Source organism: Adiantum capillus-veneris, chromosome 3, assembly GCF_014529385.1.
Source record: "Adiantum capillus-veneris isolate H3 chromosome 3, ASM1452938v2, whole genome shotgun sequence".
Classification (NCBI taxonomy): Eukaryota; Viridiplantae; Streptophyta; class Polypodiopsida; order Polypodiales; family Pteridaceae; genus Adiantum; species Adiantum capillus-veneris.
In genome coordinates this window covers 32,497,632-32,641,810 of record NC_140933.1, presented here as the reverse complement: position 1 = coordinate 32,641,810, position 144,179 = coordinate 32,497,632, and the positions used below count along the sequence as shown (strand labels likewise).

General features: G+C 42.7%; 1 protein-coding gene across 1 annotated transcript; it reads left to right on the top strand.

Moving 5' to 3' along the window:
- Positions 1-47,150: 47,150 nt before the first annotated feature.
- On the top strand, positions 47,151-114,020 carry LOC147460707 (uncharacterized). The gene is made up of 3 exons (XM_086508423.1): positions 47,151-47,658; positions 47,786-48,912; positions 112,948-114,020. Exons 1-3 carry the CDS (start codon positions 47,166-47,168, stop codon positions 113,554-113,556), a joined length of 2,229 nt encoding a protein of 742 aa, XP_086364549.1. The 5' UTR covers positions 47,151-47,165; the 3' UTR covers positions 113,557-114,020.
- Positions 114,021-144,179: the final 30,159 nt, after the last annotated feature.

Genomic DNA, 144,179 nt, shown 5'->3' with positions numbered 1-144,179 from the left:
GGGGCAATTGGGTTGGGGGGGAGGGGGGGGGGGGGGGGGGGGGAGGGGGGGGGTGGAGGCTTCCATACTCTTGTAGATGCATGTACATAGCGTAATGTTGAGGGTAGCGCCTTAAGGCCATGAGGTCACAGGTTTGAACTGAGCGTGTCCATCCTGTGTGTTGACTTTTTGGTCAAAGTGTGCAAATCAGCTGCATTCATCGGCCTGCAGAGCTGGCTGAAATTTAATGAAAACCTCTAGGCTTCCTTGGCACCTCTTGGATTTGGGCTTGAATTGTTCTAAGGAAAGGGAATTTAAGCAACAATAAGAGTAGTTGCGTGAGTATCGTTTGCCTGACTAGTTTTGCAGGTGATTATTCTTGAACCAACAACAATGGCTTTCCAGTACGAGAATAGTGTTGGGACAAAAAAAACGGAAGCATAAGCTTATGCGCATGAGCAAGCCGTTCGCACTAGTGTGAGCATGAAAGACCAAGGCTTTCAAGAGCTACTAGCAAGAAATCAACCGCAAGAAAGTAAACTTAGTGAAGGCTTCGAGCAAGGCTGTTGGAAAGCTAGGATATTTCTCTAATGTTGTAATGTAATTAAAAGTGAAGGATCCTTTTTATTTTGGCAAAACTCTCTCAACAAGAGAGAGTGAATTTATATTAAAAAAACCACCTACACCAGCACTAGGCTCAGCTCGAGCCCTTACCAAAAAAATACATCAGCTTTAAGGGAGCCACCCGCAAGATAGACCAACAGTCCTAGGGGCCTTTACAGGGAGCCCCCATACCCAACATACCTCAAACAAGCAATAATGGCGAATTATAACAAACATGACCTTGGTTGACACCACCATAGAGGCCATTGCCAATGTCGTCCATGGTGCCCAAGGCCAAGCCGCCAGCAACAACCCACACATCGAGACCATCAGGGACACAAAGAAGCCTCACACATAGCCAAGATGACAACCAGAGCAAAGAAGCCATGATCGAGCATCTAGGGTAGATCTGCAACCAACAATCTAGCATAACACCACGCTGCCCACCTTGCCCATCAAACCGAAAACAAGCACTCGAACCGCCAGAGGACATACAACTGAACCACACTAGCCAAACATGAAGTCACACCACAACCCCGAACCACTGCAAGCCTCACTAGGAACACCTCCAGCCCCCAACAGTTTCCCAACCGAACATGTGAGCGAGTTTGCTCCAAGAAGAAGCAGGGCCGTCGCCAGGCCCCATGTGCAAAAAGAAGGCCAAGCCTGGGAGGGCAAGAGGCCAACCATGCAAAGCTAGGGCATCTCGGGGCCCAAATCCAAGACTCCCCTATCCACTGGTTCACGACTGCGCTCACATGGAAACCCACCCTGCACGACATGCAGGATTGCCAAACCACACTGCGATGACAGAGAACAACCCCTCGACGGACCACCTAAGAGGGCCCCTCCTCGATGCGAACACGCCAAGGGCCAACCCTCATTACTAAATGACACCTCTGTTGGGAGGTGGGATCAATGGCTCACAATCACCGATTGATTGTGATCGTTGGATTGCCTATGGAATGCAAAAGATTCCCACTTTCTCGAATCCGGGACTTGAACCCGCTACCCTCTCCCATGGAATTGACTCTAACCACTAGGCTAACATGCGCTCGTTGAAAGGTGTGTGTGTGGTAAGTTTATAGATCATGGCGTCGCGAACAAGTTTACACGTAGTTCACACCGAGTTCGCATTGAGTTCACACCAAATTTGGTGTGGTGTGCAGACCCTCCCTAGTTCACACCGTGTTCACGTTGAGTTCACACCGAGTTCACACCAAATTTGGTGTGGTGCACATACCTTCGAGTTCACTCTTAGTTCACACCTAGTTCAAATGACGATCGAACGGCCCAGATTGCACCCGCCTCGCAATGCCTACTATAGGCCACTGATCCCACCTCCCTAGGGAGGTGTCAATTAGTGAGGAGGGTGGCCACCCCCCGTGCTCCGATGCACAGAGAAGGCTTAATGTTACCATTTTAATATCCAATTTAATCCAAAAAAGAAGGATCCTAAAGAATATCCAATTTAATAAAAAAGTGAAGAATGAGAAGGGGGGGGGGGGGGGGGGGGGGGGGGGGGTTCCCCTATATTCACAATCCGCCACCCAAGGTGGCGGTGGGGGCCGGACTGGCCAATAGTTTGGAACCACCAGTTACTTAGTGACCCAAAGGCTCTTTTTTCACTATCTGGATGCACAAGCCAGCATGTGGTGGTAGCTTTAAATTTAAAGAAAAAACATTGCATCGATATCCACGTTTAAAGCAAATAGGACATTGTCAAGCCCCTCTTCATGTTGCCCTCATGGTGTGCCTAAAGCCTATTGGTTGGCCTCCCAAGGGGTCGAATGACAATTTAGTTAAACTAATTAATTATCTATGCATTTATCAAGTCCTCTCTCTCAAAGGGGAAAGGGGGACACTTGTCCCAAAACTACCCTTGTTGCTTGAAATGCACTCCTTGTTGCTTGAAATGCACTAAGCATGTGATTGGAGGTCCAGTCAAATGCAAGCTAGTGCTAGAAGAGGGGGTCTACCAAGGAAGGAGGGGGCTAGCTTGGGGGGTATACTCTCCCACCCCCACTCTCTCTCTCTCTCTCTCTCTCTCTCTCTCTCTCTCTCTCTCTCTCTCTCATTGTGTGATGTGCAAAGTGCAAGAGCTCCATCTCCTTCTCCAAGCTAGTAGAGAAGTTCAGAGCCTACACCAACACTCTTGGCTATGGAATGCAAATCCAACCAAGAGCCATGCTTCAATGCTTAAGCTTTTCATATTCATTACTATGCTATTATGTATGCTAGCAAGAAGAGTGATGATAAGTGAGGAACTATTTCTTTCTCCTATGAATGTTTCTCCTTCCTCTTTTCTACCCTCCTTCCCCGCTAGCTCTCTCCACCTTTGAAGGTGTTTTGAGGCCTTGGGACTGAGGCAGGGGATAGTTAATGATTTTTACAAAATTCTATGTTATGCTCGTGATGCATGAAGTCTTCCCTCTTCATTGCAACACCTAGGTCACAAGGAACACAAAGATTGTATTGTACCAAGTCTCTCATTATGGGAGAATTTATAATAGAAAAGCCTATTGGAGGGGGGAACGGCTCCACATAAATCCGATCCTCAATTGTTGTCAAGTTCTCTAAACTCTCTCTCTTGCAAAAGTATTGTTCATGCCAAGTTAATAAAGTACTATGATTATGTTGCTACCATCAATTAAGTTCACCCTCTATGTTCTCAAAGTAGTCTCACAAAAATGTTCTCTTTAATTCTCCTAATTTCACTATTCTCAAAGTTCATAGGCCATTTCCATTACATTGGTATTAGAGCTATTGATTTCTCTTTTCTTGCTTAAGAAGAGAGGTCCTTAAGTTGTCCATGAAATGTTGGGCCTGTTAATTGCAATAGGGACTATAGTATTAATAATGGAGTCTCTCGAGGCTTGCTTTTAACTTTACCATTATTGAACTACGAGCAAGCTCAACAGGGACCATAATCAACCGAGCAATGCTAGACCCACTCCACTAGTCTTTGCAATCAATAGTGTCTAAACCACGAATGTGGCTGCTTGAGAATTGATTTTCAAAGGTCAAGAAGTGTAGCGACTAAGGTTTTTGAGGGTTCCAAAGCACAAAGTATTCTATACACTTAAGTATAACTAGCATGGCTGACAATAACTAAGAGAGTAGAATGAACATTGATAACTTTGATTTTGCACATGAAGGTGCTAATGATGATGCCCCCATGTTTGTCAATTATCTTGTTACTAGGTTGCAACAAGCTATGGGCAACCCTACTTTGCAAGCCGAAGTTACTCAACAACGTCGTGCTTATGGGATTTCCTTTCCTCTCCAAGAGGAGAGAGAGCTTAGGAGGCCTCTTGATGAGACCCCCAAAAGAAGACTCTCTCCTATACGAGAGGAGGAATCCAAAGAACAAGAAATTAATGAATCCCTAAGTTTCTCTAAAGATGTGGCTCCACGAAGATGGCAATCTAGACAGTCACCAACTCCTCCCAAGAGGAAACGGTCAACCCACAGTCCTTCCCCTCGTCATTTTGAAAGGGAAGAGAGGAAACAAAGGAAGAAAAGGGCAAGAAAGAGGTCACCCTCTTCTCCTTCTTCTTCAACTTCCTCCTCTTCCAAAGAAAGCAATGGCTATTCTCCTAGAGAATACAAGAGGGGGGGAGGACATCGCAAATGTTACCCTGCATGGCGAAGGTCACAAAAGCTCAAGAAGTTCAAAGAGGGAGAAAAGAGTATCTATTTTCTCACCTATGATGGCACCTTGGTGCTATCGATAAAGTATTGGCCTTCATCCAGTAATTTGATGCAGCCTTTGGAGACAAGGGCTTCCCCGAGTCCTCCAAGCTATGCCATGTAGCTATGCACTTCCAAAAATTGGCTCGTCTCAATGGTGGGCTAGCCTTCATGGCAATGGCAAAGCCCCAAAGACATGGAAAACTCTACGAGTTTCCATCATGAAGCAATTCCTTACAAGCGATGCAAAGAAAAAAGTGCTTACCAAATGGCGGAGTTTGAAGCTTCTCTCCCATGAGTCTATTCACAATGACGTGGACAAGTTTTGGGATTTACGTCTCAAGGCTACTGTCTTTCAAAAGATAGACTTCGTCGAGCAAAAGCAAAAATTATGTGCGAGTTTACCTGAAGAGATGGCCAAGTACGTCAACTTTCAACGGCTTGGTTCTATCACCGAAGTAATCCACCACACTATGGTTGCTTCGCACATCAATTTCCAACAAGGGGCTAGAAGGATTTTCAAGCCCATGGAAAGCAAAGACAAAAGTGATGCAAAGGGAAAAACCAATGCCCAAAATTCTTCCCAAGGCAATTCTAACAACAATAGTAATTGGTCCAAGGAGAAGGGAGTTTACAAAGGTGAAAATAAACTCTCTCCTGAAGAGCTTGAGGCTTTTTGCAAGGACCACAAATGTTTTAAGTGTGGGGCGCAAGGACATGGCTATCATTCTTGCCCCAAGAGAAAGCCCGCAATGAGACTCCTAGATCTTCCACTATGGAAGCTCCAAAAGAGGATGCTCATTGCAAATGATCACCTCTCTCCTATGCTTGGGGAAAGGTAAGGGAGCATGATGCCTTCATCTTGTTTGACCCTGGCTCTACTCACAACTTCATATCAACGGAGTTGGCCACCAAGTTGCGCATTCAAGCTTTTGAGATGGGAGATGCTGTAACAGCCTGACGCCGCTTTCAAGGGACAGCAAACCTCCGTTACTCCCTTGACTGGAAAGTTGAGGCTTCATGTCCAAAACTATGTCGACAAAGAATACTTTTTCATCTCTCCTCTCCAACATGAGGATGCTATCCTACGGCCCAAATTCACCATGGAAAACTTAGCGCACCACGTAAGTGTAGGGGATGGTTTTTTTTAACAAGTTACATAAGCGTATAAGTTAGGGGTAGGCCCCCAATAATTTATCTCCCAAGCTTAAAAATACAGGAGGGGGGTATCACATTTATGGGGGAGAGAGGGGGCGGGGGGGAACCTAACCCGGATTGAATATTTGTAATGATTGGTCCTCACTGGTGTGCACTAGAACTTGGATAAATTTTGGGAAAGTTTTTTATCAGGTCACACATCAAATTTTGCATCAAGACGGTCACAGATAAGGGCTGATATGGAGTAGATCAAGGGTTGATTTACACAAGCTTTGGATGAGTCAGAATCGGATGAGTAGCCAGAGTGGAGACTGATTGGGCACATGGTTTGAAAACCAAACTAAGACACATTGAGTGTACATCTAGTTATCAATAGAAGTGGTTCCTTAGTACATTGCCAGTCACTATGCTATACACTCTTTGACTAGTTTTACTTACTTAGATCATGTGAGACCTAAATTTTATATGTAAGATAGGGGTATGATAGTTTTCTTTATTGATTGTCGTATAATCGTATAAAGGGGATCATATTCCCTAATACGAGTCATATATAGGGGTTTTATAAAAGTTGTCTGCTCACAGGTGACGTCCCGTTTTTTATATAGAGTGAATCCCCCGGGTCCTAGGGGCACCATGGTTCAATCGCATGGCTGCCAACGTGAAGTTCCCTGAGAGGAGAATCTTCTTCACCTACAGGGGGAACATCATGTATATAGATGCTAGTGAGTTTGGTCATACTATACCACTCTTGCTTTTGATAAATCAATGAAGTGCTCAGTTTTTGCGTACATGATTTTTGTCAAAGAGTCCCTAAAAGGTCTTAAAGTTTCATCAAATGTAAATGGTAGGAATCAAGAAGAGTTAGACTTGTGTAATTTTTCGAAAAGGATTCCAAGATGTGTTCATCGAAGATATCCCTATGGTTTTACCTCCAAAATGAGTGGATGATGACCATCGAATTGAGCTCCTACCAGGAAGCTCACCGCCTAACAAACCTCCTTATCGAGTTTCCCTAGCTCAACAAGAGGAGATCATGAGGCAAGTACAAGAATTGGTAGACAAAGTGATGGTGAGGCCTAGCTCCTCTCCCTTTTGTTCTCTAGTTCTTTTAGTGCAAAAGAAATATGGTACATACCGCATGTGTGTGGACTATCGAGTACTAAACCATATCACTATCAAAAATAGATTTCCAGTGCCTCCGGTAGAAGATCTATTTGATAAGCTACAAGACTCTACCTACTTCAGTAGGATTGTCTTTAAAAGTGCCTATCATCAAATAAGGATAGTGGATGAAGATATCCTAAAGACTGTGTTTTGTACAACGTTTGGACTTTATAAATATCTAGTCATGCCTTTTGGCTTCACTAATGCACCAGCCACGTTCAATCGCCTAATGGACAAAATATTTAGACCCTACCGCAAATTCACTAGAGTGTTCTTTGATGATATCATCATCTACTTCAAGTCATTGGAGGAACACAAGCAACATCTCTAGGTGATTTTTCAAGCATTAAGGGAGAACGAACTTTTTTTCAATCAAAAGAAAAGCGAATTTTTCCTTCAAGACATTCAATACTTAGGTCATATTATCTCTCAAGATGGTATACATATGGATCCATCAAAGTTGGAGGTAATAAAAGCATGAACTAATCCAAGGAATCTACATGAGCTAAGAAGCTTTATTGGTATGTGTGTATAGATAAATGCTCCATAGAAAAATTCTCTCAAATAGAAGGACCATTACATGACTTAACAAAGAATGTTAAGTACTCATGGACTGCTAAGGAGAAATATGCTTTTGACAAGCTCAAAGATAAGCTAACCTCCCAACCAGTCCATATGCTTCCAGATCTCTCAAATCCATTTGAGGTCCAATGTGATGCCTGTGGTGATTTCCTTGGAGCAGTCTTGCTTCAAGAAGGGCATGCCATAGCATATGAGAGCCGAAGGCTCAATACGGATGAAGGGATCTTGGACATTTATGAAAAAGAGCTTTTAGATGTTCTACATGTCCTAGACACATGGAAGCACTATCTATTGGGGACTCCATTTATTTTACGAACAGACCACCAAAGTCTCAAGTCAATTTTATTTTCATATTGCTCACATTGCTGGTAAGCACAATGAAGTGGCCGATGCACTTTCACGACAACCAAAAGTTAATGGGGTGTCTATAGATACTCACAATGATCTATCTTTTATGATAGATGAGTATGCCATTGACCTTGACTTTAAAAACGTAATGTCAGCCCTTGCTTTGGGGAAGAAAGAGGAACCATTCACCTTGCAAGATGGTTATCTTCTCCATGGCAATAGGCTATGTGGTATGCCAAAAGACCAAGTATGATAGAGGGAAGCAACCTGGATTACTCCAACCATTGCCAATCCCTAATTCACCATGGGAAAGTATATCCATGGATTTTACCTTTGAATTACCCAAGTCTATCCATAGGAATACGGGACTATGGACAATAGTCGACAGGTTTAGCAAACAAGTACACTTTATTCCTCTCAAAAATACTATTAAGGCACACCTAATGGCAACTCTCTTCATATCTCAGATTTTCAAACACCATGGATTGCCAACATCCATTGTATCAGATAGAGATCCTAGAATGATCAGTAATGTCTGGAAAGGTCTCTTTGAAAATCTAGGTACAAGATGTTTTGGAGAAAGGATATGTACATTTATTACTCAAGTGCTCATTAGGAGCTACAGTCATTTGTGCCGGCCGAACAATGTGTATTCATTTTGAGCATTGAAGAATCTATAAATAAAATACGTGCAAGAGGAAAATGCTCACTCTTGCATGGGGGGAGATTGCACCCAATGCTCATGTCTATTCTTCTCTCCTCTCCTATCTTCTCTCTCTCCATGCCAGTGTATCACTCCGCTCTAGGAGGTGTACCTGCACGCACTCTCTTGCCCTATCTCGCTCTCTGTCTCTCTCTGTTCGTGTGTGACGCGATTATGCGCCTATGGGATGCCATCGCCTTCCACACTCCTGTCTGTAGCAGTGGTATCAGAGGTATGGCTATGTCTTGGGTATACAATAGACATGGCTATGAGGATCTTTGCCCACAATAGTGAAGCTAAGTTCTTTGCCTTCGCTTTACCATCAAATTGTTCATTTCTTTTGGGTCAACTTAAATGGTTTGCATGGATTTTTTTATTTAAAAAATTTCATGTGTTATTGTAGATAGTCCTTTCTCTTAATTAGTAAGGATAGTATGTAGTAAAGGTCGGTTTACCCATGTAAATAGCTTGCAAATAGTAGCAACATAGGGAGGAATTGTATAGATAAGATTCGATTATTTTATGAAAGAGAAGATAGGAAGGGAGGTAAATTATTTTTCCTATTAATATAGTTAACTTCATAAGGTAATAATGAAGAAGAAATTGTAAGTATTTTTCTCCATTAATTATTAAGATAATGAAAAAAGAAAAAATATAGGATAATAATAATTGACCTTGAAAGGGAGTATGCGGGCCGAGGAGAAGAAACACATCATAAGCCTAATCTTCCATTCGTCTTGATTTAAATTACTATGTGGGAGACAATCCCAAGAGATTGTCAATGTGATATCTGCAGCAGCAGGGCACCTTGCTCTGTAGTATTTCAAAGGCGATGGGTTGCAATATGATGAAAAAAAAAACACTGCATGGGTGCCTTGGGCTGATGGTAGCGCAAGACGCGGTAGTAGGAGAACTCGTCCATTCATAGTGGTAGTGGATTGGACACAATAATGAAGAATTCAAGAAGAAGATCAGTAGTTTGGCAGTGAGAACTTTTGTCTTTAACCTATAGCAGCCGCATTTCGGTAGTGTGAGCCTCCGACGTCGACCTACAGTAGCATGGGGTGTGTGGTGGCTTAGGGCGACGGAAATATTGTGCATGCTCTGCAACCATGCACGCTCACAATTGTCCAATCTATAACATGCACAAGAAAACTGAGTTATGCACACCACAACCACCAACAATATGATTGGTGTTCATGCAACGTGCAAACCACTGTAACAGCTAGCGGACTTGCAGAATCCTCAGCAAAGTGGGCACAACCACAACAAAAAAAATACACACAAAAAAAAAAGAATCTTTTTTTTGGATGGCGCAATTTTCATGCAGCTAATCTAGAGGAGCCATAATGCTGCAACACTCTTTGGATGGCCATGCAACAAAATAACAGCAGCTTCGTCGACAAACATCCACCACTCTCACACCTACGCACTACGCCCACCTTCCTTTTGGCATGCAAAGGAGGCGGCTGCAGTTAATCTAGCTCCAACCAATGAACTCTCCTTTTTGCAAAGCTGGCAGAACAAAAGAAGCAATAGTTGCAGACCCTCCAGAAATTGAAGAGCAAGAAGAATTACCTCAATCTAAGTCCATACTACTACATGACGACAAGGTATTAAGAAACAGTAAGATTATCTGACGATATCTTATTAAGTTAAAGAATTATCCTTTTGAAGATGCTAAATGGATGCAAGGAACCTAGCTTAAGGATAATATGAACCTTGTCAATGATTACAATGCTGCACTAGAGTAAGCATATGAAAATGCATTTTAAATGAAAAATGTTTTTATAAGACTAGTGCTCTTTTATTGTGCCCAAATTTAAATAGTATGCACGCTTATAATCATGTTTGTGGTGACGCGTCTCCCAAACACCAAGTAGAATTTGTCACTACTTTCGAAGTAAGATATGGACTAAAGCAGACATGCTTGTGGCTACAGCTACGTCTTCCAAGCACCAAATTGATTAGTCATCCATCTTGGAATGATGTCGAAAGGTAAAAAGGGATCCTCTACCTACTAAGTAACATGGACTAATGACTAGGCTTTATCTTCTCTACCTCATAGTCAAGGACGACTATGATTTCAACAGAGAGGTAATGTCATGAAATATAATACCTAAATTTACCAAATGATTTTCTCATATTAAACTGATCATTTAATGTGGGAGAATAAACGAGAACAAGAGTTAGAATAGAGACATGTGCTTCTAGACCTATCTCAACACGCGACCAAAAGGAGAGATGGTTGCATCTCAATAGGGGTCCAAAAGGAGATGGTCTATCAAAGAGCGATGTGCAATAAGTGCTTCTAAACTTACCTCAGCAGGGGACCAAGAGGAGAGATGGTTACATCGCAATAGGGGTCCAAAAGGAGGTAGTCTATAAAAGAGCAATGTGTATCTAGTGGAGCTTAAAAGACCTTAGGGGTAGCTTCATTAAAGACCTCCAATTGTTAGTGTTAAAATTCCTTTCACCTTAGGCAATCTAGGGTTGAGCTTGAGATGGGAACCCAACCTAAACTTACCTTTGACCTTAGGCAATCTAGGGCTGAGCTTGAGGTGGGAACCCGACCTAAACTTGCCTTTGACCTTAGGCAAGCTAGGGTTGAGCTTGAGGTGGGAACTCCACCTAAGGTGCTTGTCATGCTTGATGACTAAGGTACTTGAGGTACTTGTCATACTTAATGAGGAAGGTGCTTGAGAAGCTTCCTATGCATGGGGGGTAAGATGCTTGAGTCAAAAAGAGACCCTACACACTTAATGAGGAAGTTTCTTGAGAAGCTTCCTATGCATGGGAGGTAAGATGCTTGAGTCAAAAAGAGACCCTACATACTTAATGAGGAAGTTGCTTGAGAAGCTTCCTATGCATAAAAGTCCCAAAGATAGGGGAATCTTTGACCTAACCTTCCACTCACCCAAGGGGCATCCCTTTTCTAAAAGGGCACATGGGACACATGTCAAACTCTCACTAAGCTGAACCACATGGTGTACTTGAATGCTATTGGTTGGGCTAAAGAGGGGTCCAATGAGCTTCTACTTCCATCCAACAAATATCTAGATATTTTCAAGCTCTCTCTCTCTCTAAGGGGTAAGGAGGACACTTGTCAAAAGACTACCCATGTACTTGAATGCATGCAGCATGTGATTGGCTAGAGGGAGAGGGGTCCAATGAGCTTGCAACATGTGGAAAAGTTAGCCCCAAGCAAGCAAGGGGGGTGCTAGGGGGATATACACCACACACACACACTCATTTGGTGGATTCATTCTTGTTGGGGTATAAAGCCCAATGTGGTCGCCCAGGTAAGTGGGCGGGCCGCCAGGTATGTACACATATTCTTTTGTAAAAACCTAATAAGAACTCACTATGCTCTACACATTACAGTAGAGCGAGTTCACCATATCGTCGTACTCTTCTTCTCGCACTCTCTCTCGCGTCGCACTTTCGCTCGTACTCCTTCAACTAGTATCAGAGCTCAGATCGAGGCTCGGGGCAGCACTGCAGCAGGCTAGAGTCACCAGCTCAGATTGGAGTGAAATTCGACAGGCGAAGACACGGCCCCAAATCCTGTGGGCGAGCCCAAAGGGTTCGGTGTTCTCAGAATTTCATTCTGAGGTCATCTCGGCCACCGTTCGGCTTCGACAAAGGACTGCGTAGGCCATTTTCGACTACGTGGTCTCGACGGGTGCAGATCCGACTCTGCAAATTTGGGGTTTTCGGCCTACGACTGCAGGTGTTGAGGATATCGACACTCCCAGAGTGCTGATTTGTGGTTCTCTACACATCGAAGGACGGCTCACAGTTTTTGGAGGCGTGTCACATACGACACGGGCGCTTCTACACACAGACTGTGGGCGACATCCACTAGTTCATCAGGTAGCTTGTGTTTGCTGCTTGATATTCCAGATTTCATCCTGACATTGCAGGTACTTCCACATGGGATGTATTGGCAGAGATGATGTATGTCTGTTGAGGGTTTGTTGGCTGTGAGTCACCCAGCAAACAACCGCCGCAGCGGTTACAGCATATAGTGGGAAATTGTTGGATGTATGACTTTGTGGGAAGTCTATGTACTGTTAGATTTACTGCAGCCTTTGTTGAGGGTCGAGTGAGGTTTTATTGAGCTGGGGGATTCTCGAATGTTGAGATCCTTTCGGTGATACAGGTCTTGGAGCGATCCCTCGAGCACCCTTAGATAGGCAGCTAGGATGTATTGATTGTGAGTTAGACAGTTGGGATTGCATCTTTGCTTTACTGCCGTTTAGGCATTGTCGCAGTCTATGCTTATAGGACAGTGACAGGACAGTGAGAGACAGTACAGGTGCAGGACAGGTTTACCCGCATCTTACAGTGTCAGAGAGACAGTGTTTTTTGAGCTGGTTTTTGGTCTGTTTTTAGTACACCAGAGCCATTTTACAAAGGAGACTCTGCCAAAACTTCTGCAAAATCTGAAGCTTTCTTGGTTCATTTGATAGGTTGATATTGGTTCAGAGGTCAGTTTACAAGGGAAACTCTGCCAAATTTTTCCCGGAAAAGTAAACTACTGTGAAGCGTAGCTATGGCTGGATCACAGGACACTGCTCTTTACAATATCAAGAAGCTGGATGGAACTAATTTCCCATTGTGGAAGAAGCAGATTTGGCACGTGTTGGTACAAAAGAAGCAGATAAAACCTATAAAGCTCAAGGGGATAAAACCAGAAGACATGGACGAAGATGAATGGAGCGAAATGGATGAATTGGCACTTTCTACCATTATGCTGACTTTGGCAGAAAGCGTTTACTTCAATGTAGCAGACGAGATGTCGGCTTATCAAGCATGGTTAAAGCTCAGTGATCTTTATGAGAAGCAGAGTGCAGCTTCACAAGTATACTAGCTTAAGAAGCTTGTTGACTTGAAGATGAAAGAAGGGACACCTATGTCCAATCATCTGAATGAATTCAACACAATCTATAGTCAGTTGTCAGCTCAAGGTGTCAAGTTTGATGAACCTGTTAGAGCTATGTTCCTGTTGATCACATTGCCGGAAAGTTGGGACACTTTTCGTACAGCTTTGAGTAATTCTGCACCTCCATATGGTTTGAACATAGCAGGTGTAGAAGGAAGTCTGCTTAATGAAGAAACCAATAGAAAGACAATGGACAAAGGCAAAGGAACAGCCCTAGTTGTCAGGGGAAGGACCAAAGAAAAGTACAAAGGTGGAAAGAGGAATCAGTCTCGTAGCAAGTCCCGCAGTGCTAAAGGCAAGAGTGACATAGAATGCTACCATTGTGGCAAGAAGGGTCACATGAAAAGAGACTGCAGAGAATGGAAAGCAGAAAAAGGCAAAGAGAAAGCTGAAGACCATGGTGAGAAGAACAAGTCCTCAGTGAAGATTCAAGAAATAAATGTGACAAACACTGTTGCAGAGGATGACAGTCTAGTGTCAGGAGACATCTACTTCTTGAAGAATACAATGGACTCAGCTCTTCTTACAGCATCTGATGGAAATGCACTGAGTGACTGGATTATAGACTCAGGGGCATCACTTCATGTGTCTCCAAACAAGGAGTGGTTTACCTCTTATGTGACCACTAAAGATCATGTTCGGCTAGCCAATGGGCAGACATGTGAGATCTTAGGTGTTGGAGATGTTCAATTGAAGTTTCAGAATGGCTCTTCTTTCACGCTGAAGAATGTGAGACACGTTCCCGCAATTACAAAGAGCTTGATCAGCACAGGTTTACTTGATGATGCTGGCTACGTCACCACTTTTGGACAGAACATGTGGAAGATATCCAAGGGTTCTATGACAGTAGCACATGGAGTAAAGTCTGGAGGACTTTACATGATTTATGTATCAAATGTCTCTAAAAATGTAATCAATGTAACCGAGCAGCCCAACGTTTCTTTGTGGCATAGCCGGTTAGGACATATGTCCAAGAAGGGAATGGAAATCTTGTCTCGTTCTGGTTATTTGCCTGGCTTTTCATTTAATGATTTTGAATTCTGTGAACATTGTCTGTATGGTAAGCAAACACAGCTGCCACATAAGCATAGAAGCAGTAGAAGAGATACACAGTTGGCACTTGTTCATAGTGATTTGTGTGGACCTATGCCTAACCTATCTCTAGGGGGAGCTTCTTACTTTATGACATTTATAGATGATTACTCGAGGAAAGTATGGGTTTACTTTCTCAAGCACAAGGATGAAGCGTTTAGTGTTTTCAAAACGTTTGTGACACTTGTGGAGAATCAGAGTGGCAAGAAGCTTAAATGCTTACGCACTGACAATGGTGGAGAGTATGTTTCAAAGGCCTTTCAGGACTTTTGTGAGTCAAAAGGTATAAAACGTGAACTTACTGCTCCTTACAATCCTCCTCAAAATGGTGTTGCTGAGAGGATGAATAGGACCATACAAGAGAAGGTCAGAAGTATGTTGTCTAATGCACAGCTGCCAAATGGGTTTTGGGCTGAAGCTGTATCAACAGCTGTTTATCTTGTAAATAGATCTCCTAGCAAGGTTTTGCAGAAGGATTCAGTGCCAGAGATGGTATGGTCAGGCAAAATGCCCTCATACAAGCATCTCAGAGTCTTTGGCTGTGAGGCATATACTCACGTTCCAAAGGAATTTAGGAACAAACTTGAGCCAAAGAGTAGAAAGTGCATCTTTCTAGGCTATGGTAATTCTGGTGAGATGGGGTATAAACTTTGGGATCCCGAATCCAGAAAGGTTGTCCGCAGCAATGATGTTCACTTTAATGAATCCAAATATCATTCTAAACCAGAGAGGGTTGAGGAGATTAGAAGAGTTGTCTTCCAAGAAGATGGACCTGCACGTGCAAGACAAAATGTCAAGGCTCAAGAGGAGCAAGGACAGGATAGAGTGGAACCACAGGTTGTGGCTGAGCCTGAGCCACCTATTGTGCGTAGATCTGGATGTGTCACGCGACCTCCTGATAGGTTTGTTCCATCTATGAACTATGTCATGTTGACTGATTGCAATGAGCCTTCATGTTACAAGGAAGCAGTGCAAATGAAGGACTCCGGGAATTGGCAATTGGCCATGCAATCAGAGATGACAGCTCTACATAAAAACCAGACATGGAAGCTAGTTAAATTACCACGGGGCAAAAAGGCTCTACCCTGTAAATGGGTTTACAGGTATAAGATCACCGCTCATGATAGTCAACCAAAGTACAAAGCAAGGCTTGTTGCCAAGGGCTTTAAGCAAGAACAAGGCATTGACTTTGATGAAGTCTTCTCTCTATGGTCAAGATGACTACATTGAGATGCTTTCTTGCATTGGTTGCCATATTAGATTTGGTGTTGCACCAAATGGATGTCAAGACAGCGTTCTTGCATGGTGATTTAGACGTGGAAATTTACATGCAGTAGCCAGAAGGGTTTGTTGAGAAAGGCAAGGAAGATTGGGTATGCCAGTTTTTAAAGAGTCTTTATGGCTTAAAACAATCACCGAGGGCATGGTACCATAAATTCCACAAGTTTATGCTTTCTCAAGGCTACAAACGTAGTGAGTTCGATCACTGTCTATATACAAAGAAGGCTAAGGATGGCAGTTAGCTGATCCTTATTTTGTATGTGGATGACATTTTGATTGCTGGCAAGCACTTGGAAGAAATTTCAGCTTTGAAGTCAAAGATGGCAAAATCGTTTGACATGAAAGACATGGGTGAGGCAAGTCATATACTTGGTATGCGCATTGAGAGAGACAGATCAAAGAAGTTGATTTGGTTATCTCAAACAGAGTATATTGACAAGGTTTTGCAACGTTTCAATATGGAGAAGGGAAATGCATTGAGTGTTCCATTGCCACCATATGTGAAACTTAACAAACAAGATTGTCTTGTGTCTGAGGAAGAACAGGCTGAAATGGATAAGATTCCATATGCGTCTGCAGTGGGTAGTTTGATGTATGCAATGATTGCTATTCGCCCAGACATTGCATTTGCAATGGGAGTAGTAAGTCGATACGTGTCAAACCCAGGCAAGAAACATTGGGAGGCAGTGAAAGGAATATTGAGATACCTGAAAGCTACAAAGAGTATGCGTATATGCTATGGGAGTCGGGAGCTAAGTGTAAAGGGTTTTACAGACTCAGATTATGCAGGTGACTTAGACAACCGAAGGTCTACGTCAGGGTATGTCTTTACATTGGCTGGTGGACCAGTATCATGGCGTTCTAGATTACAAGATTGTGTTACTCAGTCTACTACAGAGGCTGAATATGTTGCAGCATCAGAGGCATGCAAAGAATCAATTTGGCTTAATCGACTAGTAACAAATTTGGGAATCAAAGAAGAGATGCGTGTGTTATATTGTGATAGTCAAAGTGCTATACAATTGGCTCGCAATCCAGTTTATCACTCAAAGACAAAGCATGTGGATGTGAAGTATCATTTCATCAGGGAAATGCTCGAGGATAAGCAACTTCAGCTTGTCAAATATCACACCACAGAAAATCCTGCTGATCTACTTACAAAAGGACTTCCCTCAGAGAGCTTTGCGCATTTTCGCAAGCAGTTAGGTGTAGGGTAGTACGTCACTTCTCTACATCTCTTGTATATTAGCTTGTATAGTACCTTCTCTCACACTTAAAGTACCACATTGGACTTTAAGTGGGAGGTTGTTGGGGTATAAAGCCCAATGTGGTCGCCCAGGTAAGTGGGCGGGCCGCCAGGTATGTACACATATTCTTTTGTAAAAACCTAATAAGAACTCACTATGCTCTACACATTACAGTAGAGCGAGTTCACCATATCGTCGTGCTCTCCTTCTCGCACTCTCTCTCGCGTCGCACTTCCGCTCGTACTCCTTCAATTCTCACTTGGTGAAAGTTGAGAAACTCCACCTCCTTCTCCAAGCTTGTGATGAGAAGTAAGATCCTACACCATCACTCTTGGCTATGGAATGCAAATCCAACCAAGAGCCATGCTTCAATGCATAAGCTTGCCATCTTCTCCATCTTCATTACTATGCTATTATGTATGCTAGCAAGAAGAGTGATGATAAGTGAGGAACTATTTCTTTCTCCTATGGAATGTTTTTTCTTCCTCTTCCCTACCCTCATTCCCCGCTAGCTTTCTCCACCTTCAAAGGTGTTTGAGGCCTTGGGACTGAGACTTGGGATAGTTAATGCTTTCTACAAGTTTATGTTATGTTTGTGATGCATGAAGCTTTCAATATTCATTGCATCATGTAGGTCACAAGGAACACAAAGATTGTATTGTACCAAGTCTCTTTTGATGAGAGAAACTATAATACAAATGCCTATTGGAGGGGGGACCGGCTCCATATGAATCCGGTCCTCAACTATTGTCATGTTCTCTAAACTCTCTCTCTTGCAAAAGTATTGTTCATACCAAGTTAACTAAGTACCATGTTTATGTTGCTACCATCAATTAAGTTCACCCGATATGCTCACAAAATCTCTCAAAAGTGCTTCACCTAAGTTCCTAATTCCGCTAGTCTCAAAGTTCATAGGCCATTTTCATTACAATATTTTATCGGGAGGTGATATCTCAAGGACTATCGCCTGATTGGCAGGGCTAAGAGTTGGTTTCTGTGTTGTGACACTCCTAGTCCCCCAATCAATAGTGCATTTGGTCGCTATCATCCAAGTGCGTCCTAGGTTTATATTACCTTCCAGAGTTCCAACAGGCATGACCAAAAGTCTTGAGCTACAACCCCGTTGTCATAACTGACAGAAGTGTGTCAGATTCCAAAAATTGTAGCTTTTCTCTTGTTAACACCCTTGAATTGGATAGCACTCTCAAATAGAGACGACTTCCCTAACTAACACCACACTCCATATGACAACGGATTATATTTAGCACCCGTGTCCAATAAGGCATTATATAGTACTTTCCCATAGGTGCTATTTAGCTCAATAGGGTATTGTAGAGGTGTGTCAGAGTCCAACCATTCATCCTCTGTTTCAACATGAAATACATGTGTAACTCCAACGTTGGCCTCTCATTGGCGTCTTATACGTTGTTGTTGCTCCTTAGCCTCAGCTTGATCTTGGATCTTCTTCAATTCTGCTTGTGCCTTGGCTGCCTTTTTTTTTATGGATGGCACGTAGCTCCTCTTGGCTTAAAGGATCATAATATCTTTTTAATTTACTCCCATTGATGAATCCAATGGTTTCAACTCCATCAAGAGTTTCCACACAAATGGTACCTTGTGGGGTGATTTTGCATACTCTATATGGTCCTTTTCCTACATATTTCAACTTTTTCTTCTCGTTTCTCACTCCATACATAAGAAATTTATCCCCAACCTTGATATCTTTGTCCTTTAGACGACGGTCTAACCGTTTCTTTCTCCTATCTTTCTCCACAAGTGCATTTTGCACAGCCAATTGCCTTTCTTCATCTGACCTCTCAAGGATATATAAACGCTCAACTAAAGGGTTACCATCCCAAACTTCTTGTGAAGCTACCCGTAGATTAGGAATTACAAACTCCCATGGCATAACTGCTTCTTGGCCATATACCATTTTGAATGGTGTACATTTAATAGTCACTTTGTAAGAAGTACGATAAGCCCATAGAGCTGATGTCAACTTCAAATCCCAATCTGTGCGATGAGCTTCCACTGTTTTGGTCAATAGAGAAATTAAGGTATCGTTAGTGCTCTCAGCTTGGCCGTTTGCTTGTGGATAATAAGGCGTGGACTTATGTTGGGCTATCATGAAGTTTGTCGTGAGTTCCTTTATCACTCCATTTATAAAATGAGTACCATTGTCACTCACAATTTCAAAGGGACAACCAAATCTTGTAATAATGTTCTCAAAGAGAAACTTGGCAGTTGACCTTGCATCAGCCTTGCGTGTTGCCCTAGCTTCCGTCCACTTTGTCACATAGTCCGTGGCAACAATAATATATCAAGATTCAATGTTACGAGCTGCCGGACTAATTGGGCCTATAAAGTCTAAACCCCATTTTTCAAATGGTTGAGTCACTTTAATAGGATGTAAGGGCATCTTATCCTTTTGTTGTGTAATCTTGTGACGTTGGGATTTATCACAACCTTTTGCAAAAAGTGATGCATCTTTGAATAAGGTAGGCCACCAATAGCCTGATTGCAACACCTTTCTAGCAGTTAGTTCCCCTAAAAAATGTCCTCCGGCTATGCCCATGTGGACTTCTTGCAACATTTATAAATGCTCATCCTCTCACGAGCACAACGTCTAAGAATGTCGTCCTTCCCTAGCTTGTAGAGAGTTTTTGCAATTAGAGAATAAGGTTCACATTCCTTTTTTCGAGCTATATCCTTACAAAGCTGTTTGGGTGAAAAACCATTAACTAGAAAGTTCACAATCTTCTCACTCCATTTGGGCATGGTCTCGACTAGGAATAGGTAAGTATTGGGCAATTCATCATCGATTCCAATAGGGGATTCACCATTGGGTATATGAGACAAATGATCCGCCGTGACATGTCTTTTACCGGGTCTCACCACAATCGTAAAATCTTACTAAAGAAGAATTAACAACCATCGTGTAATTCTTCCCATGGAACAAGGTTTATTTACTAGATACAACAATGCTTGATGATCCACATAGAAAACAAACTTGTTAGCAAGACGGTAGTAGCAAAATTTCTTCACTGCATAAATCATAGCTAAACCTTCCCGCTCTTTAGTGTTTAGTTCCTCTCAGCATCATTTAATTGATGACTTGCAAAGCTAATGGGGTAGTCCAATTTATGTTCTCATGGTTGAGCTAGAACACACCCAATTGCAAAGTTCGATGTATCAATATGCACATGGAAAATTACATTCCAATCAAGCACTCGTAGAATGGAAGCGCTTGTCAAGTTCTTTTTTAATGAATCATAAGCATGGTCACACTCTGCAGTCCAGTGGGACTCAATAAGAAGCTTGTACAATGGGCGAGCTATCTCGGCAAAGTTTAAAATAATTCGCTGGTAATAACCAACATGGCCCATGAACCTTTGAACTCCTTTATAGTTTGTAGGTGGTGTCAAATTGGAAATGGCTTTAATGTTTGCTCTCATATGTGGATATCCCATTTTTGGACACTATATGCTACCCAAAATTTGCATTTGAAAGGGTTTAATAAGATGCGATACAATTTGCACTTTTCAAACACTTTACGTAAGCACGATAGATGTTCTTTCCAAGAGGAATAAACACAAAGTTCATCTAGAAAAGCTTCGCAAAACTCCCTCAAATATTCTCTAAAAGTAGTGTTTATTAATCTTTGGAAGGTATCAGGGGCATTGGTTAAGCCAAAAGCCATAATACAAAGTGCAAACACTCCAAATTTAGTTATAGAAGCAGTTTTAGCTTGGTCCTCTAGTGCAATTTTGATTTGATTGTATCCCGAGTACCCATCTAAAAAGCTATAAGCTTCCTTCCGAATATGGCAAGGGGTAATGGTCTCTCCTAGTGGTGCCATTGACCTTCTTGAGATCCACGCACACTCTGCGTTTCCCATTTTTTCAGCACAATAACTATTGGAGACACCCATTCTGAGTGCTCAATAGCATACATGAATCCACATTTCACAAGCCTTTCAATTTCTTCTTGAACAATCTTTGCATACATAGGATTCATTGGGTAGGGTCGTTGCTGGACTGGTTTAGCCATGCTATTCATGGGAATTATGTGTTGCACCACGGAAGGTGGAACACTTTTCATATCATGATATGTCCAAGCAAATATAGTCTTGAATTCCTTGAGAAGTTATATAAGTGCATACTCCTCATTCTCTGTCAGATCATCTTCGGCAATGAAAACAGGTTTGGACTCCTCACCTGGGCCTGCTAACTCTATTTCCTTAACTATCACTGGACCATCATAGACTCCATTGCTTCCATCAATAGGTGTTCTTTGGGCCTTTGTATACACAACCTTACATTCCTCTGTGGTGTAGGATTTGAAATGATCAGGTGCAGGGTGTAAGTCTGTGGGGTCTTGTTGCTTTGTGGACTGTGATTTCTCTTCCGCTTCCTCTTGTTGTTGAGCTAACTCTTTGATTTTGTCATCTCCTTATGGTAGTGCTCAACTTTGGCTTCTCTGTAGCCTCTAGCTGTGTGATCTCAATGGGTTGTGGAGTGCACCACATGACGCTTTGAAGGTATTCACCCCAATTATCTACCAATTTTTTATGAGCATCACATGCCCCTATATAATTAAGCTATTCTATGGGAGATTACTTTTCATTTATTCTAGCACGCACATTTACTCGATATTGTCACCTCTTATATCTCTTACCCTTCTTGTCTAATTTTTGAATACGGCCGATATCCAGTGAAGAGTCACTAGATGAATCACTACTTGTGTCTTCTCCTCTCCAGGATAGATTGTCATCTAGGGTACCACTGGGCCCTGAATGGTTCGTCCCCACATCTGCACCAAGGTTTAACTCCGATTCTGCGTCTTCAGAGTCAACTCCAATTGATGATTCTGACTTTGAATCGTGTGGGCTAGAGTTTTTTGAGACGCTACTGGTTTCAATGTCAGTCAAGCCTTCATATGGTAGGTCATCAGAAGCTATATGCATTGCTCCTATCATATTTAAAGGTACGGTTGTGGAATTTCATCCCCCTCAGGTGTTACCTAGGTCGTCCCCCTATTTCCCCAAGTGTCTATGGTTGTTGATAGGTGGACCCAATCCACATTGTCAGACTCGGTCATCCCAGGTAGAACATCCATATAAGCGGAATCTTCCCCAAGATCAGTGTCCATTTTACACCTGTAACAATACTGCAATGGAGCCGAGTGAACTGTGGTGTCAGATCTATGATTAATTATAAATGTGTTTCCTAGAGGATGTGCTCGACCATTTACAAGATCAACTCGAATGAAAAAATATTCGAACTGCAAGTAGACATGGTTTTTAGACCATTCATGCACCATTTTTGCTTCCCTCATGAAAGGAGTCATAAGATCATCTTAGATGACATAGTGTGCTTAGTAAAATCTATAACAATGAAGGTATTCCTTATTTTGTGTCCAAAGACCTTGATCTTGAGATCCTCTAGCATTCCAATAGGTTTAACAATAGTCCCATTGGCCATCTTTACCACTATGTTTGTGGTCCCAAGGTGAGGTCTTCCCATAGTTTCCAAGCAATTTTTAGTCACAATGCTAACCCCAGCGCCACCATCAAGGATTTCCTTCACAGTTAATCCCTTGGTAGTGATTGGTATGGTCACATTGGATTCATCGCCTTCAAAGTATTGTCCCAACTTGTTAACATGTATTTCAACAACAGAGTTCTCATCTAGGTTGGGTTGTGGATCTAAGAGTTCCTCCTCTATTGGCACCTCCCTAGCTCCATCCACGGTGCAAATTGTGGTAGCTCGACTTTTAGTTCTCCATTGAGGAAAGCTCGAAGAGCTAAGAATAGCTCGAGGTCTCCATATAATTTGGATATGATGGTGGTTCTAACTTTTGAAGCCATGAAATCCATCAATTTGGCAATATTTAACGGCACTTTTTGGGCTTCAGTCCCTTGACATGGGGAAGATGGAATCACCATTTCTTCGATAGGGTCAAGTAATCCCTCTATAAACATTCTCTCCAACAAGAAGGGAGTACGCCCACTTTCCCATGACTTAAAGTCACTTTCTTCTTGGATGAGACTTGGTATGGCTGGTGGTCTATGGTCTTTGTGAGGTTGATTTCTTGTAGGGAACACTGTGTCGGTAATTTGGATCTACCTAGGTACTGGCTCTAGATTCCTTTGGGTCTCTTCTACCAAACTCCTTAATTGCTTGCAAAGCAATGATAACAATCACTGAAACAAGTTTTCCCTTAAGGACAGAGTCATTAATGACATTGTTAAATGTGTCCCACAATGAAGGCAAAGAGCATAACAAGAAAATGGCTTTCATTTCATCATCAAAATTAAGCCCCTTTAATGTAAGTTGCATAACAAACTATTAAACTCATTTAAGTGTGAACTAACACTATTTCCTTCTTTCATGCTAAGATGCATAAGCTTCTTCATCAAAAAACACTTTGTTTGATACACTCTTACCATCCCAATCTGAGCATAATAACGTCCATAATTTCTTTGGGGTAGTCTTGTCTAAAATTGCAAAGAAGATGGACGCACCAAGGTGGAAGTGAATGGTCGCCATAGCACAAGCATCAAGCTCCTCCCATTGATCATCATTGTAAACACCCTCTTTATGCTCTTTCAATGGCCTTGCAAGGCCCTTATTGACCAACACATCAAGCATACACTGCTTCCATATTGTGAAGCTTGTGCCACCAAACTTCTTGATATAATACTCTTCTTTCTCAGAAGCTCCATCCATGACTGACAATAGCAAATGTAAGAGAGTAATGCTAAGAACGTACGATAATTTTTTTGCAAAAAAAATCAATAGAGTCTCCTCTATTCAGAGATGAAAAACTCAACTTGAAACTCATCAATGTCTCCTCTGTATGAGACCAAAATCTCAAGTGAAACAGGGCCAAAAACAATGCATAAACCAACAACAACTACCAACTTGGCATCAAAGTATCTGTAAGTCTATAGGCTTTTGTTGTGTTAGGGTCTTTGCTTTAATTTTTTCTTTCTTTTGTTGTTGAGCTAATTCTTGATTTTGGGACAAAGTTTTTGCTTCTCTGCCACTCTAATGTCAAGGGCACCACATGAGACTTGGAGGTATTCACCCCACTTGTCTACCAACCTTTGATGAGCATCACATGCTCCCACATAATTGAGCCATCATGTGGTGGATCTCTTTCTTTCATCTAGCACGTATATTTGCTTGATACCATTGCCTATTATATTTCTTACTTCTCTTGTCTAATTTTCTATTTAGGGTTGCTTTTGGCATCACTAGATTCATCTTCATTGTGTCCTCTTCACTCTAGGGTAAATTGTTATAAGGTATTGTACCAGGCTTGAGCTAATATGCAATTCAAATTCCCTATCAAGCTTAAAGTCAATTTTGTTGGTGATTCAGTCCCTGAGTCAAGTTGGTCACAACCTTTTGAGGCACTACGAATTTCAATGTCAGTCATATCTTCACTCTTTATGTCATCAGAGACTATGTGCATTATACTTAGCATGTTTATTGGCACAAATTGTGGCACTTCATCCCCTCAAGTGTTACACAAGTTGTTCCTCTATAACCCCAAAAAACAATCACTCTTGAAAAACCCTTGCATGTTATCTTTTTGATCGCTTCAAAATAGCAACTTGGAATCACCTCAAGTTGTAGTGCTCTAGCCTTTGCAATCTGCACAATAAACACTCGATGACTATGAGCTTACAACCACTCTGTTGATAAAAAATTCTTGAATTGTAGGATCAACATTAAATAGGCTCATGTACATGGCTCTCAAAAAAATAGAGTACAATATATCAAAAACGTGGCTTTGAACTATGTGTCCGACTAGGAGAACACTCAGAAGTTGTACGAGCCAAACAATTATCCTTGATCCTACGTCAATGGGTAGTACATTGCCACGGAGTGGAAGCCTGGCTATTATCAAAGCACTTTTCTTTACACAATAGGGGAATATTTTTCAAAAGAAAGGTTAAAAACAAAAAAACAAGAAGAACTTGAAATTGTCTAGTCTCTTTGAGGCCCGTTGCCTTCGCTTAAATGTGGCTCATAGCCATGTATGCTGATAAATGGAGAGATGGTGGTTCATACCAACCTCCTATGAAAAAACATACAAAGTTTCTCCCGACTTTGTATGCTGATAGCGTATTCCAAACTTTAAAAACTTCTATGCAATATGCCCTAAATTGAAGCCTTGCTTCACATTATACATCAAAAGATAAGATAGGACGGAGCATGTGTGTTCATGGCTAGCAGATGCTCCTATTGATAGACGGATGTCAAGGAAAAAGAAAAGAGACCTTGTCAAGATTTCATAGAGAGTCAACCTTGTCGAGTTGTACATCTTAATGAGAATCCAAATATTCTGTAGATTACCATATATTGAAAGGTGATAGCACAGGAAACTTAGCTATCGAGTTGTAGTTGAATTCAAAACCATTCTTGATCGTAGAAACTTTTGCTTCCAAACTATTTTTGTAGGAAATTTTGCAAAGGTGGATAACTCAGGAAACTTAGCTATCCAGCTGTAGTTGACTTCAAGACCATGCTTGATCGTAGCAACTTTTGCATTCAAAGCTATCTTTGTAGGAAATCGTGCAATTGTGAATAAGTCACACTTGTAAACTTTAAATTTAATGTACTTACTGACTTGCTTGAATCATCACCTTTGGCATCCCGCAAGCTTTACATGCCTTGAATTGGTCGTGTACCTTTAAAGCCTTGCTTTTTAGTAGATTTTTATGGTTGTCCCGACCTCCTTAACTTCCGTGGCCCATCGTATAGCATGGTCGTACTAGATAGAGTTTAAAGAAAATTGGCCCCATCAATTCTCAACATTGTCGAGTAGGATACAACATTGGAAGCATAAAAATACCTTTAATAATTGCATAGCAAAAGCATACCCGGATTGCCTAATACTCATTAGCATGCAATTGTTATTAATTACCCTTAAAATCCTATCAAATCTTGCTTGCCGATAATAGGTTGATCATGATTGTTTTTTACTGCATCTAGTTCAAAAAAACTTTACTAGGAGCCTTGCCCTAGCAAAAGTCAAACCCAAAATTTGTAGGTAGGTAGAGAGATATCTCTACTTGCTTCTTGAACAACCAAGAGCTGGGCATGCCATACATCTTGCACTCTTCATCCAGGCTAGCAACAAATCTTGCCTTTGCATCATCAAAGCCATGTATGTTTGTTGTGTTTGGAAAGCTCTACAAAATTCAGAGAGTACAAATGTTAAACATAACTCCATAGTTACCCACCTTAGCAACCTTTCACTGAAGTTGGAGAGGGTGTCTCAAGTGTCGCAGCCAACCCTTGCCTTGTTGGTCCCATAATCTGTGAGTTCTATGTTCTTGGATTTCTGAACCAATCTTCAATAAGCCTTGCCTTGGAAGGTCTTCCCCTTGGAAACCGTTGTGTGACTGCCTTACGACCATTTTGAGTGTTCATAATCTATGAGTTCTAGCTTCTCTGATTTCCAAACCGATCCCCAACATGCCTTGCCTTGGAAGGACTTCCCCTTGGAAATTGTTGTGTGACTACCTTATGACCATTTTGGGTGGTCTGCATAAGAACTAAAAAAAAAGACTTGATAGGCCATTAGCATCATGAACTAAATGTAATTACCATGAGCATCACAAAGCTTGATCAATGCAACATGGAAACTTTTATTACTTCAACTTTGAAGATGTGTGGAAAGTATTGCTCCCATGCACACAAAGAGCATGTCATGCATACATAAAAATGTGTAAATTAAAATAGTTGTGCTTTGACACACAAATATACGCATTGCCTCTTCCGAGTTTCCATGAAACTTCAAAAAATGCAAATAGATTGCGTGCATGTGATGCATGAGCGTGTAGCTTTTCCAAAACTCTCCGTGAAAGAAAAACATGCACACGTGTGTCTCATGAAAACAAGAGTGTGAAGAAACCGCATGTGCATAAGCAAAAGCCTCAACATGAAAGTTCTTGAATTCACAACGTATTTGCTTACATGCACATGCATGCAAGAGTGAGAGTGTAAAATTCAACACATAGAGGTTCTTTTGCCTCAAGAAAGTGGAACACACACTACATGAAATCTCCAAAGGATGTCAGACATGTAAACTTGTGAAAGAAGCTCTCGGCATCATGAGTATGCATCCACGATGAGTTTTGTGAAAAATAGTCTCAAAACTGCGATTGTGCGTGCAACGCTTGTGTGGACCCAAACTTGGTTTGTAATCGTGCTCTAATACCAATATGAAAGAGTAAGAACTAGCACATGCACATCTCCACCCAACCATGCCTAATATAGGCGCTTGGCCGTTTACCCTAGGTCCGATAAACCTGAAGAATGTGCCACTTGGGAAAACATTAATGTTCTTAAGAAGAAATTTCCCACTTTTGTTTTTGAGGATGAAAACACTTCTCTAAGGGGGGAGTAATGTAAGGCCAAGGGTCAAGTATGAAGCCAAACTCAGGGGTTGCCTATAAAGAGGCATGAGGTTGGGAGGAGAGTACAGTTTCATAGCCCAAGGCCTCACAATTTTGTAGGTTCACTTCTTGAGGGTGACACCCTCAAAGAGTCTCCATGTCCCTTTCGAATCGCTTCCCTGAGTATTGAGATTATGTAAGTCCCAGATAGCTATGCTACAAACTTCTGTCGCGGCAACCCACTAACATTGGCGCCATTGCCAGGGATAGTCATCCTTAGGTGGTGAGTGACCTAGTTGTAGCTTTTATTTTAGAGACCTTTGATTCTGATGTCCAATTCGCTTACACTTTAGCAGTCATGTAGCTAGACGTGGGGTTTAGTGCTTGGTAGATGTAAGGTCTCCACCACCCTAGCAGAGGGGTCTCCATGCAAAATAAAATCATCATACCATTTTGGTCATAAAGATAAAACTTTGTTGTTATCAAATTTTCCACCTCTGATGAGGTATTGATGTATGTATTAATGTAGGCTTTTCAAAAATACAATTTTAACTTTTTTGTCACTTTTGTCCAAATTAGTACGTTTTGAGATGCTTGCACTATCTAGATGCGATCGTCTCATCTAATCTACCCCACCCTGAATTTCCAACAAAATTGTTGTCCGCTCCAAAAAATGCTAAATATAGCACGTGTGTGCATCTGACACTTTAGCTCATCGTACTCAAGCTCGTCTTTAAAAAGAAATTTTCAAATTGAATTTTGATAAACTAAGCTCACCCTAGTTAATTAGTCCTTATTCTAAAGCTAATAGATTTACTTCATTATTCTAAGGGTATGTATGTGTATCCATGTGCATGTGCATGTGTACACATGTGTATGGATATCCATGGATGACCATAGGATGACCCATAGCCATGGACCCATCTGTTTTGGAAAGGATGACTCTAAACATGGGGTTACATGAGGTGTAGCACCCAAAGCTGGCATGGAAGGCTTAGGGAATATGTACTTTTGACCTTTCTTGGCAAGCAAGTGAGGTTAGGACACGTCTACACGTGAGAATAGCAAGAGGGGACGCCCTATGAAACTAGAGGCTAGCTTGACAAGGAAATTCTGATGCTGTGACAATTCATTGATGAAGCAACTCCAAAGCCTTGTGAGACCAATAACTTATAGACACCTTACGGTAATATATTTTGTTGCATCAATTCACTTCTACATCTAGTTTCTCTTCTCTTCTCGAAAAACTCCCAAAATATTATTTTCATTTCTTATTCTTATCCATCTAAAGCCAGTTGGGAACAACAAAAATTCTACGTATTATAATGATATCCTATCATTCCTCTATATGCACGCAAGATGGCATCAATTCAAAGCAAGAGTTTTACTTGTGAAATAAAGGTTGTGCTATTCTATATGCACTCATTTGTGTTGGTATACACACACGTCTTGTCATTTTCAATTGAAAATTGAGGAAAGGAATTTAAAATGAAATAATCAACTCCTTATAAAGGATGATAGTGTAATTCATAACCTAAACTTTGTGTATGCATCAAGCTTTGTGAAGATACGCCCAAGTCGTCCATGAATGTGAGGAAATGAGATTAATGTATGAGTAATAGAATATATTTATCATAAGTCTATGGCAAGATTAAGCACACTATATGTTTGAGCAATGTGTGACATGACCATATATTGTTGGTATTAAAACATTTTCATTTACTCACCTTACTTCCATTGGTTTCTTTACACATTAGCTTACAACTTCTCAAGTTAATTAAGTAATTAGTAGTGAGAATGGCACCGAAGAGAGCTTGTTTTGGTGGCTTGCATGATCACGATACTGGAACCAGTGATGGAAAAGGCAAAGGGAAGGCCTCTATGAATAAAGAAGTGTCAATCTTCTCACTAAGCAATGCCATCACTCATGAGAAAGTAGGAAAACTTTTCAGTTATTTAATGTTCAGTGCGTCACGACTAATTAGGAATGAAAATTACCCCAAAAATATTGGGTCACTCCCAATTGAAAACTACGTCATTTGAACTAGTTATTTTTTAAAATTTGAATTATAGGAAGAAACTGCTTGATGATATACAGTCTGAAGTACGAAAAAATGTTTGCTTAGGAAGGATTCTCCCAACCTTACTTCATTTTATTTCCATATTGATTTAGTATGAACTCCCCTTTGATCATAGGGACATAGCTCGCATTTCTACGTAGGAGCTGTGCATTTTTATGTACAATGTTGACCCATTTCTATGAGCCAACTTAGTTCATTTCTATGGACATATAATGTGACTCACTTGGAGGGTTACTCTAGGAGGTGTATCACTTATTGGTTATATGGGTAGCCAATGACAATGGGTGAAGTGAACATCCGTTGGAAGAAATTTCTATGATTTTGGAGTATTGGAATAATGATGTAGTGTTGTATGTCAAGTTTTTCCTAGGAAAGATTGTCTTGGTGCCTATTTTTACTGTTTGAAGGGATGTTTAAATGAACTTTTGATGGAAACTCTAATAAAAGAAATTTGTGTTATGAACAATCGTGTGGTAATAATTAGGAAACAAGATTAAAGTGTCAGTGTGGGGGTGGAAAGTGGGGACTGGCTCACGTTGCCATGTCAATGGATGGGTGGTCTTGATTAGTCGATAAACTCTCTGCTCCCTATTCGTTTAGAAAAAAAAAACGAATCTCAATGATCCAACATTTCTTATTCTTATCCATCTAAAGCCGACTGGGAACAACAAAAATTCTACTTATTATAATTCCATACAATGATTCCTCTATATGCATGCAAGATGGCATCAATTCAAAGCAAGAGTTTTACTTCTGAAATCAAGGTTACGCTGCTCTATATGCACTCCTTTGTGTTGGTATACATACGCGTCTTGTTCATTTTCCATTGAATATTGGAGAAAGGAATTTAAAATAAAATAATCAACTCCTTATATAGGATGATAGTGTAATTCATAACCTAAACTTTGTGTATGCATCAAGCTTGGTCACAATACGCCATGGTCGGCCATGAATGTGAGGAAACGAGATTAATGTATGAGTAATAGCGTATATTTATCATAAGTCTATGGCAAGATTAAACACACTATATGTTTGAGCAATGTGTGATATGACCATATATTGTTGGCATGAAAACATTTGCATTCACTCACCTTACTCCATTGGTTTCTTTACACATTCGCTTACAACTTCTCAAGTTAATTAAGTAATTAGTATTGAGAATGGCACCCAAGAGAACTTGTTTTGGTGGCTTGCACAATTACGAGACTGGAACCAATGATGGAGAAGGCAAAGGGGAAGCCTCTATGAATTAAGAAGTGCCAATCGTCTCATGAAGCAATGCCATCACTCATGAGAAGGTAGGAAAACTTTTCAGTTATTTAAACGTTCATTGAATCACGAGTAATTAGGAACGAAAATTACCCTACAAATATTGGCTCACTCCCAATTGAAAACTACGTCATTTGAACTTGTTATTTTTAAAGTTTAAATTATTAGGAAGGAATTGTTTGATGATATACTGTCTGAAGTAGGAAAAAATGTTTGCTTATGAAGGACTCTCTCAAACTTACTTCATTTTATTCCAATATTGATTTAGTATGAACTCCCATTTGATCACATGGAGGTAGCTCGTGTTTCTATGCAAGAGCTGTGCATTTCTATGTACGATGGTGACCCATTTCTATAAGGCAACTAAGCTCATTTCTATGGACATATAATATGACTCACTCGGAGGTTACTCTAGGAGGTGTAGCACTTATTGGTTGTATGAGCAACCAATGACATCGAATGGAGTGAACATCCACCAAAAGAAGTTACTACAATTTTGGAGTATTGGAATAATTATGAAATAGTGTTGTATGTCGAGTTTTTCCTAGAAAAGATTGTCTTGGTGCCGATTTTTACTATTTGGAGGGCTGTTTAGATGAACTTGTTATGGGAACTCTAATAAAAGAACTTTGTGTTATGAACAACCATGTCGTAGTAATTAGGAAACAAGATTAAAGTGTCAATATGGGGGTGGAAAGTGGAGACTGGCTCAGGTTGCCATGTCAATGGATAGGTGGTGTCGATTAGTCGATAAACTCTTCGCTCCCTATTCGTTTAGAAAAAGTGAAATTAGAACCTCATTGCACCAAGAGCCGAGAAGTCTCAAATGTTCGTGCCTCTGAAAGCTATGGGGAAAAAGGCATTTGAGTTTCTCTCATTTGGAAGATGAGATCTATGAATGTTTAAATATTTGTGTGAGTTCATGCTTCTTCTATGAGACATGATTAGGAACCTATCACTGGAGTCTCATCAATGCCAATATTTCTGACTAAGCGAGATAACCATACAGCCTCTTTAATTGCATCCGACACAATGCAACGTACTCTGCTTCCGTAGTGGAAGATGACGTACAATCTCGAAGACATGACCTCCAAGATACTGTTGCTCCAGCAAATATGAAGACATAGCCAGATGTCAATCTCCCATTGTCGACACAATTCGCATAGTCTGCATCCACATAACCCATGATGGATGCATCACTGTTCTTGAAGCGTAAACACCTGCGAACCGTACCTTTGAGGTACCTAAGAATGTGATTCATTGCTTCCCAATGCTTACTGCCAGGATTTGCCATATATCGGCTCACCACTCCCACTGCAAAAGCAATGTCTGGCCTTGTGGCTACCATAGCATACATGAGACTGCTCATTGTGCCGAAGAATATGGTACCTTAGCCATTTCTGCTCGCTCAGCATCAGATTTGGGTGCATCTTCCTTGCTGAGTTTCAACAATGCCTGCATTGGGGTACTCAATGCTTTCCCCCCCTGCATATTGAAACGCTGCAAAACTTTCTCAATGTATGTTTCTTGAGATAACTCAAGAATACGACGTTTGCGATCTCTTTTGATTCGCATGCCAAGAAAGTGTGTAGCATCCTCTAAATCTTTCATTGCAAAATTGTTGCTAAGTGTTTTCTTCAAGTTGACAATCTCCGCAATGGATTTCCCAGCTATAAGCATGTCATCAACATACAGAACTAGAATGATCATTGAGCCATCATCTAGCTTTCTTGTGGACAAGTAGTGATCCTCTTCGCTCCTTTAATATCCTTGCGACCTCATATATGCATCAAATTTATGATACCACTGCCTTGAACCCTACTTTAAGCCATAAAGTGCCTTTTTGAGCTTACATACTAACTCCTCACGAAATGCGTTCTCCTGAACAAACCCTTCAGGCTGCTGCATGTAAACATCCTCATCAAGATCCCCATGAAGAAATGCTGTCTTCACATCCATTTAGACAAGTTCCATGTCCTCAATCGCTACAAGACCAAGTACGATTTTAAGCGTTGTCATTTTGACCACAGGCGAGAAGATTTCATCAAAATCAACTCCCTTTTGCTGTTTGAAACCTTTGGCTACAAGTCTAGCATTGTACTTTGGATTTAGATCACCTGAGGTAAATTTCTTCTTGTAAACCCATTTGCAAGGTAAATCTTTCGCATCATTTGGTAGTTCTACCAAGTCCCAAGTGTCATTAGCCAAAATCGAGTTATACTCAGATTCCATAGGCTGCTCCCACTTCACCACATCATCCATCACCATGGCTTCTTGGTAGCAGCTTGGCTCACTGCAATCGGTCAACATGATGTAACCAAGACCTGGCTCAAAATGCGCAGATGGACGAGAGACTCTAGTAGACCATCTCACTCCTTGACCATTGCTATCCGCTCCCTCTGGAGCATTGCTAGTGGAAGGTACATCACTAGCCCACTGAGTTGATTTCACTGCCTCTGAGGCAACATCCTCAAAAGTGACTCTCCGAATCTCTATTTTCTTGATAGGTTGTTTATGCATCTTCGACTCATTGAAGATCACATCTGAACTACGGATGACTCGAGGAGATTCCGGGTGCCAGAGACGATATCCCATCTTTCCATCTGTACCATATCCAATGAAAATACATTTGTGTGACTTTGGCTCTAACTTCTGTTGAATTTGTTTAGGCACGTGAGCATAAGCTTCACAACCAAAAACACGTATATGGTCATAGTGGGGCTTACGTTTAGACCATAACTCTTCTGGAATCTCATAATTCAATGGCATACTAGGCGAACGATTTATAATGTGCACTGCGGTCAAGACGGCTTCTGCCCAGAAGCCTTGTGTGAGATTTGCCCTAGAAAGCAAGCTGTGACTCTTTCCTGAATCGTACGATTCATGCGCTCAACAACTCCATTCTAAGCTGGTGTGATGGTGTAATAAATTGCCTTTTAATACCCCTTTTAGCACAGAAATTGGCAAACTCCTTGGAGACATACTCTCCACCGTTGTCAGTCTACAACCTCTTGAGTTTCTCGCCAGAGTGATTCTCAATGAGTGCTAAGAATTTTTGGAACACAGGAAGAACTTGATCCTTATGTTTCAAAGGATATGCCCACACCTTTCGAGTAGAGTCATATATGAATGTCACAAAATAGCTGCCTCCCCCCCTAGAGGTTTGGTTGACATAGGACCACAAACATCACTATGTACTAAATATAGAGGTTCAGCTCGCTTATGACCCAATGGTAAGTGAACGGACCTAGTCTGTGTGCCATATATACAGTGCTCACAAACAGGAAATTCAACATAAGACAAGACATGTAAGTTTTTTGGCTAATATGACCTAGCTGGCAATGCCACAACTCAATAGATGGCAGCTCAAAATAGATATGTAATCATGACCAACATCTGACACATGCATGGAATACAAGGTACCATGCTTCTGACCTCTGAGTACAACAAGATTCCTTTGTGTACTATCCATGAACCATTGCCAAATGTGGTGTTGTAGCCCAAATCATCAAGCTAACCAACAGAAATCAAGCTTTTAGTCAACTTGAACACATGTCTGACATTACATAAAGTAAAGTGCGTGCCATTCCTTAGATGCAATTTGACGTTTTCGACACCCTCAATGTCTAGTTCATAAGCATCACCAAGTCTCATTTTACCACAAGAGTGAGAATAAGTAGAGAACCACTCTCTATGTGGTGTCACATGGAAACTCACACCAGAATCTACTATCCAATTCTATGTATATTACGCATCTTCTATAACAAGAGCCTCGACAGGTAGATTTGCTGTGAAGACCAATACATCAGAGGTAAGTGGCATAACAACCACTGGAAGAGTCTCTACAATAGGAGCATTTGAAGACTCTAGCACATTGATCTCCTCTAGCTTTGGTTTACCCTTGCTTGAATCATCAGACTTAGAAGTGTCACCGGATTGTTTATCCTTCTTGCTTTTCTGCCATTTCCTGCAATCCTTCTTCACATGCCCTTTTTTATGGCAGTGATAGCACTCGACATTATGCATAGAACCCCGAGACTTACTGCGTGATCCCCCACGTTCCTTGCTTTTGGCACGACTTTGAGTGCGACCCCTCTGTCTATCACTAGCAATATACGTATCACCATCCTTCTTGCCTTCGAGAGATTTCCTGCGAATCTCCTTGATAAACAGACTCCCAAGGACGTCATTGTACACTAGACCGGTACCAGGTGCTGAGTTGCTAATCGCAGTATAGAACGTATCTCAAGACGAGGGTAAACTGTATAGCAAGAAGATACATTTGATTTCCTCATCGAAGACCAAACCCTGAGTGGTCAATTGAGTGAAAATGATATTGAACTCATTAATGTGAGTAGAAATAGTGCCCTCTTCCTTCATACGAAGGTCAAACAACTTCTTCATCAAGAAAACCTTATTAGTGGCACTTTTGTTCTCATAATTAGAACACAACTTATCCCATGCATCTCTAGTAGTCCTTTCTCCAACTATAGTAAAGTACACAGATTCAACCAAATGAAAACGGAGGGTATATTTTGCCTTAGCATCAAGTCTCTCCCACTCAACATCTGTATACTCACCCTCTGGGCGCTCCATGATAGGATCCAACTGGCCTTTTTGTATAAGAACATCTTGATCTGCTCTTTCCAGATAGCAAAATTCATCCCATCAAATTTCCGGATATTGTAAATATCATTTTCACCACTAGATGACATGGTTGCAAGCTAAAGATATGGCGATAAACATGGGAAAAAATCGGCAAAGTTTCCCCAAAAAAACTGACAGAATCTTAATCCAAAACTGTCACAAGAGATCAGTAACGCATCAAAGGTAATGCTCTCAAAGCATAAGACAGGCGCATCAACCACTAACTGTGCATAAAAAGTCAGAACCTGACCCAAGACTGCCAACACGGCGTCAAATGCACCTAGCCCTCTCTATACATGTGTTATGGCGAGGCCACGAAAAAGGGGTACTCCAACAACCTGTATCACCGGAAGGATCTCAACATTCCAGAATCCCCCAGCTCAAGAAAACCTCACGCTATCGACCCTCACAAAAGGTTATGCAGACAAGAAACCATCCCAGTCTCCAAAAGGGCCTCCAAACCGAGTCTCAAAAACGATTGGGACTGCCAGAAACAAGCCAAATCGGCTCCACAAAAGGTACATATGACAGTTTCCGCAACTCAACGTACATCCATTGTCAACAATACTGCAAGATGCAGTGTACGCGCTCAAACATGCGCCAAACAAAATGTGCAAGCAGTAAAAAAATCCTTGCGGGGAGTAAAACCGCTCTTAAAAGAGCTCAAGCACTATCAAAAGTGCCAAAACAATGCATATGCGCATCAAGTACTCCCACTGAAATTTGTGCTGATACTAAACATTGCAACCTGTAAGAAACCTGGATGTCCTGTATGTATGCAAGAACCTGTGAGGAGATAGATGCCTGAAAAACCCGAGACAATGTCGATGCCGAAAACTGCTCCTAATCAGCCCATAAACACTATCTCAATAACACATAATATCATAAAACGGCTATATACCATCCCAAAATAGTCTTTGAACAACCTGCACCTATGTCCTGTACATGTACCTCTAGCAAAAGTGGAGTTGAAAAATACAACTCCTGAAGCGTAGCTCGGATGAAGCTTTTGCACGAACAACTTCGAAAGGGGGGTAAAACCCTAGGACGCCTATTGAACACGCTCTCGGAACACTGGATTTATCGATGCCGAAATCGAAAACCTGTTTACACTTTTGAAAGTGCACGGGCGCGGACGCGAAAACGGCAAGCACAAACCTTGCTCTGATATCAGTTGAAGGTGCCGCGGGAAGCGTTTTCGAGTGCAAGTGCGAGAGCAGAGAGAGAGAGACCTGCTTTGGGTGGATCACACAACAACGTTATCCTGTTGCAGCTCCTTATTCTTTTGTTTGTCTTAAGGAATAAGTGTATGATGGTTAAGTTAGTAGATGGGTTAGTAGTAAGTGGGATGTTCGGTCAGTTGGCCTGAATCCCAACAGCGGGGACCTCACAATAGAGGCTAGAAGGCAGGGACTTGCTTGATCTACTCTTGAGAGGTATTGGGAGTTATGAGTGAGATAGGAAAGCATTTCATTCTGCATTCGATGCTTGAAAGTATTGTTCCATCATCCGTTTTTCCTTAAGTATTGTACCATTTGTTGGTTTTGCTCGTAGGAATTGACGCCATACGCCTTCATGACCAATCATGATGCCTCCAGACATTCATTCTTGATGGAATTCTTGCGTTGGGGAAACTCTCTCTCTCTCTCTATCTATCTATCTATCTCTCTCTCTCTCTCACACACACACACACATGCACACGCGCGCACACATGTGTGCACACATACACACACACAACTTTCAATGGGTGGTTGAGACCTCCTATGCTTTAGTATATATAATACATAGCAACAGGAGGGATCTTGCCCCCCCCCCCCCCCCCCCCCCCCCCCGGCTTTCAACGCATTTGGCATAGGCCTCTTCACTATGCTTTAGTATATAAGGTGAGGGGGGCAATGGTATGGCATCAAATCTAACCTGCACCGCTGTAACATTTAATGGTCTAAAAACTTGTGTGTAGCGGAAATTAGCATGAACATAGTGGGCATTTCATTAGAATAGATTCCTAATGAAAATTACAAGAGCGCTTGGGTGGAGAGAGCAAAAAAAATCATAACACCTAGTTAGATAGCATGAACAATACTTTCAAAAGAGAGAGAAATTAAGCTATTGACAACAGTTGAGGACCGGATAGGCATGGAGCCGTTCCCCCCTCCAAAAGGCTTTGTATTATGGTTTCTCCCATCAAGAGAGACATTGTACAATACAATTCTTTGTGTTCCTTCAAGACTAGCTAGTGCAATGAAGATGAAAGCTTCATGCACTAAGCAAAACACTTAGTAAACACAACATCAATTTTCCCCGGTCTCAAACCCAAGACCTCACACACCTTCGAAGATGGTGAGAGCTAGCAGGGTATGAGAGTAGATTGAGAGAAAGAAGGAGTATCTTACGAGAAAGATGTACATATCCTCACATAATCACTCATATTAGCATAGCTTAGCTTAGTAATTAGATTGGTAGAGGAGATGAGCATGCATTGAAGCTTGGCTCTTGGTTGGATTTGCATCCACATGCCAAGAGTATGTCGATGTAGGCTTCTATCTCACAAGCTTGGAGTAGGTGATGAGCTCTCCATTAAAGCTTGGGAAGAGATGGTCTTCTCTTTCTTCACACATGAGATTGTGTGAGTGTGTGATAATGCCTTGCAAAAATCAGCCCCCTCTCTCTCTTGGGCGAGCCCCCTTGCTATTTGCTCTTGTTGTCCTCCCATTGGACCTCCCTAGAGCTAGCCAATGACAATTAAGCAGCATAAGTGATAGCCTTCTGACATGTGTCCCCCTTTCCCCTTTTGTGAGAGCTTAAGGTAATTTAATAATTTAACTAAACTCTCATTGGACCCCTTTGCCTCCTGGCTAATAGGAATCAGGCAAGCCATTGGGCTCCGGAATGCTCATTGGACCCCTTGGGAGACTGTCCAATAGTCTTCTAGAGGACTTAATTCTCATTGGTTCTTTTATTAAGTGTTTTTAAATTAATTAAACTAGATTTACTCTAGCCTAATTCTCATTGGTCCACCTCCAAGGCCGTCCAATAGGAATTGGTTACACCTTGTGAGCATCTGGGCTAGGGAGCTAACATGTGTCCCTCATTCCCTTTGTGTAAAGGGAGCTTGTGTGTGTGTGTGTGGCTTTCTTTCTCATCCCCTACAAGAAAGGCTCGCCCCCTCCTAAGTAGGGATTGCAAAAGACTTTTTTTGTACACACACAAAGCATCCAATTCCCTTAAGGTTGACCTTTGGACACAACCTTTGAATTTTGGAACCTTAGCATTTTGGAAGTCTTAATGGGCTGAACCTTCGGGTCTTTTTAGCCCATTGCTGCACATGGCTCTTTTGCAGATGCCCCCCCCCTTTGGATCCCTATCTTCCCTCCTTTGGATCCCTATTGTGGCCGGTCTGCTAGATTAACCAATATTCTAGCTTTTTCTCCCCTAGCACTTCCCCATATTAAATGATCAGTTTAACATGAGAAAATCATTTAGGAGAATTAGATATTGATTATTATGACATTACCTCTCTCTTGAAATCATAGTCCTCCTCGACTATGGTGTAGAGAAGATAAAGCATATTCATGAGTCCTTTTCTTAGCGGGTAGAGGATTCCTATGTTACCCTACGACATCATTCCACAATGGATGACTAGTCCATTTGGCGCTTGAGAGCCTGAGGCTGCCGCAAGCATGTCTGCACATTAGTCCTATCAATCTTCCATAGTAGAGTGACAAGCTCTACTTGGTGTTTGGGAGACGTCGTCTCGCAAACTTGATCTAAGCATGCATACTACTTCATTTTTGTGCACAATAAAGAAAAAGAGAGTCTTATAAGACAAAAAAAAACTCTGTTCATTTTTAACATTTTGTACATTTGCTTACTCTTGGGAAGCATTGTAAGCATTGACAAGGTTTAGGTTATCCTTTAATTGTATGCCTTGCATCCATCTAGCATCTTCAAAAGGATAATTCTTAAATTTAATAAGATATTGTCGGATAGTCTTACCTCCTCTTAGTACCTTGTCTTCATGTCGGAGAATGGACTCGGGCTGTAGCACCTCCTCTTGGTCCTTGATCTCCGGTGGGTCTTCAATAGTTGGCTCTTGAGGTGGCTCTCCTTTGTAAGGCTTTAATAGGCTCACATGGAAAGCATTGTGGATGAGCCAATGATTGGGCAACTTGAGTTGATAGGCCATCTCATTGATTGGCCTAAGAATCTGGAAGGGACCATAGTACCTTTTTGCTAGCTTAGCATAGTACTTTTGGTGTCCCGTAGGATTCTTGCCCGTCGTGTGCCTTAATCGAGCCTTGGGAAACTTTAATAAGACCCAATCATTTTCTGTAAAGGCTTGGGCACTTCTGTGCTTGTCAGCAGCAGCCTTTTGCCTTTGCTGTGAGATAGAGATAGCATCCTTAATCTTTTGAAAATATTCTTGTAGGTCTCAGGTATACTCATCTGTAGCGAAGATCTTCCCATGTACCTTAAGTAGCAAGGGACTTTTTTATCTTCCCTCAATTACCTCGAAAGGTGCTTTTCCCGTGGAAGTATGTACAGTGTTATTGTAAGCATACTCCACTAAGGGTAAGTACTTCTCCCATTGGGATCTTTGATCTACTTCCGTTACATAGGCTTTTAGTAGATCGAGAATGGTTAGGTTAGCTATTTCACTTTGGCCATCCGTTTGTGGATGATAGGCCGAAGAGAAGTTTAGCCTTGTCCCTAAATTCTCAAAGAGACCCTTTCAGAAATTACTGGTCATTCTAGGATCTCTATCCGACACTATGGACATTGGCAAGCCATGGCACTTGAAAATTTGTGAAATGAAGAGGGTTGCCATTTGATGGGCTTTGATAGTCTTTTTGACAGGTATAAAATGAGCTTGTTTACTGAACCTGTCTACTATCGTCCATATTCCCGTATTCCCATGGATAGACTTAGGTAATCCAAAGATAAAATCCATGGATATGCTCTCCAATGGTGAATTAGGGATTGGCAAGGGTTGAAGCAATCCAAGTTGCTTCCCTCTATCAAATTTTGTCTTTTGGCATACCACATTTAGAAACATACTCTTGTATGTTCACTTTCATGGTAGGCCAATAGAAATATGTTTCAATTCCCTTTATGGTAGACTGAATCTCTCTATGCCCCGCATAAGGTGGAGCATGAGATTCATACATTACTTTCTCACGTAGTGAGTTAGTAACGCATAGTCAATTGCCATAGAGAAGATAACCATCTTGTAAAGTAAATGGTTCTTATTTCTTCCCTAATGCAAGGGATGAAATCACATCTCTAAAATCGGGATCAATAGCATACTCATCTATCATTGAAGATAGATCTTTGTGAGTTTCTATGGAAACCGCATTCACTCTCGGCCGTCTTGAGAGTGCATCAGCTACTTGATTATGCTTGCAGCAATGTGAGCAATATGGAAATGAAATTGCGAAAGGAAATTTGCCCACCTCATTTGTTTGTCGGAGAGCTTGGTCTGTGTCATGAAGTACTTAAGACTTTGGTGATCCGTTCGCAGAATGAAAGGAGTCCCCAATAAATAGTGCTTCCATGAGTCTAAGGCATGTAGAACTGCAAGGAGTTCCTTTTCATGTATGCTTAGAGCTTGCTCAACAAGGTCGAGCCTTCGAATCTCATAGCCTATGGCGTGCCCTTCTTGGAGCAAAACAGCTCCAAGGCAATCACCACAAGCATCACATTGGACCTCAAATGGTTTTGAGAGATCCGGTAGTGTAAGCATAGGTTGAGAGATAAGCTTTTCGAAAGCATTGTTCTCCTTAGTAGACCATGTATACCTAACGCTTTTCTTTGTTACGTCATGTAATGGTCCCGCAATTTGTGAGAACTTTTCTATGAAGCGTCTATAGTATGCACACATACCTATAAAGCTTCTTAGTTCATGAAGATTCCTTGGTTTAGGCTATCCTTTTATTACCTCTAACTTTGATGGATCCATTTGGATGCCATCTTGAGAGATAATGTGACCTAAATATTGAATCTCTTGCAAGAAAAATTCACTTTTATTTCGTTTAACATAAAGTTTATTCTCTCTCAAAACTTGAAATATTACCTGGAGGTGTTGCTTGTGTTCGTCTAATGAACTAGAGTAGATGATAATATCATCAAAGAACACTCCCCAGTGAAGGTTCGATGAGGCCTGAACAACTTCTCCATCAAGCGGTTGAATGTGGCTGGTGCATTGGTCAAGCCAAAAGACATGACAATGTATTCATAAAGACCAAATGTGGTGCGAAATGCGGTCTTTACAATGTCTTGATCAACTATCCTTATTTGATGATAGCCACTTTTTAGGTCAATCCTACTGAAGTAGGTCGATCCTTGTAGCTTATCAAATAGGTCTTCTACCCGTGGAACGGGAAACCTATTCTTGATAGTGATCCTATTTAGTGCTCTATAGTCGACACACATACGATATGTGCCATCTTTCTTTTGCACTAATAGCATCGGTGAGCAAAATGGAGATGAGCTAGGCCTAACCATGCCCTTCTCAACTAACTCATGCACTTGCCACATAATCTCCTCTTGTTGAGCTTGAGAAACTCTATAAGGAGGTTTGTTAAGCGGTGAACTTCCTGGAAGAAGTTCAATTGCATGGTCATCATTACCTCGTTTAGGAGGTAGCTCACAAGGGATGTTGTCAATAAAAACATCTTGAAACCCCTTGAGAAAATTGGATAACTCTAATTCCTTTTGGTTGCTTTTATTTTCTTTTGCTAAAGCATTAGGTTCATTTTGAGAATCTTTAACAAAAATCATGTACACGAAAATAGAGCTATTTATTGACTTGTTGAAAGCTGGTGTATGTACAATAGGGATAGTGTTACCCATTTCCTTAGCATCTATATACATGTCTTTTTCCCTGAACTTAAAGGAGATTCTCCTTTCAGGAAATTTAACATTGGCAGCCAGGCGGTCAAACCATGGTGCGCCTAGGATTACATCCTCATGTTTGAGAGGAGAGATAAAGAAGTCCTCTTTGTCCACATAGCTTTGAACATGAAGCCTCAATTTCCCGATTAAGGGAGTGACTGAAGCTTCTTGCTCCTTGAAAGCACTGTTATCGGGTAGGACACTCCCATCTCATAGGCTTGTATGCCTAGCTTGGTGGCCAACTCTATAGATATAAAATTGTGTGTAGAACCAGGGTCAAAGAGAATAAAAGCATCATGTTCTCTTACCTTTCCCCAAGCATGGCATAGAGGAGATCCTTTGTGGTGAGTTTGGTGAGTCTCCTCCTCTTGGATTTCAACCAAGGAAGCTCTAGGAGGATCTTGGCTGTTGTTCTTTTGGGGACAAGCGTGGTACGCATGCCCTTGTTTGCCGCACTTGAAACACCGGTTATCCTTGTGATAACGCTCAAGCTCTTCAGGAGAGAGTTTGTTTTTACCTTTGTAAACTCCCTTCTCTTTAGCTTAGTTGGAGTTGCCCTTAGGAGACTTTTGGGCATTGTCCTTCCCCTTAGGCTCATTGGAACCCTTGTTTTCCGTGGGCTTATTATTTCTTTTAGCCCCCGTTTGGAAATTGATTCGAGAGGCCACCATAGTATGGTGTATTACCGCCGATATGGTACGTGGCCTTTGGGAGTTGACATACTCTGCCATTTCTTCGGTTAAGCCCGCACAAAATTGTTGCTTTTGCTCTCCAAAATCCAACTTCTTGAAGACAATGGCTTTGAGTTGTAGGTCCCAAAACTTGTATACATAGTTGTGGATGGATTCATAGGGAGAGAGCTTTAAGCTTCGCCATTCGGTGAGTACTTTGTCTTTGGCATCGGTGGCCAAAAACTGCTTCATAATGGAAGCTCTTAAAGCTTTCCATTTTTGTGGAGCTTCACCGTTGGCTCGTAGGCTAGACCACCATTGTCTGGCAGACTTTTGAAAGTGCATAGCTACATGGCGTAGCTTAGAGGACTCCGTGAAGCCCTCATCTCCAAACGCTGCATCGAACTGTTGGATAAAGGCCAAGACTTTGTCTATAGCACCAAAGGTACCATCATAGGTAAGGAAAGAGATGCTCTTCCCTCCCTCTTTGAATTTCTTCAACTTGGACGACCTCTTCCATGCGGCATAGGATTTCCTATGGCCTCTTCTTTTTTATGGTTCAAAGGTTGCACCATCACTTTCTTCAGAAGGTGGAGAAGAGGGTGACCTCTTTTTCGCCTTTTTCTTGTCTTGATCTTCATTGTCTTCACCATCACTTTCATAAGAGGAAGAGGATGAAGAAGATGGAGAAGAGGGTGTCCTCTTTCTCGCCTTTTTCTTCTCTTGCTTTTTATCATCCCTCTTTGAATTATGGCATGGAGAAGAGTGTGATGGTCTTCTCCGCTTTGGTGGTGATGGAGAGCGTTTAGCCCGCCGTCTTCGTGGAGCCATCTCCGTCGAGGTGGCGGGAGACTCACTTCTTTCTCGTTGCTTCGGTGGAGGCTCTTGAGTTCTCCTTTGGGAAGGAGATGCATCATCTAGAAGTAAATTCTTGAGCCCTTCATATGGATTCTCTTCTTCTTCCCGAATCGGAGAGAGACCTCTTTTGGGAGTCTCACAAGGAGGCTTCCTAGGTGTTCTCTCGTCATGGTGATGAGCTTGGAGAATCCCGTGAGTACGGAGCTGCCGTTGCTCTTCACTTTGGAGAGATGGATTGCCCATGGCTTGTTGAAGCCTATAAACAAGATAGTTAACAAGCATCGGAGCATCATTAGTAGCTTGCTCATTAGCAAAATCAAAGTTATCAACATTAATTTCACTCTCTTTACTATTGTCAGCCATTCTAACAACTTTTAGGTGTAAAATTTTTAGGTGTACTTTGACACTTCAAGCCCTAGTTGCTACTCCTCTTTACCCCTTTAGAAAAAGCACTCAAGCTACTGTACCCGCGGCTCGAATACCATTAATTGCAAGGAATAGAAGAGAGGGTCGTTCAACACCAAAAAAACACCGGCTCCTGTCAAGCTTCTAATAGCTCAATAGTGGTTAAGCCGTAGGCAAGCCTCGTAGGACTCCACTATTAAAACCATAGCTCTCGACGGTGATGCCCCGTAAACTGCACGAAGGCAGGCGCACTGCAAGGCTGAAAAATCCCTATTCTATTTACTCACAGGCAATTAATAATACCAACCATTTATAGCTAGCTTGAGGACCTCCCTTCTTGAGCAAGAAAAGAGAAACCTTGTGCTCGGATACCAATGTAACATTTAATGGCCTAAAAACTTGTGTGTAGCGGAAATTAGCATGAACATAGTGGGCATTTTATTAGAATAGATTCCTAATGAGAATTACAAGAGTGCTTGGGTGGAGAGAGCAACAAAAAGCATAACACCTAGTTAGATAGCATGAACAATACTTTCAAAAGAGAGAGAAATTAAGCTATTGACAACAATTGAGGACCGGATTTGCATGGAGCCGGTCCCCCCTCCAAAAAGCTTTGTATTATGGCTTCTCCCATCAAGAGAGACATTGTACAATACAATTCTTTGTGTTCCTTCAAGACTAGCTAGTGCAATGAAGATGAAAGCTTCATGCACTAAGTAAAACACTTAGTAAACACAACATCAATTATCCCCGGTCTCAGACCCAAGACCTCACACACCTTCGAAGATGGTGAGAGCTAGCAGGGTATGAGAGTAGATTGAGAGGAAGAAGGAGTATCTTACGAGAAAGATGTACATATCCTCACATAATCACTCATATTAGCATAGCTTAGCTTAGTAATTAGCTTGGTAGAGGAGATGAGCATGCATTGAAGCTTGGCTCTTGGTTGGATTTGCATCCACATGCCAAGAGTATGTCGATGTAGGCTTCTATCTCACAAGCTTAGAGTAGGTGATGAGCTCTCCATTAAAGCTTGGGAAGAGATAGTCTTCTCTTTCTTCACACATGAGATTGTGTGAGTGTGTGATAATGCCTTGCAAAAATCAGCCCTCTCTCTCTCTTGGGCGAGCCCCCTTGCTATTTGCTCTTGTTGTCCTCCCATTGGACCTCCCTAGAGCTAGCCAATGACAATTAAGCAGCATAAGTGATAGCCTTCTGACATGTGTCCCCCTTTCCCCTTTTGTGAGAGCTTAAGGTAATTTAATAATTTAACTAAACTCTCATTGGACCCCTTTGCCTCTTGGCCAATAGGAATCAGGCAAGCCATTGGGCTCCTGCATGCTCATTGGACCCCTTGGGAGACTGTCCAATAGTCTTCTAGAGGACTTAATTCTCATTGGTTCTTTTATTAAGTGTTTTTAAATTAATTAAACTGGATTTACTCTAGCCTAATTCTCATTGGTCCACCTCCAAGGCCATCCAATAGGAATTGGTTACACCTTGTGGGCATCTGGGCTAGGGAGTTGACATGTGTCCCTCATTCCCTTTGTGTAAAGGGAGCTTGTGTGTGTGTGTGTGGCTTTCTCTCTCATCCCCTACAAGAAAGGCTCGCCCCCTCCTAAGTAGGGATTGCAAAAGACTTTTTTTGTACACACACAAAGCATCCAATTCCCTTAAGGTTGACCTTTGGACACAACCTTTGAATTTTGGAACCTTAGCATTTTGGAAGTCTTAATGGGCTGAACCTTAGGGTCTTTTTAGCCCATTGCTGCACATGGCTCTTTTGCAGATGGCCCCCCCCTTTGGATCCCTATCTTCCCTCCTTTGGATCCCTACTGTGGCCGGTCTGCTAGCTTAACCAATATTCTAGCTGTTTCTCCCCTGGAACTTCCCCATATTAAATGATCAGTTTAACATGAGAAAATCATTTAGGAGAATTAGATATTGATCATTATGACAAGCGCTTTCCCCCTTAAAATGTAGCTCCCGTTTTTGCCTGCACTTCCTTCTTCGCTCAGTGGGAGACGATCAGCCGAAAAGAATGTTTGCTCGCATTCATGCTTCTTGCGTGCAACTCCAGCCCCAAATTGTTGATAAAAAATAATGTGATAGTCGAGGATGTGAAGACAAGCAATGTTGAACCCATTGCACATACGTCGTTAGGTTGACATGTTAGCCAACTCACCACACTGGCTAAAGCTGAGATGAACGTTGCGTATAACACATACTATAACTAGAATTGCGGACCGCTATTCTATTGGTCCCCCTACCTTAGAATATATAACACACATGCATAGAGTGTGCACGCGCACACACACACACACACACACGCACACACACACACACACACACACACACACAGAGCCAACTTGCACGTGTGGCTCTACCATGACTACCATGCTCTTTTTCTATATGTTATGCTTTCTATACAAGCTAAGATCCTACTATGAATCATCTGTGACATCGATGATGTTGATGCAATTATCTAAACACCACCATAAGCCACCACACCTTGTTTTCAATCGACCAAAACAAGGTGAGTAGGCACGAAGGCCTGCTAGGTAAAGGGGAGATGAGGGACAGTAAGTTTAAATACGTGCGTACAATCACATGAAATTTTTGTCGTGTTTTGATATAAAATTGTAATATATAATCACAAATGGTTTATATATTATGAAGGACTCCACTTAAATAATGTGAAAGGTACACATTGCACATTAACATTTTGAAACAAAATAAAAATGAGAAAGAGATAAAATTAAGACAATAAAATAAAAATAAAAACAAAAAAATATTTTATTACATTTTTAATAAAAAAGATAAATTTAATAAACATAAAAAATAATAAAACAAATTAATAAAATAAATCTTTATGAAATTCTCAAATGAAAGGACCTTTTATCAATACCTTACATAATGAGATTAAACTCCTATGAATACGTTTTTTAATCCAAAAAGATGAATGCAACCTTAAAAAATAACATTTAAAAAACCATGATTTCTATTCATTCACAACTTTTGAGCCGCTTTGAGGACACTTGTCTAACAATGAAAATTGAGCACTAAAGCCTTGCGCCATAGCATCCCGTTTAATTCTCGTTCGCCACCTCGTCTGAATTGAGCCAATGTGCGTCTCGGAGCAGGATCGATTCCGCTCTCTGACGGAGCTATGTGAAGGCTATCCGGCAGAGATGTTGCGAAACATGGAGAACAGTGACGGCAGCCTGGAGAGAAGCTCTGATAGCGAGGACGACTTCCATTCTGCTGGTGATAGCCCTGGATTTCACGGCATCCTCGAGCCTTCTGCCACTCTTCTTGCCGTTCAACTCGCAGTGGTCTGTGTCCGTTTGCATCAACGTGCTCGAACGCAGAATCGATTCCCGGGTCTACCTGTTGGACTGCCTCCTTTGAAGAAAAGAAGGAAAATTTTTAAGAGAAAAGTGCAGCATAGCAGTGATGGCATGCGCAAGCCATCAGCTAGAGCTTTACGTGAAGGAGGATATCAGCAGCTGTGGAGTGAGTCTTGTAGTTCTTCTACGGTTGAACTGGCTTCTGCCGCACAGCCATTGAATGTGGGTGAGGTATTGACCATCGAAAAAGAATCTTGGGCTACATCAGGTAAGGAGAAATTTTCTTTTTAGGCAAGCTGTTTGCCCATAATCGTCAATATTAAAAATTAACAGAGAATGGGACGAACTGACTGCAAAAAGGTTGGTTTTCTGAACATCTATAATGCTTATTGCAGATGAGAGTTATGGTTATGCTTTGAGACAAAAGCGTTCGAAACAGGTTCTTCAAAAAGCGTCTTCACAAGAGCACCAGCCAGAGCAATCACTACTAAATCAGGAGCTTGAAGCAATCCAAGATGGTGAAGATCTGACTTGCCACTCTAATTTGTGGCAAGATAGAGAACGCACTTTGTGCAATTCAAATCAAAGGACATTTGATGATGCAGGCGATGTCGACGATGATACATTGGGGAAAAAATTTAAAGACATCATGGATGTAAAGAACTTGAGAGGTAGGAAGTTATCAGATGACTTACAACCCAGTAGCATCTCATCTAGTGATGTCTATAAGGCAAGGTCCTATCAATCAGTTTTCTTTGAGCAAGAGAAGGGAGGCCCTTGGTCTTCTGGTATTGAGCTCGATAAAGCTGATGATAGGAGTTTTGACACAGAAAGGAGTAATCTTCATGATGATTCTGAGGCTGTCATTTTCTCCAGCAATGGTGCTACCATTCCAAATAGCAAAGTAGGCCTTAGTAGAGAGCTGGAAGATGCACCCAGAAATGGAGGTCGTGAACAAGGACAGCTTGATAGTCTTCTTTTGTGGCCTGTTGGACTGGCAGTTGAGGCCATTGGTTTTCAGGTTCGCCTCATTGTGCAAGCATTCTCAATGGTTGCAATGTTCTATGACTGGTGTAATTCATTTGCTTCCAACAGAGTTCGCGAGACCTGGCAAGCTAAAGAGAGGGCAACAGAAGTATTGAATCAAAAAGTTGCTATGATTACCAATGTGCCACCAAAAGTTACAGAAAGTGGAAGCATGGTCTTAAAACGAGCTGGTTGGGGGTGTTTTGCTGCATTATATGTCTGTATTTTGCTGAGCATGCTCTTATTTCCAACATTGCTTCTGGACTATGTATTTTTGAGCAAGATTGTGGAGGATCCAGTGAATATTAAAGAGCCACTACATTTTGATTATACACTACCCCAGCCAGCTGCGGTTGTCTTTTTGCATCCTCCAGGAGGCAAACTGGGGAGTCATTCCGAGCGCGCGAGACCCGTTTCAGTCTCCCACAAGGTTCACATCACTGTTTTTCTGACATTGCCGGAGTCTGATTACAACAGAGAACTTGGAATGTTTCAGGTGCCGCATTTTCATATTTTCCTTGTGTGATCTTGTGGCTTTCAAGGTTGTCATTTTGCACAAGAACCATGCAAATAAGGGTTCTTTTTTTTTTTATAGGCTGTAAATTCAGTTGTTAGCTTAGGATTCCATCCATCTATGATCTACAAATATGCATCCAATAAAGGTTATTTTGTGCTGAGAGGATACATAATATTCATTTTGAGCTGAAGAGGCTATTGTTAGAGCGGCAGAATGTGGAGGCATCAAGACATGATCCTAGACTCCCTGGCAGGTTGTGCGCTACAAAATGACTAGTCATACGAACATTTTATTGCCAAGCCTCTCCAACACACGTCTCCAATGGGCTCCTTTATGAGACTACCCTTTGATGCAGATAACAACAGGTTGCCCATGTGTGTTGGAATTGAGCCCAAAACAAGCGTCTTTTTATAAACAAGTCTCTCTTTATAAAGGAAACTGAAGGGTGTCTGATTAGATTTGACGATTAGCACAACAAATAGAGACGTTGTGACATCCCTTTGAGAAATGAGGCGGGTCAACCCAAGGACTTTAGTGGATGCTTTTTCGTGTTTTTGGAAGCCTTACATGTACATATGACATGCATGTACAAAATGTACATAGGCGTTGTGTGTAGGATGTTACTATGCATGGGTGACAGGTGCATGGATGTGCTGTTGAGTGGGGACTTGTGTATAAGTTAATTCCAAGTCATTAGCAAGTAGGAGGGGTGCTCAGTTTAGCTGTTTTCCAGTTTTTCGTCATGATCTCTCATGCAAAGGTGTGGGAAGATGGACATCTGGGTGGTAGCGGCTATGTTGGTGGTCCACATGGCGTTCATCTGGCGTGGCGATTGTTGCATCATACAAAGGAGCCTATGAGAGTGCTTTTCTATGTGCAGATTGGAGGAGAAGCAGCCGGTTGTGAGTAGAGGAGTATTTGGACAACTAAATTCTAATGATGGTGTTTGGATCAGAGAAAGACGTGATAGCAGGAAGCAGTATTTACTTTGACTGTGCTCCGGTGATAGATTTGATTTGAGTCATCCTCGAGCCATGTCTTATTCTTGATATGGTGACATGTTTCGTGTACGAGATGATTGAACCCGTTGCTGATGGAATTCTTGATGGCGTGAGGGGGACAAAGGGTGGTTCTCTCTCATAGCCATAAAGCATAACCTCTCTTACATGGTTTTTCTAGTTCCAGCATGTGATAAACAGAGAGGGTGGCCTACTGCTCTAAGCAAGTTCCTTGAGAACTATGCGTTGGTGATTCTTGGAATAGACAACTGGCTTGGCAACCTGGCGACATGTTGGAAATCTTTGCTACAAGGCTGCAAAAAAGCTTGAGAATCTGTGTTCACGAGCTGATGGTGGATTCATGGTTCTTGCTGTTGGATTGCTGGGAGCAGGATTTGTTGACTTCTCAAAGATAAAGGCAACAAGATGTATTCACTGATCGTGAAAGTGGAGTCTTGGTTTGGGAGGTGTCCACAAGCCTTGATTTATCAACATGTGTAGACATAAGTGAAGATTGTTTGACAGATGGTCGACAATTGCCTTCTTTGAGGTGTATCCAATAGGTGGCCATTGCCAGGGTGTCCATGGTCGCATCTGCTTCGACTATTTCATCACCTTCGGCCCACTATGAGTTGCAAAGGGGGTGTTAAAGCCATGCCAATTTGTAACATATTTATTGAGTTATTCATTTCGTGTATTTGACATAATTTATTTGGGTTTAGTTGGGAAACTTTCTATGGGAAGTAAATAAGTGCCCTTGGGGCTATGGATTGTTCGTGCGATGTAAAAACTTCTAGATTCTTCTTCCTCTTCTCTCTCTCTCTCTCTCTCTCTTTATTCACACACACACACACACACACACACACACACACACGAGAAGAAGAGGAAAACGGTATAACCTTTCTATCACCCAAGTATGGTAGATTGGTTATGCCATTTCCCTCTTGAATAACAGGTCTTGAGTTCAACTCTCGTCGTATAGATCATTGGGCCGCCACCAGGTGTGCCATGCCGATCTTCTTTGTCAAGCTTGCATTTGCCTTTGTGTCACAAAGTGATGACGTGGCGGACATCAGAAACCCTAATTTCTGCCAGAAACCCTAAAATTCCTGCAAACCCTAATTTTTGCCAAAAACCCTAAATTCCGGAAATCGCGGAGGCGGATTATTATTTTTATTATTATTATTATTTTTTTTGGAAAATGATGAGCGACGCGAATTTTGCTTTTGCTTTTTTTTTTTCCATAAAAAAAAAAAGAAAAGATTCTCTAAGAGAGAGAGAGAACTGATGCTTTTGATTTTAAAAGCTTTTGGGGCTTTGCTTTTGGGCATCCCTTGTAACCTTTAAATTAGTGGTGAGGGCCTCACTTCTCAAAGCATCTGGACGCAGAGTCTGAGAGTGAAACCCTAACCGCTCTCTTGTACTTTGATGATTGATTAATACAAAAAGAAATACCGAAAGGGGCGCCAGTCTTTGGGGCCAATATCTCTAGGCACGGAACTCCGCCGGGCCAGTGCAAATCTATTGTGATCTGTGAATTGTTTGGAAGTGGTTATTTGGTGCTGTCGCGGTTGATTCTTGACTTGGAGTGTCCAAGTTTGTTACAGTGGTATCAGAGCACGGCCGATTTCTCTTTTACGGGAAATCCGATCCCCGAAATTTTTTTTTCCGCGGCACCTATGGCTTCAGGCAATGATCAGTCGACTCCCTCTGCATCTGGAGATGCGGGCTGGGATCACAACGAAGATTCAGACAGAGAGTATGGCCCGCCTCGGCCTACTCAGGCGGAGCAAAGAGAGATGGAGCGTCGTCAATTGATTGGTGATGCAACAAAGATTATGCTCAATTTTGCCAAGGACCCGAAGATGGCAAAATATATGAACCAGACCTCTTTGAAAGAGGTACAGATGGAGTGGCAGAGAACCACAACACCACTCCCGAAACCCGCTCTCAAGAAACCTTCTGCCTCCAAGAAATATACAGAGAAGGAACTGGAGAACGTGGTTGATGCACGGATTGCTCAGCTTTTCGACGTGCAAAAGAAAGGCAAAAAGCACGGCAAAAAGCAGAACAAAGGTACTGACTTCCCGGGATATTTGGGTCGTCAGTCGACATTCGACAAAGCAAAGAAACGGAAGAAGCGTGTTCGATTTGAAGGAGTACCCAGTTCTTCTTCTTCTTCTTCTGACAGTTCTTCTAGCTCCTCGGATTAGAGCGAAGAAGAAAGAAAAAAGGTAAAAAGCGAAGCAAGAAGCAACGCTTTGGAAAGGGCAAGAGAAAGGCAAAGAAGGCTACATCTCGCCTAGAGACTCACAGTTCTACTGAGGACTCGTCTACAGACAACTCAGATTCCGATGACGGAAAGTTTTATGCGAACAAGAAGAATTTTTACAAAGCCGACCAGTATGACTTTCTCGAAGATAAAAGCAAGAAAGTCCGAGAGTTTAAGGAAGGTGGCCACTCGATCAAGTTTGATACTTTTCAGGATACTCAGATGCTTCGAAGGTTTTGTCTTTTATACAGCAGTTTGACATCGCTTTCGCGGGAGGACGCTATTCAGAGCACTCCAAGATTCGGAGAGCTGCCTCTTACTTTAAGGGGAATGCTCGTACTTGGTGGTCCACGCTTCTATTAAGCAAGACTGTGCCAGTTCCATGGCTGAAATTCAAGAGGCTTTTTATTTCTTCTTGGTTGACTCAAGAGTTTGAGCGAGATATACGAGCTGCTTGGAACCATCTCCGGATGACCAAGAGCGATACAGAGAATTCTTATTGTGAAAGATTCTGGAGCTCTTTTCTACCCGCCTCTTCATTCAAGAAGATCTCGTTCAGAGAACAGATTGAGCGGTTTACCTTGGGTCTACCTACAGAGATCCGAGATCACTGCTTGGAACAGAAGTCGGCTTCTATTCAGGAGTTGATGAGTCATGCGAAGCGGGGCTTTGCCATTCACTCTGGCAGTCTAACCTACCCCACAGATGAGGCCATGACACAACGAGCCGAACAGACTTTTGGGAATGAAAGTAGAATGAAAAAGAGCAACCCAGAGAAAAAAAAAGGATGCACGACCCAAGCTTACTCCTGAGGAGAGAGCTTGCTTCATCAGAGAGGGGAAGTGCTTTGGATGCGGGGAACATGGACATATTTCCGCAAAGTGCCCTGATAAGGCACAGAAAGAACAGAATGATAAAGACGACGACAGGTCTGAGAGTTCGAGAGCAGCTGAGGAATGTGGCAGAAAAGGCAGATAGAAAAGCAGAACTGGTACCACATGGCGTGGGACCTGCACCGAATCTAATGAATGAAAGTACAAACTTTGCCGCTTTCGGGGCAAAGCAAAGGATCAGGAAGCTCTTTTGAAGGAGCCAAGGCCAACTTCTTTTCACTTGGAATTGGCGGCTCGATTTGGAACTATGCCCGACAGACTGACGCCACAGGCAGAGGTAGTTCGACTGGCACCCGGATGGGATGTTGCCATTACACCGAGCATTGGCAAACTTCGTTTGCAATGACAGGGGTGTTCAGGGCACGTGAGTAACGTTCTACTCGGGATCCCTTGGTACCACAAGAACTACGCCGTGGTTGACTACCAGGCCGAGAAAGCGACTTTGATAAATGAAGGGCTTAGAGATTGTACTTGATGAACTTCAGTTTTCTTACTCATTCTTTTGGGAGAACTGAACGATGGATAAAGGTTGAATATGTTTTGACCTGAAGAAAAGAACGCCAAGATTGTTTTTTCTCCACGCTCATGCCGATTGCTTTTGAGAGGGCTTGAAGATCATACCATTGATCTGATATCTGGAAGCACGCCACCGAATCGGCCACCTTATCGTGTGAGCCGAGTACAGAATGAAAAGATTATGAACTCAGTGAAAGACCTCTTGGAAAAGGGTCTTGTCCAGCCTAGTACTTCACCGTATTGCTCTCCAGTGTTGTTGGTTTTGAAGAAAGACGGATCTTGGAGAATGTGCATCGATTATAGCACTCTCAACGAAATCACCATCAAGAACAGATTTCCGATTCCTAGGATCGATGATATACTCGACAGGTTACAGGGATCCTCGTGCTTTAGCAGGATTGACTTGAAGAGTGGATATCATCAGATCAGGATAGCCCCAGGAGATGTCTACAAGACAGCTTTTCGGACGACTTTTGGGTTATTTGAGTTTTTGGTGATGCCTTTTGGCTTAACCAATGCTCCTGCGACATTTAACCGGATGATGGACAGGATTTTTCGAGAGTACAGACTATTTGTTGGCACTTTCTTTGACGACATCATTGTTTTCTCCAAGAATGAGGCAGAACACAGAGATCATCTGCTTCAAGTCTTTTAGGCATTACGAGATCACACGCTAGTGATTAATGCAAAGAAAAGTGAATTTTTCCTACTAGAGATACACTTTTTGGGACACATTGTGTCAGCAGTAGGAGTGCGAATGGACCCGGCCAAGATAGAGACTATCCGTGATTGGCCTGATTTGAGGAATGTCCATGAAGTTAGAAGCTTCTTGGGACTGTGTTCGTACTACAGGCGGTTCATACGAAAGTTTGCAGAGGTTGCTTCCCCTTTGCATACCTTGACACAGAAAGGAGTACCTTTTTCGTGGGGTCCCACAGAGGTGATTGCCTTTCGGACATTGAAAGAGAAATTGACTACGAGATCTATTTTGACTTTGCCGGAATTGCAGAAGTCATTTGAAGTATATTGTGATGCTTGTGGTCGTAGTCTGGGTGCGGTCTTGCTGCAAGAAGGCCATGTCATAGCTTACGAGAGCCGTTTGTTCTCTAGGCCGGAGATGACAACACAGATTTATGGGAAAGAGCTTTTGGCGGTTATCCACGCTCTTACTCAGTGGCGGCATTACCTACTCGGAGCGGATTTTACTGTCTTTACAGACCATCAGAGTTTGCGCTACTTGTCACAGAAGCAGCTTTCGGAAAAGCAGATGCGGTGGGTGAACATCTTGTCACAGTTCCACTTCCAGATTGTCCATGTGCAGGGACAGAAGAATGTGGTGGCAGATGCTTTGTCTCGAAAATCGTTGGTTCTGGCTATTTCCGCGATACATCATAGGAGCTTCGAGGATATGGTCGATCAGTATGCCGCAGATACAGATTTTGCAGATATTTTCACACGGATACGAGATGGGGAGACAGTAGCGGGATACTCCCTTCGGGAAGGCTACTTCATGAAAAAGACTATGTTGTGCGTTACACAGCCGTTGAGGGAAAAGGTTATGACTGATTGCCACTGTCCACCTTTTACGGGTCACCGCGGCATTGCTACCACCATGAAAGGGGTAGAGAGAGATTTCTTTTGGCGGAGACTGAAGAAGGATGTGGAAGAGTTTGTGCGCAGTTGCTTGGTATGCCGGAAAGTCAAGTTTGACAGGCATAAGGCATAGGGATTGTTAAAGCCTTTACCCATACCCACCCGCCCCTGGAAAAATATTGAAATGGATTTCATTTTTTTTGATCTCCCGAGAATACAGAATGATCATGATGATTTTCCGATTACATGGCACGTCTGAGACGATTCTCTCCGACATAGACCCCAGATTTACGAGTTTGTTTTGGAAGGCAATTTGGGAGAACATTGGCACGTGGTTGCAGTGCTCGTCATCGTTCCACCCGCAGACTGATGGGCAATCCGAGATTGCCAATTCAATGGTTCTAGATTTATTGAAGTCTTATATCTCAGATCAGAAGACTCAATGGGAAAGATATTTACCTTTGGTGGAATTTGCCTACAATAACACGATACACTCTTCGACGGGGAAGACGCCATGAGAGATTGTTGAAACTGCTGCGAAGGTTCCATCCTTCCTGAGCACGAAAGATTAGAAATTTGAAGCGGATGAATATTCGCGAGATTTGGATACGGCTTTTGCCAAGGTTCGCGAGACTTTACAGAAGTCTCAAGAACGACAGAAAAAGGCAGCGGATCGCCATCGTCGCGACTGGAAACTGAAGGAGGATGATTGGGTGCTCTTACTTTTGAGAAGGCACGCCTAAGAAAGAAAAAGGGAAAGGAGAGGCTTTTTCCAAAGCTTAGTATGTGATACTACGGACCTTTCCAGATTACTGAAAAGATAAATGAAGTCTCCTTCCGACTGAAACTGCCAGATACTTGGAGGATTCACAATGCATTTCATGTGAATCTCTTGAAACCTTTTAAAGGTGATGTGCCTGATGATGGGGAGCCTGATGAGCAACCCGAAGTGGAAGAAAACGAGGAGATCCTTGTTCCTGAACAGATTTTGGCACATAATGATACGAAGAAAGGTAAAGTCCGAAGGCGGTTCTTGGTTAAGTTCAAGAACTTTCCTGCATTTGATGCGAAGTGGATGGAGGAGGAGGACCTAGCAGATACTCCTCGGATTGTGAAACTTTACCTCGATGTTTTGGTTTAGCATAGTCTACTCCAAACGGAACCCAGAACTCAGCTTGGCCGAAGATCTGGTGCAGTGGGATGCACAAGAGGGGAGTGACTCCGCTCCCTTGTCAACAGATACCTCGATTTTGATACTAAAGTCATTGATGTCTCTTTGAGCTTCAGGGATACTGAGAGCTGACAGTATTCTGCTGGATGACTTTATGAAATGGAATTCTTGATTATGATACTGATTTGTTCTTGACTTCTTGTGAGTGCAGGAACTGATAGCCGAAATGACTGCAGCATTTTGGTCTGATTGATCTCGAATAGACATGGTTGCAATAGGGGTTAGTCAATCGGACATCGATGAGGTCCCAATTGGACCTAGATGTGATTGCTAGCTACATTGCCGATAAATCATGGTCTAAGATCCGAATGAATGTTGAATGTCATGTGATGTCCTGTGATGTCTGGTGATGTCTTGGGATGTCGTGTGATGTGACTGTCGATTTTGTACATGTGCTAGATGTGCGTTCCTAGTACGTAGGTACTAACAGTCAGTGTCTGCTAAGACGGTTTATGGCTTTTGTCGGTTTTGCAGGCGTAATCGCGGTCGATTACAATGCTTTCAAGAGGGGGGTATGTCACAAAGTGATGACGTGGCGGACAGCAGAAACCCTAATTTCTGCCAGAAACCCTAAAATTCTTGCAAACCCTAATTTTTGCCAAAAACCCTAAATTCCGGAAATCGCGGAGGCGGATTATTATTATTATTTTTGGAAAATGATGAGCGACGCAAATTTTGCTTTTGCTTTTTTTTTTTCATTAAAAAAAAAAGAAAAGACTCTCTAAGAGAGAGAGAGAACTGATGCTTTTGATTTTAAAAGCTTTTGGGGCTCTGCTTTTGGGCATCCCTTGTAACCTTTAAATTAGTGGTGAGGGCCTCACTTCTCAGAGCATCTGGACGTAGAGTTTGAGAGTGAAACCCTAACCGCTCTCTTGTACTTTGATGATTGATTAATACAAAAAGAAATACCGAAAGGGGCGCCAGTCTTTGGGGCCAATATCTCTAGGCACGGAACTCCGCCGGGCCAGTGCAAATCTATTGTGATCTGTGAATTGTTTGGAAGTGGTTATTTGGTGCTGTCGCGGTTGATTCTTGACTTGGAGTGTCCAAGTTTGTTACACTTTGTCCCGTTGTGAGTTCCTGCTTTTGCCTTTGGCTTTTCATTCCCAAGCCAAACAAAGCGTCTTTATCTCCCTTGAGGAATCCAACTGTGCCGAGACAACTAAGTGACTTGCCGTCCTCGTCAAGCTTGCCTTTGCTTCTGTTCTCTAGCGAGCTCGTGGCTTCACATTCTCGGGCCAAATAAATTGACGGATTCCTTGAGAATTTCACTCATGCATAGGATGTTAACCGGGTGCTGGTCGATTCACTTTCCATAGCCATTTGTTGTTGTTGTCATTCGAGGTCATCATAGGAGGCCAACCTTTACTAGGTCTTTCAAAACGCTCGCCCAAACTACCTTCAAAGCCTCCTTGACAAGGCTAGCAACACTACATGCATCTCAAAACCATATTAAATGCCCCTTCCCCCCACCCCTTACCTTCACAATGCACACAAGCTTTCAAGGGCCAAAACTCAAGCTCTACCCTGTGGAGTCTCGACTCTCAAGCTCTAGCCTGGTAAGGTGCAGCGGAAGTGAATGTTGAACTTTGCTCAAGATGAGTGCTCCGAACTGTGCTCAAGGTTCCTTTTACTTACGGAAGGGAGAGCCTTCCGTTCCTTTAGCGCGAGAGTGCAAATGACCACAAACAAAGTGAAACACTGTGAATGAAGGTATTGAGACTGAGAGATAGAGAGAGAAGAATACGACACCAGAATGTTGTCAAACCCTCCTCCGAAGGCCCCACTCTCTATGGCGAGAGCGGTCTACTATTGATTGCATAAATCTCTACAATGCAATGGACTTGCCGACAATGTCGACGACGACGAGACGGGCTGAAATCTGAAAACGCTAATGGCTGAAATCTGCAGATCTTTATCTGCTGAATTTTGACTTTTATGTCGATGACTACGGCGACGACGATGACGACGATGCGACGACGACGCACTGAAAAGCAGATGCTGAAATCTGCGTTTTTCGGGCTGAATCTGCAAACTACGGTGGATTTGACCGTGTGGCGGGGATCTGATGCGGGAAGGTGAGATCCGCGAGGTTTAGGACTTGCGGTACGGTTGCTAATTGTTGAAAACCGAAAACGCTGATGCTAATGATGGTCTTGTCGCGGAGAATCTGCAAAATGCTATGTGGCTCTGCTGATCCAAAAACGCTAGGCCTCTTGTTGCCCTGATGTAAAAACGCTAGGTGAATTGCTGTGCTCTGCTATTGCCAGGTTAATGTGCAAGTTGCAAAACGTTGGGCTGATTGCAATTGCATGAAAACGCTGGTTCCTGGTGATGGCTGAAAACGCTAGGTGATTATGCTAGGGGGTCTTCCTGAGAAAATGCACTGCCGTATGTCTGGTCCCTGCTGTCTCTTCTGCCACAAAGTGCTAGCGCTAGGGTTTCTTATATACTTGCTTAGGCAATTTGCCCTACCCAGTTTCCCAACAAAAGTCACTTGAAAATAATAAGTGAAAAATGGCTAATATAGGGAAAATAGGTCTATGCACTTAAAAATGCTCCTGATGGGTTCTGATGGTAATCTGATGATCATACTGTGTGCAACCAGAGGATATGCATCTACTCTAAGTGCCTGGGCATGCACGGTCTGCGAACAAATTCACAAAAGTGTTGGAACAATTCCTAAGCTAGGCTAACTGAACTGAACTAAACTGAACCCTTGTCATGAAGTAGCTTGTCCATGTACACATAGGGTTAGATGTGCATGTGACAAGCCTCTTTCAAGTTTTCAAGTCTAGACTCTACAAGGCTAAAAGCTCTCTCCCTCTCCCAACTCTCTCTCTCTCTCTCTCTCTCTCTCTCTCTCTCTCTCTAAAGCTCTCAAGTCTACAGGACACATGTTTGCCATAGTAAGGTTGAATGGTCTTCAAATCAAGTGTTTTTTGTGTGAGTCAAAGGACTCTGATACTACTTATATTCAATCACACAAAGCTTAAAATTGCATTATTTGGGTGTTTCTATGCCTCCCATTCCGCGCCGTTCCAGTTCTGAACCCCTCGTCGTTCCCCCGTTCCGCGAGGATCTTGTCCCTGTTCCTGTTTCGCGTTCCGGGTAACTTTGTGTTAGGTGCAGCGGAATGATTGTTTGCGCTTTGCTCAAGATGAGTGCTCCGAACTGTGCTCAAGGTTCCTTTTAGTTCTTATGGAAGGGAGAGCCTTCCGTTCTTAATGGAAAGTGCTATGATCACAACAAAGTGAATGGACACTGTGCGTGCAAGTGTACGAGACCGAGAGATAGAGAGAAGAGAGATACGACACCAGAGACGTAAAACCCTCCTCCGAAGGTCCCACTCTCGTCGGCGAGAGTGATCTACTTATTGATTGCGCAAAGTGGTACAATGATGATGCAATGGACTGATGCAACCTGGGACTATGTTGATGACGACGACGACAATTTTAGGACTGAAATCTGCGGTCTTCTATCTGCTGGAAATCTGCTAAATTGGGGCTGTTTTGAGTGGCTGAAAAACGCTGTTTTGGGCTGCGTTTTTAGGTTGAAAAAGACGCTGTTGGGCCTGCTGGAAAAACGCTGAATGGCTGCGTTTTTGAATGCTGAAAACACTGAGTATCTGCAGGTACTAGGGCTGCGTTTTTGCTACCAAAAACGCTGATGTGGGTCTTCTTTGTTTGGGCTGAAAACGCTGTTTATCTACAGCTGTGATGGCACTCCAAAACGCTAGGAGTATGGAGTTGTTATGGTCCAACCAAAGCTGAAAACGCAAGTGGTTGTGCAGCTTGGAGGGCGATTTGGAAAACGCTAGACTGTGGAAGACGCTGGCGATGAACTGCTTGTTGAAAACGCTAGGTGATGAAGGGGATCTTGCTGAGTTCTTGCTGAGAAGATGCCTGTTGAGCGGGGAGCTCCTGCTGCCTCTTCTGCCATTGAGTGCTAACTTGGGTTTATATATTAACTTAGCAAAATTGCCCTACCTACTTTTGTTGGAAAGTCACTTAAAAATAATAAGTGAAAAATGTAAAAAATAGGGAAAATAGGCTAAATGCACTGGAAAATTCCCCTGATGGAATCTGATGGATTCTGATGGGAATACTGATGATCATGCTGTGTGCAACCAGAGGATATGCATCTACACTAAGTGACTGGGCATGCACGGTCTACGAATAGACTCACAAAAGTGCCAGATCACTTCTAATCTAGACCGAGTGGACTGACTGAACCGTGTTATGCTGTAGCTTGTCCACGGACACATAGGGCTGGATGTGCCACGTGACATCCCCTCTTTTTCAAGTGAGGTAGTGGTACCGATCTGTATGGCGTCGAGGGAGATCGCCAATAGCATCCAGAATCCTAGAAGGGACTCTTCGCCGGCCCACTCTGATGTGTGGGTCGTGCAATACTTGAACTTCATAAAGGTCCGCAACGCTTGCTTCTTTGGGCCGCGCCGAAAGCGACACAAAGTCTTCTGTGGCTCCTTCAATGCTTCATCTTTGTTTAGAGTCATGCTTCCTGTTGGGTTAAAGGCCTAAATAACCCCTTTTTGTACATTTTTATACTTTGTCCAAGTTCATATTGAACCTGGACACATTTTTTAAAGGTCACTTATAATAAAAGTCGGAAAACCTAAAACTCACTTATTGAGTTTTCCCCAAAAAATGGCCTCTACTTCCTTGTCGTTTGATGCCAAGAGCTTGATGGAAATCAAGCGATTTGACGGTACAGGTTTCGACCTATGGCAGGACAGGATGCAGGGGATTTTGTTCCTCAAGGATTGTGAGGACGCCCTTTTGGCTGTAAAGCCTGAGTATATGCCGGATGAGGATTGGGCCAAGCTCAACAAGAGGGCAAAGGCCTACATCAAAATGGCTGTGACCGATGATATTCTGGTGGACATGAAGGGCTTGGACAATGCACATGCAATTTGGCATAAGTTTAAGGCCACTTATGAGAATGCCACCCCTGTGAATAAGGTGCATTTGATGTGCAAACTGGTGAACATGATGCTTGACGAAGCCAAGTCGGCTTCTGAGCACTTAAGTGCTTTCACCAGTGTTATGAGTCAGCTACAGGATACTGGGCTTCAACCTTTTGATGACAAGTTGAAAGCCATATTTTTGTTGATGACTTTGCCAGACTCTTGGGAAACGCTTTTGGTTTCTTTGAGTAATAGCCTCAACCTCACATATGATGGAGTGTGAGGCTCCATCTTAAATGAGGAAATTAGACGTAAGTCTAGTGGTGGGGAAGGTGGCAGTTCTACTTACAATGCGAGAGGCAGAAGTCAGAAGCAAAATACAGGTACCAGGACTCAAAACAGGAGCAAAAGCAAGTCTAGGGATAAGGATGTGACTTGTTACCAGTGTGGCAGAAAAGGCCATAAGAAGCCAGATTGCAGGTATTTCAAGAAAGAGCAGGAAAGAAAGAAGGAATCACAGGAGAAGAAGAAGACAGAGGATAAGAAAGGGGAAAAATCAGCAGGTACCTCCTCCAAGGGTTCGGAGACCGTCAATGTATCCTCTAGTGTGGTTATCACAGAGTTATCCGACAGTGAGGAGATCTTGGTTGCAGCTTCATGCGCCTTAGATTTTGTTGAAGCAAATGCAGAAGACATGCTTATCTCACGTAGAGATGTCATTGATGCATTGCTAAGTGCAAATGATGGCCTTACAGAGTCTTGGATAGTAGACTCGGGTGCCTCATTTCATGTGACTCCATCTGTGGAGTGTTTTGCTTCTTATCATGCAGGCAAGTATGGCAAGGTTTACCTTGGGGATAACCATGCTTGTGACATTGAAGGAATGGACACTGTGCGCTTGGCATTAAACAATGGCCAAGAGTTTATGCTTAAAAATGTAAGGTATGTACCAGTCATCAAGAAGAGTCTATTGTCTGTTGGCCAGATGGATGCACAGGGTTATACAACCATTTTTGCTGGGGGTTCATGGAAGTTGCTTAAGGGATCAATGCTCATTGTCAAGGGATGCAAGAGTGGTACATTGTACCATTTACATGGCAAAGCTTTGCCTGGCAAGTTTCTTGTAGTGGTTGAAGTTGCTTCTCATTTGGAGTTGTGGCACAAAAGACTTGGCCATATGAGCCAGAAGGGACTTGATGTGCTCTCCTCTTTGAAGAGGGTTGATGTAAAGGGCACCAAGTCAGATTTTTGTAATGACTGTTTGTATGGTAAACAAAAGAAGTCTTCTTATTATTCTGGTGTCTCGCGCAAAGCTAATGCTCTTGATTTAATTCACTCCGATGTATGTTCAATGCCTGTTAAGTCTTTTGGTGGTGCATTATACTTTGTTACATTCATTGATGATTGCACTAGGAAAGGCTGGGAATATTTGTTAAAGAATAAGAGTGAGACATTTAATGCATTTAAGAGGTTTCATGCTTTTGTGACCACGCAAAAGGGTAGTAAGCTTAAATGTCTGAGATCTGACAATGGGGGGGAGTACACGTTTGCTGAATTTCAGCGTTATTGCGAAGAATATGGGATTAAAAGGGAGTTGACAACCCTTTATAATCCATCTTCTAATGGTGTGGCTGAGAGGTATAACCGTACTTTATGTGAGAGTGCGTTGCATGTTGTCCACGGCTAATCTCCCTCATGGGTTTTGGGGAGAGGCTTTGAAAACTGCAGTTCATGTATGCAATCGCTCTCCTAACAGTACGCTAAAAAATGACATTCTAGAGGAGGTTTGGTCTGGCAAACCTGCCTCTTATGATCATTTGAGAGTGTTTGGCTGCGAGGCTTTTGTCCATGTTCGTAATGACTTGAGGACAAAGCTAGATGCCAAGTCCATCCAAGGACTCTTCCTAGGTTATGGGGAAGAGGGTGAAATGGGCTACAGGATATGGTTGCCTCAGTTTAAGAGGGTTGTACGCAGCCGAGATGTAGTGTTCAATGAGGCTGAATTGTTGAAAAATGCTACATCTTATGAAATTGACAAGAAATCGGTCAAATTTCAGCCTCTCTTGCCACCTATTGATGTTGAAAAAGAGCCTCAGGATGCATTACCGCAAGCTGAAATTGATAATCAGCCGGTTAACCTTGAGCCTGAAGAGGTAGGACATGATTTAGATGCTCCAAATGAGGATGGACAGCCACCTGTCATGGCTGAAAATGATTTTCAGCAGCATGAGCATGCTAAAAATGAGTTGCCTCTTGATGTAGAACCTGTGCCTGAGAATGTAGATCATTGGGTTCGCAGGTCTACTCGTGTCAGAAGGTTGATACAGCGCTTTGACCCCTCTTTGCATCATGTTATGTTGACAGATGAGAGAGAGCCTCTTACATATAAAGAGGCAAAATCATGTGAGTTAAGCAGTAAGTGGGAGCTTGCGATGCAAGAGGAAATGAAATCTTTGCATGCAAACAATACTTGGGATCTTGTGCCATTGCCTAAAGGAAGAAAGGCTCTTCCTAACAAATGGGTTTACCAGGTCAAATGTGTTGATGGAAAGCCCAAGTATAAAGCAAGGTTAGTTGCCAAAGGGTATGCACAGAAAGAGGGGATCGACTTTCAGGAGATCTTTTCTCCTGTTGTAAAGCTTACGACATTGCGTGTCCTTTTTGCTCTCGCTGCAGTGCTTGACTTAGAATTGAATCAAATGGATGTAAAAACAGCTTTTCTTCATGGTGACATTGATGAAGATATCTACATGAAGCAACCTGAGGGTTTTGTAGTTCCTGATAGAAAGGAACTTGTATGCAAACTAAGAAGGGCACCGTATGGTTTGAGGCAGTCATCACGTCAGTGGTACAAAAAGTTTGATACTTTTATGCTGTCTCAAGGCTTTAAACGCAGCCATTCAGACCATTGTTTGTATACAAAGAAGGATAATGATGGAAGTCCTATAATCCTTGTGCTATATGTAGATGATATGTTGATTGCTGGGAAGCATAAGTCTACCATTGATGCTCTTAAACGTCAGCTGAATTCAGCTTTTTCAATGAAGGATTTAGGTGATGCTGAGCACATCTTGGGCATGAGAATCAAGAGAGATAGATAGAAAGCTGAAATTGCTCTTCTTATCTCAAGAAAAGTACATTGCTAAAGCACTTGACAGGTTTAACATGGCTGAAGCTAAGTCACTTGGAGTACCTTTACCTCCACACACAAAACTTAGCAAAGCCGATTGCCCAAAGGATGACGTGGCAGTGAATGCTATGAAGGGAATCCCTTATGCATTAGCTTGTGGTTCTCTTATGTATGCTATGGTTGCCACTCGTCTTGACATTGCCCATGCGGTGGGAGTTGTTAGTAGATACATGTCCAATCCCGGCAAAGCACATTGGGAAGCTGTGAAATGCATTCTGAGATACTTGTCAGGTACACAATCTAGGTGTATATGCTATGGCAAAAGTGACCTGAAGTTGCAGGGCTATTGTGATGCAGATATAGCAGGTGACTTGGATACGAGGAAGTCCACTAGTGGCTATGTGTTTGCTATTGCTGGTGGTGCTGTCTCTTGGTGTTCACGACTGCAGAAAATTGTAGCATTGAGTACTACTGAGGCTGAATATATTTCAGCCACAGAGGCTTCTAAAGAGGCCATATGGTTTGGCAGACTTGTCAAAGAGCTTGGTATGCCTGCTAGTACTCCTGTCTTGGGATGTGATAGCCAAAGTGCTGTCTATTTGGCCAAGAATGCCATGTTTCATGCACGGACAAAGCACATTGATGTGTGATACCACTTCATACGACAGGTATTGGAGAATGGTCTAGTCACCTTGATTAAGATTCACACACATGATAACCCTGCAGATGTTCTCACCAAGAGTCTTGCTAAGGCTCAACATGAGCATTGCATACAGCAGGTGGGAGTTGGTTAACTTAAAGGCGTCATTTATGCCTTTAAGTAGGAGGTTGTTGGGTTAAAGGCCTAAATAACCCCTTTTTGTACATTTTTATACTTTGTCCAGGTTCATATTGAATCTGGACACATTTTTTAAAGGTCACTTATAATAAAAGTGGGAAAACCCAAAACTCACTTATTGAGTTTTTCCCAAAAACGTGAGCTCTCTCTCTCTCTCTCTCTCTCTCTCTCTCCCTCATCGTTCTACTAGCGCTTCCTCTCCTGCTGGCTTTCGTCACCCCTCTTTGCACACACACTGCACTTCCTCGCGTGCTCTTTCACTTGCACACACCGCCGCGCGCTCAACACTTCTTTCTTCTTCAAGAATCTCCATGGCTGAAAATTCCTGAAACCATTTCCAACACAAAACCATGAACATACCCATTCCATGTAAAGTGAGTGGAAAAAATCTTGTCTTCGCTAAAGACTGTAGATGAACAAAGAGACGGAGTGACAACCCGTTCATCAAGCACATGCAAACAATGAGATCGAATCTTTCTCTTATGATCTAGAGCAATCAACTGTGGCAAAACACAATGGAAATGCCCACGCTTGGTGCTCATACTTTTATGTACTCGTTCGGAAATTGTGTCATGCCAAGGAAGAGACATGGAATGTGACTTCTTGACATACATACTTCTCAGCTTTTCATGAAAAATCCGCATATACTCGTGCTCATTCATGAAAGAAACGTGCTCAACATACAATATGTCATGTCTAGGAAAAGGGATCACATAAAGACGCTGACTAAAATACAGGTAACGATCACGAATGAAACACTCGAACAATGCACGCCTATCAATCATGCGAACACATAATACTTGCTGTGAGGGTTCTTTGGACCTAGGCTTGAGAGCCAAGATCGATCCTTCGAGATCTATCGAATCTTCTTGTGAGAAATCTGTGGACCTCGACTCGAAAGCCAAGATTGATTCTTCGTGATTGATCGAATCTGTAACGATGTTAGCTTCGCTAGCAAAAGCATCCACTAACACATTATCCTTGTGAACAATCACATCATCTTCATGCAACTCATCATGCTTGTGAGAAATCACATCTTGATCGTGCAAATCATCATGCTCGTGAGAAATCACATCTTGATCATGCGAATCATCATGCTTGTCATAATCATATAAATTCTGTGTCATGCTGTGGAGAAAAAGAGACTGAGAGAGTCTCCTTCTCCTGAATCCTTTCAATCTTGTCCTGCATATTAGCAATGAGAGATGGAGAATGAACAATGTTCTCTCCATGAATGACAATAGGAGAATCACTGTTGGCATTGAGAGTTAAAGTGTTAGCCGCAAAATATATGAGAGCGTTATTATCACGAAACCATCGAATGCCCAAAATCATATCACATCCTGAGAGAGGAGAAACAACAAATCGTCTAGTGAAGGCACCTTGTTGAATTCCAAAAAACACATCAAGGCACTCCTCCGTGAGGAGAGCGTCCATACCGGGAACAAAGCCAGAGACCTCGATAGGAGATCTCGACTAACTTCGAGGCGGGCTCTCTCAACAAGAGAGGGACTGATCACATTATGCATACTACCTGGGTCAAACAATATGACAAAACGCTGCCCCGATGTACGACCATAACATTTAATGAGAGAATCATCAATGGGAGGGTCAGGAGAAACGTGGGGTAGACTCGTGTTATCATTCATTGCATTGACAGAGGAAGTGGGTTCTGTGGATTCTTTAGATTCATTCGATTCAAGCTTAGGACATGTTCTTTTTATGTGACCCTTAATGTGACAATGAAAACAACGACCTTCCTTCGAATAAGTGATGTATCCTCCTACAATTCCTTGTGCTACCTTTTCATATGGAGTAAGCTTAGGTTTAGCAATTGTGTTAGCCTTACCCTTAGATTCATTGGAATAATTCTTTTCTGAGAGACTGTTGGAAGATTGGTTAGAAGAGTTACCATTCTTACCATTCTTACCGTTCTTATCGTTCGAAGGGTTCTGAGAAGTCTGCGAGGTACTTGTGGAAGTCTTGTTCTCCTTAGGCTTTCCCTTGTTGTGCCTCATCTCCTGTGCGAGAGCAATCGCTACCGCCTTGTTGAGATCGATTGGATCGAGCACCTCGACATCGTACTTGATATACTCGTCCAATCCAAAGAGAAAAGCCTCTTTGCGCTCATCATCCGATTTTCGTAATTGAGTGCCTAGCTACAAAACACGATTAGAAAAAGACATGACTCGCATACCATTTTGCTTGAGAGCGCACCAATCGTCCTTCAATCGTGCAAGGTACTGAGGTGGCATAAACCGCGCCTTGAGCTTGTCTTGGAAATCAGCCCAATTGAAGGAAAGGGACGTGAATTCGTCGGCTTCCTCTAGGTGCGCGGCTAACTGTGCCTCTTGCCATGCGTGGTACCAATTAATGGCATCACCGGCAAGGTACATAGCTGCCGTCAAAACTTTGCTATTTCCTGTCTTCTTAGTTGTCGCAAAATAAACATTAAATTGATGCAACCAAGAATGAATAACCGTAGCATCCATCTTACCGTCATACTTACTGAAAGTCAACTTCTTTGTGACTGGATGGTTGGAATCCGTGTCGTGGCTTGCGCCACTTGATGAACTCCCACGATCTTTGGGTGGGTCGGACTTCGAGGCAATTACTTGCCGAATCAATTCTTGAGTGCGTAGTTCTCTTTGAGCTTCACGCTTGATCTCCAAAGCCACTCTTTGAGCTGTACGCTCGGCCTCAAAGATCGCGTTTCGTGCTGCCTCTTTCACCTTTCTTTGTTGTTTTCTTTCTTTGCGTTCGTTGCGCTCGCGTTCTAAAGCAAGGCAATTGTTTTCTTGTTGTGCGGCAAGTCTTGCGTTTCTTTCGTCGCACTCACGGTCCTTAGTTGCTTGCTCACGTTACTTAGCTTCTTGTTGTTCTCCTTTGCTTGCGAGTTGTGCCAACGTAACTCGATTCGTTTCTTGTTGTTGTGCCATCATGTCCAACATCGACTTGACCATCATCTCCATAGGAGTTATTACAACTCGTGGCGTAGATGGCGAAGGGGGAGGGTCGAAAAAATCTCCTGGTGGGGAAAATACGCCTCTCTCATGCTCATCACCTTTATGCGAAGTATCCATTCCGCTTTAGGTGACGACCATGCACTATGATCTTTGGTTCTTAAGTTCACGAGGAACTTTGGGTTCTTGAGGTTCTTGGGTTCTTGAGGATCTTGAGGTTCTTGAGGTTTTCTTTCGCTTGCAAATTGCGTTTGAGAAGGATCTTCTCTTCACCCGATGTAAGGTGCAGCGGAATGAATGTTGTATTTTCTCAAGATTAGTGATCTTTATTTGCTCAAGGTTCCTTTTAGTTCTTAGGGAAGGAGAGAGCCTTCCGTCTTATGGAGAATGCTATGATCACGAACAAAGTGAATGGATATTGTGCGTGCAAGTGAATGAGACTGAGAGAAGGAGAGAGAAGAGATATGACACCCGAGAGGTTGTAAAACCCTCCTCCGAAGGCCCCACTCTCGTCGGCGAGAGTGGTCTACTTATGATTGCACAGAGGTGTACAATGACGATGCAATGGGACTATGCCGATGACGACGACGGTGATGACAACGACGACTTGATGGCTAAAATCTGTGATCTTTCTAATCGCTGAAATTCGGGACTGTTCGGTGGCTGAAAATGACTGTTTTGGCTGCGTTTTCTTGGCTAAGGATGGGGGAACTTCTGCAACCAATTTGGGATGTATTTGCTACCTTGCTAAAGGCTGAAACCTGCGTTTTTAACTGCTGAATTCCTGCGTTTTGCTACTGCTGAAGTTGCGTTTTTATATGGCTGAAAAACGCTGGTTGATGATGTTGGAAATCGCTGATCTGCAGCAGGTGCCTAGCGTTGGTAAAAACGCTGAATGGGGCAAGTGGTTGGCAATCAAAAACGCCAAGGATGGGGTTGCCTGTAGGGGGAACAAACGCTAGAAAAGGGGGGACTTTGATGGCGATGGCTGATGCTGAGAAAACGCCAAGGGACGTGAGAGGTGGCGATCCAAAAGTGCTAGGGTGCTGAGGGGGTACTGTTGAGAAGTTACCTGTTGAGCCGCGAGCGGGAAGCTCCTGCTGCCTCTTCTGCTAGAAAGTGCTAACTTGGGTTTGCTTATATATTAACTTAGCAAAATTGCCCTACCTACTTTTGTTGGAAAGTCACTTAAAAATAATAAGTGAATAACCAAAAATAGGGAAAATAGGCTAAATGCACTGGAAAATTCCCTTGACTGAATGTGATGGATTTTGAAGGGAATACTGATGATCATGCTGTGTGCAACCGGAGGATATGCATCTATTGCTAAGTGACTGGGCATGCACGGTCCAGTGTGACATGAAACGTTTCGTGGTTTCGGTCGTTTCGGGGTTTCGAGGTTTTGAAACGTTTCATTTCATAGTGTCAAAAACATGAAACAGGTTTCATAAACGACATTAAATTATATATTAATAAAATATGATAAATATATATACAATGTAGCACACATGACTCTAGACTTTAATGTCCACGAGAGAGAGAGAGAGAGAGAGAGAGAGAGAGAGAGAGAGAGAGAGAGACGTGCTCACTACTCAGTGCTCACTGCTTAGAAGCGATTTCGAGCGAGCACGATCAAAGAGATGTTCAGTATTGATGAAAGTTAAAACACAGCCACTAGTTTCATGAATCATAATTGATGCATCATTGATTCATTTAGCAAAGTACTTCTATTGAACAAAGTTGCTGGAAAAAAAGCCCCAATTTTAAACGTTCCATAAAAAATGCCTGTCCGTTTCATGGGTTTCGGCAAAACGTTTCATAGGTTTCGGGGTTTCATTTGCATGAAACGCGTTTTTATGTCACACTGGCACGGTCTACGAATAGACTCACAAAAGTGCCAGATCACTGCTAAATCTAGACTGACTGGACTGACTGAACCTTGCTGTGGTGTAGCTTGTCCACAGACACATAGGGTTGGGATGTGTCACGTGACATCCCCTCCTTTTCAAAGTGAGGTATTGGTACCGAACTGTATGGCGTCGAGGGAGATCGCCAACAGCATCCGGAATCTTGGAAGGGACTCGTCGTCGGCCCACTCCGAAGTGTGGGTCGTGCGGTACTTGAACTTCATAAAGGTCTGCAACGCTTGCTTCTTTGGGCCGCGCTGAAAGCGACACAAAGTCTTCTGTGGCTCCTTCGATGCTTCAACTTCGTCTAGAGACCTGCTTCTTTCGTCTTCAAGAATCTCCATGGCCGAAAATTCCTGAAACCATCTCCAACACAAAACCATGAACATACCCATTCCATGTAAAGTGAAGGAAAAAAATCTTGTCTTCTCTAGACTGTGTATGCAATGTAGATGAACATAGAGATGGAATGACAAACCGTTCATCAAACAAATGTAAACAATGAGATCGAATCTTTTCTGTTTGATCGAAATCAATCAACTGTGGAAAATCACAATGGAAATACCCATGCTTGGTGCTCATACTATCATGTGCTCTTTCGGAAACTGTGTCATGCCAAGGAAGAGACATGGAATGTGACTTCCTGACGTACATACTTTTCAGCTTTTCATGAACACTCCGCATACATTCGTGCTCATTCATGAGAGAAACATGCTCAACATACAGTATGTAATGCCTAGGAAAAGGGATCACATAACGATGTTGACTAAAATATAGGAAACCTTCACGAATGAAACACTCGAACAATGCGTGCGTATCAATCATGTGAACACATAATACTTCCTGTGAGGGTTCTTTGGACCTAGGCTCGAGAGCCAAGATCGGTTCTTCCTGAATGATCGAATTGTCTTGTGGGGGTTCTTTGGACCTCAACTCGAAAGCCAAGATCGATCCTTCATGATTGATAGAATCTACAACGAGGTTAGCTTCGCTAGGAAAAGCATCCACTAACACATAATCTTCATGCAATTCATCATGCTTGTCTTTTTCATCCAAATCATCACGGAAATCATTATCATTCAAATCATCATGCTTCTCATAATCATGCAAATCCTGTGTGTTATGCTGTGGAGAAAAAGAGACTGAGAGAGTCTCCTCCTCCTGAATCCTTTCAATCTTGTCCTGCATATTAGCAATGAGAGATGGAGAGATGAAGCACAACAAAGGAAAGCCTAAGGAGAACAAGACTTCCACAAGTACCTCGCAGACTTCTCAGAACCCTTAGAACGGTAAGAACGGTAAGAATGATAACTCTTCTAACCAATCTTCCAACAGTCTCTCATCAAAGAATTCTTCCAATGAATCTAAGGCTAAGGCTAACACAATTGCTAAACCTAAGCTTACTCCAGATGAAAGGTAGCACAAGGAATTGTAGGAGGATACATCACGTCGGAATAACAAAGCACGTATTCTAAGGAAGGTCGTTGTTTTCGTTGTCACATTAAGGGTCACATAAAAAGAACATGTCCTAAGCTTGAATCGAATGAATCTAAAGAACCCACAACACCCACTACATCTGTCAATGCAATGAATGATAACACGAGTGTGCCCCAAGTTTCTCAGGACCCTCCCATTGATGAATCTCTCATTAAATGTTATGGTCGTACGTCGGGGCACTGTTTTGTCATATTGTTTGACCCGGGTAGTATGCATGATGTGATCAGTTCCTCTCTTGTTGAGAGAGCCTGCCTCGAAGTTAGTCCGAGATCTCCTTTCGAGGTCTCTGGCTTTCGTCCTGGTATGGACGCTCTCATCACGGAGGAGTGCCTTGTTGTGTTGTTTGCAATTTAACAGACTGCCTTCACTAGAAGATTTGTTGTTTCTCCTCTCTCAGGATGTGATATGATTTTAAGCATTCGATGGTTTCGTGAGACTAACGCTCTCATTGATTTTGAGGCTAAAACTTTAACTCTCAATGCCAAAAGTAATTCTCCTACTTTCTTTCATGGAGAGGACATCGTACTTGATATACTCGTCCAATCCAAAGAAAAAAGCCTCTTTGCACTCATCATCCGATTTTCGTAGTTGAGTGCCTAGCTGCAAAACACGATTAGAAAAAGACATAACCGGCATACCATTTTGCTTGAGAGCGCGCCAATCGTCCTTCAATTGTGCGAGGTACTGAGGTGGCATAAACTGAAACCGGCCTGTTCAATCCAAAAAGGGCGGTAGACTTTACTTTAAACCTTGATTTAGCTTTCACCCATTATTAGTCGTCTATTTTACCTGTATTATCAAGACACAACAAAGGGGAGGGGGATACAGGCTGCTAGATTGCACCTGTATGAGTAGACAGACACCAGATTGGCCCCTAACTTAGGCGCCCCTTTCGGTATTTCTTTATTGTTCAAAAGAGGGAATAAATGCTGTGGTTCCTACAAGCTGCCCCGCACAAACTCGGCTGAATTTCCACTGTTCCAGCCCGATTTCGGCAGCATAACTGTACTAGAACCCTTCACGGTCAGTATTCCCACGCATTGACTGACTTTCCCGACGCATACGGGCACTTTGCAAAACCTGGCGAGAATCTGCAGCACGCTGAATTCTCTGTTTTCAGCCCTGAAAATGCGCCAGATCGCCTGTACAGCGGTCCCCTTGCGTCCCCGAACCTCCTGGGGGTATTAGGGTCCGTTTAGGGCCAAAACCCTAAACCTGCAAAAATACACAGCAGGCTGTAATTCACTGTTTCGGGCTCCGTTCCGCGTGCCGGTCGCATCCCTAGCAAGTCCTCGAGCTCCCGCACCTGTAGGGCTACTTGCCCTTTGAATCGGACGAGATTTCTGGCGTGAAACCTCTCCGAATTCACCTGTACCTGCGGGGGGATTAGCCGCTAGCTAATCCAGTACCTGTGCAAGAGGCTCTTGCCTCGGCAATCGCGCATGAACCCACACAACTGTACATTGGTCAAATGAAAAGCCCACTAGAGGGGCATAACATACTGCCAAAGGGGAGAGAGAGGGCAGTGCGTAGCGTGCAGGGCATCACTCCTGGCACCGCACTGTGCATAAGAGGGAAAGCAAGCACTCCATAGCTCTTAACCTGTGACAGAGACTTGCAAAATGAGCCTCCCAACTATAAATCACGTTTTTGCCTTCTCTATAAGTAGTAAACTGGCCTCAAAGTGCCAAGTGTCACTCATTTGTGCATTTTCCCGCTTTAGACCCTCGGGTCTAAAAATATCTCACCTGCAGCCTCTGTTGACTTGGCCACAGAGTAACAAAATGATCCCCATGTCAAACTGCACGTAATGACGCGAAGACATTTTCAGGTCCCAAAATAGCAGTTCCCTAAATTTTAGGAGATGCTGCCATTGTATCTTTCTAGGTCATCCGACCCTCTTTGTACACTGCGGCCACATCCAGAACTGAAATGTAGCCTCTGTAGCAAAGGATTCCACTTTGGCTAGTCAATGACCCCACTTGGCTAACCATAGTCCTTGTCCAACCTTAGTGCTCTCTTGCCCTCAGGCCCGGACTCCCTCTGGACAGTTCCACACTAGCTATGCAATGCAGGGCAGTTAGATTTCCCGAGGGGTGTTTCCAAAAAGTGAAAGTAAATAGATAATAAGAAAGAAATCAACAAAAAGGATAGATAGTAGTCACACGCTGGTGACATACCCCCCTCTTGAAATCTCAAACGTCCTCGTTTGCATCTATGTCGTCCATGCTTACTGTCAACACTGATGTATTCAACACCTGTCGACACATATACGACACATACATGCTCATTGTCAACCCTGGTGTATTCAACACCTCGTCGACTCATGTATTGCCTGCGTGTGAACCCTGTCCCAATGACATAGTGGTAGCTTCGCACTCTGCCATTGCTTTGAGTCACTAACTTTCCAATGACAAAATGGTAGCTGCACATTTTGCCACTGTCTTATAGTACACGTTGGATCCCGTAACACTTTCGAGCATATCCAAACCGACAGTTTAAGAATGCAGTTACACATGTACTCTTCAATAGAAGCAATCACTGTATCCTTGACAAACTGACAAGAAATACTCACTTCTATAGCACTAATCAAACTTTTGGACATTCCATAAGAGCAATTGCCAAACTGACAATCTGTACAGCTCTAACATTCATGTAACAGGTATTTGATTTGAGCTCACTTTAAATACCATGTACATCATTTGTTTCAGAAGCCATTGTCACACTGACAATCCATGTAGCTTTGAAACTCAAGGGGTCAAGGTAGGTTGCAAATCGAAGGCTTCCAGGTAGAGTGATAACACAGTTGGTGACTCTGCAAGTTCACCTTCTTCCATCCACTTAGCATCCATTGGTGGATAGTTTCTGAACTTTACCAAGTAACGCCTAGCAACCTTGCCTTTCACTTTCCTTTCTTTGTGTGCCAAAATCTGTTCAGGGACCAAGATTTCGTCAAGTTCCTCGACTTCCGGCTGATCTTCAGCTGGTATATCTTCTGGCACATCACCCACATAGGGTCTGAGAAGACTCACATGAAACGCATTGTGAATCTTCCAACTGTCAGGCAATTTCAGCCTATATGCAACATCACTGATTATGTCGCACACTTGAAAAGGCCCATAGTAACGCATGCTGAGCTTTGGAAACAGTCTTTCCTTGCCCTTCATCTTCTTTAACCTTGCCTTTTCAAACCGTAGAAGCACCCAATCACCAAGTGAATATACCACTTCACGACGGTGACGATCAGCTGCTTTCTTTTGCTTTGCCTGAGTTCTTTCTAAGGCCACTTTGACCTTCTTGTACATTTCATCCATGTCTTGAACATACTTATCTGCTTCAAATATCTTATCCTTTGTATGCAGTATGGGAGGAATTTTCTTGCCACCTTCAACTATCTCAAAAGGTGCCTTGCCAGTTGATGAATGCACTGTATTATTGTATGCATACTCCACCAATGGCAAATACTGCTCCCACTTTCCTTTATGCTCTGACACATAGCACTTCAGCAGATCTAGGACAGTAGAATTTGCCTCTTCTGACTGCCCATCTGTTTGAGGATGAAATGACGAAGAGAATTTGAGCGTGGTACCCATATTCTCAAACAAGCCTTTCCAGAACAAACTAGTCATGCGTGGATCACGGTCGCTAATAATCGACTGTGGCATGCCATGATACTTGAAAATATTGCTCATAAACAAGCGTGCCATCTGATCTGGCTTTATCTTCTTGCCTTCCACATGCACAATCTGAAAATGGAACATGGACAAGATATTTGCCCATCGCATATGCTTCTCAGATAACTTTGTCTGTGTCAAGAAGTATCGCAAGGTCTGATGGTCCGTTTGGACAACAAAGTCTGCACCTAGCAGGTAGTGTTTCCAACTTAAGAGCGCATGAATCACAGCCAGTAACTCTTTCTCATAGACCTGCATGGTCATCTCTGGCCCTTGCAAAATTCTGCTCTCATAGGCTACTACCCTGCCATCTTGCATTAGCACAGCACCAATGCTACTACCGCAGGCATCACATTGGACCACAAATGACTTCCTAAGATCTGGCAAGACAATGACTGGATCTGAAGTCATCTTTTCCTTTAAGAGATTAAAAGCTGAAATCTCTTTCTGTGTCCATCTAAAGGTGACTGCCTTCTTTTGAAGAGCATGTAAAGGTGAAGCAATCTCAGCGAAATTTCGGATAAACCGTCTGTAATAGGAGCATAGTCCCAAAAAGCTTCGGACATCATGCACCGTCTTCAAATTTGGCCATGGCTTGATCGCTTCAACTTTTGCAGGATCCATTCTGACACCATCCTTTGAGACAATGTGTCCCAGAAAGTGAATCTCTTCCAGAAAAAACTCACTTTTCTTTGCATTGATGAGCAACCTATGACTGCGTAGCTCTTTGAACACAATGGCCAAGTGATGCCTATGCTCCTCTTCATTCTTTGAGTAGACTATCATGTCATCAAAGAATGTACCAACAAACTGCTGGTGTGGACGGAAAATTCTGTCCATCATCCTATTAAACGTAGCAGGAGCATTTGTGAGACCAAAGGGCATCACTAAAAATTCGTAAAGGCCAAACGTTGTTCTAAAAGCAGTCTTGTGCACATCCTCTGATCTAATGCGGATCTGATGATACCCACTCTTTAGATCTATCCTGCTAAACATAGCTGCTCCTTCTAATTTGTCCATAATATCATCAATTCTAGGTATAGGAAACCTATTCTTGATGGTATTCTTGTTCAGTGCACGGTAGTCGATGCACATACGCCATGAGCCATCCTTTTTCTGCACCAACAACACTGGAGAACAGAATGGAGATGAACTGGGCTGAATCAGCCCCTTTTCTAACAACTCCTGTACTTGGCCCATTATCTCTTTCTGCTGAGCCGCACTAACCCTGTACGGAGGCTTATTTGGTGGGCTATTGCCTGGCACCAAATCTATCGCATGGTCCTCGTGTCTCTCTGGCGGTAATTGAGACGGTAATGAATCGGAAAAACAGTCACTATACTGTTGTAAAAACATTGACCTTTCTTTATCTAGCACAGATAAATTTGATTCATCACAATCTGACACTTCACGTGCAAAAACCAAGTACGCAGAAAGATGCTTTTTCATTACAGAAGTAATAGCAGAAGCTGATACAGTAGGAATAGACTCCCCTTTAAGCTTTACATCCAGAATGTGAGTCTTTCCCCTGCTTTGTACAGTGATCTTTTTGTTGTAGGCATCCATGATTCCCTGTACACGAAATAACCAAGGAATACCTAACAACACATCACATCCGTCCAGTGGCATGATGTAAAATTCTTCAGCATCTACATAGGACTGGATATGTAGACGCAACTTTCCAATGATGGGTGTCACAGCCTCTGTATGGCCAGGACATGCCAAACCTGCCGCTGCTGTATACCCCATCTCTTCAGGTCTGATTCCCAACTTTGAAGCCAATTCTGGGGAAATAAAGTTGGCTTTGGCACCTGGATCAAAGAAGATAAGCACTGTTTGATCCCTAACCTTTCCCCATGCTCTGCAAAGCTCACTTGCATCTGAATTTGGCTTGTCGCCCACCATATCTGGCACTAGACCAGCCATGGGCTTCTTTCCTTTCTTGTCTTCCTTGTCTTCAGAATCAGCTGGCCTTTTCTTTGTAGGACAATTGTAAGCAATGTGGCCAGGCTGCTCACATATAAAGCATTTGTTCTCTGTCCTCAGGACCTTCTTTTGCTCTTCTGACTTGCGAGGAAAACGTCTTTTCCATTTCTTTGCTGGTCCTTTTTCTGATTCAGCCGTAGCTTTGTCTTTCCCTGTGTTGGCCGACTCCTGAGTCCCTTTAGGAGCCTCATTGGGAACGTGCTTCTTGGCTGAATTTTTCTTGCCTGATCCTGCCTTGACGCCAGTGTTAAATTCACAATCTTCTCCCTTGAGCAAACCATTGCCAGTGTTTGCTACCTCGATGAGCTGCGTCAAAGTAGTGACTTTGGTCTTTGTGCAGTATTTTCTCAATCCTTTGGGTAGGCCACAACAGTATTTTTCTATCTGTTCTGTCAATGGCACAAACCTATAGGAAGTTACTGGAAGTAGAGCTTTCCAAAACTTCCGATTGTAATCATCCAGATTTCTGCAAGTGGCAGCATTTAGCTGGTGCCATTCTGTCATGACATCTGCTTCGAAATCATCAGATAACCATGCTGCTGCAAAAATCTGCTTGAAGTAAATCCATGTGGACGGAGCTTGCCCTTGAAGCAATAAAGTTGTCCACCATTGTCCCGCATTCCCTGTCAAGAAAGTGGCTGCCTTGCGGACCTTTGAAGCCTCTGTAAAGTTTCCCCCTGCATAGGCCTTGTCAAACTGCTGGAGGAATGAAAGAGCCTTCTTCCTGTCATCAAACCCTGTAAAGGTCGTGAATGACACTCCTTTGCCACCTTCTTTGTACGGAGTTGGCCTCTCCAGCGGCGTTAAATTGTCATATGGAAGTGACTGAAACATGGGAACACTATTAGGGTTCATTTGTGTTCCTTGGCCGCTATTAACTTGACCTGGAAATGCCATATTTGGCTGCTGATTTGTAATTCCAGCCATACCAAAATTTGCTTGTGGCATCCCAAATTGTCCCTGAGTGCTTTGAAACCCTGGTTGCATACCCATGACACTGTACATGGGGTTAGGCATCATCGTTTGAGCACCCCCAAACACTGTTCCTGGCGTATAAAACTGATTTCCAGGTGCATGACCAGCCATGCTCTGAAATACCGATCCACCTCCAAAATAGCCAGGGTGTACTGAAGGTGGTGGGAAGACCTGTTGCATAGCCTGTAAGTTGCTTCCCTGCCCATTAGAACCAGCTATAGGCTGCTGAAAGGTGGCGGGCTGAATTGGTACAGCTTGAAAAACTGGCATCTCAGCCACCTGTTCTTGCACCTTAGGCATACGTTGTGGAGACTGCATGTTCTCCGTCAAGTGTACAGGTGTTTCCATTGACTGTGCGGTATGAATCACCTGTGCTCGAGCCTTAACAGGCTTTTGAATATGATCCAGTGACCCAACTTGCTGAGACGGAACAGGAGGTTGCAGAAAGGCTAAAAACCTTGGGTTCTGCATTACTTGTGTGAACATAGCCACAGCAGTAGCCAACTGGGTCCTGAATATATCATCATCAGTCTGTGGTGGTCTTGAGGACTCACCCACTTCATGTGTCTGTTGACCCTGTGAAGAGGAAACCTCTTCAGTCACATCATCTGGTCTGTCAGCCATAATTACAATTCCCTGTGTCTGGTCTATGATCCCCTGTGTCTTCAAGCCCAAAACTGACCAAGGCTCACTTCTATGGAAAAAAGTGATTTAATCCCGTCGATGGAACCATGAAACCGGCCTGTTCAATCCAAAAAGGGCGGTAGACTTTACTTTAAACCTTGATTTAGCTTTCACCCATTATTAGTCGTCTATTTTACCTGTATTATCAAGACACAACAAAGGGGAGGGGGATACAGGCTGCTAGATTGCACCTGTATGAGTAGACAGACACCAGATTGGCCCCTAACTTAGGCGCCCCTTTCGGTATTTCTTTATTGTTCAAAAGAGGGAATAAATGCTGTGGTTCCTACAAGCTGCCCCGCACAAACTCGGCTGAATTTCCACTGTTCCAGCCCGATTTCGGCAGCATAACTGTACTAGAACCCTTCACGGTCAGTATTCCCACGCATTGACTGACTTTCCCGACGCATACGGGCACTTTGCAAAACCTGGCGAGAATCTGCAGCACGCTGAATTCTCTGTTTTCAGCCCTGAAAATGCGCCAGATCGCCTGTACAGCGGTCCCCTTGCGTCCCCGAACCTCCTGGGGGTATTAGGGTCCGTTTAGGGCCAAAACCCTAAACCTGCAAAAATACACAGCAGGCTGTAATTCACTGTTTCGGGCTCCGTTCCGCGTGCCGGTCGCATCCCTAGCAAGTCCTCGAGCTCCCGCACCTGTAGGGCTACTTGCCCTTTGAATCGGACGAGATTTCTGGCGTGAAACCTCTCCGAATTCACCTGTACCTGCGGGGGGATTAGCCGCTAGCTAATCCAGTACCTGTGCAAGAGGCTCTTGCCTCGGCAATCGCGCATGAACCCACACAACTGTACATTGGTCAAATGAAAAGCCCACTAGAGGGGCATAACATACTGCCAAAGGGGAGAGAGAGGGCAGTGCGTAGCGTGCAGGGCATCACTCCTGGCACCGCACTGTGCATAAGAGGGAAAGCAAGCACTCCATAGCTCTTAACCTGTGACAGAGACTTGCAAAATGAGCCTCCCAACTATAAATCACGTTTTTGCCTTCTCTATAAGTAGTAAACTGGCCTCAAAGTGCCAAGTGTCACTCATTTGTGCATTTTCCCGCTTTAGACCCTCGGGTCTAAAAATATCTCACCTGCAGCCTCTGTTGACTTGGCCACAGAGTAACAAAATGATCCCCATGTCAAACTGCACGTAATGACGCGAAGACATTTTCAGGTCCCAAAATAGCAGTTCCCTAAATTTTAGGAGATGCTGCCATTGTATCTTTCTAGGTCATCCGACCCTCTTTGTACACTGCGGCCACATCCAGAACTGAAATGTAGCCTCTGTAGCAAAGGATTCCACTTTGGCTAGTCAATGACCCCACTTGGCTAACCATAGTCCTTGTCCAACCTTAGTGCTCTCTTGCCCTCAGGCCCGGACTCCCTCTGGACAGTTCCACACTAGCTATGCAATGCAGGGCAGTTAGATTTCCCGAGGGGTGTTTCCAAAAAGTGAAAGTAAATAGATAATAAGAAAGAAATCAACAAAAAGGATAGATAGTAGTCACACGCTGGTGACATAAACCGCGTCTTGAGCTTGTCTTGGAAATTAGCCCAATCGAAGGAAAGGGACGTGAATCCGTCGGTTGCCTCTAGGTGCGCAGCTAGCTGTGCCTCTTGCCATGCATGGTACCAATTGATGGCATCACCGGCAAGGTACATAGCTGCTGTCAAAACTTTACTATTTCCTGTCTTCTGAGTTGTCGCAAAATAAGCATTAAATTGATGCAACCAAGAATGAATAACCGTAGCCTCCATCTTACCGTCATACTTACTGAAAGTCAACTTCTCTGTGACTGGATGGTTGGAATCCGCATCGTAGCTTGCGCCACTTGATGAACTTCCACGATCTTTGGGTGGCTCGGTCTTCGAGGCTAGCACATGGGAAATAAATTCTTGAGTGCGTAGCTCCCTTTGAGCTTTACGCTCGACGTCCCTTTCTGCTCTTCGTTCATTTCGTTCATCGCGCTCGCGTTTGGAAGCAAGGCGATTGGTTTGTTGTTGTGCCAACGCAACGCGATTCGCTTCCAAAGTGACACGAGTCGCTTCTTGCTGTGTCAGCATCATGTCCATCATTGACTTGACCATCATCTCCATAGGAGTTAGAACAACTCATGGCGTAGATGGCGAAGGGGGAGGGTCGAAAAATCTCCTGGTGGGGAAAAATCTTCGCCGCCTCTCTCATGCTCATCACCTGTATGCGAAGTATCCATTCCGCTTCGGGTGATGACCATGCACTAGGATCTTTGGTTCTTAAGTTCACGAGGAACTTGGTTCTTGAGGGTCTTGGGTTCTTGGGTTCTTGAGGATCTTGAGGTTCTTGAGGTTCTTGGGTTCTTGAGGATCTTGAGGTTCTTGAGGTTTTCTTTCACTTGCAAATCGCGTTGGAGAAGGATCTTCTCTTCACCGGAGTTCTACTCCTTTCTGCGGGTGCACCTCTTGGTGGCCTTGCGCTCACACCAAGGTTGCTTTTTCCCACCTCACGTCGATTGGCCGGCCGCTAAGTGCACGGTCCGCTCTCAATGAGTGAAAAGAGACACAAGGGGAGGCTGGACAAGCCCTTCTTTCCTGGGATTCCTGTCACTCTTCAAAAACACGATTAGGAATCGACACGCCCAAGCGAACTTGGGTTCGTGCGACCTCAACAAGCAAAAAAAATTCTTGTGATTCTTGTGGTTCTTTCCTTGAGTGATACAGAACACAGCCAAAGCTCTGATACCAATGTTAGGTGCAGCGGAATGAATGTTGTATTTTTTGAAAATTAGTGATCTTTATTTGCTCAAGGTTCCTTTTAGTTCTTAGGGAAGGGGAGAGCCTTCCGTCTTATGGAGAATGCTATGATCACGAACAAAGTGAATGGATATTGTGCATGCAAGTGAATGAGACTGAGAGAAGGAGAGAGAAGAGATACGACACCCGAGAGGTTGTAAAACCCTCCTCCGAAGGCCCCACTCTTGTCGGCGAGAGTGGTCTACTTATGATTGCACAGAGGTGTACAATGACGATGCAATGGATTGATGCAATTGGACTATGCTGATGACGACGACGACTTGATGGCTGAAATCTGTGATCTTCTAATCGCTGAAATTCGGGACTGTTCGGTGGCTGAAAATGACTGTTTTGGCTGCGTTTTCTTGGCTAAGGATGGGGGAACTTCTGCAACCAATCTGGGATGTATTTGCTACCTTGCTAAAGGCTGAAACCTGCGTTTTTAACTGCTGAATTCCTGGGTTTTGCTACTGCTGAAGTTGCGTTTTTATATGGCTGAAAAACGCTGGTTGATGATGTTGGAAATCGCTGATCTGCAGCAGGTGCCTAGCGTTAGTAAAAACGCTGAATGGGGCAGGTGGTCGGCGAGCAAAAACGCCAAGGATGGGGTTGCCTGTAGGGGGAACAAACACCAGAAAAGGGGGGACTTTGATGGCGATGGCTGATGCTGAGAAAATGCCAAGGGAGGTGAGAGGTGGCGATCCAAAAGTGCTAGGGTGCTGAGGGGGTACTGTTGAGAAGTTGCCTGTTGAGCCGCGAGCGGGAAGCTCCTGCTAGAAAGTGCTAACTTGGGTTTGCTTATATATTAACTTAGCAAAATTGCCCTACCTACTTTTGTTGGAAAGTCACTTAAAAATAATAAGTGAAAATAACCAAAAATAGGGTAAATAGGCTAAATGCACTGGAAAATTCCTCTGATTGAATGTGATGGATTCTGAAGGGAATACTGATGATCATGCTGTGTGCAACCGGAGGATATGCATCTATTGCTAAGTGACTGGGCATGCACGGTCTACGAATAGACTCACAAAAGTGCCAGATCATTGCTAAATCTAGATTGACTGGATTGACTGAACCCTGCTGTGGTGTAGCTTGTCCACGGACACATAGGGTTGGGATGTGTCACGTGACACCTGAGTTCTACTCCTTTCTGCGGGCGCACCTCTTTGGGGCCTTGCGCTCACACCAAGGTTGCTTTTTCCTACCTCACGTCGATTGGCCGGCCGCTAAGTGCACGGTCCGCTCTCAATGAGTAAAAGAGACACAAGGGGAGGCTGGACAAGCCCTTCTTTCTTGGGATTCCTGTCACTCTTCAAAAAACACGATAAGGAATCGACACGCCCAAGCGAACTTGGGTTTGTGCAACCGCAACAAGCAAAAAAAATTCTTATGGTTCTTTCCTTGAGTGATACAGAACACTGCCAAAGCTCTGATACCAATGTTAGGTGTAGCGGAATGATTGTTTGCGCTTTGCTCAAGATGAGTGCTCCGAACTGTGCTCAAGGTTCCTTTTAGTTCTTATGGAAGGGAGAGCCTTCCGTTCTTAATGGAAAGTGCTATGATCACAACAAAGTGAATGGACATTGTGCGTGCAAGTGTATGAGACTGAGAGATAGAGAGAAGAGAGATACGACACCAGAGACGTTGTAAAACCCTCCTCCGAAGGCCCCACTCTTGTCGGCGAGAGTGGTCTACTTATTGATTGCACAAAGTGGTACAATGATGATGCAATGGACTGATGCAACCTGGGACTATGTCGATGACGACGACGACAATTTTAGGGCTGAAATCTGCGGTCTTCTATCTGCTGGAAATCTGCTAAACTGGGGCTGTTTTGAGTGGCTGAAAAACGCTGTTTTGGTGGGCCTGCTGGAAAAACGCTGAATGGCTGCGTTTGGAATGCTGAAAACACTGAGTATCTACAGGTACTAGGGCTGCGTTTTTGCTACAAAAAACGCTGATGTGGGTGTTCTTTTGTTTGGGCTTAAAACGCTGTTTATCTGCAGCTGTGATGACACTCCAAAACGCTAGGGGTATGGAGTTGTTCTGGTCCAACCAAAGCTGAAAACGCAAGTGGGTGTGCAGCTTGGAGGGCGATCTGAAAAACGCTAGACTGTGGAAGATGCTGGCGATGAACTGCTTGTTGAAAACGCTAGGTGATGAAGGGGATCTTGCTGAGTTCTTGCTGAGAAGATGCCTGTTGAGCGGGGAGCTCCTGCTGCCTCTTCTGCCATTGAGTGCTAACTTGGGTTTGCTTATATATTAACTTAGCAAAATTGCCCTACCTACTTTTGTTGGAAAGTCACTTAAAAATAATAAGTGAAAAATGTAAAAAATAGGCTAAATGCATTGGAAAATTCCCTTGTTGGAATTTGATGGATTCTGATGGGAATACTGATGATCATGCTGTGTGCAACCAGAGGATATGCATCTACACTAAGTGACTGGGCATGCACGGTCTACGAATAGACTCACAAAAGTGCCAGATCACTTCTAATCTAGACTGAGTGGACTGACTGAACCGTGTTATGCTGTAGCTTGTCCACGGACACATAGGGCTGGATGTGTCACGTGACTCTTTGGTTTTTTATATAGTAGCATGGGGGTCCTTAAGGTCCCCCTTCAGTAAATTGCCCTGCCCAAGACTTTGACAAATAAGTTCAATAAATACCTAAAGCCAAAATAAATATTGGGATCACTTTGGGCCATTCACTTGAGATGCTATAGCTTTAATAACCTTCCCTTTGATATTGATGGTTTTGATACACTTGCAAGGAGGGACTTGCTTGATTTTTATGTGTTGGAATTAGGGTTGCAGGGAAACACACAGCTTGGAGAACACGAAGGAAGCTCAAGGCACACAACAGAGAGTGTATTACTTAGTGTGCATTGGAAAGATAAGATAGCCCAAGAATGATGGGTGTATATACAATGCACGGGGAAAAAACCTCCTATTGAGGGAAAAAATGCCCCGACGGTCCTAAGTGTGTTCACACACATCACTACCACATGTATATGGTAACGAATCCCCCTTGGGAGTGCTGCAGTGAATGAGAGCTGGTACATAGAGTATAGGGAAGTGCCATGCCCTGAGGACATGATTAGTCCACAAAGGGGAGTAAGCCCAAAGGTTTGCGGAAAGCTTCGAACTTCTCACGAGACAATGCCTTTGTGGAAAGATTTGCAAGGTTGTCCTTGTTAGGTTTACACCACTTTGCTACTCCACACAGGTCTAGGGCGCTTCCTTGTATGGCTAGTGTCTCCGGGCTAGCCACCCATAGTCTAGGTCTTTCCTTGTCTGGCCGCCTGAGTTTGGGACCGGCCGCCCACTTGAGCTAGGCGCCCAACCTTGGGCACTCCTATATATGGGGCCACATTTCAGATAGATTGACATTGTATTGATAGGTCTTCTGTTCTGGTAGTCATGGGGGGCTGATCGCCCTCTCTTCCCTATATCACCAGCGTTTTGTGTTGTGTCTCCCTCTCTCTCTCTCTCTCTCTCTCTCTCTCTCTCTCTCTCTCTCTCTCTCACGCTCACGCTTCCACACACGCACTCTCACATGGTATCAGCAGCTTCAGGCTTCAGGGTCGCTTCACCATCCGCACAGGTTCTCCTCCCACAACAGCCAGGCAAGCGAAGAAACAAGAGCTTTTTCTGTCGCGGAGAACCTCACCTCAATGTGCGTTTTTGCATTCATACCTGGCGCTTTGCATTCTTGCTGCCAACGCTGGCCTATTTGGGCCTTTTCGTCGCGGAAAACCCCTCTCTTCTATTTGCGTCTTTCAACCAGATCTGTTTTTTTTGTCAAGCTGCAACGTTTTTGTAGCAGAGGAGGGGAGAGCACTATGCCCATTCCTATCTTGCCTTTCCACACCTGCTCGGCATCCAGTGCCTTGCCGATCCTCTTCCTCTTCATATCATCAGATTTCAACCACCTACCCTTGCTGTTTTCTCTGTTTTCAGCCTATCAGAGGCTGTGCCATTGATTCCCCACCCTCCTCAGACCCTACCGCTCTGGACCCTGCCGGGAGCGTACGAGCACGCTGAAATTCGCTGGACAGCAGCATTTTCATCACCTCGCAGTTGCGTTTTTGGGTGGACAGCCGCCACATGGTTTGTGTTTTTTACAGAGGATGAAGCTACCTCCTGCCATGACACCATCTGATGGTGGTCCGTGCAGTCTCTCAGTGACTGCTGCAGTACACGGTATCTTCGATATCGGCTTGATCATCTACGTGCGTACGATCCTTGGGAGATCCATTCATTCCAGTCATCATTCGGCGGTTGCGCACTCCAGAGTGGGTGGTGACTTGTGGTTTGTTTTGGACTCACCTATGCACTCTTTAGAGGAGTTTACAAGAGAGATGGCCATGCTCATGGCATATGGAATTCCGACATTCCGAGAGAAGACACCACCATCTTGGGTGGACAGACACTTACCACTTGACCTTGACACGTTAGATCACTTGCTTACACAGGAGCATCTACATGGACTTCGGCAGAGGATCTTGGATCTCTTCTTAGACAGGTTCATTGCTTGGATCTATAGATTGGAGTGGGACTTCAGTGCTTTGGACTCTCTTTGGAGAGTTTACCCGTGAGATGCGGGAGATCAGGCATCATCCCGCGACTACATCCGAAGTCACCCGGAGCTTGGCTTGGGTAGTAGTGCAGTTGCTCTTCTACACTCCTGATCATGTGGATTGCTACCTTCAGAGTTGCTTACACTCACTTTCGGTAACCTTACAACAAACTTATCCCCCGACCTGGGCAGTAGGCGACTCCCAGCTCATTCACATTGAGAGCCATACCGAGTTGCGGTTTGTGGCGTTGTTGCCGCGGATTCTGTTTTGGTTGACATTGGAGGATTGGAGGCAGGAGATACATGCAAGACGGCGCAAACATCTTGGTTTGGCCACTTCACTTCTCAATGCAGACTGTCAGTTTGACTTTTTTTCTTCATATAGGATGATTACGGTGCAGACAGCTTGGTCTGACCACACCTCTTCTCAGAGGCCCTTCACAGCGCAGCCTGTTGAGTTTGACTTTCCTCTCATCTTGGATTACCCTACCTATTGACAGGACACCATCCGGTGGTGGTTCGTACGGTCTCCCGGTGACTGCTGCAGCTTACGGTAGCTTCTACAGTGCAGACTGTTTAGTTTGGCTTTTCTTGTTTCGAAGGACGTGTACGGTGCAGATTGCTATATTTGGCCGTCCTGGAGTTTTACACAGCTTAGCCACTTGGCCACACTGGGTTACAGGTCCATGCATTGACAAGCTTCCGGTCATTCTCACGACGGATCCTGGGCTTCCCCATTTTCTCCAGACGGTTTGACTATGGACACCATAGATCCTATCAGGCAGGACACTTGCATGTCTATTGGCACTCCTTTTACGACAAGGAGTTGTTTTCACACTCAGTTCTTCACCCTGTATCGGCGGAGTAAAGCGGTTTGCTGCACCGCTCGTGACGGCATCTCTCGGAGTAGGCTCTTCTTGTACGGGTAGTGTCTTCGGGCTGGCCTCCCATAGTCTAGGTCTTACTTGTCGGCTGTCGAGTTTGGGGAGAGTTTCGGGCGGCCGTCCACTTGAGCTGGGCGCCCAACCTTGGGCACTCTATATATGGGGCAAGGGTACTCATTTCAGATAGATTGACATTGTATTGACAGGTCTTCTGTTCTAGTAGTCATGGGGGGCTGATCGCCCCCTCTTCCCTACACTAGCGTTTTGTGTTGTGTCTACTCTCTCTCTCTCTCTCTCTCTCCCCCTATCTTCCTTTCATTGACCATTCTCTCTCTCTCTCTCTCTCTCTCTCTCTCTCTCTCTCTCTCTCTTCTCTCTCTCACACACACAACCACACACACACACAACACACACAACACACAACCCTCTCTACTCTTTGTTTATCATGTGCTCTAATTCTCTCTCTCTCTCTCTCTCTCTCTCTCTCTCTCTCTCTCTCACACACACACACACACACACATACACACACACACACACACACACACACATCGTGGTCGTGCATAGTTGTTGTGTTGATCTTCATCGCCACTACCTTCGTGCGCAGTGGCATGTGTGTCCACGATACGATGTGTGTGTGTGTGTGTGTAAGTTGGTGCTTATGTGTGTGAGTGTGTCGGTGTTCCCGGGAGCCGGTTCCTACCTCCCCCCCCCCCCCCTCTCTCTCTCTCACACGCGCGCACACACACACACACACACACACACACACAACAAAAAGCACACATGGGGATGCTCTCTGGGCTTCCTTTGTGGATGCGTAAAATTTAAATGCGTAAGGAGAGGGCCACCTCTAGCCATGCCTACCTTGGAGGACATTGAATCTCTATAGCCTTTTGTACTGATGTATATGTATATGATGCCTCCGAAAGCTCCATTGTATCAGCTCACTGTTTGTATTCCCTTTGTATTAGCTTTCACCCTACCACTACCCACTATTTTCTTTTGAGTTCTTTGTACTTTTTGTACCCAGACCTGGTATTAGATTCAACACATGTAACCATTTGGTCTCATAGGTCATTTTGGCCTTTTGAAGACGCTTATATTAAATATTACATCTCTCTCTCTCTCTCTCTCTCTCTCTCTCTCTCACGCTTCTGCGCGTGGTGTGTTGGCACATAAGCTGATCTCTCTTGCTGAGAGCCTTTTCCTGACATAGTGGTAATGCACTTCAATGTGCTTTGTGCGAGCATGAAAAACTTGGTTCCTTGCAATTGCCAATGCGCTCTGAGTGTTAGTGTAGATACTGTTGGCAATGTCCTGTCCAACACCCAAATCAGCCATTAGGCATCTGAGCCATACACATTTAACAGTAGCTGTGCAGACTGCCCTGTACTCAGCCTCACAGTTGGAAGTGCCCAGAGTAGGTTGCTTCTTGCTAAACCATGATATGCATGAACTGTCGAGCATGAAACAAAAACCACTTGTGGACACTTGCGTGTCAAAACAACCTGCCCAATCTGAGTCCGAAAAAGCATTTAAATATGGCGGCAATGATCCCCCCTTGGGATAAAACAAGCCAAGATGTAAAGTGCCACTCAAGTAGCGAAAAATCCTCTTGACAGCCTGTCAATGCGTAGACCCTGGGCTATGCATAAATCTACTGACGTGTGAGACTGCAAACTGGATATCCGGCCTCGTGTTGCATACATAAATAAGGCAACCAACAACAGTTTGGTAAAGAGTGACATCAATTGGATCACCAGCATCATGAAGACTCGACTTCAAACGTGTTTCCATGGAGTGGCAATAGGTGTGCAATCCATTTACATTACTGGCAATAGGTGTTGAAAAGTGGCAACAAATCTCATAAATGTTTTGTGAGCTTACATTACTGTTTCTAGTACATGACAGCAAGTGTCACAAAGTGATGACGTGGCGGACAACAGAAACCCTAATTTTTGCAAACCCTAATTTTTGCCAAAAACCCTAATTTTCAGAAATTGCGGAGGCTATTAAATTTTTTTTTTTGGAAAATGATGAGCGGCGCAAATTTTGCTTTTTCTCTACAATATGAGAAAGAGAGAGAGAATGCTTTTGCTTGTCTAAACTCTCTATCTAAAGTGCCTCCACCCGCTCTCTAAGCTCTGGATCCAGCAAGACCCTCTGAGGGATGTGCAACATCATACTCCCCCTCCTTTGTCTGTCTGTCATTGTGAGAATCACTTGTGCATGGTCGGGAAAAGTAGTCCCTGTCAGAATGCAAAGATCCACCCATGTCAAAGAAGTGGTGACTAGTGTAGAAGCGATCTATCGAGATAGATTCATCCTACGACTATGCGGTGAGAGCGACGAGAAAGATAAGGGCAGGAAGAAAGTGGATGTTGCCAAACATTAGTTCCCTCATGGTCATAATAGACGCTCCCGCTCCAAGCTGCCAAAAGCCCGTGCACAGTAGCATGGCTACTCCAATCCTGTTTGAGGGGTCCTCCAAATGTTGAAGTCTCCTTCAACACACACTGCTCTGCATGCGGTAGAGACTACAATATGTGACCAGAACTCTTCTCGTGCATTTGCCAATTGGGCGCATTATATGTTCAGGAAGACATGAGGCAACCCTGAACCTGCATTGTTATCCATTGAGCCCTACTTGACACAATAATCCTCTGCCTACAATGGGCTGCTGCATAAGTCCGCATAGTCACCCCTTCTTGGATACACCTTGTCCAAATGCAGCTGACCAAAATGTCTCATAGTGACCACGCAAAATCTGACCACATCGTCTAATGCGGCTCTCACAAAGATGATGCTCCTGAAGCATAAGAATATCTATTTTGTTGTTCAATCTTGCCATCTTATTTCTTTACTAGTTGAAAAAGGATACTCGTTCAAAAGAATCATGAAAAAAGTTGGTTCATTTTTGTATCGTAGTAAGTTTATTTTTGTTGTTTTCCTTTGGAATGTTCAAGATAATCAGTAGTAAATTCAATAGAGTGGGAGCTAAAAAGACTTATTGTTTGACTAATAACACCTTATGTTGTTGTTTTGATCTTTAGCGTTTCTAGTATTTTCACTATAGCTTGACAATTGCTAGCTTTATCATGGCTGAGTATGCCCATCACCTCGGAGGGTGATAGAAACTCGGCTCGTTTGGTTTTGTAGAGTACGTTAAAGCATGATGACCTATATTAAACTGATCCTACTCTTGGGCACTGACGACATGAGTAGGGATGTCATAGCTGTTGTCCAAGCTATGCATGATAAAGGTGATAATTTATTTTCCGTTTGGACAAGCAGTGAGTGAAGTGAGTTTACATATTGTCAAGTTTGGTTCTTTGCTCTTCGTAGGTTTGTAGTAGTATTCATTTTTCGATTTCATTTTTAGCTTACCTGAGGCTTAAGAATGTGTTCCGTTATAGGTTGTTGTGTGAAGTTTGATTTCGAGGATTGGTTTTGTAGAGTACGTTCAAACGCATGAATGACCTTATATAAACCTGCACCTACTCTTGGGCACTGACGACATGAGTAGGGATGTCATAGCTGTTGTCAAGCTATGCATGATAAAGGTGATAATCTTATTCTTCCCGTTTGGACAAGCAGTGAAGTTGAGATTACATATTGTCAAGTTTGGTTCTTTGCTCTTCGTAGGTTTGTAGTAGTATTCATTTTTCGATTTCATATTTAGCTTACCTGAGGACTTAAGAATGTGTTCGTTATAGGTTGTTGTGTGAAGGTTTGTTTTTTTTTTTTTATATTTAGATTTTCTTGAGGATTAAGTTTTTAAGATGTCTTATCCTTTTTTTTTTTTTTTTTTTTTTTTTTTTGCTTAAAGTTGAGTACTTGTTTTAAGCCAAGTAAGTTGCGTCAACTTATTTTACACATACCTTTTTTGAAAACATTTTTAAGTTAATAATGTTTTGTTTTATCTAGTTTTGTTTCGAAGCAATCAAAGTGATTTAGTTAGTTAGTTAGTTTGTTTTTGTTTTTCTTTTCTTTTCGTGTGTCCCTTGCTTTTATAGTTTTATGAGTGCTTTATTCCCTCTTATAATTCGTGAGTTCAGACTATTCTGAACTTATGAAGGTATATAAATGCTTTTGCTTTCAAGTTTTGACTCTCTGTGAGAGAGAGAGAGCAATTGCTTTTGATTTGAAGCTTTTGGGGCTCTGCTTTTGGGCATCCCTTGTAACCTTTAAATTAGTGGTGAGGGCCTCACTTCTCAGAGCATCTGGACGCAGAGTCTGAGAGTGAAACCCTAGCCACTCTCTTGTACTTTGATTTGATTAATATAAAAAGAAGTACCGAAAGGGGCGCTAGTCTTTGGGGCCAATATCTCTAGGCACGGAACTCCGCCGGGCCAATGTACATCTATTGTGATCTGTGACTTGTTTTGAAGTGGTTATTTGGTGCTGTCGCGGTTGATTGTTGACTTGGAGTGTCCAAGTTTGTTACAGTGGTATCAGAGCACGGCTGATTTCTCTTCTACGGGAAATCCGATCCCCGAATTTTTTTCCCGCGGCACCTATGGCTTCAGGCAATGATCAGTTGACTCCCTCTGCATCTGGAGATGCGGGCTGGGATCACAACGAAGATTCAGACAGAGAGTATGGCCCGCCTCGGCCTACTCAGGCGGAGCAAAGAGAGATGGAGCGTCGTCAATTGATTGGCGATGCAACAAAGATGATGCTCAATTTTGCCAAGGACCCGAAGATGGCAAAATATATGAACCAGACCTCTTTGGAAGAGGTACAGATGGAGTGGCAAAGAACCACAACACCACTCCCGAAACCCGCTCTCAAGAAACCTTCTGCCTCCAAGAAATATAGGAGAAAGAACTGGAGAATGTGGTTGATGCACGGATTGCTCAGCTTTTTGACGCGCAAAAGAAAGCCAAAAAGCACGGCAAAAAGCAGAAGAAAAGCAATGACTTTCCAGGTTATTTGGGTCCTCAGTCAACTTTTGACAAGGCAAAGAAACAGAAGAAGCGTATCAAGTTTGAAGGCTTACTTAGTTCTTCTTCTTCTTCTGACAGTTCTTCTAGCTCTTCAGACTCGAGCAAAGAAGACAGAAAAAAGCAAAAAAGCGAAGCAAGAAACAAAGCTTCGAAAAGGGCAAGAAAAAGGCAAAGAAGGCTACATCTCGCTCAGAGACTGACAGTTCCAGTGAGGACTAGTCTACGGACAGTTCAGACTCTGACAACGGAAAGTTTTATGCGAACAAGAAGAATTTTTACAAAGCTAACCAGTATGACTTTCTCGAAGATAAAAGCAAGAAAGTCCGAGAGTTTAAGGAAGGTGGCCACTCGATCAAGTTTGATACTTTTTCAGGATACTCAGATGCTTTGAAGGCTTTGTCTTTTATACAGCAGTTTGACATCGCTTTCGCGGGAGGACGCTATTCAGAGCACTCCAAGATTCGGAGAGCTACCTCTTACCTTAAGGGGAATGCTCGTACTTGGTGGTCCACGCTTCTTTTAAACAAGACTGCGCCAGTTAAATGGATGAAATTTAAGAAGCTTTTTATTTCTTCTTGGTTGACGCAAGAATATGAACGAGATATACGAGCTGCTTGGAACCATCTTCGGATGACCAAGAAAGATACAATCAATGCTTATTGTGAAAGATTCTGGAGCTCTTTTCTACCTGCCTCTTCATTCAAGAAGATCTCATTCAGAGAACAGATTGAGCGGTTTACCTTGGGTCTACCTACAAATATCCGAGATCACTGCCTGGAACAGAAGTCAGCTTCTATTCAGGAGTTGATGAGTCATGCGAAGCGGGGCTTTGCCATTCACTCTGGCAGTCTGACCTACCCCGACACAACGAGCCGAACAGACTTCTGGGAATGAAAGTAGAAAGAAAAAGAGCAACCCAGAGAAAAAGGATGCACGACCCAAGCTTACTCCTGAGAAGAGAGCTCGCTTCATCAGAGAGGGGAAGTGCTTTGGATGCGGGGAACATGGACATATCTCCGCGAAGTGTCCTAAAAAGGCACAGAAAGAACAGAATGATAAAGACGACGACAGGCCTGAGAGTTCGAGAGCAGCTGAGGAACGTGGCAGATAGAAAAGCAGAACTGGTACCACATGGCGTGGGACTTGCACCGAATTAAATGAATGAAGGTACAAACTTTGCCGCTTTTTGGGGCAAAGTGAAGGATCAAGAAGCTCTTTTGAAGGAGCCAAGGCCAAATTCTTTTCACTTGGAATTGGCGGCTCGATTTGGAATTACGCCCGACAGACTGACGCCACAGACGCAGGTAGTTCGACTGGCACCCGGATGGGATGTTGCCATTACATCGAGCATTGCAAACTTTGTTTGCAATGACAGGGTGCTTCAGGGCACGCGAGTGACGTTCTACTTAGGATCCCTTGGTACCACAAGAACTACGCCGTGGTTGACTACTTGGCCAAGAAAGCGACTTTGATAAATGAAGGGCTTAGAGATTGTACTTGATGAACTTCAGTTTTCTTACTCATTCTTTTGGGAGAACTGAACGATGGATAAAGGTTGAATATGTTTTGACCTGAAGAAAAGAACGCCAAGATTTTTTTTTCTCCACGCTCATGCCGATTGCTTTTGAGACGGCTTGAAGATCATACCATTGATCTGATATCTGGAAGCACGCCACCGAATCGGCCACCTTATCGTGTGAGCCGAGTACAGAATGAAAAGATTATGAACTCAATGAAAGACCTCTTGGAAAAGGGTCTTGTCCAGCCTATTACTTCACCGTATTGCTCTCCAGTGTTGTTGGTTTTGAAGAAAGACGGATCTTGGAGAATGTGCATCGATTATAGCACTCTCAACGAAATCACCATCAAGAACAGATTTCCGATTCCTAGGATCGATGATATACTCAACAAGTTACAGAGATCTTCGTGCTTTAGCAGGATTGACTTGAAGAGTGGATATCATCAGATCAGGATAGCGCCAAGAGATGTCTACAAGATAGCTTTTCGGACGACTTTTGGGTTATTTGAGTTTTTGGTGATGCCTTTTGGTTTAACCAATGCTCCTGCGACATTTAACCGGATGATGGACAGGATTTTTCGAGAGTACAGGCTATTTGTTGGCACTTTCTTTGACGACATCATTGTTTTCTCCAAGAATGAGGCAGAACACAGAGATCATCTGCTTCAAGTCTTTCAGGCATTACGCGATCACACATTAGTGATTAATGCAAAGAAAAGTGAATTTTTCCTACCAGAGATACACTTTTTGGGACACTGTGTCAGCAGCAGCAGGAGTGCAAATGGACCCGGCCAAGATAGAGACTATCCGTGATTGGCCCGATTTGAGGAATTTCCATGAAGTTAGAAGCTTCTTGGGACTGTGTTCGTACTACAAGCAGTTCATACGAAAGTTTGCAGAGGTTGCTTCCCCTTTGCATACCTTGACACAGAAAGGAGTACCTTTTTCGTGGGGACCCACAGAGGTGACTGCCTTTCGGACATTGAAAGAGAAATTGACTACGGGACCTATTTTGACTTTGTCGGACTTGCAGAAGTCATTTGAAGTATATTGTGATGCTTGTAGTCGAAGTCTGGGTGCGGTCTTGCTGCAAGAAGGCCATGTCATAGCTTACGAGAGCCGTTTGTTCTCTAGGCCGGAGATGACAACACAGATTTATGGGAAAGAGCTTTTGGCGGTTATCCACGCTCTTACTCAGTGGCGGCATTACCTACTCGGAGCGGATTTTACTGTCTTTACAGACCATCAGAGTTTGCGCTACTTCTTGTCACAGAAGCAGCTTTCGGAAAAGCAGATGCGGTGGGTGAACATCTTGTCACAGTTCCACTTCCAGATTGTCCATGTGCAGGGACAGAAGAATGTGGTGGCAGATGCTTTGTCTCGAAAACCGTTGGTTCTGGCTATTTCCGCGATACATCATAGGAGCTTCGAGGATATGGTCGATCAGTATGCCGCAGATACAGATTTTGCAGATATTTTCACACGGATGCGGGATGGGGAGACAGTAGCGGGATACTCCCTTCGGGAAGGCTACTTGATGAAAAAGACTATGTTGTGCGTTACACAGCCGTTGAGGGAAAAGGTTATGACTGAATGCCACTGTCCACCTTTTACGAGTCACCGCGGCATTGCTACCACCATGAAAGGGGTAAAGAGATATTTCTTTTGGCCGAGACTCAAGAAAGATGTTGAAGAGTTTGTGCGCAGTTGCTTGGTATGCCAGAAGGTGAAGTTTGACAAGCATAAGGCACAAGGATTGTTAAAGCCTTTACCCATACCCACCCGCTCCTGGAAAAGTATTGAAATGGATTTCTTTTTTGATCTCCCGAGAACACAGAATGATCGTGATGATTTTTTGATTACATGGCACGTCTGAGACGATTGTCTCTGACAGAGACCCCAGATTTATGAGTTTGTTTTGGAAGGCAATTTGGGAGAACATTGGCACGCAGTTGCAATTCTTGTCATCGTTCCACTTGCAGACTGACGGGCAATTTGAGATTGCTAATTCAGTGATTTTAGATTTATTGAAGTCTTGTATCTCGGATCAAAAGACTCAATGGGAAAAGAACTTACCTTTGGTGGAATTTGCCTACAATAACACGATACACTCTTCGACGGGGAAGACGCCATGTGAGATTGTTGAAAGTGCTGCGAAGGTTCCATCCTTCCTGAGCACGAAAGATTAGATATTTGAAGCGGATGAATATTCGCGAGATTTGGATACGGCTTTTGCCAAGGTTCGCGAGACTTTGCAGGAGTCTCAAGAACGATAGAAAAAGGCAGTGGATCGCCATCGTTGCGACTTGAAACTGAAGGAGGATGATTGGGTGCTCTTACGTTTTGAGAAGGCACGCCTATGAAAGAAAAAGGGAAAGGAGAGGCTTTTTCCAAAGCTTAGTATGCGATACTAGAGACCTTTCCAGATGACTGACAAGATAAACGATGTCTCCTTCCGATTGAAATTGCCAGATACTTGGAGGATTCATAATGCATTGCATGTGAATCTCTTGAAACCTGTTAAGGGTGATGTGCCTGATGAGCAACCCGAAGTGGAAGAAAACGAGGAGATCCTTGTTCCTGAACAAATTTTGGCACATAATGATACGAAGAAAGGTAAAGTCCGAAGGCGGTTCGTGGTTAAGTTCAAGAACTTTCCTGCATTTGATGCGAAGTGGATGGAGGAGGAGGACCTAGCAGATACTCCTCGGATTGTGAAACTTTACCTCGATGTTTTGGTTTAGCATAGTCTACTCCAAACGGAACCCAGAAACTCAGCTTGGCCGAAGATCTTGTGCAGTGGGATGCACAAGAGGGGAGTTACTCCGCTCCTTTGTCAACAAATGCCTTGATTTTGATACTAAAGTCACTGATGTCTCTTTGAGCTTCAGGGATACTGAGAGCTGACAGTATTCTGCTGGATGACTTTATGAAATGGAATTCCTGATAATGATACTGATTTGTTCTTGACTTCTTGTGAGTGCAGGAATTGATAGACGAAATGACTGCAGCATTTTGGTCTGATTGATCTCGAATAGACATGGTTGCAATAGGGGTTAGTCAATCGGACATCGATGAGGTCCCAATTGGACCTAGATGTGATTGCTAGCTACATTGCCGATAAATCATGGTCTAAGATCCGAATGAATGTTGAATGTCATGTGATGTCCTGTGATGTCTGGTGATGTCTTGTGATGTCGTGTGATGTGACTGTCGATTTTGTACATGTGCTAGATGTGTGTTCCTAGTACGTAGGTACTAATAGTCAGTGTCCGCTAAGACGGTTTATGGCTTTTGTCGGTTTTGCAGGGGTAATCGCGGTCGATTACAATGCTTTCAAGAGGGGGGTATGTCACAAAGTGATGACGTGGCGGACAACAGAAACCCTAACTTCTGCCAGAAACCCTAAAATTCCTGCAAACCCTAATTTTTGCCAGAAACCCTAATTTTTGGAAATCGCGGAGGCTATTATTATTATTATTATTATTTTTTGGTTGAAAATGATGAGCGACGCAAATTTTGCTTTTTCTCTACAATATGAGAAAGAGAGAATGCTTTTGCTTTCAAGTTTTGACTCTCTGTGAGAGAGAGAGAGAGCAATTGCTTTTGATTTGAAGCTTTTGGGGCTCTGCTTTTGGGCATCCCTTGTAACCTTTAAATTAGTGGTGAGGGCCTCACTTCTCAGAGCATCTGGACGCAGAGTCTGAGAGTGAAACCCTAGCCACTCTCTTGTACTTTGATTTGATTAATATAAAAAGAAATACCGAAAGGGGCGCCAATCTTTGGGGCCAATATCTCTAGGCACGGAACTCCGCCGGGCCAGTGTACATCTATTGTGATCTGTGACTTGTTTTGAAGTGGTTATTGGGTGTTGTCGCGGTTGATTCTTGACTTGGAGTGTCCAAGTTTGCTACAGCAAGGGCTGAACAAAATCTTCCACAAATACAACATCTTGTGAAACCAAGATACGCTTTGTTTGCGGATGGTATAACCTGTAGCCTTTGGTTTCAGCACTATAATTAACAAAAATGCACTTGATGGCCTTATCTTCCAATTTTTTGCGTTGTGTTTGTGGCATGAAAGCATAAGCCAAATAGCCAAAAAACAGACATGTGCTCAATAGATGGCTTTCTATCATGCCATGCTTCATATGGAGTCATAGACTGCAAAGTTTTCGTAGGACACCCATTTAGTGTATAAATGGCACACATGATAGCCTCAAGTCAAAACGAATGTGGGAAAGCTTGACTTTTGACCATACATCGTGCCATTTTTGTGAGAGACTTGTTTTTTCTCTTAGCAACACTAATTTGCTGAGGTGTATACGGACTGTACATTGGTGTTTTATCCCACTACTAGCCAAAAATGCATTAAATTCATGAGACATATACTCCCCCCCTCAATCGGAACCCAGGGTGCCCATAGTACATTTCGAGACATTTTCAGCTATAGCTAGAAATTGTTTGAAGCACATAAACACTTTAGACTTCGCTTTAAGCGGGTATACCGATGCATGCCTGGAGTAATTATTAATGAAAGTCACGAAGTAAAGGTAATTGCCCAAGAACGGAGTTTGCATGGGTCCACAAACATCACTATGCACAAGCTGCAACCTGCATGTGGCCCTAACTGAACCATCCTTTGGAAACTTTGAACGCTGCATCTTACCCAAAATACAGCCTTCACAAACATGTTTGACAGGTGCTTTAAGATGCGGCAAAGAAGCAACCATATCAGATTTCTGCAAACGCAGTAAACTGGCAAATTCAGATGCTCAAAACGTGCATGCCAAAATTTTGCATCTGAAAGTCTTTGAATCCACAACTACATTTGCAAAATTCTGCCCACACTTGTCATACAAAGTAAGCTTATACAGCCCATGGCATAAAATGCCAGATGCAACAATTTTATCACCAAAACTGAGATCATGTATTGTACATCTGTCATCCACAAATTTGACTACAAGACCAAGTCTAGCAAGTGCAGATACAAACAAAAGATTCTTCTTGATCCCAGGTATATATAATGCATCAACAAGTGTGAAAGAACTGCCATTTTCAGCAATAAGCACAATCTTTCCAACTCCCTTAACCGAATAAGAGGCATTGTTTGCACAAGTGACTGTATTCCCGTGAGGGACATCCTCCAGAGAGGTAAACAAGTCACGATGAACGTAAGGTGCTTTGTAGCACCACTGTCAAAGTACCACACATGAGCATCTACAACAATTGACAGACATGCATCATGGACAGAAGGATTATAAGTGCATTGTGCACTAAAAGCCCATTCTGCATCAACATCAACATCATAATCTCCCTTCACAGAAGACTCAACAATAGCTGCATTTGTAGTGGAACGAACCTCTTTCTTCTTAGCCTCTTTTGCCTTCAACTTAGGACACTGCTTGATCAAGTGATCATTAGCTTTACAATAATGGCAACGCATCTTCTTTTTGCCCTTTTCACCAGAATTTCCATACGAAGTGTTGCCAACGGAAGCATTAGGAACATGTGCCTTTTCACTCACAGAAGAACTATGAGAAGTGGTTGCATTACTGTTACCACTTTTTCTTTGAGTAGCAACAAAGACCTGTTCAACTGCACGCTGTTTACCCCTGTTTTTTTTGGAAAGTGACTTTGCAATAGCAACGTGCATAATGCATCAAACTTGACAACTTCAGGATTTCCTTGGGTCATAAGTCTCCAAGTACTAGCAAAAGTCTGGTAAGAATATGAGGAGCCTGCTCAACCGTAGGCAAAACAATTCTAACAGCAACAATCCTTGCAGCATCCTCAACATCGCTTGTAAACACAGAACCAGGACGTACATCAATGCCCTGCACAATGCTCCAAGCGCCCTTTGACACAAGGACATGTTGCATCATGTAAGCCCATATAGAGTAATTGTCCCAATCCAATCTGTCCTCAATAGCAAACATCTTGAATGCATGTGTGTTGTTGTTAGTCCATGGCGAATGCCTGCTACTGATGTGATAACTGTGAAGGAACTGTGTAGGAGAGAAGAGGAAGGAGAAGAGCACACGACACACAGATATGGGTGGGGAGACTCAATCAATGAGCAGCCCCCTATACACTTATGCTATGTATAAGGTATACAAGTCAGTGGGCGTCCAGACTCTGGGCGGCCTGGCAAGGCACAGGCGCCTATATCCCAACAACCTCCCACTTAAAGGCGACTGTGCCTTAAGCAAGGGAACCTAGTCTAAAGCTACAAAAGGCGAGAGAAAATCGCTCTCAACCGATGCCCACTGGCTGGCTGTGATCGTGTGCATCTGGCTGTCCTGCTCCCGTGTAAGTCCATACACCACCAGACGTATCGCACACGTACTGCAAGTATGTACGCAATACGTGCATATCTCCCTCGTGCACTATGCCATCATCAATCAACAAGCGACTGACAATCCCAACTGCAAATGCTCCCACTGTAGCTGCGATATCCGGTCTCAAGATCAGCATCTCATACATGAGACCACCGAATGCCGATGCAATGCTAGCGGGCCCTGCTAGCTCTACGGAGCATGCATCAACATATATATCCCTGGCAATAGGCATCTCTGACTGACAAGGCGTGTCAGCCACATTCATCTCCTGACTGTCCGCAAAAGACGCATCAATCTGTCGTGCAATCTCAGAGAAAACCAGCTACTCTAGGTGTCTACTGGAAGACATATCCTGCACAACTATATCCCCATGCTCACTGTCGAGCATAGAAAGGAATGATTGCATAATCGCTGACGTCTCAGCCTCCTCTGCAATCATCCACTGCAAACATGACCACTCAATCTGCTGTGACTAACTAGAGTTCTCATGCTCTAACTCCTTATGCATAGACTCTTGCACAACTTCCTCCTGTCGTGACTCACTAGAGCAAAACAGCTCTACCTGTCTATCCTCCTGATTTCTTCATTCAAGATAGAACCCCTAACACCATCAAAGGTCAAATTGGGGTTATTGGACAACAAAACCACCAAAGTTTCCCATGACTCAGGTAAGGTCATAAGCAAGAAGATAGCTTTCAGCTTATCATCAAAAGGGGGTAAGCCAGAATCCTGTAACTGCGACAAAGTACTTGCGAACAATGACAAGTGCTCTGCCGCGCTCTTGGACTCATCTAGTTGCATCATCTAGTTGCATGCCAACAAGTTTTTGCATCAAGTGCACCTGGTTGACAGGCGTTGTATTTTCATACATTCCCTTTAACTTCTCCCACACATCAAAAGCAGTCGTGAGACCTTTCACATCAGTGATGGTCTCATCTGTCATGGCCATTTTAAATATATGTAACGGCTTTCCTGTTCATGCTAACCCATGCTTCATCTGTGATGTTTTGTGGCTTCACCTGTTCAAGTGCCCCTTCGCAATCCTTAAGAAATAGGATTCCTTGAATCCTGTCTTTCCAAAGATCAAAACTTGTTCCATCGAACCTCCTGATCTCGAAGAGGTTCTTCACATCCGAAGAAGATGAGGCCATAGTTGCACGAAATAAGAGGGATAATACGCTGAATTTTTGGGCAAAATGTGCAAAAATCGGAGTATAGCCTCACAAAGATGTGCACTACAGCTCCAAATGGTCACAGGAGCAATTTGGGGCAAAATAGGACGATTTGGACACAAAATTCAATTTCTGAAATTTATGCGCAGGAAATTTCAGCGAGCGAATTTGTGCTCGAAAACAACAAATTTAGTTGTTTTTAACCTCAGAAGACATACATGAGGCTAATACACAGCCTTTAGAAGCATGTAAGCGCAAAAGCCCCAATTTGTAGCATCAAAATTGCAAGAGCTACAGATTGTCATACATCAACAAAATTTGTCAAATGTGCGTGGATTGCATCTATTTGCACTTTCCCCAATGTAATCGCACCATAAAAACACTTGCAAAAAAAAACGTAAATATAAAATTTGCTTAAAACACCTGTTTTAGGGCTTGTTTTTCGGCAATTTCAGGGTTTTCGGGTAGCGGGGACTTAGCAAAAGTATTCCCACACCTTAATACATCATTTGCAAAACCTGTATTTTGCTGTCATAACCTGTAATTTCCTGTTTTTGATCTAATTTTAAGCCTGTTTTAGGTCAATTTTGGTTGCCGGGAGCTTTCTAGTGTCCGGGGACGAGAATTAGGTCAAAACAGGTAAAAACCAGAAAATTACAGGTCAAAACAGCAAAATGCAGGTGTTCTAAATCGATTCCCGTGAATGCCCCTTGCTTTTTCCACTCAAAACAGGTCCATTTGATGCAAATTGATGCGCCAAAACAGTAAATTTGCAGAAAATTCAGAATTGGACTGTTTTTATGTACACAAATTGAGGTTTATGTACGCCTTTTGTGGGTTTATGCAAGTATGCATTGGGGATACTTGTTAATTGCTGAAATTTTCAGCACGTTGTATGCAACGTGCGGTACATTGTGATCACTGGAAATTTTCAGATTTTGTGTAGACACTTTCTGCTGCATTTTTATCCGTGCAAATGGCCTCTACTTCCTCGTCGTCTGATGCCAAGAGCTTGATGGAAATCAAGCGATTTGACGGTATAGGTTTTGACCTATGGCCGGACAGGATGCAGGGGATTTTGTTCCTCAAGGATTGTGAGGACGCCCTTTTGGCTGTAAAGCCTGAGGATATGCCAGATGAGGATTGGGCCAAGCTCAACAAGGGGACAAAGGCCTACGTCAAAATGGCTGTGACCGATGACATTCTGGTGGACATAAAGGGCTTGGACAGTGCACATGCAATTTGGCATAAGTTGAAAGCCACTTATGAGAATGCCACCTCTGTGAATCAGGTGCATTTGATGCGCAAACTGGTGAACATGATGCCTGACGAAGCCAAGTCGGCTTCTGAGCACTTAAGTGCTTTCACCAGTGTTATGAGTCAGCTACAGGATACCGGGCTTCAACCTTTTGATGGCAAGTTGAAAGCCATATTTTTGTTGATGACTTTGCCAGAATCTTGGGAAATGCTTGTGGTTTCTTTGAGTAATAACCCCAACCTCCTTGATAGGTTTAATATGGCTGATGCTAAGCCTCTTGGAGTACCTTTACCTACATACACTAAGCTTAGCAAAGCAGATTGCCCAAAGGATGAGGTAACATTGAAAGCAATGAAGGGAATCCCTTATGCATGAGCTTGTGGTTCTCTTATGTATGCTATGGTTGCCACTCGTCCCGACATTGCTTATGCAGTGGGAGTTGTTAGTCGATACATGTCGAATCTTGGGAAAGCACATAGGGAAGCTGTCAAATGCATTCTGAGATATTTGAAAGGTACACAATCTTAGTGTATTTGTTATGGCAAAAGTGACTTTAAGTTGCAGGGATATTGTGATGCAGACATAGCAGGTGACATGGATACCAGGAAATCTAACAGTGGATATGTATTTGCCATTGCTGGTGGTGCAGTCTCTTGGTGTTCTAGGTTACAGAAAATTGTGGCATTGAGTACTACTGAGGCTGAATATATTTCAGCCACAGAGGCTTCAAAAGAGGCCATTTGGTTGGGCAGACTTGCAAAAGAACTTGGCATGCCTGCTCATACACTCGTATTGGGTTGTGATAGCCAGAGTGCTATCTATCTAGCAAAAAATGCCATGTTTCATGCGCGTACCAAACACATAGATATGCGGTACCACTTCATATGACAGGTATTGGAGGATGGTCTAGTCAGCTTGACTAAGATCCATACATAGGATAACCCTGCAGATGTTCTCACCAAGAGTCTTGCTAAGGCATCAACATGAGCATTGCATACAGCTGGTGGGAGTTGGTTAATTTAAAGGCGTCATTTATGCCTTTAAGTGGGAGGTTGTTGGGTTAAAGGCCTAAATAACCCCTTTTTGTACATTTTTATACTTTGTCCAGGTTCATATTGGACCTGGACACATTTTTTAAAGGTCACTTATAATAAAAGTGGGAAAACCCAAAACTCACTTATTGAGTTTTCCCCAAAAACGTGAGCTCTCTCTCTCTCTCTCTCCCTCTTCGTTCTGCTAGCGCTTCCCTTCTACAGCACAGTGCCTCCGCTTCAAGCCTCAAGGCCTGCACATCTTCGCGTGCTCTCTCACTTGCACACACCGCTGCGTGCTCATCATGATTTAGCCTAGTTTTTCACCCTTTTGCTTCCCAATGCTCCTAGTGCGGAAGAAGGATGTTTCATGGCGCATTTGTATTGATTACCGTGCGTTGAATAAGAATACCATCAAGGATAGGTTTCCTGTTCCTCGAATTGATGATATTCTCGATCGTTTAGAGGGTGCTGCAATTTTTAGTAGGATTGACCTTAAGAGTGGGTACCATCAAATTCGTATAAGGCCAGAGGATGTGCACAAGACTGTGTAGAAAGACATTTGGTCTTTATGAGTTTCTAGTGATGCCGTTTGGGCTAACAAATGCTCCTGCCATGTTCAACAGAATGATGGACCGGATTTTCCGCTCGCATCAACAGTTTGTTGGGACGTTCTTCGATGACATGATAGTGTATTCGAAGAATGAAGAGGAGCATAGGCGTCACTTGACCATTGTGTTCGAAGAGCTGCGCAGTCCACAGGTTGCTTGTCAATCCTAAGAAAAGTGAATTCTTCCTCGAAGAGATCCACTTTCTTGGCCACATAGTCTCAAAGGATGGTGTTAGAATGGATCCCGCAAAGGTCCAAGCTATCAAGACATGGCCAGGCTTAAAGACTGTGCACGATGTCAGAAGCTTCTTGGGATTGTGTTCCTACTATAAAAGGTTTATCAGAAATTTTGCAGAGATAGCATCTCCTCTTCACGCTTTGCAAAAGAAAGAGGTCACTTTCAGATAGACTCAAAAAGAGATTTCAGCTTTTAGTCTCTTAAAGGAAAAGTTGACTTCAGATCCAGTTATTGTTTTGCCATATCTCAGGAAGTCATTTGTGGTCCAGTGTGACGCGTGTGGAGTAGCATCGGAGCAGTGCTAATGCAAGACGGACTGGTAGTAGCTTATGAAAGCCGAATTTTGTAAGGGCCAGAGAGGACTATGCAAGTCTATGAAAAAGAGCTCTTGGCCGTGATTCATGCGCTTTCTAGCTGGAAGCACTACCTCCTAGGTGCTGATTTTCTTGTCCAAACAGATCATCAAACCTTGCGATACTTCTTGACACAGTCAAATTTATCCAAAAAGCATATGCGATGGGCAAACATTCTTTCCATGTTCCACTTCCAGATTATGCATGTGGAAGGCAAGAAGAATGTTGTGGCTGATGCGTTATCAAGAAAGCCACAAATTTCAGCTGTGTCAATTCCTTATCATCATGAGCTAGATGACATGAAGGAACAATATACTGTTGATGAAGATTTTGCAAGGATCTTTAAACAATTACCAGAGGGGCAACATCACGAGCACTACCTCCTCAGAGATGGTTTTATGATGGTGCATGGCAAACTTTGTGTCATTAGGCCACTGCGACATAAGGTCATGGAAGAGAGTCATGTCCCACCGTATGCAGGACATCGTGGCATTGATGCAACAGTTAAAGCGGTAGAGACATTCTTCTATTGGCCTACCTTGAGGAGAGATGTGGATGCCTTTATGCGAGCATGCATAGTTTGCCAAAAGGTCAAGTTTGACAAGCAAAAGGCACCAGGGTTGTTACAACCACTGCTGATTCCGGATAAGCCATGGGAAAGCATTGCTATGGACTTTATCTTTGATCTTCCAAGAATGCCAACAGGGAATGATGGTATATGGACCATTATCTTCAGGTTCAGCAAGCGTGCCCATTTTATTCCTGTCAGGAAGAAGATAAAATCTGATTAGATGGCACTCTTGTTCATGTACAATGTGTTTAAGTACCATGGTATGCCACAATCGATTATCAGTGATCGTGATCCTCGCATGACCAGTTTGTTATGGAGAGGATTGTTTGAGAACATGGGCTACGCTCAAGTTCTCGTCTTCGTTTCATCCACAAAGTGATGGACAGTCAGAAGAGGCTAATTCTACTGTCTTAGATCTGCTGAAATGCTATGTGTCAGATAATAAGGACAAGTGGGAACAATATTTGCCTATGCTTGAGTATGCGTACAACAATACGGTGCATTCGTCCACAGGCAAGGCGCCATTTGAGATTGTTGAAGGCGGCAAAAAGGTTTCTCCCATTTTGCATACAAAGGACAAAATCTTTGAGGCAGATCGATATGTTGAGAACATGGATGAGATGTATAAGAAAATTAAAGTTGCCTTGGAGAAGACTTGGGCAAATCAGAAAAAGGCTGCTGATCATCACCGTCGTGAATTGCTGTTATCACCTGGTGATTGGGTTCGAAAAGGCAAGGTTAAAGAAGATGAAGGGCAAGGAACGGCTGTTTCCTAAGCTCAGCATGTGTTACTATGGGCCTTTTCAAGTGCTTGACAAGATCAGCGATGTGGCTTACAGGGTGAAATTACCTGATGCATGGAAGATTCATAATGAGTTTCACGTGAGTCTTCTAAGACCCTTCGTGGGTGATGTGCCAGATGAGGATCGGCCAGAAGTTGAAGAACTTGATGAGATCTTGGTACCTGAGCAAGTTTTGGCGTATAAGGATAGAGAAGTTAAAGGACAAGTTGCAAGACGTTATTTGGTGAAGTTCAAGAACTATCCGCCAATGGATGCAAAGTGGATGGAAGAGCATGACTGTCAAAGTCACCAAATGTATTGCAGCTTTACCTTGAAGCCTTTGGGTTATAACCTACGTATGCCCCAACCCAACGTGTGCAAAGGAGGGGTAATGATAGAGCTAGCACATCAAATGTACATGTGAATTCAGTGTAATAGATGGAAATGACAAAAGTATGAAGGTCTCATTAAGTCATTTGTATCTATGTGTTACGACCTTTCTTGCGGATACATGCGATGTTAAAAGAGTGTTAATAGCACAAGATCATGAGTGGCGTGTATTTATGGTATGCAATCGAGGACGTTTGCGATTTCAAGAGGAGGATATGTCACGGGGATGTGGCAGCTGTTAACTGTCACGAGGATGTGGCAACTACTAACTTTAGTTGTTGGTTTCTTTCCAATGGGTTTTGTTTTATTTTTGAGACCCTCTTCTTGAAGCAGCAAACGTTCGGACATTGTATGGCCAATGTGAACGGTAGTTTCACCCGCAGATGGGTAGTGGTCGGCACTGGAATTTGTATGGTAAGAGGATGTCTAGGCTTAGAGCAAGATCATATAGGTCCCCCCGTCGCACTTACCAAGTTGGTGGATACTAGGAAGTGAACTCAATAAAGGCCTAAAGTCAAGGTGTGACTACCAACAGAAAGTATTCGACAGTTGGGCCACATTGCACTTTTGGATGCGGTCCCAATGAGGATAGATGGTCAGAAGACCATTGGGAGCCTGACGGAATCATTTCCTAAGATTTAGGGAACTGCTATTCTGGGCCACGAAATGTGTTCGCGTCATTACCTCTGGTATGACTAGGGGAACACTTTACAACTCTGCCACGAAGTCAACTGAGCAACCAATCGGGAGATTTTTAGGCGGCAAACCCGAAACAGGAAAATGCTTGTAAATGCGCCAAGTGGCACATTTCTGTGCACTTGCCTCATGCATCAATAAGTGGCGCTGAATTTATAGCTGGGAGGCTCATTTTTGAGTTCCCTGTCACAGGTTAAGAGCTATGGAGCGCTTCCTTTCCCTCTATGTACAGTGTGGTGCCAGGAGTGATGCCCTGCACGCTACACACTGCTCTCTCTCCCCCCTACGTGCAGTTATGTGATGCCCCACAAGAGGGCTTTTCATTTGTCTGATGTACAGTTGTGTGGGTTCATGCGCGATTGCCGAGGCAAGAGCCTCTTGCACAGGTATTGGGTTAGCTAGTGGCTAATCCCCGCAGGTACAGGTGAATTCGGAGAGGTTTCACGTGAGAAATCTCGTCCGATTCAAAGGGCAAGTAGCCCTACAGGTGCGGGAGCTCGAGGTCTTGCTACAGATGCGACTGGCACGCGAAACGGAGCCTAAAACAGGGAATTACAGCCTGCTCTGTAAACGGTCCTAAACGGTCCCTAATACCCCCAGGAGGTTCGGGGACGCGAGGGGAACGCTGTACAGGTGATCTGGCGCATTTTCGGGGCAGAAAACAGAGAATTCAGTGTGCTGCAGATTCTCGCTAGGTTTTGCAAAGTGTCCATATGCTTCGGGAAAGTTATCTATTGGGCGGGGATACTGACTGTGAAGCGTCCTAGTACAGTTATGCTGCTGAAATCGGGCCAGAACAGGTGTTTCTTAGCCTGGATTGTGCACAGCTTATAGGAGATCACAGGTTTTATTTCCTTTGTCAAAGAATAAAGAAATACCGAAAGGGGGGCCAATTTTAGGGCCTATTGGTTGTCGGCGTCTGCTCGGAGCATTCTAGCTTCCGAGCCGTGTGTGTACTTAGGTGTTAATCCCGTTACAGGTTACCTTTGCGAAGTGCTCTGTGTGTTTCTAAAGTAAAGAATTTCGGGTGAAAGCCAATGCCTACCGCCCCACGGGCCGGTTTCACTGTGTGCACTCTCACCATGAAGGACATCGACACGATCATGCATTGACCAATGTGAGCCATCTCTGTTGCTAAATTGGCTTTATTTGACACGAAAATAATTCTAAATGAATTATTGGATTTATAAGTGAGAGGGTTTTCTCGCTTGGAACACCAAGAAAAATAATTCTAAATGTTGGAATTTTAAGTGAGAGGGTTTTTCTCATTGGAGACATCCGAGTACAGAGTATCCCTAGTGTGTCATTCAAAGTAATGACAGGAGCACTGTGAAAGGGAATACCTGTAAGGCCACCAGGAACGGGTACTTCTGATGCGTCACATCGGATGGGTGACAGGGAGCATCGGGAAGAAGTACCCGACCATCAGGAACGGACATCTCTGATGCGTCATAGGATGGGTGACATAGAGCATCGTGAAGGGGATTGTACCGTAAGTTCGGTAGGAAAGGACTAGGTGATGGGTATTCTTGATGCGTCACAAGGTTGGTGACGGGTGCATCGGAAAGGGGATATCCATAGTTGAGAGGAAATCCGAACTGGAAAAGAGGAATACGCGTAAAGACGCAAGCACAAGAATAAAGATGGGTTCTGAGAAGCTTTTCTTAAAAAGCGGAAAATTTTAACGAGTTTCCGGGAAGAGCAAACGCTTTCCCGCGAGGAATCTATGTGTGCATTGCATTTGTGCATGTGGTTGCATCAAGGGACGCCTGGGAAGTGTTGTGAAAAGCATTGTTTTAAACTTATAAGGTTTTATTGAGTTTTTGGGCAGGTTCAGACCAATTTTAAAATATGCTGGCCAACCACTTAATAAGTGGGCAGCCACTTAGAAAATAAAGCAACAAAACCAGCCAGCGAGTTCTCTCTCCCTATTTCGGGTGGAACAGAAAAAAAAAAAAACGGCCACGATCTCTACGCGAGCAGGTATTCGTGCCGTGGTCAAGGAGCTATAAAAGCACCACATGTCCTCACTGAAAAGGGGTTACCAACGTCAGCAAGAGAAGACTCTGCCGCCAGATAACGCAAGAGATCGTGAGACTACGAAGCACGGAAGTCGCTTTTCCCGCGAAAGAGCGACAGGTATCTATTGTGGATTCGCCATACGAATTGTTGTCGTGTGTTTGCGTGTGTGTTTCCAGGTACTTCATCGCGAAGGAGAAGCGAGAAGGCTTCGGCCTACGCTTGGGAATTCCAAAAACGGAATTCGGAAATTGTCTGCGGAGTCTCAACTCCGAGTACAGACGGAAAAAGGATTGAGAGCTCGTCTCTCGGATTTCCCTTACGGGAAGGAACGACCATTGAGTCAGAGAATTAGAACGGAGGGGTTTTCTCTAGTTCTTGTGCTTGTAAAAAGATTCTTCCTAATAAAGGATTCTCTTTAAGGGGGGGGACCAGCCCATCTTCTGGTCCCCAGTACTGTGTGGATCTTCTCACTCTCTCTCTCTCTCTTTCTCTATTTATTTCTCTGTATATCCTTTGGCTTCAGTATTAAGTGATAAATTCTATTTATCCGAGTATATTTTATATTGTTATGTGCTCCCATTTGTGACAGTGGTATCAGAGCATGGTCTCCTCTTTTTCTCTGTAAAGGAGGACGACTCTGGGAAGATACGAGAAGAAGCCATGACAAGCCAAGAGAGAAGTAAGCAGGCGGAAACCTAAGTCCTGCAGGAAAAGCTCGCAGAGTAGGGAAAATTTTTATCTCTGCAAGAAGTCGACACCAGACTTGGGATTCTCTGAGAAGGCGACAAGAGCATGATGCTCAAGAACCTAGAGAATCCAAGGAGCGGAATGCTCAAGATCCTTCCGAACTCAGGACATATCCATGAACATCAATACACCAAGAAATTCCATTATTTCGGGAAGGATATGAAGAAGGTTTCTAGACCTAGGAACACTTCGAGTCAAGTTTGATACTTTTGACGGAAGGGAAGATGCCGTGAAAGCTACCTCTTTCATTCGACAGTTTGAAGTTACCTTTGCAAACGGCAATTTCTAAAAAAGCGTTGAAGGTGACTTAGCATTTTCAGCCACAAGACAAACCTGGCGTTTTTGGACATCTTAGATCAGCGAGCGTTTTCAGATCCTAGCACTTGGCATTAGTAGATTGTAGATCAGGCCTGACGTTTTTCAGTTGCAGACCTTGCCTAGCGTTTTGCAGTTGCCGGCATCAGATCAGCCCCAGTTCATCAGCGTTTTCAGTTTTCAGCACTTAGCCTCGCAGATTCATCCCCTAGTCTCGCAGATCTCACCTACCCATAGCAGATCCTCGCTGTACCATCAGATCAGCCAGCGTTTCCAGTTTCAGTCTGCTGTCCGCAGATTTCAGCATCTGCATTTTCAGCGCATTGTCGTCCTCGCGACACAATGTCAGTATTCAGCAGAGAGTCAGAAGTTTGCAGATTTTTTCAGCCCTAGCATTTTCAGATTTCAGCCCGTCCTCGTCGTCGTCATTGTTGTCGTCGACATCGTCGGCAAGTCCATTGCAGCTAGACCATTGTACCAGATTTGTGCGATCAATAGCATAGACCTCTCTCGCCATAGAGAGGGGGGCCCTTAGAGGAGGGTTTGAGAACCGTATGGTGTCGTATTCTTCTCTCTCTCTCTCTCTCTCTCTCTCTCTCTCTCTCTCTCTCTCAGTCTCAACACCTTCATTCACAGCAACATTTACTTTGTTTGTGATCATTGCACTCTCTCACTAAAGGTACGGAAGGCTCTCCCTTCCGTAAGGAAAAGGAACCCTTGAGCACAGTTTGGAGCACTCATCTTGAGCAAAGTCAACATTCACTTCCGTTGCACCTTACACAAACCAACTCAAGGTTAAAGCAAGCGAGCTTAAGAAGGTACATGAAGCCCGCAAACAAGGTAAATGGGCAGTCTACCGAGGTGGTAGAGCCATCATACAGGAGTTTCAAAATCCCAAATCGGCTCTCCTCACAACTGACCCCCCCCTAGGTGGTGGTTTGTTTTCTTATTTTCCCTTTTTCTTTTTACCCTTCCAATGGACCCTCAGTCCTTAACTGTTATGTATCGACCATCTTCTACCTAGATGGAACCGTTGTAATGTCTATTTTTGGTCCCATGCGTCATATTTGACCTCCGTGAACGATAATTCAATCTCTCTCTCTCTCTCTCTCTCTCTCTCTCTCTCTTTTGGAGTGAAAAGTGGGCTTGTGACCCTTCGCATTACGAAGGAATCGACCAAAGGTCCGTAGACAAGAAATATGGAAAAGATCACAATGACATCATGGGGAAAAACACCCATACAACCATAGGATGCATCAAAGGGATAAGATAATCATGGAGTGTTCAAGAAGCTTTAGCTGGCTGTGGGAAGCCTACATTAATGTGCCAAAAGCTCTCTCTTTTTCCACTAGCTATCACAATGATATAAAATATCCGCTGCAAAACCTCATGTAAGTAGCTTAGAGAAGCCAACGGACTGAAAAACCTCTGTACTGTGTCTCCAAAATCATTTGTATCTATTCCATCATCTTTGGATGTGGTACTCCAAAATAAGATGCAGATCTCTGACACAACCAAACTTTAAGAGAGGGAGGAGGAACCCTCCTGTCCTCCATCACAAAAGCCAAGGGAAGGTACCAAAATGAGCATCTCTCTGACCAAACCAACTTCCCCGAGGCATCATTAATCTGACTCTCATACAATTCTGAAAACTGTCAAAGATCCATGTATTAGCCGGGCTCCGCCATTATCTGCTTCTGTAGAGTACCATAGACAGTCTCCCTCGTCCAAAGGATATGATGTAACATTTGCAATCTGAATCTAATCATAGGTGCACTCTCCGGACCAAGAAAAGTATAGTGTCATGTAGACATCTGTAGGAAAACAATGTCGACATAAAGTGGCCCACCCCTCAAAGATGTCTTCGGAAATCTCCATGGACTGGAGGCAAAGAAATGAGGAGGCAAAGACATGGATAATGGGACATCTGTCGGTGATGCAAAACACGATGAATAATCAAACTCCTCAACTAACTAAGGAGACTCACTCACTATCTTGCTCTCCCCCAATAGTGCCTGTTGTAAGAGGCACTGCGATTGAATCTCCAAAAAATTCACAGGCTGTTGAATTGACCTATCTTGAGGAAGCTCAGGCTTATCTTGGGCTGCCTCCGATTGCTGATCCTCATACTCTATCTGTATGTAAGCCTGAACTGCCTCCGATTGCTGATCCTCATGCTCTATCTGTATGTTTACCTCTTCTGAATCCATCCTCTCAATCCTGATGTGGTAGCCTCTCCCTAGGTTGTCTATCTAGGGGCTGCTCTACCTCATCCGTTTATTGATGTTCAGCCCGTTCCCTCTGTGTTCCATCACCTTCTGGTTTGGGATTGCTCTACCACTAGTTTCGTACTTGTGCTACTAGCGTCTACTCTTGATGAAGAACGGGTAGCTTGACAGGAAGATTGGATGCCGCTTGGTAGCAGCAAAGCGCATCAAGAGCTCTAATGTGGATTTGTTGACCTGCCGAGGTAGCCAATTCTGGAATTGCGCACCTTTGCACCTGGTTATCATCTTTGTTATTCTTTTGGGCATTACCATTGGCGGTGTCAGGGTAGCAGTGCCTACGGTGTTTGAGTTAGTGGTTTTTTTCAGTTCATACAAGTGTTTCTTGTTCACTGAAGATTATGAATCGAGAAACAAATTTGCTTTCTTTCCTGAATCCTACTTATCTCAAGTTTTGCTCCTTTGATGCAGTTAACTGCTGAGCTACTTTCAGAGAGTGGTGAAGTCATCAAATCAGCTAGTAGGCCCTACATGCTCCGGTTTCACAGTTTTCCCATCCGCATGCTAAAGACTTTATTAATCAGCCTGCCATCCTTGGTGGGCCTCTTTACTGAATCACAGACGCTTGTGGTTCGTTTAATGGAGTTTGAGGAACAGCGTGTGGCAACCAGAGCTGTGAAGATAGTAGTGCAGCCAAAAGCAGGAATGCCAGTAGGACAAGGAATCCCGGAAATTTACTCTGCTTATGTGCATATTGAATCACACCTTCCATGGTTGAAGAACATGACGAGGAAGTGGAAATGGACAGTCTATATTTGGACTGGTGTGATGCTTTATGTGATCGAGATCATCATGATTTTGTGCTGCTGCAGACAAGCTCTTGTACCGAAAGCATGGGGTGGCCAAAATGATGAGATCGAAGCTGAGGTTGAGTTGGACGAGAGTGGTTCTGGGAACCAACTTCGGAAAGAGCAAGGTCCAATGCGGCATCGTTCTCTTCAAGAGCATACACCTATTGCGAGGGCAGTACTCCATAGAAGAGAAATCAAATTAAGCCAGGATGGGCATACTGTCATTTAGCTGTTCTGTTTGAGAACAGCAGATGGTGAACAATAGTCTACAAAAGCAGGTCATATGTTCGATTCTATATCTGTGTCGCAAACCTATGTAGTTCTTACACACACAGAATAAAAGGTTTGTATATTCTGGAGGTTCCAGGATTGCCTTAAAGAGTTGTAAATGTGTATACCCTACAATCTTGCACACTGTACAAAATTGTACGAGTCTCAGAGGTAGTTGTGTGCCTTTCCTACGCAACGGGAGGGCCGAAGTGGTTCAAATTTCACATTTGCTGGCCTCTCAGTTAAATCATAACGTGGATTTAACTTGCATAGCTGCATTTGATCATAGAGAAAGGGATTCGAGCAATGACATTGGGATGTGCTCAGAGTGTGTTGGTCATCTACAGAGCTTACCGGTGGTTTGCTGGTGATAAATTGTTGCATTTGAAATCTGAACCTTTTTTCCCTTGTGGCTCTGTAAAATTAAGTGTATCTTTTTCCCCTCCGAAGAAAACTGAGGCACAAAAGGAACCCGAGGACACGCGTGCACACATTGCATGCATGCACGCACGCATAGACACATGTACACGCACGCATAGACACATGTACACGCACGCATAGATGCGCGCGTGCACACACTTGAACCGACTCCATGCCCATTCTATTATGTAACTTCTTCTTGAATTATGAAACTAACAATGTCGGAAGTACTAAGCAAGTACGCAATTTTTCAGGTGGTTCTCTCTCTCTCTCTCTCTCTCTCTCTCTCTCTCTCTCTCACACACACACACACACATTTGTTTCTTGAGAATCTAGTATGAAATTATGGGCATGCACGTGCACTTTTCCCCTTATTCCATTGTGAGCTCCCTTGAGACCTCCCAACTAAATTTTTCCCTAACCCTTGAGGAATTGAGAGCTTACTTGTCCTCCCAAGTTAGCATAACCCATTTATTATCGTGTTGCATATAATAGCTAAGAACATCTTGTTATCTCCTAAAGGATGAGATGAGAACGATTCAGAAAAGTTATCACATGTGCACATGCACGCGCGTGCACACAATTCTCCACTAATAATCTCTCTCTCTCTCTCTCTCTCTCTCTCTCTCTCTCTCTGGGGCTCTTGGTTGACCTTGATGTCTTTTCAGAGATTGCAAGGCTAATGCATGCAATATCTCCCTCTTCTACTGGCCCTCGGTTGACCTTGTTGTATCCAAGATGGGACTCTCCCACAATATTATGCATGGGATTTTAAAAAAATAAATACAATCATGTACTAAGCTTTGGCGCTCCAATTGGATACACTTATATGGTTTTGATCATATGAACATCTACCAAGGTCTTTTTCCCATGAGCTTAGTTGGATATCAAGTTTGAAACTTTCTTCCACTAGACAAAGGTATGGAAAAGGTTATGTTGACGTTGAAACATGCTTTTATGACACGTATAAGACTGTGAAATCTTCAAGTACAGACCCTCTCTTTTTGCCTTTCACCTTCCCTTTATATCGAAGTCTTGGGGAGTGGAGGACACCTTTGCATTAAAGGTGGAAGTGTACCTTCCACCAAGGCATCTTAGCAGATTATCTATCTATACTAGAGGGATTCCCCCCCCCCCTCCCCCGCGCCACGACACATGGTGCGAGCTCCTTGATTTGGTTTGTGTGCCTTGCAACCCCTAGAGAGAGAGAGAGAGAGAGAGAGAGAGAGAGAGAGCCGAAGGCTGCTGGCCAGACTAGAAAGTCCGCCCACCTTCACTTCTCCAACACACTTTGGGATAAAAGGCATGTCATTTAGATTCCCTATAATAAAACTTTCCTTCCAAACCCAAAACTCTACCTTCAATTTGATATTAAAAAAAGCCTTCCCTTGTGACCTCAAAACTCTACCGTCTCCTTTTGCTTTTTCTCATGCCCCAAGGGATCTTCTCAGATTCCCTCCAACACGACTTTTGTTCAACTACTTGCTTAAACAGAATGATTGTTTCTCACCATAAACATGTATGGAAGAGAATAATAAAGTTTAGAAAAAATCGATCCCTCCTCTTTTTAGTCTCTCATTTCTTAGTCCCTACATAGAAACCCTCCACAGACTAACTTTAAATGCCTCACTACACACTTGCTCCCTACATAGAAACCCTCCACAGACTAACTTTAAATGTCTCACTACACACTTGCTGCAAAGAGAGCAAGGGTATCTCTACCACCTTGCTTTGCTCTTTCTTCATGTCATCTCAAGCACTTTTATTTATACACCTCTTGGCTTACCCACAGTTCTTGGGTTGTCTTCAATCGAAGTTTGGCCTTTTGGTCTACTTTACATGGCAACAACATCGTATTGTCGGAATGTGTTCGTGGTGCTGTGCATCCTTATCCTCAAGCAATTCACTCGTGCCAAGGTGGTTTAACTCCTTTTTGTGGAAACATTAAACCAGAGATTCTTCAAAATTAGGTTGGAGATCACATTTGTTAAACCTAATTGCTTGACACAATCCATTGATATTTTACAAGGTAATATGATAAGTTGAGCTTTAGTATTTAAAAAAAGAAGGAAAAAAGAGCCCTTCAAAGCCTTGCTTCGATTAGTTTTATGGGATTGCGCCCACACCCACATGTCTAAGGGGTTGAATCATAGTGGGTGCGCTTAAAGTCCCTTACCTTTACCACTAGGCCAACTCCCCTTGACAGCTTTAGTATTTTCTTGCTTGCATGAAGGATAAATCTGTTATTGAATATGAAATCTCATGGACTGTGTTAAGTTTGATAGATTACAACATGGGAAGTAAATGTGGATGCACTATGAAACACCTTGCTGTATGGTTAATATTTTCATCTTGAGGGTTCTTGTGTTGATCGTACTTCGTATACACTCACATACTCCTTGTGTGAAAGGAGCCTTGATGTGTCTCACGCTTATTACTCATATACTCATGCATTTTCTTGGATCTACCTACATACACATCCATGTATACTCCTAACTACCAAACATCATGGCATATGGCACATGTACGGTAAAATTAATCCTTTTTATCGACATACGTCCATTCATGTTTCTGTTTTAAGTGCAATAATGGAGTTAATGGAGCCACAAAGTTACACTTACATTGCAATAAATAAAGTTATAAGCATAGGATTCTATGCTCTTGGGTGCACTACTCTCTCTCTCTCTCTCTCTCTCTCTCTCACACACACACACACACACACACACACACACACACACACACACACACACACACACATGCTTTTGTTGTTTAAAGTGTAGACTTTGTTGAAAAAAATTATGAACATCCGTTTGAGTTTTTAAAATGTGCCTGATTGGCAACTCTCATATACACTTTTAAATGGCATTGATATATACTAATGCAATGTTGGTCTATTGCTACAAACCTAGTCTATGCAAAATGTTATTAGCATGGCTCCCAGCATAACATCACTTCATCATGATTTGTTAGGCTTTCCTGCTAAATAGCTTTAACCTGCTAATCACTATGATGGCATTAATTAATTACATACGGCCCTTAAGAGAGACCCTCTATTTCGTTTAGAAAGCATGGATATTCCAAGACTTCGTTGCTCATACCTAAGCGACTTATGGAAATTTTACTTAAAGGAGATACTGATTGATTGCAACTCCATTCTAATTTTGGACTACATAAGTAGTCCTTAGTAAAGGGTTGGATTTTGGGTGCATTTCTGGACCATTGGATAAAGCTTGCAAATTATTGCCACTGGAAGACGATGAAAATTATTGCTAATGATGAAAAGCTTTCTATTTTACTATTTTTTAAGGTCCTTGTGAGAGAGCGTTGACATTTGTTTACTCCCCTTTTTAAAAAGGAGCATTGGATATTGGATCACACACAATATTTCCCATCCAATTTCAACTTGTTTTTTTCTCAATTTCTTACAATGCTTCCAAATGGGTTTTCATGCATCATTTTTTTAATCTTTTGGAATATATTGCAATCTAAAAGACTAGATAGCTCATTGTTAAATTTCTTTTCCATAATCTAACACTTTATTGCGACAACAAATGCTTTGAAATGTTTGTGTTACTTTCTCATTTTCTCTAAAGCAAAGAACTCTCTTATAATTGTTATTGCCCTCTCAATAGCCTTATGTAATCATGTAGGCCATAGTGAACTTTTACCTTGTTTACTTTATATAGAGCTCTCTCTCTCTCTCTCTCTCTCTCTCTCTCTCTCTCTCTCTCACACACACACACACACACACACACACACACACACACACACACACACACACACACACACACACACAGGTTTTTTGGACTACATAAGGAGATATAGTGAAGGGTGGATTTTTGGGTGCAAATCTGGACTTTTGGAAAAACCTTGTCGATTAATGCCACATGACAAGCTAATGATCCTTTCAAATCATTTTTGAAGGCCCTTGTGAGAGGGTTTTGACATTTGTGTAGTAGCTCTGTCTTTAAAGAGGGGCATTGAGTTTCGTATCAAACATTATTTTTTATGCCTTTGGAATATATCGTAATGTAAATAGTTCATTGTGACACTAATTTTTTTCCCCAAAACAATATAATATTTGTATTGTGACACTACATGTTTAAACATAATAGTGTCACTTTTCATTTTTCTCAAAGAAGCTTTTTATTAGGAAATTCTTGTCAATAGCCTTATGTAGGCCATAGTGAATTTTCACCTTGTTGAAATGGTTTTATAGATGGATTATGTTTATTTTTATATCTGTATATTTAATTGTATGATACAAATCCTCGTGTGGGGTCCTATTTGCACTATGATTATTTATGAAAATATGGAATGTTAAGAAATAAGACGTAGCTAAATAGATATTTGAGTAGATTACTTAATGGAGAGAGATAAATTTCACACACAAAAGATTATAGAGTAGAGAGAGGGAGAGAGTACACACGATATACGTGGTTCACCCAATGTGGGCTACGTCCACGGGAAAGCAGCCACTCAATGGCTTTAGTACTTTAAAACAAGAAGTAGTTTACAAGGGATTATACCCTTAATGGAGCTCCCGCCTTGCTTCACTCTCACCACCTCACACTCACCTTGTTGCATCAACTTCACACTATGAAATGTGTGTAGAAATGGCCTCCTTTTATAGGCCAAAAGGGTTGTCCTCTCTCATGAGAGGTAGCCATGTGTAGCCGCCCTTGTGTAGATAAGTTCAAATTGGACCCTCCAATCCGCCCATGTGTGGCCGCCCTTGAGAAGACAAGTCCGCTTTTGAATTCGGCCACCGGCCATTGACTTTCGACCATCGGTCAACCGACGGTTGTTTCCCGACCACTTTCCGGCCGCCGTCCGGCCATAATATTCCGACGAGGAAAAAAAAAGAGTCTCGGGGGCTTGCGCCCTCGAGGCCCCTAAAGTTGCCCCTGATTTTTGGCCGTGAAAATTTTGGTTTCCGGCGAGTGATTTTCCTTCACGCACGATGGCTTCTTCTCATAATGGGGGCCTTACAAATGTGAGCTTTTACCACAGAAAGTTACAAGGGTAAATTAAGCTCCATACTTAACGGGAACTGTAGGATTTATTTTTATTTTTTTCCTCAAGGCACTACAATATGATTGTCTAGCATAAATACGCTTATAGCCTAGTTGATTTCTCACATACATAAGGAGTACACATGATCGAGCACATGATTTAAAATAAGCGTACATTGTGTTATAAGGATAGGTTGGTGTGATAGGAATAACAACTAGGGTCTAGTGTTGACACCTGTCTTCCACATTAAACATTCTAACTTAGTGTGTGTTGTGGATGGTGGCAGATAACAGTTGAAATCTCTCACGAGTTGCTAGGACAAGCAATTGTCATTCCCCATAGACTTCAATACATGGTACAACTGTTGAATCACTCTGTACGTTTTTGAATTCAATCCAACAGGTATGTACAAGATTGTATGGTGTCAATCTATCATTTTTTCAGTAAAGTATATTATTATGTAAGGTAGTTTAATGTTATGGTTTAATTATGAAGTGATTTTAAACATAAACACACATATGTTTCCCTACTAGACCTTGGTCAACCTTGTACCATATAAGTAAAACCGCTCTAATAATACATTAGGGGGTCCAATGGGCATGGAACTATAAAAATCCAATGGGCATGATATGTTCCTTCGGTGCAGATATGTATACAAGTGCATGTGCTTGTGTGTGCACGCACAATTGAGTTTACACACAAAATTGTGACTTATAGGAGATGTATCCAAGAATTACCATGCTTTCATGTGAATATGTGTGGGTCTAAAGGAAAGAGTGATAAAGCGAATGGTTAAGCAATCTTTGTGTGTGTGTGTGTGTGTGTGTGTGAGAGAGAGAGAGAGAGAGAGAGAGAGAGAGAGAGAGAGAGAGAGAGAGTCTATGTGTGCATGCATGCATATGTGGGTTTGTGCGCATATAAAGAAAACTAGAGTGTGACTTGTGTGTTGATGCGGCCAAGAAAGCATGGCCATTGGGTAACACACATACACATATTTTTAGGTGTGTGTGTGTGTGTGTGTGTGTGTGCACAAGTGAGAAGGGTGTTCTTTAGTCCGTGTAAGCACTCAAGGAAGATGGCAATTCCCTCTCTCTTTCTTATTAGATCTTGAGATCAACACTCATCGAGATATCTGTTTGGATTGTTTTTATGACAATAAAAATTCTCTCCCCCCCCCCCCCCCCCCCCCCCCTCTCTCTCTCTCTCACACACACACACACACACACACACACAAAATTTTGAGTTCAAAACTTGTCAAATACATCTTTGGGATCTCTCTTAGTGAATAGGAAAGGAAACTATAGTAACCTTTGAGTGTGGTGGATTGCTTATCACAATTCCCTTCTAAATACTAGGTCTTAAGTTCAAGACTTGTCAGATAGAGCTTTGAGATATCTTGATCTGTTCCTATGACATTTAAACATCTCTCTCTCTCTCTCTCTCTCTCTCTCTCTCTCTCTCTCTCTCTCTTTAAGTCTTGGCCAAATGGATCTTTGAAGTTTTACGAAATTCCAATTTTTGGTTGGGTTGGAATTCTATTTTTTCCCCTTATCTCTCTCTCTCTCTCTCTCTCTCTCTCTCTCACACACACACACACACACACACACACACACAAAAGTGTTCAAGACCTTGGTTATATTTATCTCCCTATGGAAAAATGTAGGCTTGTAGGGAGCTGCAATTATTTGTATGTGTGTGTGTGTGTGTGTGTGTGCACATGCATGAACGCACAAGTGGGGAGTGTGGATTGTAGTCCCTATAATCACTCCACATTGGTGAAAATTCCCCCTCTCTCTCTCTCTCTCTCTCTCTCTCTCTCTCTCTCTCTCCAGACCTTGAGATCAAGACTCGTCGAGTAGATCTTTTATACCTATTTGGATTGCTCTTATGACAATAAAATTCTTTTTTTTTTCCTCCTTCCACCTCTCTCTGTCTCTCTTCCCCTGTTTCTCTTGTGCTCTCTCTCTCTCTCTCTCTCTCTCTCTCTCTCTCTCTCTCTCTCTCTCGCACGCGTGCGCACACACAAACACAAGCATGCATGCAATGATGTATGCACGTGCACATACACAAATACATACACACAAAGTTTTGAGTTCTAAAAAATTGGCTAGATATTTGGGATCTTTCTCAGAAGAGAAAACTATAATAATCTTCGAGTGTGGTAGATTGGTTACATTAGGGCAAATTTGGTCTTTTTAGCGCTAGAGAGAGAATGCAACACAATCAATGGATGGCGGGCTACCATAATGGTAGCTCAGATTTTCCTTGTTTTTATCTCAAATTTCAGCATTTTCAAAATTCTATTTTTACTTGCATTAAAAACTTTAACATTAATGTACGTTGTGATTTTCTCGAATCTTTCTTGTCAGGACCGAATATAAGATAAATGTACCATAACTCACACTCAATGCAGTTATGTGCACTTTTTCGATAGGAGAGACTTCATAGTATTCCTGCTCATTCTTATTCATTTATGCTCAACTAATTATTCTGCTCGCATTTGACTGTATTATGTTTGCGCTCAGAAACACTCCCCCTCTCACATCTATGTTGTGCATCTTGCCATAGAAGAATCACTAATGGAGAACAGAAGACCTCGATGACCATCCGTAAGTATTAAGTCTGTCAAAATTTTCAACAACTTCGATTTGGACAACGGTCGATGGTTTTCCACCACCATTATAGTTGGAAGCTGGGTTCTCCTACAGACCAGGAAGAGAAAGCGCACGGGCAACGAGTTTGTGAACAATTATAAAGGTAGGGTGAAAAACTTTCGCTTGTCACAAACGGGTAAAACGGTCAAAAAGGTTCTCATTGAACACGCATATATGCACTCAGAGTTGCGTCTACAAACAACGCCGACAGGATTTCCAACAAATTGACCAAACTGTAAGTATTCTTACATCCACAAAATATTTTACTCTTCACTCGTGTATTGTGTGTTTAACCTGCTAGTTGTAGATATTTATCCTTTTGACAAAGAAGACTGACCGCTAGTGGATTGCATTATTGACATTTTTGATGCATTCCATGCAACTGTGGGAGAGCTACTCTATAACACTAGCACCAAAAGAGAGTTGGCTAAAAGGGGGATTTTCTTCTTGACCACTTTTATAACGCTCCGCGTTCTGTGCTTGGCTTTGGCACTCTAGAATATCTCCCGATTCCTTCGAAGGACAGTCCAGAGTGGCCAGTCTCTTCATCTAAAACCGCTGAGTGTTTCGGATTAAAGATCCACTAGGAAATACCAAAGTACTTAAGACCAGATATTGCTAGTCGGATGATACGTTTTCAATCTTTATGCCCATGCATGTGTTCATCAACTTTTTCCATGATGAAGAGATTAGGAAGACTGGAACTATGCTACTCTGCAAGACAAAGAAATGCCTCAATTTTTTGGATGAATCTTGGGATGTCCATGATTCTAATGGCATCTTATGCAAGGTAAATAAGAAGTCTATTGTGTGTAAGTGCATGATAGATTCTCAAAATTTCATAGCTTACTTAACTACATAAGGTGGCATCAAGTGAATGGTCATCTGGTAGCTTTGGACCAAGATTTAACTGATGACTTGAACAATCCTTTGAGAATGCTTGAGGTATGGTGTGGACCTGATCTGTTGAGTGTTCTTAGCATTCGAGGCAATGTGACACTAGGATAAGTGTGCAAGGATTTGGAGAATGAGGTCGACCTCAGCCTGCCTCTAAAATATCTTTTCCAGTGCAACATGCGAAAGGTAGTATGCTTTGTATGTAAACATTAATGCAGAGTTAGTTATATGCTTGTTGGTTGTCATCACTGATTATTGGTCTAATCAAACTGTTCGATTAACTATCATACAGGTGCCTCGGAGAAAGGAGAAGAAGACATTGTGCACAGAGATACAAGATGATCGATTGTTTCTAGTGCAATGCAACTCTTGATTGAAGAAGGCGGCTCACATAGCATATCACATTGCTATGAAATGTGAATATCAAAGAAAGCTGTTGACAACAAGCTTGCAATCTATATTCATGCAAAAATAAATTGTTAGGGAATTTCTTGCAAATAAAGTCTGAGAACAATTATCTTTTCAAAATTGACTCAAGGTTTCTTTATATTGGGTTTAATAATGTACACAGTAATGTCCAATTAAATCCATTGATGAGTAGCTCTCATTTACAATTGAGGGGAGCTCTCCCGAGCTTGATCATCATGATGGAATGTAAAGGCTTAGGAGACGGTCTGGGGGTTGGGTGAGGGGTTTGGGGTTGAGAAAAAGATTATGCAGTGACCTCGTCTTCCTCGGTAAAATCGGGTATCACAAAAAGACTAGAGGTTGAGTGACCAGAAACACGAGGGGAGGCAGGTCTAGGCGCTTGGTCTGTCGCTGGTTGAGGTGTTGCTTCATACCTCCGAGGTGGAGACCGAGGTTGTGGTCGTGGCGGTGGCACGCCAAATTCATCGGCGACTCCTAGAGGACGTGTCTCTACAAGATTGATCATATTTTGGATCATTGTCGTCCTGAATGCCTCCACATGGACGTTCAAATAATTTGCCAGGTTCCTTGTCTGCAAATAAATACCCTAGCTTGTATATGTAATTCAAAGAAATCATGTGTGAAAGGAACAAAAGAAAAACATTGCACTTACACTTCTACGCTCCTCAGCATAAATGGGTTCTAGAAGAAGCTCCGCATTTGCAAGAACTCTCCATCCACAAGAATGCGTGTCGTCTTGTTTTGGGACCTTGCAACTCAAAATCAGCATATCTTCCCAAACACTGTCTTGGCTTAATGCTTCCCATGCAACGACAAGTTTTTGAACAGACCTGCAAGACATAGCATATGGTGACCACATGTTGCATCATCAAAATTGCGGAATCAAGAAACAAGTAACTACGTACCTTTGAACATTCCCATGAAAACCATGCACATAATTTGAAAGGTAGCAAAGCTTGTGCTCAATGTTTAGTCCAATAAGGCTCCAATGTGAACTGATTGCACAAAACAAGGAATTAGTTTGCTATTCATAGTAAAGAATAGCGAGATAAAAAAACACTTGCTTTTTGTTGTAAGCTAAAAGTAAAACTTTTGCCGTGTCCATGTTAACTCGTTGAAACCAATTAACGACTTCTATCAGGGAAGTGGTCTCTGAGGTAAGCACGACTGACACCTGTGAATCCAAAACGGCTACCTCGGATTGTTGAGTCCATGAAAGGTTGGAAACCAACATACTGCAAATTGAGAAAATTAATTGATGAAGATCTCCAAACAACTATCTCATGAGGGTCGAGACGAAGATACAAATTTTGGCCCCAGATCAAAAGTGCTACGTAAAAAGTTGGGCCGAGAAAACCTAGGGTCTCAGTGTTAGCTTGGTCAATTGCTGCTAACATCTCCCGTTTATTTGACTCGACTGAAGGCTCTTCCACAAGTAGCTCTTGGGTCCGCTCCACATTCAAACGTGTGGCATACGTGTGCTGTGTGGTGCTCACATCGTACACCTTCACTTTGGTGACTGGAGAGATTGTCAAAATGTTGTCCATTGTCTTATCAGATAGAGGGATTGGTGCAAGTGTCTTGTTGTACCTGAAGCGTAACAGACTAAGAGAATTGATATCCCGGGACATCACTGTCACTATATAAGCATGAGCTGTGAGGATGTAGCTATCTTGGAACAGCTCGATCAAAAAGTCCTCGACTGCCTCGTGGAGGCAACCCATCACACTTCTGGCCCACTGATAATCCAAATTTACGCTCTCACAAATTTGGCAAACTACTCTTTGAAAGGGTAACTTAGGAATAGCCACAGAGATATACCTCTGGAGTTTGTGCAGCTCAAGCAGAATACTTTGGTTCTGCTCGTACCTCTGACTATGCATTGTTGCCCACAGATTAGGCAGGGTTTTTTCTTCAACTCTTGAGGATGAAGGTTGGTTGTCTTACGGGTAAAACTTCCTTGCGGTCTGCTTCGTGCAAGGCATGGAAACAAGTGTTTGCCGTGGAAAGCGTTGTGGAAGAAAAAGAAGAAGATTGAGCAATGAGAAGGTTAGGTCGCAAAAGGTGAATCTTAAGAGGTGAGGAGAAAGGTCAAACAACAGTGGGTATACGAAAATAGAAACGTTATATAAACGCGAAGGACATCATCATCATTACTAAACGTGGAATATAATGTGGCAACGGCCACACTTAATTGAGTCGCCCATCATCATTGGAAAGGGTGCATCACCGCATGGAGGACACGTGGCATACTACATGTCAACTATGTGGTTGTCGCGGCACAACGCGATACAGGATGGGCCTTGATCAACCAAACCCCCTCCTCGCATTGTGTTGTAACAAGGAAAATAATAGCGGCACAACACGAGAAGGGGGAGTGTACCGAAGCCAAAACTCCTTATCGCATTGTGACGCGAAACTCTTGATGGCGTGCAACAACACGATAAAGAGTGTGGCACCACAACACGATAGGGACCAACCATGTTGTCGAGATGCCTTCTTACTGCATCGTGGCACGACATTTGGATGTCGCGTAACAACATGATAGAAACCACCTATATTGTGGAGATACTCCCTAGCGCGTTGTGGCGCGATATTTGGATGTCGATCCTCAACGCGATAGGGACCACCCATATCGTGGATGCACCTCCCTATCGCATTGTGGCGCGACATTAGGATGTCGTGTCACAACGCGATAGGGACCACCCATATCGTGGATAGGCCTCCCTATCACGTTGTTGCGCGATATTTGGTTGTCGCGTCACAATGCGATAGGGGCCACCCATATCGTGAAGAGAGCTCCCTATCGTGTTGTGGCGCGATATTTTTCTGTCGTTGCAGAGCGCGAGCATATCAACGACTGTGTGACATATAAACCTCCCAGTCGAATTGTGGTGCGACACATGTTGATAAAAAATCTTCCTTCATAATCAGTAACCAAAAAAAGAAACAAAGTGGTAGAGACAAAGGAACAAGATATTTGGACATTTGCATTATCACCAAGGACTCCATTACACAAGACTAAGAGGTGATAGATGCACTATTTTGTTTGTCCATTACAATTATTTTTCTTCTTCCTTTATCGTTGGTGGTTTCTTGTCCTCGGTTTCTGCAGTGCTGGTTTACCCAGCCTTTGCCTTTTGGTTTCCTTTGTTTTTCTTCTTTGGCTCCTTTTGAAGAGCTTTAGCCTTAGCTATCGTTTTCTTGACCTCCTGCATTTCCGCCATCATATTTTGAGAAAGCTTCGTCTTTCCTCTCTTCTTGTCCTCCATAGCTGCGTTGTGTAGATGTGAGCGAGTTCTGAAGTGTGTAGTCAAGGTGCTTTTTATATAGCTACGGTACTTACCCAACTAGAACATGTGTCATAGGGATGGTTGAGCTTGCCTCACTCTTTGTGCTGCATTCATTGCATCGTTTCTAATGCAATCATAAGGGTGGTTGTAATGACCTAGTCGAGTTCTTGAAGAATCTACATATAGAAGGCCTGTCAGTCCCCCCTTCGTACTCCCTAGTGTTAGCCGGTGCCTTCCTACCTTTACCCCAACGAACAACCCAAGTTTTCTTACCTCTCTCCATAAACGGATCCCTTTTAGATGGAGATAGAGAAGGAGCTGCCTGGCTCTAACGAGGCACCCAAAGACAAGAAGCCTATTTTGGCTTTTGTGTCACATTTCCTTGAAGAGTTTCATCATACATACGAGCAACAAACAATCAGCGGTACATTTAAGTTTGAAGGTTGTCGATATGTTCATATGAAGGATATCAATTTTGATCGTTCAAAGAAAAATATTTTCTACAGGATCAGCCTCAAGTTACTGTGTTCAAATTAAATTTTGAAAGTTGTTGAGAGTTGCTTGAGTGTCATATTCACAATCTGAGACTTGGAGTGAATAGAGTACATCAAGGAGAGTCTACAATTAAAATTTGGAGAAATTCTGAGTACGTAGACGTCACACGCGTATGAAGTTTCCGGGCACAGATTGACTATTTTGGCCATAAAGAGCTACCGAAATCGGATCATAAACTTTTTTTTATCAAAATGAGGCTCCAGAGTAGCTCTACAAGATTTAGTGTCAACCCTAAACAAAAATAAAAGATCCTACGGGTCATTCACTATCGATGTCCTAAAAAAGTCGTTTAATGCCTCAAAATTCATCCGAAAGTTAGGGGTGTTTAAAACTGACAATTTGAGAGAATTGTCAAAAACGGTCGTGGTTTTGGACATAGTTTTGACTTTTCCATTTCCAAAGCACTTAAGACACAGTGGTCCAAGCCTTCTTACAAAGAAGAGCAAACACAAATGGTAGACAAACCAACCTTTGCAGGGTTACATATCTTGTCCTTGATGAGGCAGATCGAATGCTAGACATGGGTTTTGAACCTCAAATCAGAAAAAATATCTCCCAGATTCGGTCTGACAAACAGAAATTGAAGTGCAACTTGGCCTAAAGAAGTTGAATACTCAGAACTGACGAATTTGATAAAGCAAGTGATGGATGGAGCTTTATCTATCCATGATTATAAGAGTCAAGCTGAACGGGATTGGGTTCTTTTTAAATTTAGGTCTGGCAATAGCCCTATAATGACCAATAAATATTGTAGCTCGGGCATGGATGTGAAGGACATAAAGTTTGCCATCAATTATGCTTTTCACATTTCTTGTTGTGATTTGACAAAAGTACAAGCAAAATGGAGCAAACAAAAGCAAAAACAACAACAAAGAACGCACCGACATTGACAACCACGTCATGTCAGGGACATGAATTCGGAGGGGGGAGTGTTGACCCCTGGGCCAATAGCACGACATAACTCCACAAAGCCTTATTTTTTTGAGAGTTATGAAATACTCAGCGTTACGGTTATAAACATCATTTGTACTAAGTAGGTAGTCTACTTGCAGAAGCCGGGGTGCAATGGCACTTCAAGATTGTAAATACAAATACATTTGACCCCTTGAACTCTATTTAGGTTTAACCTATGGTAGCCTTAGTATATAAGGTACCTAGGCCATTTTGTAAAGGAGGACTTTTATGATATTCTAAGTTTTAAGCTATCATCGACTATGTGAGAGAGAGGAAGAGAGAGAGAGAGAGAGAGAGAGAGAGAGAGAGAGAGAGAGAGAGAGAGAGAGAGAGAGAGAGAGAGAGAGAGAGAGAGAGAGAGAGAGAGAGAGAGAGAGAGAGAGAGAGCGTGAGCTACATCTTGGCGCTACTCCCTGCTCACTCATCGCATAGGAGAACCAACAACACCATTGTGCTAGGCTTGATGAGAGCTATGCGACAACACCAAGAATTCCCTGTGAGACGGAGCGCACGTGTCGACGCATCTACGAGCTATTTGCGGCCGTAAGTATATCAAATGATGTATGTTTTCTGCGTGCAAGTAGTCATTAGGATCAGGGCTGGACATAAGCTACGCATAGGTACTCACAGATTTCAGTTTGGAGCACTTTCAAAATTCTGCTCTGTCTTCATACGTGTTTTTTGCAGATGGGTTTAGAGAAAGGATTTTGAGTGTGGAGGATTTGGGACAGGTGTATCTTGAGGGGATGGTGTTCCTTAAGTTTCGTACGATTCTAGCATGGTTTAGTGAGTTTCCTTTCGTTTGTGTGTATGATGTGGTTAGGTGGTGTAGTTTGAGAGTAGTGAGATTCTAGATTGTGGTTTAGTTAGCCTTCCAGAGTGTTGTATGCGTGGAATGGTCTCAGCCTGACAAGCTAAAGAGATTGCCTCCATGCGCCTCTCGTGTCATTTGTGTCCTCGATTGACATTATGTTCATCTAGGTTGTGCTGCATACACTTTAAGGTGTTGTGATTCGCTCTCGCAACATTGGCTCCATTGTCGGGGATACAAGGACTTAGGTAGGTATTCCTACTAATGCACGTGTGTGATGGTTGCTTGCTTTAGTTTTGGCTAAAGAGAGTGTTTTTCTTAAGTGGATCCAGAAAGAGGTTATTTCGAGATCAAGTGGATAGCCAAGAAGCATGTGTTTTGCCGAGGGTCTTTGAATAGGTAGATTTAGTTAGGATTTGTAGCTTAGAGTAGTTGTTGGTGGTAAAAGCGTTTGCTAGTCCGTGTGTGGCATTGAAGAGTTTTTCTACTCATAAATGCAGAACTCCATATGATTTGTAGGAGTAGCTTTAGGTAAGTGATCAGATTATGATCTAGAGCTATTCATCAGTAAATTATTTGTTAAAGTGCTTGTTTGCATTCATGATCTCTGAAAAGTATGTTTTTGAGAAAAAATCCAATGAAAAGATTTCTGCTGATATTTTTGTATGACTTATTGGTGTTGAGCATATAAGACGGCATGTTCAAGAGTTCTATGTACAGAAACTGAAATTCTAAAAACTTGGACATCATACGCGTATGATGTCTCAAGGGGCATCTAGAAACCAAATTTGAAAAATATGATTGTACGAGAGTGCTCCAAACGATGGTTTTACCCTAAGTACCCTAAGTATGCTGGGACCATCCCATGTATACAACACTCTTGATGGCTAGCAAGGGTCTTACTGTTCTCAACTACATTACCAACCCACAGACACACAAATGGAAGGAGACTCACCAAATTGTGCCAAAATCATACAGAACTTAAGGAACACCATCCCCTCACTAGGATACACCTGTCCCTAAGCCTTTACACTCAAAATCCTTTATCTAAACCCATCTCCGAAAGACGCGTATGAAGACAGAGCAGAATTATGGAAGTGCCCAAAATCTAACTGAAATCTATGAGAGTACCTATCCACAGCTTATGTCACCCTGATCCTAATGACTACTTAAGTGCATGCTGAAAACATATATTGCTTGATATACTTGTGGCCACAAATAGCTCATATATGCATCGGTGTGTGTGCTTCGTCTTGCGTGGAATGCTTGGCATTGTCGTGTAGCTCTCACCGAGCCTAGCACAATGGTGTTGTCGATTCTCCAATGTGATGAGCAAACGCGGAGTAGCGCCAGGATGAAGCTCACATCCTCTCTCTTCCTCTCTCACACACAATCGATGGAAACTTAAAACTTAGATTATGATAAAAGTACTCCTTTACAAAATGACCTAGGTACCTTATATACTAAGGCTACCATAGGTTAAACCCAAATAGACTTCAAGGGGTCAAATGGCTTTGTATTTACAATCTGGAAGTGCCATTGCTCCCCGGCTTCTGCAACTAGACTACCTACTTATTACAAATGATTCTTATAACCATAATCCTCAGCATTTCATAACTTTAAAAAATAAGGTTTTGTTGAGTTATGTTGTGCTCTTGACCCATGGGTCAACACTCCCCCCCTCCGAATTCATGTCGTCCCTGACATGACCTGGTTGTCAATGTCAGTGCGGTCTTTGTTATTGTTTTTGATTTTGTTTTTCTCCATTGCTTGTACTTTTGTCAAAACACAAGAAGTAATGTGATCCATGAAAATCATAATTGATGATGAACTTTATGTCTTTTACATCCATGCCCGAGCTGCAACATCTGTTGTTGTCATTATAGGGCTATTGCTAGATCTAAATTCAAAAATAATCCAATCTTGTTCAGCTTGACTCTTATCATAATGGATAGATAAAGATCCATCCATCACTTGCTCTAGAAAATTTGTCAATTTGGATTATTTCTCATTTCAAAAACAACTTCTACAATCTTCAACTTCTTTAGGCCAAGTTGCACTTCAATGATTGTCTATCAGGCTGGATCTGGGAGATATTTTTTTTGATTTGAGGTTCAAAACCATGTCTAGCATTTCAATCTGCCTCATCAAGGACAAGATATGTAACCCTGCAAAGGTTGGTTTTGTCTACCATTTTTGTTTTATCTTCGTTGTTGGTGACTAGTTTGTTCTTGTAACATTAAGGTGATCAAAGTTGCATTTTTGAATGTTAGATTTTGTGTGATATGTAAATCATTATACTGCTTCTACTTGATAGATGAATTAATTAAAGCCTAACAAACCCCAGTTTATTCCCCAAGTTAGTAACTTGCATCAAAAGATCTTTATATGACATTATTCGTGATAGATGCCCTTCTATGAGCTATCATGGTCATTTGTCCCCACAACTCATGTACATGATGTGCAAGGTATGTCATAATAACTAATATCTAATTCTCCTAAATGATTTTCTCATGTTAAACTGATCATTTAATACGTGGAAGTGCCAGGGGAGAAAAAGCTAGAATATTGGTTAAGCTGGAAGACTGACCAGAGTAGGGATCCAAAGGGGGGGCCATCTGCAAAAAGAGCTATGTGCAACAATGGGCTCCAAAGACCTTAGGGTTCAGCCCATTAAGACTTCCAAAATGCTAAGGTTCCAAAATTCAAAGGTTGTGTCCAATGGTCAAAGGCTTAGGAAATTGGATGCTTTGTGTGTCCCAAAAAGTCTTCACAAACTCCTACATAGGAGGGGGCGAACCCAAGAAGTAGGGGAAAGAGGGACACATGTCAGATCCCTAGGCCAGATGCCCACAAGATGTACTCAAATCCTATGGATGGCCATGGAGGTGGACCAATGAAAATTAGGCTAGAGTAAATCTAGTTTAATTATTTAAAAACACTTAATAAAGGAAGCAATAAGGTTTAAGCTCTCTTGAAGACTATTGGACACTCTCCTAAGGGGTCCAATGAGCATTCAATAGCCCAATGGCTTGCCTGATTCCTATTGGCCAGGAGGCAAAGGGGTCCAATGTGAGTTTAGTTGAATTAATTGATTACCTAAATCTCTCACAAAAGGGGAAAGGGGGACACATGTCAGAAGGCTATCACTTATGCTCCTGAAATCCTATTGGCTAAGCCTGGGGAGGTCCAATGAGGTTCTAGCAAGAGCAAATAGCAAGAGGGGTCGACCAAGAGAGAGAGGGGGACTGATTCTTCAAAGGAAATTATCCACACAGACTCACACAAGCTCATGTGTAGAGTAAGAAGACTCTCTCTCTCTTCTCAAGCTTTAATGGAAAGCTTATCACCTACTCCAAGCTTGTGAGAAGGAAGGCCTACACCAACAAATCTTGGCTTTGTGATGCAAATCCAACCAAGATCCAAGATTCAATGCATGCTCACCTACTCCACCATGCTAATTACTAAGCTAAGCTATACTAATATGAGAGATTATGTGAGGAGATGTACATCTTTCTCGTAAGACTACTCCTTCCTCCTCTCAATCTACTCTCATACCCCGCTAGCTCTCACCATCTTCGAAGCTGTGTGAGGTCTTGGGTCTGAGACCATGAGGGAATTGATGTTGTGTTTGATAAGTGTTTTGCTTAGTGCTTAAAGTTTCCATCTTCATTGCACTAGCTAGTATTGAAGGAACACAAAGAATTGTATTGTAAAATGTCTCTCTTGATGGGAGAACAAAGCCTTTTGGAGGGGGGATCAGCTCCATGAAAATCCGGTCCTCAATTGTTGTCAATTGCTTAATTTCTCTCTCTTTTGAAGTAGTGTTAATGCGATCTAACTAGGTGTTATACTTTTTGTTGCTCTCTCCAGCCAAGCACTCTTGTTATTCTCATTAGGAATCTATTCTAATGAAATGCTCACTATGTTCATGCTATTTTCCGCTACACACAAGTTAGTAGACCATTAAATGTTACATTGGTATTAGAGCACAAGGTTTCTCTTTTCTTGCTCAAGAAGGGAGGTCCTCAAGCTAGCTATAAATGGTTGGTATTATTAATTGCATGTGAGTAAGTAGAATAGGGAATTTTCAACCTTGCAGTGCGCCTGCCTTTGTGCAGTTAACGGGGCATCACCGTTGAGAGCTATGGTCTTAATAGTGGAGTCCTATGGGGCTACGGCTTAACCACTATTGAGATATCAAAACCTTGACAGGAGCCGGTGCTGTTTTGATGTTGAACGACCCTCTCTTCTATTCCTTGCAATAAATGGTATTCGAGCCATGGATACAATAGCTTGAGTGCTTTTTCTAAAGGGGTAAAGAGGAGTAGCAACTAGGGCTTGAAGTGCCAAAGTACACCTAAACATTTTACACCTAAAAGTTGTTAGAATGGTTGACAATAATATAGAGAGTGAAATTAATGTTGATAAATTTGATTTTGCTAATGATCAGGCTACTAATGATGCCCCGATGCTTGTTAACTATCAACAATCCATGGGCGATCCATCCCTCCAAAGTGAAGTGCAACGGCAGCTTCGTGCTCATGGGATTCTCCAAGCTCCCCACCATGACAAGAGAGCACCTAGGAAGCCTCCTTGCAAGACTTACAAAAGAGGCCTCTGTCCAATTCGGGAAGAAGAAGAGGATCCATATAGAGGGCTCAGAAATTTTCTCCTTGATGATGCATCTCCTTCTCAAAGGAGAATTCAAGAGCCTCCACTGAAAGAACAAGAAAGATGTGAGTCTTCAACCACCTCGGGGGAGATGGCTCCACGAAGAAGGTGGGCTAAACACTCTCCGTCACCTCCAAAACAGAGAAGACCATCGCATACTTCTTCACACCATACTTCAAAGAGGGATGACAAAAAGCAAGAGAAGAAAAAGGTGAGAAAGAGGACACCCTCTTCTCCATCTTCTTCATCCTCTTCCTCTTATGAAAGTGATGGTGAAGACAAAGAAGATCAAGGCAAGAAAAAGGCGAGAAAGAGGTCACCTCTTCTCCATCTTCCTCAAATTATTCACCTTCTGAAGAAAGTGATGGTACAACCTTTGAACCATCAAAAAGAAGAGGCCATAGGAAATCCTATGCCGCATGGAAGAGGTCGTCCAAGCTCAAGAAGTTCAAAGAGGGAGGGAAGAGCATCTCTTTCCTTACCTACGATGGCACCTTTGGTGCTACGGACAAAGTCTTGGCCTTTATCCAACAATGCAATGCGGCGTTTGGAGATGAGGCTTTCAAAAGTCCGCCAGACAATGGTGGTCTAGCCTACGGGCCAATGGTGAAGCTCCACAAACATGGAAAGCTTTAAGAGCTTCCATTATGAAGCCGTTTTTGGCCACCAATGCCAAAGACAAAGTACTCACCGAATGGAGAAGCTTGAAGCTCTCTCCCTACGAATCCATTCACAAATATGTAAACAAGTTTTGGGATTTACAACTCAAAGCCATTGTCTTTAAGAAGTTGGATTTTGGAGAGCAAAAGCAACAATTTTGTGCGGGCTTAACTGAAGAAATGGTGGAGTATGTCAACTCCCAAAGGCCACGCATCATATCGGCAGTTATACACCATACCATGGTAGCTTCCCGAATCAATTTCCAAACGGGGGCTAAAAGAAATTTTAAGCCCACAAAAAACAAGGGTTCCAATGAGCCTACGGAGAAGGACAATGTCCAAAAGTCTCCTAAGGGCAATTCCAACAAAGCTAAAGAGAAGGGAGTTTACAAAGGCAAAAATAAACTCTCTCCTGAAGAGCTTGAGCGTTATCGCAAGGATAACCGTTGTTTCAAGTGCGGCAAGCAAGGGCATGCCTACCGCGCTTGTCCCCAAAAGAACACCGGCCATGAGCCTCCTAGAGCTACCTTGGTCTAAATCCAAGAGGAGGAAACTCACCACAAAGGATCTCCTCTATGCCATGCTTGGGGAAAGGTAAGAGAACATGATGCTTTATTCTCTTTGACCCTGGTTCTACTCACAATTTCATATCCACAGAGTTGGCCACCAAGCTAGGCATACAAGCTTACGAGATGGGAGATGTCCTACGCGCAAACGGTGCTTTCAAGGGGCAAAAAGCTTCAGTCACTCCCTTAATCGGGAAACTGAGGCTCCATGTACAAAGCTTTGTGGACAAAGAGGACTTCTTTATCTCTCCTCTCAAGCATGAGGATGTAATCCTAGGGGCACCATGGTTTGATCGCATGGCTGCTAATGTTAAATTCCCTAAAAGGAGAACCTCCTTTAGGTTTAGGGAAAAAGATATGTACATAGATGCTAAGAATATGGGTAACACCATACCCATTGTACATACGCAAGCTTTCAATAAGTCAATAAAGAGCTCTATTTCCGTGTACATGATTTTTGTTAAAGACTCTCAAAATGAACCAAATGTTTTAGCAAAAGAAAATATACACAATCCAAAGGAATTAGAGTTATCCAATTTTCTCAAGGGGTTTCAAGATATCTTTATTGACGACATACCTTGTGAGCTACCTCCTAAACGAGGCAATGATGACCATGCAATTGAACTTCTTCTAGGAAGTTCACTGCCTAATAAACCTCCTTATAGAGTTTCTCAAGCTCAACAAGAGGAGATTATGCGGCAAGTGCATGAGTTAGTTGATAAGGTCATGGTTAGACCTAGCTCATCTCCATTCTGTTCTCTTGTGCTACTGGTGCAAAAGAAAGATGGCACATATCGTATGTGTGTCGACTATAGAGCACTAAATAGGATCACTATAAAAAATAGGTTTCCCGTTCCATGGGTAGAAGACCTATTTGATAAGCTACAACGGTCCATCTACTTCAGTAGGATTGACCTAAAAAGTGGCTATCATCAAATAAGGATAGTTTATTGTAAAGACCACATTTCGCACTACGTTTGGTCTTTATGAATACATTCTCAATCCTTTTGGCTTGACCAATGCACCAGCCACATTCAACCGCTTGATGGAGAGGCTATTCAAGCCTCAACAAACCTTTACTGGAGTGTCACTAATAGCAGGACCATTACATGAACTAACAAAGAAAAACGTTAGGTATACATGGTATGCCAAGGAGAACAATGCTTTCAAAAAGCTTATCTCTTAACCTGTGCTTACACTACCGGATCTCTCAAAGCCATTTGAGGTCCAATGTGATGCTTGTGGTGATTTTCTTGGAGCTGTTTTTCTCCAAGAAGGGCATGCCATAGGCTATGAAAGTCAAAGGCTCGACCCTGTTGAGAAAGCTCTAGGCATATATGAAAAGGAACTCCTCGCAGTACTACATGCCTTAGACTTATGGAAGCATTATTTATTAGGGACTCCTTTTATTCCGCGAACGGATCACCATAGTCTTAAGTACTTCATAACTCATACCAAGCTCTATGACAAACAAATGAGGTGGGCAAATTTCCTCCTGCAATTTCATTTTCATATTGCTCACATTGATCGCAAGCATAATCAAGTAGCCGATGCACTCTCAAGACAGCCGAGAGTAAATGCGGTTTCCATAGCAACTCACAATGATAGGTAATTGATGGAAGATCAAAAAGTCCCTTGCTACTTAAGGTACATGGGAAGATCTTCGCTGCAGATGAGTATAGCCAAGACCTACAAGAATCTTTCCAAAATATTAATGATGCTATCTCTATCTCACAGCAAAGGCAAAAGGCTTCTCTGCTGACAATCACAGAAGAGCCAAGCCTTTAAAGAAAATAATTGGGTCTTATTAAAATTTCCCAAGGCTCGATTCAGGCACACGACGGGCAAGAATCCTATGGGACACCAAAAGTACTATGCTAAGTTAGCAAAAAGGTACTATGGTCCCTTCCAGATTCTTAGGCCAATCAATGACATGGCCTATCAACTCAAGTTGCCTAGCCATTGGCTCATACATAATGCTTTCCATGTGAGCCTACTAAAGCCTTACAAAGGAGAGCCACCTCAAGAACCAACTATTGAAGACCCACCGGAGATCGAGGACCAAGAAGAGGTGATGCAACCCGAGTCCATTCTTGACATGAAGACAAGGTACTAAGAGGCGGTAAGACTATTGGATGATATCTTATTAAGTTCAAGAATTATCCTTTTCAAGATGCTAGATGGTTGCAAGGCATACAATTAAAGGATAACCTAAACCTTGTCAATGCTTACAATGCTTCCCTATAGTAAGCAAATGTACAAATGTTTAAAATGAACAAAGTTTTTGTCTTATAAGACTCTCTTTTTCTTTATTGTGCACAAAAATGAAGTAGTATGCATGCTTATATCAAGTTTGCAAAGACGACGTCTCCCGAACACCAACTAGAGCTTGTCACTCTACTATGGAAGATTGATAGGACTAATGTGCAGACATGCTTGCGGCAGCTTAGGCTCTCAAGCGTTAAATGGACTGGTCATCCATTCTAGAACGGATCCAAAGGGGGGGGCATCTGCAAAAGAGTTATGTGCAACAATGGGTTCCAAAGACCTTAGGGTTCAGCCCATTAAGACTTCCAAAATGCTAACGCTCCAAAATTCAAAGGTTGTGTCCAATGGTCAAAGGCTTAGGAAATTGGATGATTTGTGTGTGTCCCAAAAAGTCTTCACAAACTCCTACATAGAATGGGGCGAACCCAAGAAATAGGGAATGAGAGAGAAACACCCACACACTGTCACAAGATTCATTTGTACACAAGGGGAAGGAGGGACACATGTCAGCTCCCTAGGCAAGATGCCCACAAGGTGTACTCAAATCCTATGGATGGCCATGGAGGTGGACCGATGAAAATTAGGCTAGAGTAAATCTAGTTTAATTAATCTAAAAACACTTAATAAAAGAACGAATAAGAATTAAACTCTCTTGAAGACTATTGGACAATCTCCCAAGGGGTCCAATGAGCATTCAGCAGACCAATGGCTTGCCTGATTCCTATTGGCCAGGAGGCAAAGGGGTCCAATGTGAGTTTAGTTGAATTAATTAATTACCTAAAGCTCTCGCAAAAGGAGAAAGGGGTCCTGGACACATGTCAGAAGGCTAGTACTTATGCTCCTGAAATCCTATTGGCTAAGCCTGGGGAGGTCCAATGAGGTGCTAGCAAGAGAAAATAGCAAGAGGGGTCAACCAAGAGAGAGAGGGAGCTGATTTTTCAAAGGAAATTATCCACACACACTCACACAAGCTCATATGTAGAGTAAGAAGACTCTCTCTCCCTCTTCTCAAGCTTTAATGGAAAGCTTATCACCTACTCCAAGCTTGTGAGAAGGGAGGCCTACACCAACAACTCTTGTCTTTGTGATGCAAATCCAACCAAGAGCCAACTTCAATGCATGCTCATCTCCTCCACCATGCTAATTACTAAGCTAAGCTATGATAATATGAGCGATTATGTGAGGAGATGTACATCTTTCTCGTAAGACTAGTCCTTCTTCTCAATCTACTCTCAAACCCCGCTAGCTCTCACCATCTTCAAAGAGGTGTGTGAGGTCTTGGGTCTGAGACCATGAGGGAATTGATGTTGTGTTTGATAAGTGTTTTTCTTAGTGCTTGAAGTTTCCATCTTCATTGCACTAGCTAGTATTGAAGAAACACAAAGAATTGTATTGTAAAATGTCTCTCTTGATGGGAGAAACCATAATACAAAGCCTTTTGGAGGGGGGACCAGCTCCATGCAAATCCAGTCCTCAACTATTGTCAATTGCTTAATTTCTCTCTCTTTTGAAGTATTGTTCATGCTATCTAACTAGGTGTTATACTTTTTGTTGCTCTCTCCACCCAAGCACTCTTGTTATTCTCATTAGGAATCTATTCTAATGAAATGCTCACTATGTTTATGCTATTTTCCGCTACACACAAGTTACTAGACCACTAAATGTTACAAGGTATGTAGAGGGCTATCATGGCTGATTTGAAAAAATTACAGCTTTGGCCAGGGTTTAACTTTTGTTTACTTTTTTTTAAAACCCTTAGCTTGTCTTCTCTATTCACAGCCTCCTGACAAAGTTTAGCTTGATTTGGATTTCCAAGGTCAATTTTTTGAATTTCAGTCTTGAGAATGACTGATGGGTATCTCTGGCACCTTTTGGTTTCCAAACACATGTAGAACCAATGATCATGATCAAAATTTGTCTTAATTACTCGTTGCTCCTCCAGACATTTATTGCAAAAGAATACTGATTTGTCATTTTTGCCCCTTTTGTTCTTGTCAGTACTGTTAGTCCCTTTTGTTTGTTAGGCTTCATCACATACAAGATAGAAGATTATAGTATAAATCTACTTCCTGTATACATCCTTGTAGTCGCATGAAGTGTCTCATAGAAAACTTTACGCTTGATGGCTGCTTTCGTTTAGTCGATCACCAATTTTCTTTATCCTTGAAGGCCATCCCAGAGTGTTACGACCATTCTCAGTCATTTTTTGTCTCATATTGTTGTTGAAGGCTGATCATCATTCTTTTCTTACCTCTGGCATTACCCATTGTGCATACCGTCTTTGAGACATACTTTGTGAAGTGTCATCATTTTCTTGGATCTTCTTCTCTTTGTACTGCTCAAGCATCTTTGCAATCATTTCTTCATCTGCATTATGGATTTCTTTATTAAAAAATTGTGAAAAATCTCAAAAAATAGCAAAATAAAACCAAAAATCAACTCAACCAAAAAGAGAAATCATTCTAATAGGATTCTAAACGCTATGTACATTGTACACATGTCCCTAGGGGCTCATGTATGGATTTTGTCCCCGTACTCCTCTTGTAAGCTACTGTGAGGGAATAAAATCTTAATTTTGTCAAAAATTCATCACAACCAAACGCAAAAATTCAATACAACTCACAAAAAATTGCCCTCTAATATACATATATTAGGTCCGCATAATGCCTCCCCCTCTCCTATTGGGAGTCCTTCTTGATGACAGGGTATCACCGAGGGTATGTGTTGTGCTTGGGAAATTAGAAATTGTGCCTATGCAGGCCTTGTAATGTAGCCCTATTATGCATACACAGTCAATGCATGGAAAAGATTTATGTTGTGCAAGATGTGGGTATAAGCAATTTTCTTATTGGCATTTGGTGACAAGGTTTCCTCCTCTAAGCAATGTGTTGATCTTTGAAGCTCCTGTGTCATTGCTTGATTGAAGGTTGTAGAGATTTTTTGAAGGCTGGCTTATCTGTTTGATGCTTCTTTGGAATCGATTTTAGCCTTGTTGTCAGTTGTCAAATTTGGCATTGTTCCTCAACAATGGGTTCTCTTCTAATTGTACTGTAACCATAGGAGGAATTGAAACAATTCTAGTGGTGGTGCAATGATAGTAGTTTTATTGGTTTCCTTTGGGACCCACTTCTTTGTGATTATTGGATGTTTTTTGATGATGCTCATTTGGGAATCCATACTTGTCCCTGCTTTGTTTGTGTTTGAAGAGACTTCTTTCTGTGAGTCTTCAATAGTCTTTGCTCCAGTCCTTGTACGCTTGGTTGAGGATAGGATTCAGACTTTGGGAGTTGACTTTAATTGTTTCAGAATCCACATAAACTCCTAGCCTCTCTGTGCTTGAATCAACTTCTTTGAAACCCAAATCTGAGTCATAGAAGCTTGAAACTTTGTGATTTTCTTGTATGTTTTTGTAGGCTTCGACTATTTTCCTTTTGGTGTTGGATCTTGTGATTTTTCATCAGAGATCTTCGTCTTCTTAATCTATACATGCTTTTGGCCAAGCTGGCTCTTTGGTTTCCAGATTGATCAAAATTTTTGGTTCTGACCTTTTGTTCTGTTCTTTTGTCCTTCCTTTGTTGTTATAGAATCTACTAGTGATCGTGATGACCTGAGTTTTTGGTAGGGGATGTCATAAGAATCATCGCTATTGCTGATATCAGCAAGGTTGCATTCTAGCACTTGGATTGTTTGCTCTTGGATTTTTTTTTCTGGGATGAATTTGGTATCCACTTGATTAGAGCGTTGGTAGCTTGTTGACATGGTTGTGTTCTTCTTGGTTGAGTTTTTTCTTCATGTATAGGAGCCACGTATGAGGATGCTTGTTGCAGTTGCATTCCCACAGAGGATTTTTGAATCCACTTTTGATGCAATTTATTTTTGTATCAATGACATCGTTTCCTAATTCTTTGATCTTGACAATCATAAAACCGTGCATTAATTAAAATTTTGTTCTTGTCACATGTTGGGTCATCCGGATTTCCATTGTTTTCATCTTCTTGAAGCTCCAAGTGTTCTATGGAGTCATAGAACTCGTCTTCTTCTTCATCTTTGTTTTCTTGGATCACACTTACTGCAAAGTAAGGAACAACATCATAGCCATCTTCATCACAAAGCTTCGTTGTTGGATCGTCTTGAATAGAGCACACATCCAGAGTAGCCAAGATGTGTTCCCATTCAAGTGGCTCTCAGGCTTCCTTCGGAAAGGTTTCTATGATATAATCTTATCTTCAATTTACCTTTCTAAAATACACTTCTCTCACTTTAAACTTTTGCATTGCGCAGCTCCACACATCCATAGTTCTTTAGGCTTACCCAACCATGCTGGAAGTTCTAATCTCGCTACGACAGTGGAATCAAACTCTTCTTCTGGGGTTCTTGTCACATCCTTCTAAGTATGGCCCTTAAGAGTTATTTTTGTCGTGGTTTCCATATATCTCAGGTGCATGTGATCATAACCTCAGTCTTGGACCATTTTTAGTTGCCTCATGAATGGTCTTTCTAGAATGATATCATAATTGTTCTTCTTGCCAAAGTCAACAATAGCAAAGGTTTGCTCATATTCAATGCCACAAGAAGTAGCAATTTCTTTTTCTAGTAGTCCTATGGGCCTTTCTGTGTGTCTGTCTGCAAGCTGCAGTTTCATCATGGTAGCCCTCATTGCTGGTTTTTCCCATTTTTTCCCAAATCTCTTTTGTTGCGATGGAAATGCCAGCTCCACTGTCAAGGATTTCCATGGTTTTTACACCTTGAAATTCCACAGGGAGGGTGATGTTCCCATCTTCTCCCTCATAGTACTCGCCTACCTTGTTTAATGGCACTGGCCTAGTGTTTAGCTGAGGCATTTCCAGCTCTTTGATCCCTTCCTCGATTTGAGTCATTGGTTTTTTAAGACCAAATTTCTCTAGGCATTTGCCCACAATAGCCCACATGTTTGGTTGTATTCTGAGAAACTCGGCTAACGTTATCGTACAAGTAACTGATGTTGAAAAAATGTCTATCAATCCTTTTGAATCGATGACCTTGTTGGAAGATAGCCTCTGTAATGGGACTACAATAACTTCTAACTTGGCCTCGTACTCTCTCGTCTGGGATGTAGTGTTCTTAGCAAATGGGGTTGATTGTCCATAGACTATATAGATTCTTTGTTTCCTGAGTACGATTCCACTTCTAGATTCATAGAGATCTAACCTCAAATTCCTCTATTGGCGGAACCCGTTTGGTTTACTTGTCTGCTTATGTCACTTGCTTCATTGGCCTCTCTGACTTATTTTCGCAATTCATCAATACCATCTATTTCTTTACAACTCTCAGGTATAGCTAGGTTTAATCCCTCAAAAGAGTTATCCGTGGTATTCAACACTATTTTTGGTTCTAATGTTGGGTTCTTGAGCTTTGGTCCATGCTTGTGACTAGAACTTGACTCTATTCATTCCTAGTATGGTGCGATTATTGATGTAGGTGGGACAAGGATCACATCCTCGGGTTTTCCAACTGGTGGTTCTAGTAAAGCTTGGGCTGTTTGAATCATTTTTTGTCACAATTCAAGCATGTCCTTTTCTAGTTCCGCATGTGGATATGTCATCCACCTATGTTATTGGGTTTGGTTGTTTTTGAGCCGTGTTTCATAGGCTTTTAGGAGGTCATCTAATGGCTCACTAACCTTCTTGACCAATATTGATCCTCTCAATCTAGCTCTTCTCAATTTCTCATATGTGGATGGTTCTTCTGGAGGTTGAGACATTTGCATATAAGAGAAGGTGCAACTCTTTCCTCATGTTGTCTTATCATCTCTTTAGTTTGGGTAAGCTCCTCAGCAAGGAATTTTTTCTCTCGTTCCCTACATGCTTTCATCCTAGCCTTCCTAGCTTTCCAATTGTTTGTTTTCTCTTGGTTTTTTGACTAGGTGCATCGGTCTTTGACTCACCCATCTGTGAACTCACACCAGTTTTAGTTTTCTCTGTCTCTTGCTTCTCCTCAGCTTCCTTTTGAGCTTGCGCTCTTGTAACTACTTGAATCGGTAAGACATTTTCATTTTTTGAGCTACTAGGTAGCTGAACAATTCCTTAGACATTCGTTGTGATCTTTCTGACTCGGCTTGGGTTTTTGGGGATCAAGTGAATGACACCACAGTCAAGACAATAGGAATTCACTTGAGTGATCTCCGCCTGAGGACATTGTTTACCAAGTGGTTGTCATGGATTTTGTGACAATCTAGTGGAGGAGCTTCTTCTTGCAGTTTCTCTTGGCTATAAACAGACCTTGACCTTACTAAGCCTCTATTCACAATGAACCACAATGTCCTTTCGTCCATCTCATACCTTCTTTCTTCAGGTTGAAATGCAGGAGGTAGAGGCTGTATCGACCTCACCATTCCATGTATTTCTCTCATCTTTTGTTGCTTCAAAGGGTAGTACCCGCTTTGGTTGTTATAATACGCTGTAGTTGTACTATCGTTTGTTGATGTGTATAACAAGAATATGTGCTCACAGCAAATTTTGAAACTCAAAAATGCACAAAATTGTCAATTTTGACAAGGAAATATCTGAAAGTATAAAGTCCCCTCACAACTCTCAATCTATAAGCCCAAATAATATGAAATTTTGTGTATGTGCTCAACACAACATGCAAAATATGGGTATAATGTCAAAAGTTCAAATTTGCTACTAGAATCACCTCTCAGACATCATATGTTGAGGGCCGCTTTTCAAACTTTACTCCACCTCTCTCTTGGTATGCACTTGGTGGCAAGGCTTCAAGGACCCTAAGAGGAGGAAGGATCTGATGCATGAAAATCACAAAAAATCTATGTTTATATTTTGTACATAGCTATGGTTTTGATACATTTGGATCTTGGAAATAAGGAGAGGTAGGAACAAACCCTATGAAAACAAAAAATTCACTAGATGCTGATTCTATTTGACGGTCACTACATGTGAAGAATAAGAGTCAATAGTAAAAGGGAGGAAAATCTTATGTATTATTGAGTTGCAGTCAACAAAATGTTATCAAATTCAAGCATAATTCCCTTGTGGACACAAGGCTTATACATGGAGTTAAGAGGGACCACGTGGAAGACTTTTGGAAGGGAAAAGACAGACATATATTTTGTAGGATTTTTCTCTTTTTCTTCCTAATTGGAAAACAATTTCAACAGCAATGTTATAGGCGTTGAGCTAATCTTTTGGCCCCTATTTTTTAAATAATTTTTGGAGGTACGGTTTGGGAGATATGGCCAAAATGGTGGAGCCTATCTATCCACATGGGAAGAATTCATAATTATCCAACTCCACACACACAATTTCTTATAGGTTTCTCTCCATTATTGCTGATTTTCTCTTATTTTATCAATATTCTCTCAAATATTATAAGGAAGCTTAGGCAAGCTAG

What these genes read in the sequence shown, in the direction of transcription:
- LOC147460707 (XM_086508423.1), top strand. Translation starts at nt 47,166, where the DNA reads ATGTGCGTCTCGGAGCAGGATCGATTCCGCTCTCTGACGGAGCTATGT. An exon ending in AGAATCTTGGGCTACATCAG is followed by an intron (nt 47,659 to 47,785) that starts GTAAGGAGAAAT and finishes TGCTTATTGCAG; the next exon opens with ATGAGAGTTATGGTTATGCT. An exon ending in GAGAACTTGGAATGTTTCAG is followed by an intron (nt 48,913 to 112,947) that starts GTGCCGCATTTT and finishes CCTTTGATGCAG; the next exon opens with TTAACTGCTGAGCTACTTTC.